Source organism: Takifugu rubripes, chromosome 2 (assembly GCF_901000725.2).
Source record: "Takifugu rubripes chromosome 2, fTakRub1.2, whole genome shotgun sequence".
Lineage (NCBI taxonomy): Eukaryota > Metazoa > Chordata > Actinopteri > Tetraodontiformes > Tetraodontidae > Takifugu > Takifugu rubripes.
This window is the reverse complement of record NC_042286.1, coordinates 12544602-12688780: the sequence shown is the minus strand read 5'-3', so window position 1 is coordinate 12688780 and position 144179 is coordinate 12544602. Positions and strand designations below refer to the sequence as shown.

The 144179-nt window shown below is 47.2% G+C and overlaps 1 protein-coding gene, 2 long non-coding RNA genes and 2 other non-coding genes across 6 annotated transcripts; 3 read left to right on the top strand and 2 right to left on the bottom strand.

The window, feature by feature from the left end:
- Positions 1-26502: 26502 nt before the first annotated feature.
- Positions 26503-79431, bottom strand: lrfn5a (leucine rich repeat and fibronectin type III domain containing 5a). Of its 2 annotated transcripts, XM_029832918.1 has the most exons (10): positions 78479-79430; positions 56349-56449; positions 42353-42576; positions 40602-40730; positions 40327-40507; positions 39891-40046; positions 39552-39811; positions 36914-37381; positions 28439-28712; positions 26503-28353 (listed from the first exon to the last, which is right to left on the bottom strand). In XM_029832918.1, the coding sequence occupies exons 3-10, from the start codon at positions 42547-42549 to the stop codon at positions 27439-27441; spliced, it is 2580 nt and encodes an 859-aa protein (XP_029688778.1). In that variant the 5' UTR covers positions 42550-42576; positions 56349-56449; positions 78479-79430; the 3' UTR covers positions 26503-27438. The 2 variants fall into 2 exon arrangements, with proteins under 2 accessions (XP_029688778.1, XP_029688779.1); XM_029832919.1 differs by lacking the exon at positions 56349-56449 and having other exon boundaries at positions 78479-79431.
- LOC105418835 (uncharacterized) lies at positions 44866-45493 on the top strand. The gene is made up of 3 exons (XR_003887617.1): positions 44866-44954; positions 45054-45160; positions 45288-45493. It is a non-coding gene; the product is annotated as an uncharacterized lncRNA (long non-coding RNA).
- A 5259-nt stretch (positions 79432-84690) lies between the features above and the next one.
- On the bottom strand, positions 84691-84772 carry trnal-aag (transfer RNA leucine (anticodon AAG)). Its single transcript has one exon. It is a non-coding gene; the product is annotated as a tRNA-Leu (tRNA).
- A 27366-nt stretch (positions 84773-112138) lies between these two features.
- Positions 112139-112211, top strand: trnaf-gaa (transfer RNA phenylalanine (anticodon GAA)). Its single transcript has one exon. It is a non-coding gene; the product is annotated as a tRNA-Phe (tRNA).
- Positions 112212-119650: 7439 nt separating this feature from the next.
- Positions 119651-131715, top strand: LOC115248823 (uncharacterized). Its single transcript, XR_003887575.1, has 3 exons — positions 119651-119778; positions 120003-120138; positions 131002-131715. It is a non-coding gene; the product is annotated as an uncharacterized lncRNA (long non-coding RNA).
- The last annotated feature ends 12464 nt before the right edge of the window (positions 131716-144179 follow it).

The window sequence follows — 144179 nt, the reverse complement described above, 5'->3', positions numbered from 1 at the left end:
ATGGATGGATGGATGGATGGGGGGATGGGGGGATGGGGGGGTCGCTGTGATGAACCTGGCTGAAGGCTGCTGATTCTGGGGGAGGCTCAGGTCAGGCTTGTTTACCTGTTTACTGGTCACAAACACACATGAACGCTGTTCTTCATATAATCTGCTGCTGAGCCTCAATGTCACAACTTCCTCCTTCTGCTACTCATCCTCCTCCCTCCCTCCTCCTCTTCCTCCTTCTGCTACTCATCCTCCTCCCTCCCTCCTCCTCTTCCTCCTTCTGCTACTCATCCTCCTCCCTCCCTCCTCCTCTTCCTCTTCCTCCTGCTACTCATCCTCCTCCCTCCCTCCTCCTCTTCCTCTTCCTCCTGCTACTCATCCTCCTCCCTCCCTCCTCCTCTTCCTCCTTCTCCTGCTACTCATCCTCCTCCCTCCCTCCTCCTCTTCCTCCTTCTCCTGCTACTCATCCTCCTCCCTCCCTGCTCCTCTTCCTCCTTCTCCTGCTACTCATCCTCCTCCCTCCCTCCTCCTCTTCCTCCTTCTGCTACTCATCCTCCTCCCTCCTCCTCTTCCTCTTTCTCCTGCTGCTCATCCTCCCCTCCCTCCTCCTCTTCTCCTCTCTGCTACTCATCCTCCTCCCTCCTCCTCCCTCCTCTCTCCTGCTGCTCATCCTCCTCCCTCCTCCTCCTCTTCCTCCTCTCCTGCTACTCATCCTCCTCCCTCCTCCTCCTCTTCTCCTTCTCCTGCTACTCATCCTCCTCCCTCCTCTCCTCTCTTCTCCTGCTACTCATCCTCCTCTCCCTCCTCCTCTTCCTCCTTCTCCTGCTACTCATCCTCCTCCCTCCCTCCTCCACCCTCCCTTCTCCTGCTACTCATCCCCTACCTCCCTCCCTCCTCCTCTTCCCTCCTTCTCCTGCTACTCCTCCCCCTCCCTCCCTCCCCCCCTCTTCCTCTTTCTCCTGCTACTCATCCTCCTCCCTCCCTCCTCCTCTTCCTCTTCCTCCTGCTACTCATCCTCCTCCCTCCCTGCTCCTCTTCCTCCCCTCTCCTGCTACTCATCCTCCTCCCTCCCTCCTCCTCTTCCTCCTTCTCCTGCTACTCATCCTCCTCCCTCCCTCCTCCTCTTCCTCCTTCTCCTGCTACTCATCCTCCTCCCTCCCTTCTCCCTCCCTCTGTCTCTCTGCATTGCAGTATCTGTGTCCACTATCATCAGAACTCTCTCTCTCCTCTGTGTGTGTGTGTGTGTGTGTGTGTGTATGTGTGTGTGTGTGTGCATGTGTGTGTGGCCACGTGCGCTTGCAGCCCCTCCCCAGCAGCTGGACAGGAACTGAGATGGATGGCGTTTGTTCACCTCGCACTTCTTGTCTCTTTTCGCCCTCTGTTTCATCCGTCCTCCCTTCTCATTTTTCTCCCCGTTTATTTCAGGCCATATTTCACTTCCTCTTCCTGTGTTTTTCATTTCTATATATCCTGTCCCCCCCCCCCCGCTCTGTTTTCTTTGTCTCTTGTTTTCTTTTTTATTTCCTTCCCGATCCATTTCCCCTGCTCGTCTTCGCCCTCGCAGCTTTTATTTGCTCGACCTTTCAGCCGGTTTTGTTGCGTCAGTATCATCAGAAAAGTTTGTTAAAGTGCCTGACAGCTCTTTATCTCCAGAACTAGCCGGCGTGGACGGAAGCCCGGCAGCATTCTAATGCTGACTTAGCCGGAAAATGAAGTCCTCTTGTTAGCGGAGTGTGCGGCTGCCTCGGGAGTGGACCTGAGGACGGACGCATCGTTGCTGTCGCTCACTGACAGAACCTGACAAACACCTCCATCATTGCGCCCGCCTGAGGCAAGAAAGGCTAAGCTGTGAGGTGCTAGCATGGATGCATGCTAACACCAGCTCTGATTGGCAGAGATTAATGAAACGAGCCTCAAAGGTGTAAAATCCTGCAGAACCTGGGATCTAGGACCGGGTGACTCTCTCTCGGCTTTGGAGACGAGATGGACAAAGATCAGGACAGAAGTTGAGCTTTTTAATCTCAGAAAGTAAAGTGAAAGTAGGCAAGAGGGACATTTTCTTTGTTCTTCTAAGGAATCCTTGCTTGGATGAGACAATTCTTCAACCTGACATGGAGCCACGTGGTTCAGAACAGACCAGAGATGGGGGGGGGTGTCTCTGTAAAAAGGTCCCCATGTGTGAGCGGAATGCAGAATCCATCCGGCTGGATGAAGAAGTCACCAGTTAGCAGTGGTTTAGTGGATGTAACCTGTGAAAAACATGTCATTTGTTGATGGTTTGAATGGGTCCCCTCATGCTTCATTAGCATCTGATCAATGTGTTCAATCAAACAGTCGGTCTGTGAAGCCCAGGGAACGAAAATGTTAATATACATTTCAAAAGTGTGTCTATTTTTAATTAAAAATCCTGTTTCTGCACTCATTGGACAGTTCTGGACGGCTCTGCAGGACGCAGCTTGTCATCCCGCTCTCCTCTCCAGCAACGACACCAACTTTACATCATCTTCTCGGCTCATTATTTTTGAATCCTGCTGTTTGTCTTTTGACTCCGGGCAACAGCTGCACAGCAGCGTTATCACAAACCGAGCTTGACGAGTGAAGGACCGCGTCTCCCTCCTGTCTCATCACCCCCCCGCAAACACACTCTGCTCTCCTCGAATGGCCGACCCAACACGCTATAGGTGAGTTGGACCCTCTGCAGAACCCAGGAAATAAATAAGTTAATTATGAGACCTGCAAAAGTGTGGAGGTCAGGTAGAGGACGCGGCGCTGAAACGGGCTTTAAGAGGAGAAAATGCTCTTCCTCTAATTCCGTGACATGGTGAAATGTTCTATTACCATAAAATGGAGCGACCTCCCACCTGCTCACATTTAGGTAATGACAGGGAGGTTATGAGCTCGGCCCGGCCGGAGCCCACGCTCGGGCCCGGTAAATTGGGTGGGTATTAAAGTGCAGCGGCATGTAATGACTTGATGTCCAAAGTTAAAGATGTGCCCTTAAGCTCAGAGTTCAGCTGCCTCCTCCTCCTCCCCTCAGCCTGGACGACGGCCGCCTGAGTCGGGGCCTTTCCCACAAAACCAAGCTCTTCTTTCAATAATTAAGTTGTCAAACAGCAAATGGGAACCTCCCCCAAAAGAGAAAATATCGTCTTTTGTTTATTTATCGGACACCCGAATGCTACGTTGCTGTGTTACAGGTGATTATTCGTCACTTGACAACATATTATAAGTGGCTTATTTCATTTTATTTGATTTGTAAGCTTTGAGTAAATATTTTCGTTTCACACATGAATCCAAATAATTGATCTTCATCAGTCTAACGTAATTAGCTCCGTGAAGCACAGATGACAAGATTACCGATAACCTATTTTACGACGCTTATCAAAACTGCCAGTTTTATTAGCTGCTCATTTTTCCAATCTTATTTATTCTTTATTGGATCGACTGTGGCTAAAGTGTTACTTACATGAACGTTCATCAGCAGGCCTCAAATGAGTTGGCTAATATGAAGTGTATTGAGTCAAAGGGTTCAATTATCATCCACATGAGAGACTTATTTAATTAAATTTGCCAATGACGCAATAGCTTTAGCCATTATTGTCCAGTACCGAGGCTTTTATATGAGAGAGGGAGAGAGAGAGAGGGGGAGAGAGGGAGAGATGCTAAATGGATTTCTCAAAAAAGCTTCCAGCAAAAATAGGTGTTACACAGTTGTTGCTCATGCAGGAGAACAATGGCCCCGTAGTTGAGCACAAGGTCGGATCCTCCAGACATCTTTCTCTGGAGATCATCACCGGAATTTTTCTTCTTTACTTGAAATAGTAACACACACACACACACACACACACACACACACACACACACACACACACACACACACATATTCTCACATTCCTGTCTTTATGGGGACATAGATGTCACGCAATACGCAGCTCCTAACCCTAACCCTAACCATCCCAACTAATCCCCAACCTAAACCCCAATCTTAACCTAAACCCAATTCTAACTTCAAAACCATGTCTTCATCCTCAAAATTATGGAGCCCGACATCACAAACAGGCCCCACATGGTGAACCAGGATTCTGGTACTCGATTTGTAACAAATGTGAGGACACACACACACACACACGCACAGAGTGCAGGGTAGACAGCAGTTTATGACAGCGATGGTGATATGCTAAGCACACATGACCAGCTTGCCACCTGTCAAAGTTCAAAGCCCTTCATCACCTCTCTCTTCTCTTCCATTTCTTCTTCTTCTTCTTCTTCTACTTCTGTTTCTTCTTCTCCTCTTTATCTTTCTGATGGGTGTTTGGAGGAGACAACAAAGAGACACGCTCTGGGGCTCCGCTTCTTTAAAGTGATTAAAGCATCGAAGATGGTTTTTGATGACATCATTTCAAACCTGTTTGTTCTGATGATAACTTAAAACTGAAATGCACACACACACACCCACACACACACACACACACAGGAGTACCAGAACACTCTCACAACAGCCAATTCCAACTATCAGAGGTGATGCAGGATAAACAGCTTCCGGCAAATCGAAAATACGATTGATGTAGGACACGTCCCGTGAAAAAGTGTTAATATTTATCACCGCGGTAACCAAGCTTAACAGGAAACAGAGATGAACCAGGAAGAAAAGGCAGCCTTTACAATTCAGCCGTCATTTCTCATAACGGCACAAGTCCGTTGTTTCAACGTTAATGGGAGAGAATGAAAACCTGAGGTAGGAATTTCCGTGAATATGAGTCTGGTTTAGCGAAACGTGAAACTAAAACCTGGAGAGACGATACAAGCCAATATTTTTTCATTAAAAAGTGCTCTGTGTTGCGTAACTGCAAGCCTCCCCAGAGACGACGTTAGAGACGAGAATTCGGTCTGAAAACCTTTTAGTGGAGCACGAAACGATGGAAGAATTCGTGATTACTGAGATGAACCAAAACTGCGATTGTCTCAGACTAAAGGATGATAAATGTTAAACTCACTGTACATTCAAAGGTCTCCAAAGCATTTCTTAATATAAGAAACTTTACATAAATGATGGATTTTTTTCGTGGCTTCTCAGGAGACTTTTCTACTGCTCCAAACACCTGACTGTGATGGACTCATGTGTCCCAATATCTGCTAATTAGCCTGGAATTTGTGGACTCTAACGGCTTTTGGGGAATTCCTGATGGAAACGATCTTTTGACAATCTTTCCAGACAGTAAGTTTTGTCATCTGTTCATCGGTGGAACTGAATCCCTCCAAAGATTGAGATTATTGCGCTTCATGAGGAGGCTCAAGGACCCATCGGGATTCAAACCTTCCCTTTTTCATCTAAGAACCTTGTTTTGTCAGTTTTGACACGGATCCATTTTTTTTGGATGCAGCTTCATTTCGGGCGGATCCCACTGGTGTTCCGTATCGTCTCCTGCGCCTGTTTACAGCTAATTCACAAACATCCCACATCAGCCTGGAAGGGGGAGGTGCCAACATTGCTGCTCAGAGTTGAGCTACTTGGTTTTTATGTAGCTTTTCTAGACTTTTACACCCAGGGTATCGTTGAGTGTCGCCATGTTTTGGTGTCGACTCAGGTAACCTGTCCTTCATAGGACATATCGGACCGTGGGTCCGTGTCGGCGCCCGGCGGCAGAGCCCCTGGCCTCTGCGTGGACATACCGGCAGGACGGGTGTAAAAATAGCTGCGATGTTGATGGACGGCGGGTCGGGGTGAAGCCAGGTAGCTTCTGTGGTGTCGCTGGCAGCAGAAGTATGACGCTGACCCAGGAAACCCACCTCTGGACACACCGACACGTGAAATACATCAGCTCTGCCACACAAAAAAAACCCCGAATAATGCATGACTTCGCCGAGCAAACCCCCCCGAGCATGACTCGGCACGGCTCTCACCTTCTCTCTCTCTGGCTGATGTTTATTTAAAGGCGGTTCTGGGGCATGTGGAGCTATACGGCACCGGACTCGGTCACTACCCCTCCACCTCACTTAGTCTCTCTCTGTCTCCACCATCTGCATAATTCAGGGCACTTCGGCAGTTGAGGAGGAAATAGTGCGTGATTGAAAGTGTCACCTGCTCCCTGCTGCAGCCTCAGAAATGGAACCTCGGCTTCCCCCTCTGATAGGCGCCAAAGGTTAACGGCGGCTGCTCCCCAGCCGGGCGATATCGGGCCAGAGCGATGAGGCGGGGACGCGGGGACTTTAGATCAGAAATGAGGCTCCTATTTGGGCTTTTGGGGTCGATCGTGACTTTACTCGAAAGCCTTCCTGCGTTTGACCACGATGTGTGTGTGTGTGTGTGTGTGTGTGTGTGTGTGCGTGTGTGCGTGTGTGTGTGTGTGTGTTTTTAAAAGGCGTGCAATGCATGGAAAAAAATGGAAATTTATTTATTTATTCATTTATTTTCACAAAATTTACCTCACCCCCCCTCTCAAAAAAGAGGGTATCTGTCGGCAGTGCTGACAGGATCCTGCTCAGAAAATTACAGAACTATGTTTAGACCTGTCACGTCCGCTGTCCCGAGCTGGACACACAAACACCAGTGGAAACGCAAAATCCCTGGGAAAATAGTCCCTCCTGGTAGGAATTTGTTTTCGCCGATAATGGCCGACTCTTCCTGCACCTCTCTTCCTCTCTCTGGTCATGTCGTTTCTGTTGTAATCATCACCAACACATCTGCATCGTGTCCAGCCTGGGGGTCCAGTTCAGCTCACAGTGAGACCGGCCCTGATCCAGGAAGGGGTTTACCCTTCATCTGACCTAATGACACTGTGACCCAACAACTGCAGACAGGTGGAACAGCTAGCCTGACAGCTTAGTTAGAGGCTGTTTTGCTAAATACGCCGACGCTAAAACTGTGTTGAACCACATGTTGCGTCCCTTTTTTGTCACCCGGGACATTCATATTCAGGAGGGGCAGACATTTCCCGACATTTGGCCTCTTGTCAAACTTCCAGCCGGCGGTTCATTGATGCCTGTAGAATCTTGAGTGTTACTCAGGAATCAATGCGATCCAACGCATCTAATCACAGTCACATCGACAGTCGGCAGCTTGACAGATGAGGACAGGCGATACCCGACAGACAAGGCGGAGAGCTCGCGGCTTCAGGCCAGCAAACACTTGACAGACACGACCGCCGCCTGTCAGGCAGTAACAACTGGCAACCTAGTGCGAATAGAAATGTTTTTTTTTGAGAAAGATGTTCTGCTCAGGACTATTTGTCGTTAAAATGCGCCTTTAATGGTGACAAAATGGTAAGCTAGCAGCAGTAGAAAGTGGGCGTTAGCGGAGCGAACCACAGCAGAGCTGCGATGACGTTTTTCCCGCCAATCTTATGCGCAGCTTTGTGGTTTCATTTCATTTACCGAAAAGAAACCTGTGCAAAAGCGACGAGTCGAGCAGAAATTGACAGAAGTTTTAAGATGTTTGAGCGACCATGGATGTCACAGACCAGAGGAGTGAGTAGAAATAGGTAGATCTTTCTAAACGTGGTGAAAGTTGCTGCACTACACTCTGTTATAGCACATCTCTGCTATGGTTGCACATCCTGTCAGACTCTGGAACAAGATGGAGAGGAGCATTTGTGAGGAGGTGACCCTTCAGCTTTCAGACATAAACCCTCTTCATTTGCCGGCTGGTAGCCAGATATTGTGAGCATTCACACAGGTCGTTGGGCTCACGTTAAACAGGGAAGCACAGACACTCCTCAAATCAACAACTTCCACCTGCTCCTCCGGGGGAATCCCAAGGTGTTCTCAGGCCAGCTGAAAGAGGTGCTCTCTCCAGTGTGTCTACGAGACACCTGAACGGCCTCAAGTAGAGTAATTTGCTCCAGGTAGGGTCTGCTGAGGCAAACTGGTTCTGGGTGAAGGGTCAGACAAAGTGGTCCACAGAGATAATAATGAGCAAACATGGAAGCAAGGATCTGCACACTTTGCCCAGGGGTTATCAGGGCCCCACCCGGGAGCCAGGACTGGGTTTGTTTGTCCTGTGGCCCCATCGCCTGCAGGAGGAATCATTGTGGTCCACTGAAATGTGGGCTGGATTGCAGACCGAGGCCGCCTTGGCTGACGTAACTGACCAGGCAGGCGCATCGGTGCCAACCTCCAGAGAGCTCCAACCAAAGTGAGACGGATAAAATGTGAATAATGTGAGAACACAGAGAGAAAGGGCCAGCACTCAGGACCATCTGCGTTCTCTCAGCGGTGGCATTTGTAAATATTACCAGACATCCTAATAAATTGACTCCTGGGTCGTGAGCTGAGCCAACCGCACTACTTTCAGTGCATTTGAACCAAATTAGCATTAAATTAGCAGCTTCTGTCATCTGCCGGAAATGGTCACTATCAGCAGACACGACCGGCTAGCCAGCAGTTTGCTAGCTTAACCGCAGCTAATCATCTCCACATCATCTGCATTTGGTTTGGTGATATTTTAAAATAGAAGCTGATAAAGTTCCAGACTCTCTCGAGGTATTTTTTGTTTGACTTCCAAGAGAAAATGTAATATGTAACATATGAAAGTTTAAATCCTACTTGAGCACATAACTGGGACGTTTCTGAACTGTCACTGCGAAGCTTCAGGGAAATAAAAACAAAGCAAAAAAATAAATAAAAAAGTCTTGATGTAGTTTATGTGTTTGAATGGTCCTGTGTGAAATCGTAGATGAATAAAACGGATTTTAAACTGTCGCTGCCTCCCAGCCTGTTTCCTTGAGCTGCAGTGACGCTTTTGCCTAAAAGACTCCATAATGCAGCAACGCATTTTTAAATCAAGCACTTCAGGACAGACTGAGAGATTTTACAGTTGAAAAGAACTCGGCAGATTCTGAAGTTCCGTCTATCGCTGCAGAAGAGGAACCTCTGAGCAAAGAGACGAGCAATGAACGAATCAGAAATGTAAAAGAATGATAAAGAAAAAGTTTTTTCTCCTGAAAACCTCGCGAGGATTTGCCAGTGTTGGTTTGTTTAGCTGACTGCGTTTAAGGAAACAAACTATTCCTGGAATAACTTCGAGCTGAACCTGGTCCCATTCCTTTGGGAAATATTCCGGGGCAGATCAGCAGGACGCCGTTCTGCGGTCCTGTTTTTTTTGATAGATAAACTTAAATAAGGCAGAATATGAGCAGCTGAAGGGCAGGAAGGGCAGGAAGGGCTGCCCAGGAAGGGCAGGAAGGGCAGGGAGGGCAGGAAGGGCTGCCCAGGAAGGGCAGGAAGGGCTGCCCAGGAAGGGCAGGAAGGGCAGGGAGGGCAGGAAGGGCTGCCCAGGAAGGGCAGGAAGGGCAGGGAGGGCAGGAAGGGCTGCCCAGGAAGGGCAGGAAGGGCAGGAAGGGCAGGAAGGGCTGCCCAGGAAGGGCAGGAAGGGCAGGGAGGGCTGCCCAGGAAGGGCAGGAAGGGCTGCCCAGGAAGGGCAGGAAGGGCAGGAAGGACAGCCCAGGAAGGGCTGCCCAGGAAGGGCTGCCCAGGAAGGGCAGGAAGGGCAGGAAGGACAGCCCAGGAAGGGCTGCCCAGGAAGGGCAGGAAGGGCAGGAAGGGCAGGAAGGACAGCCCAGGAAGGGCTGCCCAGGAAGGGCTGCCCAGGAAGGGCAGGAAGGGCTGCCCAGGAAGGGCTGCCCAGGAAGGGCTGCCCAGGAAGGGCAGGAAGGGCTGCCCAGGAAGGGCTGCCCAGGAAGGGCAGGAAGGGCAGGAAGGGCTGCCCAGCACGGAGCTGCTTCAGGAATATCGATTTCATTAGGAGTAAATGATGTCTCTTCCTCCCGCCGACGCCGCCTCCATCCACTGATGATCCCCCCTCAGGTATAAATATTTCAGCGCCGTCTTGTTTTTGGGACGGTGGTTATTTCGTTCGGAGGAGACATTACAGCGGATTTCCAAATCCATTTTCCCCGATCAATTATTCAGATGTGACAGAGCTTCATTATGCATGAAAATGTTCTCAGCCCTCCATATCAGGCGGAAGCTGTTGTGTAAGACCGCGCACGTGTGTGTGTGTGTGATAACACCCCTGTGCACAGTTTAAGTGTTTGAAACCAAACGTGTGTGTGTGTGTGTGTGTGTGTGTGTGTGTGTGTGTGTGTGAACTGAGGCACTGAGGAACCTGGGATCAGCAACATGGGCTCTGAATGCTGACTCATGATCCTCTTCTATGTGACATGGGGGAGGGGGGGGGGGGCACTTCCTGTCCCCAAACAAGCTTCATCATGATACACAGGTGCTTTGGTTGTTGGTCTGTTGCTTATTGTCGTACACAGATTGAGTGACGGGATCTCAGAGTAATGCTGATCACCAGATTAGGAATCCGCTGGAATAATCTGACCTGAGAACAGCAGCTACTGCGTAGATCAGGGGTGGGCAAATCCAGTCCTGAGGGCCGTATCCAAGCCAGACTTCCTGTCCTACAGGTAAACACTTTCACCTGGGTTTCCATTTGCCTGGCTGAAAGCGGTTTCTCCCTGGTAGGATGCAAAACCTGGCTGGATTCCAGCCTTCAGGGATTGGATTTGCCCATCAGAGGAGGTCAAATCCATTCCTCAAGGGTTGAATTCAAGCTGGGATTTGCATCGTACCAGGCAGGAAATGCTTTCACCAAGGTAAATAGAACCCCAGGTGAAAGTGTTTACCTGTAGGACAGGAAGTCTGGCTTGGATACGGCCCTTGATGCCCACCCCTGGCGTAGATGATATGAAATACCGCCTCGGATGTTTTCCTCTAGTGTCGCTACATTAAATCCTGGTCCTAATTGGGTCAGGGTGAGGGCTTCAGGCTCTGGTTTCTCTGTTTTGACTAGAGGAGCTGATAAGGACTAAGACTGTGATTACAGATGTGCATATTTTACCATCCAAAGTGTTTGCGATGAATTTCCGATGAATCCTGGTGAACTCGGAAACGCTATTTGTGCTTATTTTATCACTTGTGAGAACTATTGACTGGTGAGGCTGTGACAGCCTGAATTCATTATTAATTTCTTTTTTCCCGTCCTTCAGAAATTGCTCGTCTCCCACTGAACTGAAAGACCTCGAACACTTTTATTCAAGACATTAAGGCGACACAAACCATCGTTCGCCTGACACTTACGAACGTTTTCACATCTACTCTGAGCTGGAATTTCTGTGGAATGACAATACGCCTGATGGCGGCGGGGCGGCGTCTGTCTGCCCGCCTAATGGCCCTGCAGAGGTCTCGCCAGCATGATGGTCGTTTGCTGCGTTGCTGGATACGTTGGAGTTTTTGGGACCCTGAGAATCACCTGTCAGCAGCAAACAGAGTCTCCTTTGTTTAACCAGCCTAAGGAGAACTTGCTAATACTAATGCTAATATGGAACATGAGCAGGTAAACGTGTCACGGTTTTGCTTTTTTAATAAATAATAATGGACACAGCATCATGTGCTGTCAGCCATAACTTCTAGGTTTCAAAAAACACTTCTGTCTGATGCTGTATGACACATTTATTCACCATTGAAACTTTTATTCAGACCCCTTTTTGTTTGTCCAACCGTTATTTAGCGTTTAGGTTTTGTCTCAGGCCACGTTTCAGTGATTTACAGCCTATAATTTAGAACCAATCCACCTGAATGTTATAACAGCAGGGCTCTGGCATCTGTCTATTCCAGCTTGGCAGTAATCGGACCCATTAAAACAATAAATGTATCTGAAGCCGTCTAAAAACCCAGTCCCATTGAGGTCAAGCTAAAATGCTAACTGGTGTGAGTAAATGCTCCAGTTGCTAGCTGCTGTTGGTAACTGCCGGCACGTTTGGAGGCCTTTAACCCCGAGGACCCGAGGGCGTCACAAATGCTCTGGAAATGTGACCTCGTCCAGCTTTACACCGTGGCGTGGTAATCAGGTGACTGGAGAGAAGTAAGTGGAATGTAAATCAGGGAATCACCTGTATACAAACGTGAGGGGAGGAGCTTGTTTTGAAACATTGTTTTTTGACACCAGATATCCCTTAGACCATATTTAGAGATTCAATTATGATCGAACAATAACATAAATGGCACCTTTCTGTAGTAAAAACTCTTAATTGCTTATATTCAAATCTGTGTCTCGGAGTGAGAGGATGACTGCGAACTCTACGGAGCCTGATCAGTGCCCTCTTTAGGACAGAACCCTGGGACCTCCTGCTTAGCTTTGTCCCTCCCCTTCAGTCTGTCCTCCCCCGGAGGCATCAGGAAACACAGACCATAAACAAACAGGCTGCTCATGGCGTCCCGCCTGGACTCGCACCACCTGCGGCTGGACTCCAAACATGTTCGGAAGCAGAGCTGTCGCTCCACAGGCCTGTTGGCTTGTGTCAATCTATTCCAGAAGGGAAGTCTCCCGCTTTTACAAATTTTCCATCAGCGCCGTCCTCGCTGCTCCTCTCTCTCGCAAAATCTGCTCAAAATAAGTGAGACGCATTTCAGATGAATAATAGATGCAGCATGAATGTGGAGGAAGCTGCTGATCAGCGACTGACGTTAGTGAGAACTAAACCTGATGGTTGTGCTGATGTCCAACACGCAGTGATCAGATAAAAGCTCCCAATAACCCGTTTCTCCTCAGCTGAATGAGAATTCTGCAATGAAGGTGTGAATGACAGAGACAGCTTCAGATGTTGAAGCTGTAGAGCACCTGCTCGGGACTCAACTGGTGAAGGACGAGTTACAGCAGCGGAATAATCACCATCGCTGTGGTGAAGGTGAGCCAGTCAGACAGAGGTGGGGCTGCTCAACAAGGCGCCGCCAACCAAAACAGGAACAGGGAAATCCTTCAAAAACCAAGCGTGGCAGCCTCACCCATAACTGCACAAAGTGCTCGGCGGCGACGGGGAGAGCGCAGCTCCAACAGTGACTCGGCCGTCTGGTCATCCAGGCTCAGCCTCCTCAGCTGCTCCCCATGACTCGGCATTTTACCCTCAAACAAGACGAGACGGCAGATTAAACTGCTTCCAAACCAGATGGAGCTAGAAAAAAACAGCAACGTCCTAACTGGGATCTGCATCACCATGTGTTGGAGATCATGAGGGCAGCACCCCCCCCCCCCATCCCCCCATCCCTCCTATGGCCCCCCCAACAGGTCTCCTGCAGGACTTGGTCCTTCTCCTGGAGCATTGGGGACACGTCTACTATCCCCGACGTGCCGGACGTTGAGTTTGCAGCAGCGTGGTCGCTGTGGGTCAGCTGCCCACAAGGTGTCATGCAACACCAGCCCACCTGCCCACACCCACACACGCACGTACACATGCAGGTACACACAACCACAAGAAATGTGCAAGACGTAACGCGCTGCGCGTCATTACTGCCTCTGCCCTCCGTGCACAGACCATATGCGATGTAGATGTCACAGGTGGTGCATATATCCACTGCAGAGCTTAACACGCTCATTTGTTGCCATGACAACCCCTCCCTCCCCAGCCCCTCCACCCACCTTAAGTCGACAAGCTCAAGCTTTTGGTCCGATAGGCCAATTATTGAGTGTTAAGACCGGGATTGTCGACCCCCCCAGTGGGATTAGGCTGGCTGTCAATCACGTTTGGCACTAATCCAGATAGAGGTCACACGGGACAGTGAGGGGGCACTGTGATCTCCAGGCACACCTTGATCCCACATCTTCTACTCCCACGTTCTGGTGTGGGTGAGCAGACCTCCACCTCTACTGCTCTTGTAGCTGGCGCTTGTTCTGCAGCTACGTTTGATGCCTCGGCTGGGTTGCCTTCCCATCTCTGCTTTAGGGGCTTGTCTTTTCCTTCATTCGTCCTCATCATGTGGAGTTTTTTCTTTCTGCTTGAGCGTTTCATTTAGCAGGTTATGACCCGAGGCTCTCGTCCAAATGTCTCCTTGGATCTTGCTTGTTTAACCCTGGATGTGGGCTCGTCTACTAATCTTCTCCTTCTTTTGGCTTTTCCCTCCAATCAGCCGTCTCCATCTCCCACTATCCTCTACATCCTCATCCAACTCAACATCTATAAATCTCCTCTTTGGTCTTCCTCGAGGCCTCCTGACTGGCAGCTGCAACCTCAGCCACCGTCTATTTTGCTCACTGTCCAAACCATGTCCATCTGCCCTCGCTGGCTTTGTGGGTGGAACACTGAGGACATGTGGTCCCTCTGATGTGAATGTTCCTGATCTTATCCATCTGCATCATAAACTTCAATATCTTCATCTCTGCCTCCTGTTAGCTCACGTATATAGTGAGCGCATTTACAAATTAGAATATAAGGAAATCCAACTTGATCGGTGAGACTTTTAATCATGTCCAACTATGGCCTTTGGGTGGGTGGGTGCCTATTGTACCTGGACATCTTCCACCTGCTGATCCTGGTCACCTAGGCTCTAGAATAAAGATGTTCTGGCTCATTTTTAAGGGTTGAGGCTGAACCGATTCAAATGTCTACAGAAAGAGCTCTGGTGCCCCCACGGTGTGCATAGGGATTGCCCTCATTCGTTGCTGTAGATATTTAATATATAAATATATAATTAAATGCTTTGATATTTGCCGCTCGAGATGAGCGCCCACTTTATTTGCACGTGGGTGAAAATCCTCAGGGATGGAAGGAGACTCCCGGCCTCCTCATCTGCTCATCCCATCAACTTCTCAGTGTTTGATTTATCTCACCGCCTTTCTTCTCTTGTCTTCTCCCATCAACCTTAAATAATTCAAAAACTTATTATCCCCTGGTTGACTGGAAATGCCACAGCTACTTCAGAGGGAGCGATCAGGATGAGGAGTCCACTTCAGGACCGAGCCATTCACTGGGGAGACACGATGAAAGAACGCGAGGTGCAGGGTGGGAACGTACACAGCAACGTATAGAAACGTTCTCTGAATAATGAGCTGCTCTCATTTACGGGGGATGGTGGGAGGTGTTTCTTCTCTATGGTTATTTAAGTTCCACCGATAAACAAAATATGACGTTCATGCATTCACAAGGATGTATCGTGGGAATAACGGTAGAGACGGTTCTTTCTATTTTTAATCACATTTTTTCCCCGATAACAGACAGCCAGCGTCCGACCCCCAATCAAAAAAGAAATGTGTGTGTTTAAGACCTGGTTCTGGTACTACTGGCTGTAGCAGACACAGAGAAACACAGAGGAAATCCAGCAAGATGGAAACCAAAAGAGGCTCTGTTCAACAGGAAAGCTCAGCTCAGATCAAAGCTCAGCTCAGATAAAAGAAACACGGCAGGAAGTCCTCCCAACAACCACAGTAAGAGGTTAACTGAGACCAGGAGGACAGAACAGCTCCTGGTCAGGGACAGAAGGCTGAGGAAACCATCAGGATTCAGGCAGCAGTCTGGCAGAAACTGCTGCCCAAGAGGCTCCAGGGAGCTGGAGACTTTATACTGAAGCTCTGATTGAGAACAGGTGAGTGGAGGTGCCTTGATGAGAGGGTGTGGCCAATCAGAGTGGAGCATGTGCGTGTGTGTGTGTGTGTGTGTGTGTGTGTGTGCAGGGGGAGCTGATATCCCACCACCAAAACTAAGATATTTATAGGATGTTAAGAAGATCCAAACTGGGGATTTTCACTAAGAACTTTAAAACTCACCAGCATTTGATTTTTCTGCTTAGATCAGTATTTTTTTTATTTTATTTTTTTTTACACATAAACGTGAATAAACGTTGTTATGTTCAGATCCCACCAGTGAGAGTCAGCAAAATAAATTCATAAATAAAACAGAAGAGCCGATGAGGAAGCGTTTCAGAGGTTAGAACATGATGTACATGTGACTACAGTAGCGTTAATCCTCTAGCTTTAGACTCCATGTCGGGTTTTCTCGTTTCTAATAACGTTAAATGGAAATCCATCAGTTTAATGGATAAGCTCAACCTTTCAGTCTTTTGTCCAAACTGACAATACATTATTCAGAATATTTATTTATTCATACAATTGAGACACTCTAATGTGACGGGGCCTTTTTTTCTGGTTGGTAATTCAAAACCTACAGAAGAAGAACGCTGCTGATGTAACTCCCGTCCCGTCCTGTCATCCTGCCCCCGTGATGGCTGAGGTTCAGGGTCTAACATGACGACCCCGGCAGGGTGAAATACGATGACCTGTTAACAAAGACAACTTCCTCCCTGGTGACATCGTTTCTGCATGGCGACACTGCCGTCGTCCTCGACGCCCGAGCTGCTCAGGTTGCCATGGCAGCATCGGACTCAGCTACTGCGTATAGAGATGAAGCGGAAATAACGTTATAATACAGTTAGCGTGGAAGCAGTTAGAGGACGGTCGGGGGCTGATGTGGCTGCCATTAAATTAGAAAAAGGGATCTTTCTCTCGTCTCAGTCCAAACGGACTCTCCTGTAATTTCAGTTGTTTATTCTCTTCTTAACTCCCCTTAAGATTGAAAACCATTTCGGTGGGATGGGGGGTGGGGGAGGAGATGGACCAGCACTCTTCCGCTGTGTTTACAGACTGGGTTTCTTTTTTATTTCCTCATTCTTTTGCACCCTATTTCATGTCTCCATTAGTTGATAATAACGGAGCTTCTCATTGGAATTCAACACATTTTTGCTTTCTTATTTATTTCTTCCTATTCTTAATGAACCTCACTAAGTGACCCCCCCCCCCCCAGGATCCAGTTTACTATTAAAGGAAATGCAACAGTAGGTCGTATTCCTCCCTCTCTTTTGTCCACCCTTATTTGTCTATATATTTATATCTTGTTTCCTTTGGTCTCGCTGATTCCAGATTTGGTTCATCAGGCTCTGAGAGCTCCATGTTAGGACATCTGAGGATACATCCAGGACCACAGACTTCTTTTCCATCACCAGCCAAACCTCCTTTCATGGACTAAACACCTGTGAACTCATGTCTTCCATTTCAACATACATGCAATGGGCTCTCTTCTGTGGTCCTTCCCAGGCAGAAGAACCCTCCTCTGTGGCTCCTCAGGGGTCTTCTTTTTACCAGAAAGATGTTTTTCCTGACGCGGCTCAACAACAAGGCAAAACTCGCCATGAATGAAGAGCTGGCGTAACACCAAGATTCCCGCAGAACAAAAACTGGAACTGAGAGAGATTTAGAGGCCGAGTCTCCCCCCCTCTAGAATGAGGCACAGGAGAATGACAGAATCCATCCGATCCAGCAGGAGATCTGAGCTTTAGCCGAGAAGGGAGGACCCTCAGCTCATACGTTTGTCTAGAAAGACGGTTCCGATTCTAACATGTAGCTCTCAGGGCCTTTATTTCAAGAGAAAAAGGAAATATCTGGGAGCAAGAAGCTGCACATGGATGAAGTGGTCCAGCTGCAGGTGAGCTGCCAGTCTTTCCTCTACCTGCTTCTGTCTTCATGATGGTCCAGCAGCAGAAACCTCCTTTGGTCCAAAGCATGGCTCTGTGGATCCTCAGCCAGGGTTTGGGACATTGCACTGAAGATGACGCTATGGAGGCCGGAGGACTGAACCAATGACCTTCAGATCATAACAGTGGTCAGTGAATAATGGTAGAAGTTCATCCCCTTGAGGAGAACCTTCTGCCACGAAGCCTTGTGCTAGCAAAACCCATCCAATGTGAGCTAGCGCTCTACCTTCGATGCTCAGGCTCTCGCTGCTGTGATACCAGAGGAGAACCCAAGAGCGACACCAGAGTTCGGTTGAACACAGTTTTATTTACAGGAACAGAAGGCAGACAGAATTTACCAGGGAGCAGGCTGGGTCGAATCGTTGGGGACAGGAAAACGCTGGAGAATCATGAGAATCACAGAGGACAATCTGGCAGGGAGGCAGCGGAACTCCGGGAACTAAGAATGGGGCTCGTTACGGGGCTGATTCGCCACAGGTGCGCGGGGCAAACTAGGACTCGGGCGGGGTTGTTGGTCCGTTCCTGGCCCGCACAAGTCGAGGGTTCCTTGAGCGAGACGCCGAAACACAAGAGTCCCCGAAGCTGCGTCTTTGGTTCATGATGGTTGTTGCTGGTTAATCCGGCCTCAGTGTGAATGTCACTATGAACGGGTGAAGAAGACTGAATATACTCTTCACTCTTTTTTCCTTATTACAAATAAATACAGGTAACCTCCCCACACACACACACACACACACACACACACACACACACACTTAATCCACATAATAATCAGCATTACTGCAGCTCCTCATATTTAATCCTTTAATCCCTGACACTGCTCTCTCGGCCATGCTTCCGAAGCGGCCTGTGAAACGCCAGCAGGCGCCCGAGGACTCGAGCGCCCAAACAAATAAGCAGGAGGGACATTTTATTTGCACCGCTCTAAACAAACAGAGTCAAATACCAAGATAATGAGAAAAGGTCACGCACACACAACCGCACTTACACGTTCAGGCAACCCTGAACACACTCATCTGTGTGATTCAGGCGCCCAAGTGTGTTTCATGTGGGCGTTTTACCCCGTCTCCAGCGAAGAAGCGGGGCAGATCATCACACGGCGTGCTCTCTCAGCACGGCTCCTCCGGCAGTAGGTGCAGCTGAGGAAGCATGCAGCTCTCCTGCCAGTGCAGAGGCCACAGAGAGCCGACTCTGACTGGATGAAGTGTGACAGGAATCCCAAAGCACCACCAAAGGGCAACCGGGCCGTCGCGAAACCACAGCAGCGCTTTGCTGGATGATGGTTCAACATCCAGAAACTATTTTAGCTTCGCTTTCGCATCAGCAAATTTGTTGGAACCCAATTTTTCTGAAGCAATGATTCCTGTGTGAGGCAGCCAGACAACAAACACTTATTTACAGAGGTGATTTAAGAGCTCTAAATAAAGCCGGGGGAGTGCAAAGACGGCACACAAAGAAGTGATTTCTCTCAGACTGTGAGTCATATTCAAACTTTGTGATGGTTTTCCTGTGTAAAATTATCTCACATAGCTGCATAACTCAGGGAAGGAAAAGTGCTATTTGGCTCCGTTAGCATCTGAGAATGAAGAGACTTCAGCACCCAACCCGCATATTTAAACAGCAGAGATGGAAGGCAAGCAGATGGAAATGGCAGGCAAGTATTACACACATTGTTGGATCTGATGAACAACTGTGAGCTTTTTCCTGGGATGTCTCCCCGATGGTGGGGAGCTTGTGCCCAAGAACCAGGTTGGTCTGAACTCTACAGCCTGCTTCTACAGAGATTTGCAAAGAACCCCGTTGCACGCGTTTTTAATTGTGTATTATCAACTTTGAGACGAAGCTGAACATCAAAGCTAAGACAGAGCCTCCTTGCTGTAACACTGTAAGACTGTAATATCGCTGTCCCCTTTAAAAGATCACGCTGTCACACGTGGGATCTGAAACAGCACATCCAGGGGACACGGCAGCCGACTGAAGGTGTGATACAAGAGCAAGTCTCTTTGTTTCAATTCACCACGTAAAGACACAGAAAAGTAGGAGGCTTTCTATTTGCCTGCCTAAAACTTCATCAGTGGTGAAGACCCGCAGCGTGGTGGGGTCGTTGGGTTAGTGGGAGTGTTACCTCGTTTCTGGCCAAGAGTGTGTTGAACTTTGCCGGTCTTTCTCCTCCTTTGAGTTCGTGTGAGTGTGTGTGCGAGTGTGTGTGTGTGTCTGTTTGAAAGTGTGTGTCTCCGTCTCCGTTCCTTCGCCAACAGCAATAATTACTTCAGAACACTCTTGCCGACCCAATCAGACACAAACGAGCAGACAGCTACGAGAGCGATGACCTTGTTTAAAGCGCGGCGCTGGAACACCCATCTGATTCGTCTTATACCAGGACTTTACCCCCCCCCGGGCCCCTGCTGTCTGCGGCTGCCAGATTAGCACACCTCAGAGGAGACCCAGGCTCCTGTTCTCTTCTAAAAGTCCTTAAAATAGCTCAGACGTGCGGCTGAATTATCCTAATCAAGCTGAACAGCGTGCGTAGTGCAGCGTTCTTTTGGGGGATTGAGAGTGTTTTTTATCTGTTATTTCACATTAAGGTCTAAGGAACATGAGCAGGAACTGAGGAGGGGGAGAAGAACGCTGGAACCGGAGTCGGAACGCTGCAGCTGGGATGTTTCAAGTCACTTTGAAAAGCTTTTCTCTTTTATTTAGCTGCATATTAACCCCCCTTGTTTCCTCTTTGACGAGAAAAAAACTCTGTCACAGATGATTTTACTGTCCAACTCTGATGTCTGCCGCCATGCTGCGTCCTGGTGGGGACAGCGTCCCCCAGCAGGGTCCACGCAGGTGTCTCACAGGAATGTGCCCAGAAACATCTGACCCCCGCCTCGGTACCACAGGAAGAACCTGCCTCCCAGAACCTGCCTCCCAGGTCCAGCCCCTCGTTCCGCGACATCTCCACGTGTCCTCCGTTCATGTCCTCACGTGTCCGCGCTGCTTCTGTTCCTGCTTCAGCGGCGTGCATCACCTGATGTGCTTGTCGTTTATGTACCGAAGGAACTCGCCGCTCTCTTCCTCCTCCTCTCCTCAACCCCGTGTAGGAAATGTTGCTTGATGAGATGAAGAAGCTGAGTCGCCGAGGCTTTGATCAGCAGCTCCGGCTCCGCTCTCATCCCGTTTCATCTCTTCCTCCCAGCATCTTTACTGCTGCCGCCATTCCATCAACAAACAGGGTTATTTTCTTATTTTGACCTGAAGTTTGGCCCATCTTCCATGTTGGCTGCTGAACGAATCCATCGGTGGGGCGGGGGTGGGGGGGGTTTGGGTGGGTAGGAAGAAAGGTTCTAAAAATCTCTAAAAATCTCAAAAATGATCAGTTCTCAACATCGCCAATGTCAGACTCATCCTGCTGAATCCTGTCCTCTTCCCATCCACCACTCATCCCCATTAAAAGACAATGTTGTGCACCATTCACCCCCCCCCCCCCAGCATGCCCCCTCCTGGTCAAACATGCCTCCATTTCCACAGGCCACAGCTCTCATGAGGGTCAGTTGGGATGGAGAGAAGAGGAGGAGGGAACTCCACAGGAGAACCAAGACCATGTTCACTGCTCAGCATTTCTTTAGTCCATTTTCCCACCCGGTTGTCAAGTTCCCCCCTTTAGTGAGGGGCAGATTCCTCTCACGCTTCCGTGTGCCCTCCCCTGTTGACCACGTTCCCTCCCTCTTCCCCATTCAGTGAAACCGGTTCCAGAACATCCGACTAAGACTTATAGTTGACGCTGTTGAACCTTGTGCCTGTGTGAACGAGGCCCCGTTTGCTGCCCTCCTGGAGGGTTTATTAGGGAACAATCCTCCGCTCCTGTTGCCCCCACTGACATCTGGCAGTGGGCAGCAGTGTCGTGTTGGAGTCCTCAACAGAGCAAAGTTCCTGATGGGTTTTCAGGTTTATCACATCTACCTGAGAACCGGACCCCACAGAGATGGAACATCCCAACAAGGCAGCCTTCCTGGAGATGGCAGAAAATACGCTGAAATAGGACAACATCCCAGAGGAGACGTCTGAGCTGAAGAACTTCAGCCCCCCTCTGACGTGCACGCACCCGTGATGCTGACTGTTCAACGCCCTACCAGGAATATGCTGACTCCACATGTGCTAGAGATGCCACCTCATCTGTTAATATCCCTCTCTTGCCCCCCATCCCTCTCCTTCCTCCATCTCCGGTCCAATTCCCTCTCTAAAAAGAAGACACGAAACGTCTCCCTGACTCACGGCTCTTAGCTCTAGTAGGGTGGGGGTGGGAACTAAGCAGCCCCCCACCCCCCACCCCCCCCAACAATGGTGTGGATTTCAATAGCCCCAGGGTGCATCTGGCTCTGGGCTGCGCAGCAAATTTTGACACGTTCTCGACAGACGGCCCCCACCCAGCAGGGGGCCGAAGGCTGAGGCTTTTTTTGCCCACTTAGACCTCAGTTAAAGCTAAATGCGTGTGAATAATTGGTTGGCAGGACAACAATCCCGAGGATGGCAACGCTGGGCGATAGTGTGTGTTTCCTGTACGGATGAAGGCTGCCGGAGGAGAGTCTGGGATTCTGCTGCAGCTTCAGTGTGTCAGCACACTCACGACTGGTCGGAATGAGACGTCCGGTCTGCATGAGGCCTCCGGACCTCCGAGGATCCGAGTCCATCGTCACAAACACGATGAGTCACACTAACGAGATGAAGCAGCCGATGGTGGACTTCAGGAGGAGAAGCACGACTTCAGTCACATCAACGGGACGTCTGTCCAGCACGTCTCCAGCTTCAGGCTCCTGAGGCCCCACCTCTCCTGGAGTGACACCTCCAGCTGGCTCCCCAGGACACTGAGGAGACACCACCCGTCTAGGAGGTCTAGGAGGTCTAGGAGGTCTGAGGTCAGCACTGGCAGGAATGGTGCAACACCGGCGGTAAACAGCCTCGTCTCATCTTCAGAACCGTTATATCCCTTTTGGGGTCACATTGAAGGGGCGCACATGTGCACAGGCAGGGTCCACCCCTGGCTCAGTTCATCGCAGGGCACTATGTCATCATTTGTGGGTTCGGGACCTTGTTCAAGGGTACCAGAACACCTTCAGAGCACTGCCGTGGTACCCTTCCATGCCTTTTCTGCACTGGGGCTCGAACCAAGAACCCTCCACTTCAGCCCAGACCCCAACAGACTGAGCTACCGCCGCCCGACTGCAGTAAAACTGAAGATGAACGAGGGCCAATGTTTGCTTACAAGAAAACCAAAGCTGCGGCCTCAAAAACACCCTCGAGGTGTCGTCCCCCCCCCCGTTCTCATCACGCCTCTTCAGTTCACACCCACAGGTGAGAGTCTCCTGCGGATCACTCCACAAAACTCCAGAACTAATTTCTTCCCTTCGTCTCATGAGCAAAGTTTGTCTGTGAGGTGTTGATTAAAGATGGTGTGGAGAGCTCAACGCCAGGTGAGGTTGCAGGGGTGAAGGTGTGTGTGTGTGTGTGTGTGTGGGGGGGGGGGTTGAGAGTCATCATTAAAAAAGTCGTTTTGCTGGATTTGTCATATTTCCTCTGTGAAACTGCTCGTTATGTTGCCTGACACAAAGCCAGGGATGGGAAATCTGTCTCAGTACCACGGTGAAGCTGGTTTTCTCCCAGTTCTGCGCTCTTCCAGCAGGCAGCAGCTGAAACGGAACGTGATGAATTGGCTTGTCGTGTCCGGTTTGTCTCCGCCTGTCAGAGTCCTGTCAGCGGGACTCGCCGCTGCCCCGAGACCACAGGAGGAAAATCAACAAAAAGACTGAAAAGACTCAAAGGGACTTGTTGTCCTGAAGCCTTCGTAAAGGAAAACCAAAGCTGGAAAAAAAATCAGTTTTATGCTAATTTTGAGGAAGACGACACTGAGGCCGTCTTAGTGCCCCCGGTGGCGAGAATAAGGAATTTCATGTAAGTGATCCACAGATAGATTAACCAGCATCTCCCCTGTGGTCCAATGTCTCCAGGACAGCTTCAGTATACAAGGACTGTAGATGGAAGTGTCCCCCTTAATGTGGTGATCCAGGCGGGCAACAAACCAAATATCGGATTCTTTAACTTTTGTAGCCGCATCAACTTTGACGATAAAACGTCCTGAATGTTGCCAAAATGTCATCGCAACCTTGAAACCACATCTGAACCCTCAAATAGTCGTTTACAGCCAAACATGTCCTCACCTTGCTGGTAAAACACATAGTTTGGTACTTGACACACACACACACACACACACACACACACACACACACACACACACACACACACACACACACACACACGCATTTTGACGAACCACTCATGAAAGCTCCCTCAGCTCAAGGACACTTTATTTATTCCGAGGATGATTTACTGCCTGTTTTCCCCTCTCCTCTCTGTTTGAGAAGGCAAAGCTGCTTAACTAAACGTGTGCAGACAATGTTGTTTAATGATGTTTCAACAAACACGGAAATGGCTTAATGAACGCTCGTGCACACCTGCTCAGGGGAAACACAACGCAACACAACGCCGCCGCTAACCGGACGTTCTGTCGGCTCTAACTGGACACTGAGAGGAAGCTAATTACATTTCCTGAGGTGACGTCTGCTGGCTGCTGAGTACACACACACACACACACACGCACACACACACGCACACACACACACACACACACACACACACACACACACACACACAGATAAGATTTAACCTCATTTTAGAAAGGTCTGACCTGAATGCATGAATATTTTTTGATGTGGGAAAACAGGATTGTGATTCTGTGTGTGTGTCATTTGGAGCGCCCCCTTGTGGACATCCCCATTAACATTTTCACCTAAAGGCTTGTGCGTTGAAGGAGCGTGAAGATATGTGCAAATTCTGACTGTCAGCTAAAGCTAAACTTAACATCCTGAAACCTCCTTTAACGATAAGCTGCATTTAGACTCATTAGTGCATCAGTGATTTGGAGCCAAGAGGGGTGCGGGGGCACCGCCACGGGGGCCGTGGTCCCACCTCCATCGCTGAGTTTGGGTTTAATATCTTCTCCATGTCTCAGCAGAAGCTAGCCTCCGTGGTCTGGATCAGGAATGATGTTGCCAGAAAAGATGGTGGAAGCTTTAGTCCGACATCAATAGTAAAACCTGGGTCGGGATTTTTCTGGCCCCCGTTCAGAGGCTTCTCCCGGGTTTCGCCGCTCCGGTTTGAGCTCTGCGGCAGAGGTCAAACCGAAATCTTTCCGAATTTGTTTGATCGGCTGAGCTGCCAGCTCCTCCTCTTCGATCTGCCGGCTCTCTGAAGACTCTGCAGAAATCAAACGCAGGAGCTGACAGCGATGAAAAGAGGCAGAAGAGGAAGAAAAGGGAGGTGGGAGGACTCGTCTTCCCTAAAAGCTTCTTAACATTAAGCATGTACAGCTTAAGGGAGCCACTTAAAGGTCAGTGAAGGTAGCATGAACCAGGATGTCAGCAGCACCGGTTTAAGGCGAAAAGGACTGTGTACAGCAGGGGACAGCTGGACAGCACAGACATGGACACTGTAGCAAATGAAAGCAAGTGACCCCCCCAGACCTTTTCGTATGGCTCCAGGGTGACTCAGGTTTCTGTTTAAACATTCACCTGATGTCTCCTCAGAGTCATCGGTTACTGAAATTTAAAGCGGTACAGAGAGGAGGGGCGGGGCTTTGTGTGTGTGTGTGTGTGTGTGTGTGTGTGAGGTGGGGGTAAATGAAGCCTTAATCCTACAGGGGTTTGAATGTTTTATTCCTCTATTTAATTAACCAACTTCGGAGATTTGCTGAGCTCCTATTTGTCGTGATTTAGCACGAACGAGGGCAACGGAAAAGAGAAAACACTCACACAAACGTTAGCGGCGCTACGTGTCGGCAAAGGTCAGCCGCCACTCATCGTCCCTTCAGTCAACCCAATTTGCATCATTTAACCCAAACTGTTGGATAGCTGGAGTTTGAGCGGCCGTATGCGTTTGCCTGTCAAAACAGCTCCGCGTCAAACAATCTCCTGTAATTTCCTTCCGAGTCGGCTCAGTTTCCCGCGTTGACGCGGACCAACTGTGACACTGCCGACAACGGCCGCCGCCCCGAGGTCACCGCAGAGGTGGCCACCTTCACCCTCCTGGAGGGAGCGAATGTGATGGAGACGATGGGTGAAAGAAGAAGATGAGCTAAATGACGCTAACTGGACTTGCTATCAAGCTAAAACCTGTCTAGTGCTATTTCAAATAAACCAGTAAAGTAATTCTCATCTGGTTTGAGAGGAGGGCGGAGGACAAAACGGGCCGACAGGCCCGGCCAAACCAGAAGTCATCTCGAATCAGGGGGTCGCCTTCTTCTACAGCTGTTTGGCAAACTTGAGCGAGGCGGATGACATGAAGGGCTCCGACCGCGCTGTCGCTTTACTCCGACTTAACTTGCGGCTCTCCATCTCCGTCCTGGTCAACGAGACTTGACGTGACCGAGTGCATAAGTGATTTAGGAGCATGAGAGACGGCTGTTTCTGCCCCTCCGGGGATCTGATCTGATAGTCCTTTAGGAGCGTCCAGCCACAGAGCTGTTTCTGCTTTGGCATATTAGCATAGCACGCTAGGTTCAGTAAAACACAGCAAAACAAGCAAGTTTAGGATTAATTGGGCATTTGTGAGAAATCTCTGTCATGGAAGGTCACAGTGGATGACATCACAGTAAAGGTGGAAGGGAAGGATCCCCTCTGGCTGGGACTGACCTTGACTCCAAAGCTCATGGGGATTTGGTGCCAGCCAGTAGCTGTGCGGATGCTAACACTGACGAAATGGCGTAAAAAGATGCTAATCGTGTCCCGACCGTTCCCGTTTACATCCTTTTCTGGTTTGGAAACAGAACCGTTTCCTCCCTGGATCTGCTGGAACGTGAGTCCCCCTGACAGTAACGTACACTTGCTCGCCTCCCACCAGCACGGCGCCTCCTCGCCGCTCCGTCAGTTTAGACGTGGCGGGGGAAAACGCACCAGCAGCCGCGCGGCGGCGTCGGCGACGAGGACCAATTTTGGCCCTGTTCCACGTGAAGGAGATGACATTCACATATTCGCTGTAACGAGCGGCGCGGAACAGCTCTGCTTTTAAGGTGGCATATGAATTTGGTCAGGCGTTCGGAGCCCCCCACCCGGGGTGGGTGGAAGTGTGATGTACCGAATCACAGACGTTTGTACGCACAAAGACTCCCGCTCGTGTCGTTTTATCCTCTTTTTTTATTTTATTTTACACAACATAACAACACAGTACATGTTGTCTTTTTCTCTGTACAGACGCCCTCTGGGGGCTTTTCTGTGCCCGGACCTGCGTCAGGTGGGGGGAAAAAAAACTTCGATGGTGTTCGTTTCTTTTTCCTGCTTTTTTTTTTTTTTTTTTTTTTAAATATCGTTCCCTTTAAAAAATATCAATTTGAGAAGAGGTACGTTAAAAGTCTGGGTCCGTCTGCTGCTCGGTGTCTGTGTCTGTGGGCTTCAGCTCGGTCCTCCTCAGCAGGTAACAAAGGCTATGTGTGAAATCTCTTTGTCCGCTCTAATCCCGCGTTTGTCAGGCCTGGAGTTCCAGAATCAGAAGGTCCGTTAGTGCAAAGGAAGGCACCGACTGTTCTCCGGCCACCGACGCCCCCGTCCTGAGTGGAGCGGGGGCGTGCTGTCCAGGTTCTAAAACAGGTTTCTCTCTTTTTTTCTGCCATTCTTCCCTTTTTTGTGGTATTTTCACATAAGGTGAGCGTGACTTGACATGACGTCGTCTTGTTGTTCTTTTCTTTTTGTGCTATAATAACGTGGAACCAACAGGACAACTTAAGGACATTACGAGACAGTGCAAGTCCTCCACTCGCTGACTGGCTGCAAAAAAAAAAAAAGGGAAACAAAGAGGTTGGAAGAGTCAAATAAAAAAAGCCCAACCTGCTAACTCAATATAAAGTTCTGTGGAGGAGAAAAAGGAAAGTAATAAAACCATTAAAAAAAAGTTGTGAAAAAAAAGACGCGATGAACAGCTCAACCCACTAAAAACATTAACGCACGCACAAAAATAACACTCAGTCCTCTCAAACACACACACGTCTAAACACACACACACACACACACACACACGAACAATAATGAGCAATCAAAGTTTGTCCTGTGTCACCGTCGGTCCGGTTCAAACTGTGCTTTCTAAGATCCAGTCCGAGTCGCACCTCGCTTTGTCCGAGTCCGCGTCCCCGTCTTTGGGGAGGAGCATCCCGCTCATGGATTGGCTCCGTTTGCTCCTCATTATGCGTCCTATTTTGGGTGCGGTTCCCGCTCGTCCCCCCTGAAGGGCCGGGGGAGTCTTTGAGCCCCCCCCCTCGCTGAGCGAGTACCTCCGCCTCGCCTTGCTCTGCCCCTCCTCCTCCACGGGGAGAGTCTGGTACTTGGTGGAGGGGCGGGGGGCCCGGCGCAGGACGGGCGTCTCTCTGAAGCGTGTAGAGGGGACGGGACTCGGGGTGGCGTGAGGACTGGAGAACGGGGACGGGGTGAGCGGGGGAGGGGTCTGGTTGAGAGACGTGGAGTTGTTGCGGTTGGTGTTGTGGTTCTCCAGAGGCGTGGCCGAGGGGAGGAGCATGGAGGACGCGGCGGTGGAGGAGGTGGAGGAGGAGGGCGGACGGTGCGAGGAAGAGGGGGGGTTTTCCACAGCGGCCGGGGGGGCGGAGCAAGCCGAGCCCGGCTTGCTCGGAGCGGGCTTCCTCTTTGGCTTGTTCAGCGAAGCGGCGCCGGGCGAGGCGCCGCCGGGTTGACCTCGGTCTTCTCTGTCCTCTGCGGTCAGACTTCTGGCCGCCCAACTTTGACTCAGCACCGACGTGGCGGCGGCGCAGTCGCGCAGGGACGAGTCGGACGACTGCGCGTCTTTGCCCCCCCCGCCCGCCGCTCCGCCCCGTTTCTTGGAGCTCCCCGACAGCTCGTCCGAGCCGATGGCGCCGTGCTTGGAAGCGCTGGGGGTGACGGTGCAGGTCTGCGACTGCTGCCCGTTGGTCTGAGAGTGGACGGTGGTCATGGACATTGAAACGCCTTTCCCCCCCTCCCCGGGGTTACAGACCTGCGGAAACACCCCCGTTAATCTCTGGCTGTAATCAAGGAATAATTAAGGAACATTCTTTGGTGTTAGCTTGAGTGTTTTTTACCTTGTATCTTATCATCAGGATGATGATGAAGATGAGCACAGAGGCCACGATTATCCCTCCGATGATGATGATCATCGTCCCGCCGAGGACCTGCGACTGCATGAAGTGGCACCTCATGTACTCCGACTCGGTGGTGAACTGCACGCAGCCGACCACGCGCGTGGCTGTCAGCGACGTGATGACATCATCATAGATGGCCAGCACGCACAGGTCGTACTGCGTCCCTGCCGCCAGGTTGTTGACCAGGAAGTTCTTGCTGGATGGGGGGATCATCCTGAGGAGACAAACGGTCCAATGAGGCAAAGCAGAGAAAGATTCTGGATCTAAAAGGTTCTAAAAGGGCTCAGATGGAGAATAAACCCGTCGAGCGCCGTTTAGACAAACATTTCCAGCCTTCACGAGCGATGAGAGGAATGTGTGAGGCGCTGAACTGAGCAAACAAGCTCGGAAAAGAGACTCCAAATGATCAAAAATTGATGCCCTCCGCTCCGCTGGGCAGAGTTCGGTGCTGAATCCTCAAAACGCTCAGAATTGGGACAGAAGCCCGATGACATGATTTATTGTTGCCTGGTTGTTGGGGCACCAGGACCCTGGTTGTTGGGGCACCAGGCCCCTGGTTGTTGGGGCACCAGGACCCTGGTTGTTGGGGCACCAGGCCCCTGGTTGTTGGTGCACCAGGATCCTGGTTGTTGGGGCACCAGGCCCCTGGTTGTTGGGGCACCAGGCCCCTGGTTGTTGGGGCACCAGGACCCTGGTTGTTGGGGCACCAGGACCCTGGTTGTTGGGGCACCAGGATCCTGGTTGTTGGGGCACCAGCCCCCTGGTTGTTGGGGCAACAGGCCCCTGGTTGTTGGGGCAACAGGCCCCTGGTTGTTGGGGCACCAGCCCCCTGGTTGTTGGGGCACCAGCTCCCTGGTTGTTGGGGCACCAGGACCAGGCCAACACTGAATCTGCCTCCTAGACACTCCAGCTCGGATCTGGATCTTCGTGATCTAAGTTTTGTCGCATTTTCTCATTTTCTCTCTTTTTTTTTTAGCCCCCTCAGAAAGTGCTTGTCGGCATTCCTGGCGTTCCTCATCAACATGCAAATGGGATCCCTCATTAAAACTAAAGAGGGCAGCTAGTTCAAAGCAAAGGTCCGCCTTTAACAGAGCAGGAGCTGCAGTCAGGACGTGTGTTCAGCCTTAATGCACAGAACCGGGAGCGGGCCATTAATGTGGAATATCAGGGCAGGCTTCAGGTGTGTGTGGGAGTGTGTGTGTGGGAGTGTGTGTGGGGAAAAGAGGGCAGAGATATGACCCCATGAATACTAACACACTGGCTGACTCGTGTGCTCTCCCTCCTCTTCTTCTTGCTGGTTCTCCAGCGTCACTCCCGACTGTGGATGCGTTTTCTCTGAGGCGAATAAATGTGTGTGTATGCACCCACGTGCACGTCGGCCCAGCAGAGCAGTTTGGATCCCTTCTGTAGGTGTTCTGGGCTGAACGGTGAAGACCGATGAACCTGGACCGTGTTTCCGAACAGTGGGCCAGATTCACGAAACGTTCTTACGAACAAATTTGTTCTTAAGTCCCACTTACGAACATTTTACGAAGATTGTGGCATTCACCAATTTCTTCTTATCCTGGATTTATGCGTAGGTAAGAACAAATCCTACGAACACTTAGGAGTACTCTTACGCACATTTCAGTGCCGACATGTTGGCATGGTTGTGTTTTCTTCTCTTGTGGAAATCAATAAAATTCAATATTACAATGATAATTATGTCATATTTATTTATTTCCTATTTTTGGTGATTTACGGAGAATTTTAAAATTACGTAAATGTGCCAATGACTTAACATTAATCAACCAAATTGGAAACCATGCCAAAACTCTCTTTTTATTTGATTTTATCTTGATTTATTTTATTAGGGGATCGAGGATATGCCCTAGTTGTTGACACCACTGACCAACCCTCAGACTCCACAGGAAATTGTATTCAATCAGATGCATGCGCGCAGTCGCTCCACCATTGAACGCACCATCGGCATGTTAAAGGGGCGCTGGATGTGTTTGGACACAGAGCCACAACCCCGTGAGGATGTGCGTCCTGACGCAATGATGGGGCCAGACTGCAGGCACGCGGTTCACGTTCGAGCGCGATTAATTGCCCGTTTGTGAATAAAATGCATTATTGTCACAATCCGAGCACAGCTTTTACACGTTTATTTTTTTTACATTCTTATTTTTTTTACATTCTCGTTGATTTCTTTAAGCGTGTTGGCTATAGTCATCAGGGTTGAGGCAATTTTATCAAGCGTGTTAGCCATCCTTTCTTGATTGTTCAACACGGCGTCAGAAATCAGGCGTGGAGAGGCAAGCTTTGGGCATTTCGCTTTGGGCATTTGGCTGCTTTTGGCTCTGTCTACAGGGTCCTGCTGCAGTTCCTTTTTATGGGCATTAGTGAGCGGTGACTTATGCTAATCGTATGTTAATTAGACTCACCTGGCACGCGCTTTCAACTTACGAACAGATGGCATTCATCAATCTAAGAACACAGCTGCGAACAATTCTGGGGCTTACGAACGCGTTGATGAATCCGACGTAGGGTTTTCTTAAGGAACTTCTTAAGAACAACTTAAGAAAGAATCTAAGAAGATTCTTAAGAACATATTGGTGAATCTGGCCCAGTGTTACGGGCATCAAGGGCCGTACCCAAGCCCGACTTCCTGTCAACACTTTCACCTGGGGTTCCATTTACCTTGGTGAAAGCATTCCTGCCTGGTAGGATGTAAATCCCGGCTTGAATTCAACCCTCATGGAATGGATTTGACCTCCTCTGATGGGCAAGTCCAATCCATGAAGGCTGGAATCCAGCCAGGTTTTGCATCCTACCAGGGAGAAACCGCTGTCAGCCAGGTAAATGGAAACCCAGGTGAAAGTGTTTACCTGTAGGACAGGAAGTCTGGCTTGGATACGGCCCTCAGGACTGGATTTACCCACCCCTGTTTTTGCTGATGCAAATATTTGGCAGAAATGTGAAACTTTTTTAGTGAAATAATCTGAGGTTTGGACCCCCCAAAAACCAACTTGGAATTGTCAACCTTGAGGAACACCCCCCGTCTGAAGCTGTCCGGCCTCGTCGGCGTGGGAGCGGCCCAACGCTGCGACATTGTTCCAGATGATGTTTTCATGCACATGGCTCCTCGTCCCTGGTGAGCGGTGGTTTCTTGACTGCGCGAGCCGTTAGCATTGTGCGAGCCGTTAGCGTTGTGACCTCATCCAAACTGACTCATGCATTGTTGTTCCTTTCTTTGTGTCTGAGCTGGATATTGCTGCCAGTGTTTGAAGCCCGACAGTGGGCAGATGATTGCCTTGGCCCAGACTATTACACTAATCTATCTGCTCTTTCTGCCAAGCCCTTGGCGCGGGGCGCGCGCGTGCACGTGTGTGTGCGCGCGTGTGCATGTGTGTTCCAAACTTCATTACACATTACAGAGGAAGTTACGATGCGCGTGGTCGTCCATGAGTAGACATTTTACTGTTGTGGTGTTTAGAGAACATGCACGTGTGTTATCTTCTGTCATGGCCACCTCCCCAAACTGCCCCCCCCCCCCCACACACACACACACGCAGACAACAGCATGTCTTCATGCGTGACAAAAGCCCGAAACAAAGCCAGGAGGAGGACGTGATCTCCGTTCGCTCTTCTCATCTTTCCCGCTCCAGACAAACGCCCCCCACCCCCCGAACAAAACAGCATCTGTATCATATCTGATTCTATTTTAAGCTCTTTCCACTTGACTGACTGTTGGGCGACGCCTGCAGGTTGCAAACCTGCGTTGTTGACAGCAATGAATGGACACGAGAGCGGAGCTTCCAGGTCAGGCTGGAGCTGTGCGATAACGACGCGCTCTGGATAATGACGCGCTCCGGATAACTCCACCGGTCTGGCCAATTAGGCCCCCCCACCCGTCTCTGTGCTGGCTTATTAGCGGCTCCATGCTGCTGCGGGGGAACAGTTGTTGCATCTCATAACTCGCAACATCCAAGAGCAGATGCTCTCCGTGGGAATTGTTTTCATGTGGGAATATTTCTATTCCTACCTGAGGACAGCCGATCTGCTGCCGTGTCATAATCCTGTTCCATAACTTATTTGCCTCAGATAAAGAGCATCTGTGACTGCCCGTGAGGCCTGGACAATAATTAAAGCCTGCTTTTAAGAGGCTGCCAGTAACCTTTGACCTTTAATTGGCTCTAGCATCCAGTCCCGATAGAAAACAGAACAGTCGACAGCTTCTTTTGCCCAGGAAGTTGCCCAGGTGGTGCCAACATACTGAGACTCAGGCCATTTCAACCCCCCCGCCGCCACCACCCGACCGCGTTAGCTTAGCGGAAGCGCTGCCTGAACCGTCGCTCAATAGGAGGCGTCGTCTTTCCCGCCCACAAGCGATTCACACACTCATTTAGGTACACTTACAAATTCAGCCGTAACAGGATCAATAGGATTTGAAGCAGATTTGTAGTTTACACAAATGATGTTTCCTTGGTATGAAAAAGAAGCAGCAGAAGGACAGGAGGAAGTGGTAACTGAAACAGTTTCATAAAACAAACTAATTACCTCAGAGATTAATTTGACTGGAATGAGGAGCCTTGGTAACAAAGCTGTTTCAGCGCTTAAACGGTCTGACTGGATAAACAGCAGTCACACACGTGCAAATATCAGTTTCCTGCAGGCTGCAGAAGCAGCAGAGCTTGTGTAAATTCTTCTGAAAACAGATCAAATCAGCACTCGCGGCTGAAGCCTCCCATGTTACCACGCTGGGAAAATGGTTCCATATATTTATGTAACACGCAGAACGCTGGCGCGGTGGAGACGGACCGGTGTTCAAACAGGAACAGAAGAGGATTAATGGCAGTTCGACCTGTGCACCATTACTGTTGACCCCAACGCTAATGTGGCTTACACAGCAGATGGCACAGTGCCATGCTAATAGGCCCCAGTCTCTCCGGCAGACAGCAAACATTGCAGAAGTTAGCTTCTTATCTCTGTTTCCCCATGCATCGTGCCCCCCCCCGATGCTACAGCTAATGGTTAACAAGTGCCCTCGTGGCGTGTAGTCAGGGACGGAACAGGATATTTGAACCGGGGCATAGCGGGCTCGGCTAACACCTCCCAGGCTATTTTTATTCATTAGAACCGGTCCAACGTCCCTGTAAGGGTATTTATTACCAACTAAACTAGAGGTTTGGCAATGAGTCTACCATACTAGCAGCATTTAATATTTTAATAAAGGTGAATGGCAACACTAGAATTCCCAGAACATAAACACATCTCATTTAATGACCATGGAGCCTTCGAAACACTCTTGGTAATAACTGTAACCTTGTTATTCCCCCTGTCTTTAGCACATGGAAAATCAAACATCGGGCTTGTTTGTCTCCCTGATCAGTTCAGATTATAGGATGTAGCCCCCCCATTAAAGAGTTCTGGTTTCATGAATGTTACAGAGTAAAAATAGAAAATTGTTCTGGTGAAATGAATTAGAATAGTAAAATGAATTTAATGGTTTTTAAATTCCTTTTGCTGGTGGAATGTAGAATGTCCTCTTCATCAGCATTCTTCTCTTGCTTTCAAAAACTCCTGTTTTCAATCAGTTTATTTAGCTTTTGCCATTTTTCTGCCTACAAACCGTTAATGTTCCAGGTCCTTTTCATCATTGGTGCCGTTTGATGCACCACCTGTTTATTTAGCTCTGCTACAGGCTACAGGATGAACTCCTAAACTTCCTGTTACTACGAGTTACTACGAGTCTAAGAGTGTGGGGGAGGTGGAGAACACGGCTTTGTTAAAGGCTGCTTCCCCTCCGTGTTGTGCGTTTGCTTGCCACACAATTTGCTTGACGTGTAGTTGCTTTTTTTGGTAAATGGCAACCGGCCCCTGCAGCTGGATGGATCCACTCAAGTGGAAAACAACAGCTGAAAGAAGAGCGGAGTGAGGACGGGAGGAGCGGGATGAAAGGATAAAGGTGTGTGCGCTCCTTCACAACATTCTGAAGCTTTTGCCCCAAAAACACGCCTGGAAACACCCAACCTCAAGGATTCTAAATCCTTTCTTGCTTACACGTTTACATACGTGACAATAGTAAGAATGTCTGGACGTTCACCTGCTGCCTGGTGAGAGTCGAGTGGAGCTTCTGTTTGGAACCACAATTGGAACCACTGGAGATTCACAGCAAAGTCTGTAACATCGTCATGGTTTGAGTGCCACCACTGTTTCATCCCTACGTCCAGAGAACGATGTGTTGGGTTCATCAACCCCCGGTAAAGAGCCTTGATTGGGCCCATGTCTGAAGAGGAGCAGCGTCTACCTTGGGGCTGGTTTATGGCCAGTTTTACGGCCCGCGTTGCCACGGCTGCGGGTTGGTCAATAAAACCATTGAGGTGTAAAAGCCAAAGACTGCATGTGCTCTGACAGGCCAGGTGGAAAAAGGTCACCAGCATCATTCTTCCTTTGACCCGACCCTGTCCAGGAGCTATAGGCGGCGCCAGTGGCTCAATTTCCTTCTGAGCTGTAGCTGGAAACACGACGTGAACACACAGGACACCGAGTTCCCGTCAGCTCCAGGAGACGAGCTCGGCAGCCGACCCTGACCTCCGTGTGGCGGGAGAGGAAGGCGGGGCTTTCCATGCAGGGATCCATACCGGATCGATCAGTACAACCATTACCTGACGCGCTGCAGACCCAGAAGGTTAACATGGCGGGGTGGATGTACCAGTAAAAGCTCTGAATTCACAGTCTGCATGCGGCTTCGTGCACCCGGGAGCTTTATGGGGAGGAAAGAGCTGAAATGTCAATGAGCGGCCGATCAATAAGCCCTCATTGAGGCAGGAAAAGTCAGCGCCCTGCTTGTGACCACAGCACCAGGCTGCCCCCGTCTGTCACTCGCCTCCTCTCCTACTCACTCCCTCACGCCTCGCACTCATCCTGTCACTCCGGCCGTCTTTTGTCCACTCTCCCGCTCTCCTCCCTCCTCTGTGTTCGGCTGATGAAAAAAGAAAAGCAGAATCGATGGCGTTTCTTCTTTATGCCGGCAGAAGTGCGGAATGGGAATCAATCCGCTGGCCAAAGACGAAATAACAGCATCACAGGTTCGCGTTGGGGGCGAGAGGACAGAAGAGGAGCCAGAGAGGGAGGATGAAGGAGGGAGCGGCGCCGCTAGCGTCCGTCCGATCACTCCTTCTCCTCCGCGGGACGCCGCTTGGTTGGCGGCGCCGTCGCGCCGGCCAACTTAACGGGTTTAAGAGAGGGGGGCAGACAAAGAGCGAGGTCAAGAGGAAGAGCTGCAGCGCTTAGGAGACAGGCGGCTTCAAATCCTGCAGGCCTCATCTAGGGATGATGCCTTCTCCGAATGGGGTTAGGCATGGGAATTATATGCAGATTAGGATTAATATGCAAGAAAGATCAGCGCAGCTTTTCCACCCCGAGTGACCGTTGTTTATCTAACGTCGCAGCAGAATCAGGCTCAAGGTTCATGAGTTCTGAGCCGATAGTAGAATGAAATTAGGCTTCAGAGACATATGTAATACCCCCCGACGCTGCGCGCGCCACAGATCAGACGGCCAGTCTGAACTGCTCATGATGATTTGTACCGATAAAGCAAGCGCGGGGATTAGCGGTGATACGGGAGGCAGATGATACCTTCAGAATTCCCATCAAAAGCGCCACATGTTTAATTCCTCCACTCTTCATTTCACTGGGGGAAATATTTAGCTCAAATAACAATCGTTCCCTGCGAGTTGGATTTAATCTTTGTAATCCGGCACCAACGGAGAACGTCAAGGAGGGCTGGACCGATGTTTCCCTGTCAAGGCCACCCTGGAGAGTCAACGGTACCGGCCGGCTTATTGATTTGCTGGGTATAAGCGTAGATCAGGATGCATCTCCTATCACCGTTTAAGGTCTCCACCGGCCAGCGGCTCATTACAGGAATCATACATATTTCAGTTGGTCCTCACGTAATGCTACATTCAGGCCTTCCGGGGTGCACGAGAGCTCCAGAGCGGAGCCAACACGGGAGTTGGGCTCTACACATTCACTAGGACGGCGTGAAGACCTCAAAGGAGCAGGGAAGACACCAAAATAAGACACCTAAACAGTCCGGCGCTGGCAGGCAGGCGCTCCGCCCTGAAATGGGTGTCCTGATGGAGATCGCCGACTCCTCCACGCAGGAAACACCAAACCCAACCCAGAACCCTGGAGCCCAACAATGACCTTTGGATGACAGAACTCACCACTCTCCACTGGACCTCCATGTGCTCCCAGTACTCCCTGTCACAGGGAGGGTACACCCCTACACGGGTCACCAGTTCATCACCCTTTCATTCTCCCAGGTTTGAGTCTGGCTTTGGCAACGTGTGCGTAATGTTTCCTGATTATCTTTATCCAATCAAAGCAAAAGGAGAAAAGATTCCAACGGGGGCAAAGTCCTACCTGTAGACCAGAGAGTCGTCCTGGCTCCCATTGTATTGAATCTGGAACATCCTGATGCCGGGAATATTCCTCTGAAAGTTGAACTTGATGAGTGCTGTGGATGAGGTGGCCTCGGCCGTCACCACCCTCTTATCCCCTCCGCCCTTCACGTCAGCCGTCACGTTGCTCCCGTTGGCTCCGCCCCGGGTTGACGTGGAAATGTCAGACGAACCCGGGTCGGGTTCCTGGATGTTGTTGGTGTTGTTTGAGATGTGGGGGAGTTTGATTATCACCAGATCTACAGTCTGGTGGGCTTCACCGGCAGGGTTGGAGGAGATGCAGGTGAAGGAGCCCGTGTCTTTCACAGTACTGATGAGGATGTCCAGAGTTCCGTTAGTGTACACCAAAGTTCTGGATGAGTTCGATACCAGTTTGCCCTCAGGGGAGATCCAGTGGATGACCGGTTCTGGGTCACCTCTGGCCTTACACCTGGAGCGGGACGGAGGAAAAACAGTCATGGGAGTATTACAGAAGAAAATCTAAAGCAGTCCGTTTAAATAGACAAGGGAACGATTCCGACTGTAACGTCCGTGTTTTGCTGATCGATGTTGGGCTTCAGTCATTAAACTTTTTCTGAGGGCTCTGAACACGACGCAGCGGGCCCAACCCAACCATTCTAAACGACACCAGCTGAACATAAATGCAAATGAAACGAGGCACAATCAGGCAGCCGAGCAGCCCGCGTGGGTTTTATTTGGGCCCGTTAATCGTTCCTGAACGTGCTTTCGCTGGGCGCGTCCTACTGTAACAAAGATAAAACCCATAAAAGTGCGAGCAAACATGGCCGAGAGCATTTCCTGAGCACCGTTAGTCCCTATAAAGGACAGCGACGTGGTCTCTGACGGGGCTAGGATGAATAACTGGATCCAGATGTGATGCAAATGTGGACAATTATCGATACACCGTCAGAAACTTTTCTGACTGAGAGTCTTGGGAATGCGGGCGAAGGCAGGCTCAGAATGGGAGGAGCCTGCGTTAATTCGCCGCTACAGGCGACAATTGTTGTTCCTGCTGGGAAATAAGGGGACAAATGTAACCTTACAGCCGACGCTTGACCCCTGTCTTTTATTAGTTGGCTGATAAAACCTAATGGATGTGATCTGCTTAGTCTTATTTTAATTGACTGGATTATTTCGCTCGTGGGGAAGAAAAAACTTTGACCAAAACAATCTCTGCAGAAATGAAAAGATTATGGAGCAGACGGGAGGCAGCTGGATGAGGTGATGCATCATTAATGAGGGAAATATTAATGGCAGACATGATAGAGGACTCAACGAAGATCAGGAGTTTATGTTAATTAAGCAATAACAGGAGGTTGTGTGTAGGGTCGCGTGTGTCACTGGTGGGACCTTTATCAGAGGGTGGAGAAGAGATAAGAAACAGGTCAGTAATGTAAGTGATTTAAACCCAATAATGGCGGAGGGATTGATGGCAACATGACGAGGGCGCCCGGCGACAGGCGCCGCCACACAGACCGAGTGAATCCCACTCTGCCTGGAGAAGATCGGCATTGAGGCGCTTTGCTGCTCTGCATCCGCCCCTTTAGCTGTGTGTGGTGACGCGAGCTGCTGCGTGCATTCATGTCGCTGCAGCTTACACGGAACTGTATTCACACGTAAATACGGCCTTTCTAAGCACCACCTGTGTCACAGCCATTAGACTTACACGGCCTTTAAAGGCTGCAAGAGAAGGCTCGATGTATATAAGCGTGAGCTCTTGTCCTCCATGTCGCCTGGTTCCTTCATTCTAGCCAGGAACTAACGGCCATGTTGGAGCATGTGTGTGTGTGTGTGTGTGTGTGTCAGGGCCAGAGAATAGTGGAGCTATTTACCAGTCTGATAGCTGTTGGATAACTGGGTTATTTAGCTGGAGATCATCTTCTGTCATATCAATAAAGTTGAAGAATTGGTGTTTTTTTAATCACTTAAAACATAATGGAGGAGTTGTCACACAGTCACTGTGCAGCCCTTCGTTCTCTGTAACGATGCCGCAGCAACATGAGCAGTAATTTTAAATGGATTGAACAGTTTTCCCAAACACACTCATGTAAAATGGGCTCCAAATCATGAACTTTACTGCAGGTGCAAAGGGCCCAATGCAAACAACACAATGCAATTTTACACCTGCAAATAGAAACGCTGTCATAACGATGTCGTAACTAACGCAACACTAACAATGGAACAAGGATTTGTAGGATTTCTTTCAGTCTAATTTATTAAAATGAATTCTGCAAAAATGAGAAATTCTCCGTGTGATGACCTTCTGATAAACCGCCAGCGTTACCTCCTGTACGGAGCTGAGGTCGAGACTCAACCAAGGGACGGCGTCTCGTTGCTTCGCTTGCCCGCCTGTGTCCAAATTTCGCCATAATTCCATATTTGACAACATAACATCTCTCATGATTGGGAGCGTGCGACCAATATAAATGCAAATGAAGCAATCATCAGCTCTGTTGTTGTCTCGATTTACTTTTGTCCTCCTCAAAAATCTACTCTGATGTCCCTGTTTTGTCTTTCAAAGAGCAGGGGGACAATGGACGTGGTCTATTTTAAAAATGGCCTGATTGAATAATTAATTCCACCTACATCATAGCACATACCTGAGTGTGACCCTCTGTCCTTCTAGCACCCTCATCTCATGGGAGAACCTGGTGATCAGCGGAGGCTCGCAGAGAAACTCCTCCTCGGGGATGGACCAGAAGTACCGTCCTGAGAGGTGTTGGGGCGAGGCGCAGGTCTCCAGGTCGTCGTCCCTGTTCAGCCGCCGCAGCCACAACAGCTCACAGTTACAGTGGAGCGGGTTCCCCCCGAAGGACAACGCAAAGGTGAAGGGCGTGAGGACACCCGATGTGGCCAAGACCTGGCGGTGCAAAGGGAAGGTTGGGTGAAGTTCGGCTGGATTTGGTGTGTGTGTCGGGCTTCTTGTGGTCTCCTGATACCTGGGCTCGCTGGAAAAGTGGGTCCGGCGGCAGCTTTTGGAGTTTATTAGATGTGACGTCGAGGCGGTTAAGCTTCTGCAGCAGGGAGAAGGTCCCCTCTGGGATGAAGTCCAGCATGTTGTGGTCTAAGCTGAGCGTATGGAGGCTGGTCATTTTCTGCAGGAAAGACCGGCAAACGGAAAAGTGCAGGATAAATCATTTAATGCAGCCTCTCCGAGCAGCGTCGTGCTGTCGTACGTCTGCTCCCACTGTGTTTTACCAACATTTCTGAGCTCTACCCTGCTGTGGTTAAATGAAAATGCCTGGAATTGAAATTCCCCTCAGCTTAAAGCTGTGTGTGGTTAATGAACGGTAAAAAGAAGTGAGTTGTTCTCAAGAGCTGTTTAATCAAATGCTCCCAGATAAAAGACTCAGAAAGAGGTGAATGCGTTCTGACCTGGATGGCCTCCCATGGAATGGAGTCCAGGTTGTTGTAGCTGAGGTCCAGCTCCTCCAGCGCCAGCAGGTCGTTGAAGGCTCCCTGGTGGATCATCATCAGCTGGTTGTTGTTCAGAATGAGGTGGTGGAGCTTCGACATGCCGATGAAGGTGTCGTTGCCTATCCTCGTCAGGCGATTGCTGCAGACCAGTCAGAGGCAGAGAGAAGAGTGATCGAGCTGCCCTCTGGTAATAAACCCGGCGTGCAGCGGGTCCGGGGGGTATGAGGTGGTACCTGTTGAGGTGCAGAGCTCTGAGGTTTTCCAGATCGGTGAAGGCGTACGGGGTGATGAAAGAGATGGTGTTTCGGGATAACGTCAGGTCCACCAGCCGAGTCATGTTTGCAAAGTCTTTCCTCTTCACACTGAGGAGAGTGTTTACAAAAGAGATGGACACTCGATCACCCGTGACAGTAGCGGCCCCTAAACAGCAGCAGCCTCGGCGCCCGGCGTATTCATGTCAGCAAACGGGCCTTTTTGATGGATGTTGAACAGAAATGAATTCACACATCGCACTCTGCTTTGTTGGGAGAACAAACAAGTCTTTCCAGCAGCGCCGTCAGCAGAGCCTTGAGCTGCTTCGGCGACTCCGAGTGGGCCTTGAGCAAGGCATCATCTGTGACATCATAATGTTTAGTGGTGGTTACTCAACACGATGGCTCTGGAACAGACTGGGGGATATTTCACAGCCATCTTTGTTTCTCTTTGCTTCACCTTAAGGATGTATTGATTACAGATCTCCAAGCATCCAGGTGAATCAGATGGATCTTGTTGAAGCGTCTGTGTGTATAAGTGCACGAGAGGCCCGTACTAACGAGAGTTTGGTTAGATATTAATGAAAATTCTGACACGTTCCGTTTGAAGAGACTTTTTAACACATGCGCTGTAATAACAGTGCATGTCATCAGCTGTGTGTGAACGAAATGTGCATTTTTTGCTTCAGGCTGATATCCTGTCAGCTCCTCAGTCCTAACTCAACGCCCCCAATGTGTGAATACAGCAGAGCATAAGAGGTATATAACACCAGACAGAGGGAATAAAAGTGCAAATTAGGGCATTATCCTTATTGATTCTTTCCTATTAACATCATATTATCCTGCGCCTGCAGCCTTAATAGATGTAGAAGCAATAAAGCTGAATAAGAGACATGACAAAAGAGCAAGTGGAAACAAACGACTCGTCTCTTCTCCGAGGAAGCTTGATGGTCCCTACAAGTTGTTAAATATTAAGTTTTAATAGCGTCCTTAGTTACATATGAGGCCCAAGCAAGTGAAATTTCATTTTGTTCGCAACAATTCAGCGAGATTCACGCTGCCTCTGAAATCACCCTCATACCCTATAGTGGACCCCGTGTATCCCACAATGGCTGCTTCATTTTAATTAATAATTAAGTTAACATTACAGTGGTGTCAGCACATGGACAGAGGCCTTGTCTGAAACCACACACTCGTGTCCTATTCACTATTTAGGGGGCTCGATCACAAGAAACTCCACTTTCCCACGATTTAAACTGCGTCGGAGCGTTAATAATAAATACGGACCAGATGGACGTCAGCGTGGGCAAGTAAATTTTATTCATTTATTTATTTGATTAATTAAAAAACTCAGTGGTTGCTTCTTAATGCACTATTATCATTTCACTTAATTATTTTTTAATGATGAGCGCCACATTTAGCTTCTTGCCACCACAAAGGGTGGATGATGGGGTATAATGCTTGGTTAGAGAGCGTCGGTAACCCACTACTTTTCCCAGTGCATCATGGGATACATTGAGGCCACTATTCAGGGCAGGGGCGTCCACATCCAGTCCTGGAGGGCTGTAGCGGAGCCGGGTTTTCTGTCCTACCAGGAAAAACAGAAGCATTTTCTGTCCGGTAGGACAAAAAACCCGGCTTGTCTCCAGCCATCAGGGACTGGATGTGGACGCCCCTGCTGAAGGGTGTAGCGGGTGATTGTCCTGCAGCAGCAGCACGGGCGTGACGGTTACCTCGTGACAAAGTTGTCAGCCAGCCGTAGCTCCACTGTGTGCCTGTCAATGTTGGGCGGTACAAAAAGCAGACCCTTCTTGGCACAGAGGGTTGCCAGGTTGGGGGAAAGGATCTGGCACACGCAGCGCTTTGGGCAGATCTGTGCACGCACCGCCATGGCAACCGCCAGCATCACGCACAGCAACAGCCTCTCCATGGTTACCACCCAACCTGGACACAACACCTGTAAAATTGGACAGAGGAAGAAAGACAAAATTACAAGTGATTAAGTGATTAATCCAAAAAAAGGAAGGTTCTTCCAGGTAGCTCCAATCCTCAGCAGGCCTAGAAACCAAAGGCGATGAGCTCAATCACCAACTTTTAAACCGGAGAATTCTTCTAGGACAGCAGAGTTATGCTACGTGTGCATGTGATTAGGCAGGCGCGCACGCGCACGCGCACGTATCCAGCCATCATTAGTAAGCAGCAGTGCTTGTAGATAATTAGAGAAGGTTTAGAGAAAGAGGGTGAGCGGGCAGGGTGATGTGAGAAGAGAGAAACTGCTCATTAATTACAACCTTGATTGGGGTTTTGAAGGACATGGGAGAATCAGGATTAAAGGGATTAAAATGTAAACACATACTCTCTCTCACACACTCACACACACACACATTTATGAGCAGGCAGCACAGGCCGGCTGAGGGTGGCAGAACAGTTAAGGTTTTTTCAAAACTTTAGGAAATCAAAGGAGAAAAGTGTGGAAAAATACCGTCAAAGATACGGGATGAAAATGCGTCACGGGCCAGAAGATGCTGCGAGGATGAAAGTCCAAATGTCAGGTTGCTTCGGTCCACATGGAGCTGTGCAGTTAAATGACCTACGACTTGGGCCAGTGAAACCAGTGCTGTGGACTGGAACTATAGATCCCACCCATGGGGTGGGGGGGGGGGGGCACCAAACGACCCGTTTTTGGAAGCGAAGGCGTCTGTCGTCACCAGTTAAAACCAGAAAGAGACATGAAGGTGCCGCTGGACTGCTGGGCCCGTCACCATCTCATTTCATCACCACTTGAATCAGGTTTGGTGGGAGCCACGCCGCTGCAACCTTTCCCTCTCTGCCATGCTTTGGCCTACTTAAACAGGCTTATGCTAGGTGATTCCTCCCCCTGCCAGGCAGATTCTGCTCTAAAGCACGTCGTCACACTCCGTGATGGCATTTATGCAGCCGCCTGAATGTGATTGCACGGGTAAATTAAGTCTCAAAACCATAAATTAAAAAAAACCTTTTGCTGTGCAAATTAAAGATTTACGGCATCTATGGGGAATTTACCCAAAATAAACAGCACAGACACAATTTAGGCATGTGCACAATGGTCGGCTTTGTTCCTCTTGTTTATTATAATGTGACTTTTAAGTCTCGATGACCTTCAGATGACTCCTATGAAATGAAATGCGTGTGCATTTGCATATGTTTACATTAAGTCCTGCAAAAATCAAAGCCGTCTCTTTCTCTTCCTCTTTATCATCACAAAAGTCAACTCTGCTGCAGTGTCAGAGGCCACAGATTTGGGTCTTCGTGGCTCAACGCGGCGCCGGATGCGTCACTTACACCAGCACGGAGCTGAAGACAGAGAGGGAGAGAATCCTGGTGACCCTCCTGACATGAAAGCAGCCATCAGCTCATTAATTACAAGCAGACGTGACTATAATGAGCGAATGAGTGAGGGAGACAGAGGAAAACCAGGGAAAAACCATCCGAAAGGGAGAGGAAGAAAGAGAGATCAGAGAGCAGGCTAATTAAAATGACTGCTGAGCTGTGAGGGGGGGACAAATTTCATTTAGCAACAGGAGACAGATATTCATGACACGCTTGAACCCAGTATAAAAGGAGGGCCACGTGCGCTCTGACGTGCGCACATCGACGCGGTGAAAGCGCCGCTCTATAAACACAAGACGGTGACTTATGCCGCCAGCGGTGACGTGCCAGACCAGTGAGATCAAAGAGAATGGGGAATAAAGCAGTGGGATTATGAGCAGGACAGAGAAATTAAGATGTTTGGAGCCACGTAGAAAAGTATTTTTAGGTGTGCTTTTAAAAAGCCGATGCATGAACCTTCAGAAAGTCCGGGATGAAACCAGTTCCACGCGGGCTCAAAATGGTGATTAAGTGGATTTTTCAGGGGGGGGGTGGGGGGTCAACGACTTGGCAGATACTCCTGAACCAACCAGGACGCTTGTACATAGCTCTCAGGTCTAACCAGTCTTCTTGTTTACTGCACCAGTGATTAGAGACTTGACTTCCTGTTTACTCTGCCCTAATGTCAGATGTTTAGAGCTTCAACACGTGGCTCCAGTAATGTTCAGGGTGCATCTGACCGATGTCTAATATCAGATTATTCTCACATATTCTACTTAAGCCGTTTAAAGATCAAATCGTTGTATTCTCATGCTATGGCTGGCCTAACTTGTCATAACTGTCTGTAACTGTATGAAAGGCTCTGACGTCCATCCTGCATCTCTTGGTTTGCAGGTGGAATTCAGATGGTTCCAGTTGTGTTCAACGCTGCTGGATAATAAGCAGCGATGCAGCATCAAAGCCACGTGTTGTTCCCTGCCCACTGGAGTATCCTTTATGTTTAAGCTAATGGCTTTAAACACAACACGGGTCAGCGGCTGCCTAAATACATCCCAATTATTGTTTATTCAATTAGTGCACTTACAGTCTGCTGTAGTGAGCCGGGCCAAAAACAGTCGCACACCATGTGATGAAAGAGCCTCCACGCGCTGATGATCACGACGTGGCGATCAACGTCGGCGGCAGGCGCATCGGTGAGCGAACGCCTGATATTAGGAAGCAGATTGCCTCATAACTGGGGTTTCAGGAACTCATCTACTCCAAACTGCTGACATCCCAGCTTCAGCTTGGTTGTTTCTTATATTATTGCAAACTCAACAGGTTCAAACAATGACTCACAGAAATGTAGGCGTGAAGCCCAGAGTTCTGAAAGCCCTTGGAACGTGGCGCCGACCCGGAGGAAGGGGCCGAAAACCTGCTGTCTTTCACGCTTTCACTGTTCTGTCGGATTCACGTCATCATTCGAGCCAGCGAACCAGTACAAATGGTTTCTGTGGTTTAATTGCAATGAATCCCTTATAAACATCGGTGGTTTTCAATCCATACTAATCTCGTCTCATTTCACATGAGCAAACAAACCCGAGGAAGATCTCGAGCTTCCTGTCGGGACCGGATCCACTGCCTGTTGCTTGACGGGAACTCTACTTGGAGTTTGGGAAATTCCTAATCGGATTAATGGTGATGATGGATTAATCAGCATAAACGCGTTATATTTTAACAGCCCTAGTTCAGAGGAGTCGTGATGAGCCCGACTGTGGCCAGATATTGATCAGTCAGGGGGTCGGGAAGGGGGGGGGCAGTGTGTTGTGGCTGCCATGAATCCTGACAGCTGTTTGTGAGGCTCTTTTCTCTCCCCCCGACAAAATCCATCGTCCTTTAAACGACTTGTGAATAAGAGTTGCAGCGATCTGGCAGGATCTGGCTCCAAAGATAACGGAACAACACCTCAGATACTGGCACCGGGAGGGCGTCCTGTTGAGACGTTGGCAGAGGCTCGTCCATATGCTAACAGCTCACTTAACCTGCCTGTTGTGCCCTTCGTGTTTTTAATTTGGGAAAAAATCAATAAAAACCAGCACTTTAAAACCCAAACCCCCCTGCGCCCCCTTCAGCGGATCGCCCGACCTCTACACACCTCGCCAGACGCTCAGCTCTATTCACAGTTTGCTGTTCAGGAGGTGTTTAGCGAACATTCAATTCCGATCCATCCACTTTGCTCATATTGACTCGCGAGTCATTTTCCACACGCGTGTCTTCATTGAAGGCTGAGACGTTCTCCCGTAACCCCCACCCCCCTAAACGCTACCGCTGCTTCCCCTTCATGGCTAAATTGGACTTAATGGATGAAATCAGAGCAATGAAAGGCAGATACAGGCAGCTGAATGACGTACAGGAGCGTAGGAGCTGCCAGCTATATGAGACGGTCAGTGCCAAGGTCAGTCTAATGGCTGTGGAATGGGAGAACCCACACACTCACACACACGCACACACATACATGCACGCCCACGCATGCAGCGACCTAAACACAAGCCCAAATGCATGTTTAATGCACACACAACTGCTCACTAGATGCATATCTCGACATGCCTCGTGTTCCTATTGATTTAGCCTGCGGACTAAAACACACAACTAGCATGAGTGTGTCTGGAAGAAGAGTATCAGTGGAAAGGTGAGACAGGAAGAAGGGAGGAGTGAAATAAGACACCCCGGCGCCGTGTCCATGCTGCTGCTGTGTAATATGTGGTGGGCGCCGCAGTCGGAAACATATGGGGCGAATGCTGGGGGAGCGTTCATCGCAGACGTGCTGCTCACACAACAATCTCTCGGCCACGATGCTGCCTTCACTTACCCCCCGAACATACTCGTTAATGATGCTGCGATAGAGGACGGAGCCTGAATCAGCATCTTCACTCTGAGCTGCTGAGCATCGCTGTGCTGAAAGTCCATATATAACAGCCTATACATCATAAAATATGCAAGCTGTGTCCTATCGATTGATTTGAGCCAAAGGAACGTGTGTATTCCCGGTCAGTTGGCAGGAAGGCTGCGATTCTTGCTAAACACAGCTCCAGGTAGGGAGGAGCCGGGCCTCCGAAGGCCACAAAGGTCCCGAAACACAGATCAGTTGGCCGAATAGATGAAAAGGGGACGTAAAAGCAGCTGTAAATGATCTGTTAATGATGCAGATGTGATTTACACCTGGTCCTTGGCCAGAGATCCGCCTCCTTTGCTTCATCTCAGCACCTTTTCCAAAGTCAACTGCTCTGAGGGGCATTTGATCACATTCCACAACACATACAAAGGTCCTGAACCGTGTATTATACCGTATAAATAGGCCCCCTGCTGCGCGTGAGCTGAATCCCTACGCTGTGACCGATTTCACCGCAGGAACCTGCAGCCCCCAAATGTGAGCTGTCGTTCCAAATCAACTACCCACCAGTGAAGGCGGAGGTAGAAAACAGGAAATTTCAGTGGCAGGAACTCCGATCTGGGATATGTGACCTAAGTCGTGATCCCGCCCTGAAAGAACCGACAGATTCCCACCACTGATGTTGTGTTACTGAACTCTGACTCCTGATAAAGTTGGTGACGGGTCCGAGGGCTACAGACATGAGACAATATACACAGTCTATAGGCACCGTGTCCAAAGTGAAATATGGGGAAGGACGATCACGGGAATGACTTGGAGGACTAACAGAAGTGATCTGAAGAGATTTATGCTCATAATGGGATCTCTGGGGCGAAAAACCTATTAATCATAAATTGGGAGGGGATGAATATTTTATTTAAACAGTCTAAATTGGGTCAGGCCATTTTCTACCAGAGTGAGAGGAGAGTCGTGCTCCACAACGGAGAAGCAGAGAGACTGAAAGAAGGAATCTACCCAGTTTGTTCCCTGACGGTGCGTTTATGTGTCGCTGGAAACATCTGCGCCATTAGCAAAACCTCTACGTATTCAGGCCGGAGGAACCCTACAAGAGCCCGGGACACATCCTGACATGTTGGTGATCACGTAAAAGTTCAAAGCTCAAACAGAATCACCACCATCCAGATGCCAAATCCCCTTCGTTCTTTAGTCTGCTACATCCTCGGGGTCCTAACCCTAACCCCTGACCCCTAACCCTAACCCACGTTTGGTTTTAGCTGTGAGCTCCAGGGTCCTGCAGAGCTCTGAACATGCTGAGGATCATCTGCAGGGTATCAGGAGCGAGGAGGGAAGAGGACCAGCCGTTAATATTCCCATTGAAGAAAAGTACATCCAGCTTATCTGGGAATACAGTAATAAGACAAGGCAGCACAAAGCGTCTTTGTTTGCAGTTTTCATCTTTTTCTGTGTCTGGTGGCGCCGTGTTGAGACTGGAGGACCATTCACGCGCCTCCACCCCACACTGCTGCAGATCAGCGCGAGAAGCTGAGCATCTGACTCCCTTTGACTAAACAACGCTCCAGCCGCGTCGGCGCCTTTGAAATCCTTAATTAATTAGCGATCCGGGTGTGTCGGCGCGCGTTCGTCTTCGTTACGCCGATGGAGCACATTTGACTTGAATGGATGGAAGAAAAGAAGGACGGCAGAGAGGTGGGAGGATGACAGAACAGGCTCCATCATCCTGCTGGAGGCAAGAGGAGGCTTCACGCTTACATAAGAGCGCGCACGCACACACACACACACGCACACACGCACACACACACACACACACGCGCGCACACACACACAGGCCCAGACCTTGTTTTCGTTAATGTGTCGATCTATAAAGGGGATAAACAACGGAGCGCGCTAGCTCGCGCTGGTCCTGCTGGTTTCTGCGTGTGTGGGAACGGGAATCTCAGATGTATCCATATTAACCAAATCCATCTCGCTTCATCTGCTGAAGGATTAAAGATGAGTCTCGCCCGCACCGTCGGAGCGAGCTTTCTCATCGTGGGCTCGTCCCACTGCCCACCTTTCACATGTCAACTATTGATTCGCTTCCAAGCTGCGGCGGAATCAAACATCCGTCTTCCTGGCTGCTTCCTCCGGCTGAACCACCTATTTTGGGCTCGCCGGGGTTCTGCTGGAGCGGAGACGCAGGGCTGGAGGAGTCCCTAAAGATCCCAGGAGCAAGGCTCCAGATGTGGTCCTAAAGTTAGCAGCAGCAGTGCCACCTGACGGCTGTTGTGATCTTCAGACAGGAGGTTTGTAAAGGTTGCTCAAATTTATTTTATTCCTATTTCTGGTTTTCATCCTTCCAGGCGAATCCGGCTTTTGCTCCATTTATATTCGAGCCCCTTGGATTTCTATTGGAATTAGCAGTTTCTGCTGATCCGAGACCTTCCTGGACTCTGAGGCCAGACGATGGACACAAAGCTGTGCAGCACCTCTCTGAGGACAACGTATATGTGAGTGTGTGGGCTCGGCTGAATAATTCACAACGGTCCAAACAGAAGCACATGCACAGATTCTGAAGAGGAGACAAAGTGCACAGCAACAGAACGAGGACGTGGAAAAACGGGACACTTTAGTCATACATGAAAACCTCTGTAGTAAAAATATTACGTCCTCTCCTTTTTTCCTCCGTAGTGACACATCCTTCAAATCAATAATGCACCTTTGCTCAGGTGAGCGGCCGTTTCCAGGATTCTCTCTCCACCACAACACCTAATGGGCGAGCCTAGCACTTTCAACATTCGAATTCAATATTTGATACTTCTTTTTCCGTCACATGTAGCGCCAAGGTGCCCTTGAGCACGCACACATCTACCTGCCCCACTGAAGCAGCCAAAACCCACCGAAGCTGGTTGGACAGTCGGAGGGGGCGTCATCGCCAGCTGAATTACATGAATACTAATGAAAAGCTGCCTGAAAAGAACATGAATTTATGTATAGAACTGTAATGAACGTGTTCAACGCTGTGGAGGGTTGTCTTGCCATTGCCCCGCTGAAACGTGACAGAACTGGTATGAAAACGTCAGATCTGATCTTTAGGAACTGGGAAACAGTTCTTAATGAACTGCGGCGCTGCCATGAGCGTCGCTTCATAACCACGAGCAAAGAGAGCCCAGACTCAGAGACTGGTTGGTAATGATGGACCTTACAGGGCCACGTGGTCCGTTCACAACGTATCTAGGGAAGAGATGCGTGTGAGCATAGATCCAGGCTGCTGTGTTTCACCGCTCTTCATGTTCCCCATGACAGAATCCAGTATGCGTGTGTGTGTTTGACGGTGTTAGCATGTGCCATGCTACAGGTGCCAGAGACTTATCAATAGGCACTGGCTAATCCCCAGAGTATCTAGGCTAAACACAGCTCACCGCTGCATGTGTGTCGTCTTGTTTACTCGTGTGTAGATGTGCACACCAGTTCACCAACACAACCAGGTTAAATACAGCTTGTGCCTTCACGCGAGTGTGAGAACACTCGTGAAAAACGGTAATTACCATTTAATTACCATTTAATACCTGGAGAGCGACGGTACTAAATGTATCTGTCAGAAGTCAGTCACGCTGGTGAAAAGGTGCCGCGCAGGTGATTAACGCCTAATAAATGCTCCTGTTGGAAGGTGTCAAAGATCCTGTGGTGAGTGTGGAGCCAGGTGTGACACAGAGAGGAGACAGAGGTGCACACACACACGGGGGAGTGTGTGTTTCCAGGGCTCAGGTTAGGGAGCAGTTCACCGGGTCAACAGCCTCGGTCAAAAACCCATTTGCTTTACTAACAGTGAGCGTCTGGAGCGACCCGCTGCACCAGCACCAGCACCAGCACCAGCACCAGCACCAGCACCAGCACCAGCACCAGCGTCCTGGTCCCCCCCCCCCCGCCTCAGACCGAGTTACGCTGGGTTTGGACAACTTGCAAAAGCAGCAATTCCTCACTCAGCCGCCTGCAGAAGAACTAGTTTTGCACCCACTTTTAATGCAAAAACATGCAGCATAACATTTCCTTTCCGACCTCGTGCATGGCGGATAACAGTATCGGAAGGGAGATAGTGTCCGGGTTCTCATCAGTCTATCTGGAGCAGCTTGAAGATAACCTGAGTGTGTTTCTGTGCTCCTCTGCACGCGGCTGCAGCTCTGAACGTGCGTTCTGGCTGCAGCACTCAGCATTTCCATTTTGCTCTATAAATCCACGCCACAGGGGAGCGACACCTCCTTCGTCAGCTGCGAGGGTCTCTCCTCATTTTTGCTCCAGCTACATCCAGGAGGCAACATTCCGACCGTTTCTATCCGTCTCTTTCCTCTCTGTGTCTCTCTGAATGAACGCATCCATTCAGGAAGCGCTGCCACACCTCACATGTCACATGTTAATTTTATTTACATTCGATTAAGAGATGAAAACCAAGGGAAGAGATCCCCCCACCCCGAGCTCACACACAACACTTTTTTGCCGCTCTACTCCCATTTTCATTCATATCTCTGACCGCCTGATGGTTTCAGGAACAACAAAGTGAAATATTGACTCGAATTAAGAAAGAAAACTGGACATAAAGCTCTCACCACCCACCGCTCTGCTGCAAACAGACTGTGGGAAAATATTGAATGAATGGGTGGGTCGGCAGATATGCGGCAAACGGGGCGCAGCGCTGAATGCAGGAGACGCTGAAGGAGGCAAGCGCGGTCATGGAAGACATGCTTTGGCACTGCAGAGCGCGACATTGTCATTCAGCAGCCGGCGACAGACTTGGCTTTCACACAGAACACATATTTGAGCCGTTAGCATTAATAAGACGACGCAGGCAGCAATTTTCCAGTTGATGGCCCCAGCTGATCATTTCCATACCTGGGCAGCCACAGCGCACTTCCTGTTTAGATATTCCAAACAGCCCCCAGCACTGACGTCATGGGACAGATGGACGCTGAGTTTAGGGGAGAGGGCAAATCAGCCACGCAGACCAACGCTTCTTCTTCCCAGGCCTCTGTTCCCCCAAGGTTCAACTAAAACGCTCTTTTGTAACGTCAGATAGACTCTAAGAACCCGAAATGTGTCACATTTTCATGGCGACATGAATGATAATTTGGTTGTACACAGCAGAGGTCCAGGCTATGAGGAAGTAGCGTGCATATTAGCGGGGACGTCTTTGGCTGCAGGGGAGGTGAACGCAGTGGTTTTACAGGTCCGCACACCAAAACAGCTTCATTAGAACGCACAGCAGGAGCCGGGACAACACAACACATCATAAATGAAGCTCGGCGGGGCGTCGGTGCTCCGGAACGTTAGCGAATACACCAAGTGTAGCGACATTACACAAGGTTATTAATTAGAGAACGACAGAAAAACCAATATGGGCATTTTCGTCACGAATGTCCTTGTAAGATAATAAAACTGGAGTGAAGGAGCAGTGAAGGAGCTGCAAATCCCAAAAGTACAGTAAAGGAGCGCAGGTCTGCTCGGCGTGTTGAGATGAAACGAGGAACGTGCGCCTGGAAGGAGCAGAGGGACGTACAGACGGAAATAGAAAGAGGCAGAGCGACGGAGGAGATCCAGAGGTGACTGGGGAGGGGAGACAGACTCGCACGCGTTTGCTTGTTTGATACTACAGTGGCAGAGCTCGACGTGGAGCCCTCGCTCCCTGTGGGAAACGTGGATTCTAAATATTGTGCATGAGAGAAATCAGATCCTCTTGAAAACTCCTCCCCTTTTTAGCATCAAAATCACCTTTTTGGATGTTGTGCGATTTGAAATGTCCCAAAACAGCCTTGGCTTCGGCTACCCTCACTTCCTGTTTCGAACACTCCACTTCCTGCCAGCGCCTGCGGCGAAAGGAACAACCCATAATGAGGCCGGTTCGGGTATTCTGCGAGGCGGTGAGGGATAATACCGCTGGGATGAAGGAGTGATGGAGACAGAATCTCTCTTCCTGTCCTTAAACCAAATAAATGAGTTAAAAAAAAATTAAAATGCACTCCTGTAGAAGGAAGCAAGATAAAGAAAAAGCCGGGAGAAGAGGTAAACGCACGCCGTTGTTAGGGGGGAAAAGGGGCTTTACCGTTTTCTTTTAGTTTTAATCCACATTTTATTATCTTTTTACGCGGGCGCGGGCCAAATGACAAGTGCTGACTGATCCATTTTCATCTCTGTTGACATGTTGACATAGATGGAGCCCTGGATTCATGGGCCGTGCGTTCGCACCATCTGGCAGATCAAATGAAAGCGGGGAAACCTGTCAGCTCCCATCAAATCACCAAACAGGTTGCACAAGAGACATTTTGACCTGTCACAACAGGACGTGCACAGCGGGATTCAGCAGCAGCGGCAGCGGCACCGAAGCAGAGCGGGCGGCGTCGGCAGGCCCGCGAGCTGTCACCTGAGTCGTCAGGTAACTGCATCTGGAAGAGGGATGGAACAGTCTCCCGTATCCCAGTTTGGATCAGGGATTGATCAGGAATCTTGTGTTGGGTCAAATGTAGCTCAATGAGGGGGCGGGAAGATGCAGCTCAGGGCTCAGGGTGATGCTGGTTTATGATTGGTTGATGCAGGATGATCCAAGAACAAGAATTTAACTGCTGACCCGCTCCAAACATTCCTTGAATGCATCTGCAGATCCTGGGCCAGTTGTTCTGTGCTGCTCCGCTCCACGATAGCTGTCCCGATGCCTCGGGGTTCGTGTCCTTGGCAGTTCCTCTCATGCGGGACTCTTTGCTTTCTATGCTTTTATCCACCTTCTGCTACCTTCCTGCTCCTCCCTGTTCCCACCAAGTATCGGAGGTGAAACAGGGGGAAAAGGTGGGCCAGGTGACCCAGACCTGACTGGCCCTCAATGGGTCACTGCCGGAAAAATCTCCTTGGGGATTATGGCAATTTTAGAGAGAGACAGAGAGAGAGAGAGAGAGAGAGAAAGAGAGAGAGAGGGGAGAGAGAGGGCGAGAGAGGGCGAGTAAAAAGCCTTTTACGATTATCACACACACTAGCAAGCTACCAGAGGAGCTAATGAGCAGGTTAAGGGCGGGGGGGGGGGGGGGGGGTGTAGATGAAAGAGGAATATGAAGTGATAATAAAATGGAATGTGGGATAAACCAGGGAAAGAATCATTCAGAGAGGTGATGAAGGACGATGACAGGAAGATTAGGACACAAAGGAGAAAATGGTAAAGGGAAAGATGAGAAAACAGAGGTCAAAGGCTGTTGGTGGCGAAGGCTGGGTGAGCGGCGACGCTTGAGAGGAGAGAGAGGCGAGGTGGGTGACCTTCCGGTGCTGAGCAGGGTGACGGAAAGGTCACAACTATCCGTCCATTCTTCTGTCACTCTGCTTCCACCTCACGTCCTCGCTCCAGCCCCCACATCCGTCAAGCCAGGCCCGCGTCAGCGTACTTGAAGTCAGTCATTCATCCCCCTCTGCATGTCCCCTTCCTTTCTGCCTCCCTTCCCTCCATCCATCCATCCCTCCATCCATCCATCCATCCCTCCCTCCTTCCCTCCATCCCTCCCTCCTTCCCTCCCTCCATCCCTCCCTCCTTCCCTCCATCCATCCTCCTTTTCATCAAAGGAAGTGAGGGACAGGGGAAGATGAGTCTTTGATGTGATTTACCCAACAGATGAGGATTGCCCCCTCTCTCTTTTTCTCTCTCTCTCTCTCTCTCACACACACACACACACACACACACACACACACACACACACACACACACACACACACACACACACACACACAGTCATACTGGATAAAGAGCTTGAGTTCATGTGGCTCAGAGAAGCCGGAGAGTTGCAGGTTAAATTCCCCCCGTCGGTGCTCAGAGGGAACTCGGCAGCAGTGAAATGTGACACGTCGTTCATTAAAGGAGATAAAAGAAACTGCTGCCATTTGATCTGCGTCCCCGCATCACTCGTCTCCCCCTGAAGCAGCAGCGAGGAGGGTGGGGGGGAGTCTCTGGGTCGCTCGTCTTCATCACCAGCTCAACAGATGCTACGACCTCTGACCTCAGTTTCTGTCCTTCACTGTTTCACCATGAAAAACAAGTTGACTGAACGAGTAATTGGCTCACGGGGGCTCAGCAGGAACACGATTGGCTGAGCAGCACCTTCTTCAAATGGAACGTTTCAGACTTTATAGAGACAAAATCAGAAGAAAATCCAAGATGGCTGCCTGTGCATCGTCCACTGTCTCTGCCACCTTTGTACCTGAACTACTCACACACGGTGCTTTGGATCTAAAATAAAGATATGAAAACAATTTATCTGAAAAAAGGTTTTTAAGACATTAACAGCTGCGTTGTAAACGTCAGAGGTGAGCACATAGCATGGCAGGATGCTATCTTAAGGTATATTAGGGCTTGACTTTGATATATTATTTTAGAGTGGCAGTCAACTGCTCCCCAATCGCCATGTTAAAAGGTTCCTCTACATTGTGCTGATTCCTGTTTCTTCACTTTGCTTCAGAGTCAACATGGCCACCGGTGCAACCTGCAAAAATGGCCATAATTACAGGGCGATAAGAGGTTGGTGTGAAAGGCCTGGCAAACACTAATGCATGGGTCAGCACACTTGCATCTGTCCAGGCTGTGAGCACAGAATAATGTGCTCTCAGAGTCCACCACCTCCAGCTATGATTATATCCCAGCAAGTACACCCATAATATCCGTGTGTGTGAGAGTTGTTAGGGTCAGAGCCCATTTAACATTAGCCTGGGGGATAGAAATGTATAGTTCATGCACGTTTACACACACACACAACCTTACAGGTTGTCCTGCAGTTAAATTTCAACCCATCTTGCTATTTCGGGGCACAGCGTCAAGGGTAAAAGGTGCCAAGTTTGCAAGTTTTGCCATAATTAAGTTAAAGCTCGGCCGGATCTCTCGCCGCTCTCTTCCTCTGTCCATCCCTGCTGCCTTTTTCAAGCCAAGTTCAACAGTCAGTGACATCCCGGAGGGACATGTTGAGGTTAGCCGCGGAACGTAACGGCTGTAGAGGACAACAAAACAACGACAAAAAAGATTTCATGCTAGGTAAGACAGCGAGGGCGCAGGGGAGAGGGTATCAGCAGCCCCGTCTGTGAGGGAGGAAGTGTGTGCAAAGATGTGTCACATCCACGGTTCTGCTGGAACACGTTAGGAGGAGCGTTATGAGTGAAAGAAAATCATGATTTATTAACAGAATGGGAGATAAATCCACCACTGGCTACACCGCAAGCCTCGCTGAGTCATGTAAAAACAGTCAAAGTGGGTCAGCCTGGGGAACACACACATTAAAGTGATCGCAGGACAAAACAAGCTCCAAGCACTCAAAATCACTTCTAATTCCAAATGAATCTTCTCCTGGGTAGCTAATCTTTTTAACGATATATCAAAAGGTAGTGGAACAGGAGCTAAGACAGGATGCTAGTTGCTTACGTAGCGTTAGCCTGACAAAGCTGTGTCAGATATTTATGGGAAGGAAAAGCACGTTAATATATAATCCCAAAAAAAAGTCTTCTACCTTTAGAGATGTAAAAGTTGTAAGGTTCAGCTGCAGGATTCACATGTTACCACAGCTAGAACCTCATGGAAGAGGATGCTCCAAAATCTTTGGCTTCCACTCTGCAGGATAAAAAGAGAGAGAAAATAAAGTTGTTGGACTCAAACAGCAGATTTCACACACTCGCTCTCGCGGCTGGCGACGACTTGGTTGATGGTGCAGCAAATGTGCATCGACTGTGTCTAAAATTAGCAGGATCATCGATGAGCTGCTTGGCTGGCCATTAGCAACAGCGTACCGCTGAGCCAAAATGAGGCGTGCTCGTTTGTGAGTACGTGTCCCATCGACAGAACCGACCCACACACGGGAAATTGGACTTCTTACGCTGCTGGTGCTGGATAATGATTGGAACATCCTTGGCAATTGATCCCGTGGCTCCCCGTTAGCCTTACTCATCCTTTTTCTCTTCATCTACCCACCATTCCCATGGTTTTACTCAATTCTCCCATTTGGTTTTCCCCCCCTGGCCATGCTTTATTTCCCTAACACCCCCCCCCACCCATGCTTCTTGCTTTTCAGCTTCCCTCCTTCAAAGGTTGGAGGACGCAGCAGAAACAAAGGCGGCTTCTGTACCAGCTGAGCCAGCAGGGCGAGAGAGGGATAGAGGAGGAATCAAAACGAGGCAAGGAGGAGAGCAGGGGGGTGGGGGTGGGTGGGGGTGGGGGGGCAGGAGAGGGTGAGCAGGAAATGAAGAGGGTGCAAGGGGACACGAAGGACTGGAGAACTGGGAGGTGGAGGACACAGGAAAGGGTACAAGGTATCAAGATACCAAGGGGAGGAGTTAACAATATCTCATATCAATAGCGCGTGTGTGTAGTGTCTGTTATAGGCAGAATCACACACACACACACACACACACACACACACACAGTCGGTCAATAATAAAATCTGCCGACAACAGCACAAATCTCTCCACCATCCAACACTGCTCGCCATCGTTCAGAAACGCTTCCATCTTTGATTCTGATTATTTCACACTAAAACCAAGAAGAAGAAAAAAAAACAACCCTAAAACCTCCAACAAAAAGTCGACTCTGCCTATCAAAGAAACATTTCCAGCAAGTGGCTCGATGGGTTTTGAACCTATGAATCCGGCTGAATGATGGATCGCAGATGTGAATTATTAATCCCCATCTTTGGATCCGACCTTGAGCGGTAAAACTGGGCCTCTGTCAGCAAATGTGGCCGCAGCAGCGACTTCCTGTCGAAAAAAGACGCCAATAAATGAAGGATTGATTCGGGAATTCTACATTAGCTGTCCTCTTGTCCAAATACTTGTTTATTGATGAACTCCTTTGAATGCCGACGCACCCTGAACACGACCCCAAATAAACCAACTTTGGAGAGTTCTGCTAATTTGCCAGCACAGCAGAAACAGCTTCCAGGGTGTTGCGTAACTTGGCCGTGGCAGATGTTGCTCTCGCCACATGTTCTGGGATTTCCACCTTCCCGAAGCTGTTAATTACACCCCGGAAAGTCACGGGGGTCCAGTCTGACCCAGTCAATATAGCCGACCTTGCTAAATGGTGCCAGAGCCACATCGGTAGGGCCAAGGTGATTCCCGTGTAAGCGTTTATTCATGATATCTCCTCTTTATGCTGGAGGCCAGGTCATCCTACACCTCCGGTTTTCAGCGTTTCCTTCCCAGACGTGATTATAGCTGCAGCCAACAGCATCGGACACCCCCAGATCTCCGCGTACAACGCCACCGTCATGGAAACGTACAGCTGGAGTGCTACTCTCCTCACGTTCAGCGTCAGCGAGTAGGCAGGAGGCAACAGGGGTAGGAACGTGGGAATGGGAACCTGTTATTCCTGGAACCGATCCCGGTAGTTTCACCGGTTCTGACCAACGTGCAAGGTTTTCTTTTACATGCTTGCTAGTACCTCAAAGAAGCTCACTTCCTGTTAGCTGTATTGGGACTCGGTGCAGGCGGATAGTCTCAAATGACCCGGGGTGGAGGGGACATATGGTGAGGACGTCCCTAACTAGCAGGACACACGACTGCTGCTACAGGCTAATGGATCACACCCTCGGGGTGATGCTACATTATGGTCTGGACGATAACCCAGGCACGTGTACTCTCATGAGGTCGGACCCCCCAGGGCAGCTTCCAGTGCTGCTGCAACACGTGGTCTTTCCATTATTCCATTAGATTTCACAACAGACCTGTTGTGGTTAAGCTTAATCTGCTTCTCGTCAATGCCGCGGCTGCAGGTTGGAGGATTCTACATCTGGAGCAGCAACGACTGGAGAGTTTAGAACAACAGGCGGCAACCACCATCCCCCCCCCCCCCCCCCCCCTGAGGTGTTCACACGTTGCCTCGACTCCTGCGTGTCGTTTTTCCACAGGTAATTCGTCTTCTTCCGTTAAAATCTGCTTTCCTGCCCGTTATTGTTACTCATTTGTTGCGTCTCCCATCGTGTTTAATTCACATTTTATCTAATCGGCGCTTCCGTCTTTGATGCTGCAGAGAAAATAAGCAGCGACCGTGGAGACGAGTGAGTGTAATTAGTGCAGCAGGATGCTGGAGTCAAAGCCACTCAGCAGTAGCACCACAACAGGAGCTGCTCCCACACGGCGGCTCGGCCAGGCAGCGAGGCGAGCGAGGCGTGGCCGACGGCTCACGCGAGGCGTGGGACAGCAGCAGAGGGCGTGGCCTACTGCTGAGCCTTTCAACACACCTGGCAAACGTGTTCTGCCCACATGTGCTTTGATCTGCTGCGTGAAACAAGTGTCCAGCAGCCGCCTTTGATTTTAACGGCACCCTTTTGGCTTCTATACGTCAAAAGTTAGCAGCGGCTCGATAGTTCCCGGCTCTCTCCGAGCTCGTTAGCTTATCGCTACTCTCTACGGGCCCCGCGGCGTCGTCGGCTCCAAGCAAACAGCGCAGTTGCGTCACCAGTTGGTGTATCGACGGGGTCCGAAAATGTCTGCCAGAGTGGGATGGGGGGGGGTCCTTCCAGCTGCGCCATCCTTCATCCCTGCATCTGTCATTCTCCTCCAGCCACAGCGGATCCCCCCCCCCCCCCCCGTCTCTATCAATCTCTGCCCACCCTTCCCCACCAGCACCACTCTCGCCGCGTCTGGCTGCAGAACCTCGGCCGAGATCAAACCATCTTTGTATTGTTAGCATCCAAATTTGAGACCAATGTTTTATTAATTCACTAATGTGGATGTGGCTGCATTTTAAAACAGGCCCTTTCCAAGGGAAGGTCACCAAGGGCATTCTGGCAGAATAATACATATTTTACTGGGGGAAAAAAACAGCATTTTAAAAGAGTTTCTTTCTACTCGCTGATTATTCAGATGCCTGTCATGTCACCCCATTAAATAAAGATTTTCACCTCACTACAGACACATTTCTACCCCTGGTATTGAAACGGGTTTTACTGATTATATTAATTTAATCAGAACGGAAGTTGAAATCAAAACAGTCTAGGCCTCAGACCGAAAGAAAAGGGAACCATCCCTCTTTTTGTAGGAATCATTTTATCATTTAATTGCAGAATAACACGGAGGCAGAAGTTAGCTGGAGCTAATGTGCAGCCTGTGTGGAAGTTGGCTCCAGTGAGAGCGGAAATGCAAAGGAATAACTGAGTTAGGGCGCAGCGTAAGTGCATTTAGGTTGCTCTGCTTTGTTTAATGCGGTTACAGGATCCACGGCTTTTTCACCGAAATCCGACATTTATATTGAAACAATAACGCCACGCGCTTAAGCTAATTCTGACCAAAGGTTATGGATAGAATTCGTCTTTATATTCTCAAACCTCCCAGAGTAAAGTCGTGTTCTTAAAACCTCGTCCTCCTCTAACTGGTCCCACTCGTTCCATACATCCGTCCCCTTTAAGTCACGAACCTCGCTGGGTTTTTACAGTCACGCTAATCTTTACAGGAAATGGTGTTGGTATGTTAAGCACTGATGAACGACAGAGGCACATTACATTTACAATGGCCACATTCGTCTGGGGGAGAGCGTCAGGTTGCCGATCAATACCGCCGACTCAGCAAGTTCTCATCCCGAGAGTGCTGAGGTGTCTGGATTGGGCACCGCGTGGTTTCGGAGGACCTCAGCGCTCTAAAAACGCACTAGCCTCCGCATTAGTTGTTTACAAGCGAGGCGAATGCGGGATTTCGTGCATTTGGTGAGCTTTGAAATCACACTTAACGGAATGTTTCCGTTCAGTTTGAGGTATTTTACCACCAGAATTTGCCCCCACCTTAAACCCTGAAGCGGTCCCCCAGAGGCCGGCGGCTGTTTAGCACCTTCAGCCTATCGCTGGCGTCCGTCGAAGCGGTGAAATCGAGTTTCATTTATTTGAACAAGTGTATTTCGCTGGGGAACTACACAGTTTGGGTACCAGGAAACAGGTGGCCCAGGCATGAGTCTGTCTAATCCACTCAGAATAAGGCTATTATTCGTTCCAGACCGTTAAATTTATTTTAGGGACGCGTCACCAGTCAGCCAGACAGATGGTTTTGGAGTAAATTAGGAAATGCCAAATAAAGAAATGGCTGGTGTGGAGCACAAATCTTCACTGTCTCCGACAGGTAGATGTAGGGTCAACGGAGCCAGCGATATCTGTTTGACAAGACGGGGGAGCATCATCGGGGTTTAGATGTGTTCTTTGACTGCCTGGGTTTTGAAAAGTTTCCTGTTCCTGTGCTTTTTTTCATCCCCTCCTCCAGTTAATGAGGCGCACGTTACCTAATGCACCTTTAATCAGTTCAGAATTACCGATTTTAGGCGCAATTGAACACTGTTGGCACCATAATAAAAGGGAACATATGATCTGATTGGATGCAAGGGTGAACGGTTCTATGAACGAGTCGATTTCTCACTCTTTAATGTTCCCCAGATTTGCTTAAAGGCACCAAGTGCAAATGGAGTGAGATATCTGAAATTGAGAGCAGAGCGTGTGAATTAATTAATCCTCGGAGAGACAAAAAGGAAATATATTAATCACCGAGGCAGAGGTGTCAGAGTGAGAGCGCTGCTCTGTCTCCATGGTCTTCAAATGGGACCTCGGCTGTCCAGGGAAACATTATACTTACACAATAGACAGATGGACGGACGGATAGACGGACAGTTTCTGTGCATTTCACGTGTGGGGAGGTGAGAAAAGCCTCAACATGCTGCTGATAGCACGTAGCTCTATTTTCAGCCTTCTGCAGCTTCTTCGCCACGTCTTGACTCCCAGCAGGCTCGAGCTCTGGGGACCGTCTACCTACTGCCGAGCCCCTGAACAGAATAGATAATACGCCGCCGCTAAGCTGCTTAAATGCTGATTGTGTGCATAAACAACGCTTGATAGCGATCCTCCGATGTTTGTTCGTCTTTTGTGTCACTAACCTGAACACATCATCCTGCTGTGCATCAAACCCATTCATCTCTTGGAAATTAATCTTTAATCCACACGGCGATGCATAATAGCTATACCACCCATGTGGGTATTACATCAGCGCACGGCAGAGGCCTCGCCATCTGGTAACCGTGACATTAGCGACCGTCTCTTTGAATAATAGCCAACATTCTGACGTGCAACACGGCAACGTCCGTCCCTGTTATTCATTCTCTGTGTGCCATCGAGGATCTCACAGTGTGCGTCAATGATCTGAGAGTGAGGAGCATCTGGCAGCATATGTAAGCGATACAGAGAATCGATGTTAGCTTAGCGGTTAAAACGTTAGCCAAATGTGGTGAAAAGGCATTTTCAGGTGTTCCTGGTTTGAGTCCCCTTTGGGCCAGAGGCCTTTCTCCATGTGTTCTTTCCCTTCAGTAGTCCAAAAACCTGAATTTGGTGGACATGCCAATGAGCCAAATAAGTCAAAAATATATATGATTTAAAATAAACCACCTTAAAAAAGGTCCAGTGAACCAACACTTGTGGGGCCTCTTCAATTTTGAGAGACGACCATAAACAGCGCAAATCGCGTCACTTTAGAGTCTTACCAGTCTTTAGACTCTAAAGTGACGCGACTCACGATAGAAAAAGTCATGAAGGGACGAGGGCTGAGCCCTGGGGTGTCCCTCGGTGTACGACATGTTCATACTTTCCCCTCAGGTGATTAACACTGAGTGTGGCTGACAGGAAGTGGACGAACGTGTCAAAGACACGCATTAACATGTTGCCCATTAGCAACTTTATGCTAATGAGCTTGTTGCTGTTGGACACTCTCCAGTCTGAGGCACCTGGGAAAACACGTCAGGGACCAAAACGTGACCCAAGTCGGTCCTGATGAATAGTTAAACACAATAATTAAATAAAAACGCAAAGAACAAACTGGGGACTGTGATTTACAGCCCCGCTTCATTAATTACTTTAATCAATAATGAGTAAGATGTCGGGAAGGGAGACTTTTTTTTGGGGCTATTTGTTAGTAGTCAACTTCTCCCAAAGTTGTGTTTGTGTTTGTGAAGCCGGTGGGGGGAGGATCTCACATTTTGGGAGTCTGTTTGTTTGCCACATCAAACCTTTCAAATGTTGAGAAATCAGAGGAGAAATTTCCCTGCAGTGATCAACAGGGAACGTCGGCTTTGATGTCGGCGGGTCGCTAATCAGGAAACGCGTCCAAGCAAAGGGAAGCCGAGCGGAGGAGCAACGTGCACATTTCAGACCTGGTCCGCACGAAAGACGGGCTGGTTTTAAAACCCGAGAGGGGCTTTTTAGACGTATGAATGAAGTAACCTTTACGACTGTACTACTTTACTACTTCATACCGATGTGATGACATCAGCCATCGCAGGGTTGATGGATGTGGACGGGCAGAACTCTGGGCTCGGGTCTGAAGCACGTTAGAGAGCATGTAAAGCAAATAAAAAACACATTAAAGCTTCTGCTAGATCATTTGTTATTAAGGATGATCATTTATTAATGCTCTGTATCACATCTGGCTCTCATCTGCTGCTAATCAGAGAAATGAATCTTATTATGTTTCAAATTATCGTTATCACACCCAAAAGGAGGGAACCTTCTCACCTCAACACTGTTGCATACGTGCAATAATCTAATTTATGAAAAGACGACCAACGCCCAGTGTCTTAGCAGATACTCTCAGAAGAGTATCCCATAATCTTTTCTTTGATGCCCTCTTGTTTTCCCGTTGGTGCTGTGTTTCCTCCTTTTCATTGCCGTTAGATCACGCGTGATCACGCCAGATTTCTGGCTCGGCGGGCGAGATTCTAAATCGGTGGTAGCAGAGCTGCTCTGCTGTTTCATCTTCCTGTCTGGGCTCTAACAGGTGAAACCTCTGACGATTCAGATAAGGTGGTATTATTATCGCTTCAGGCAGGGCTGTAGGGATGTAATGCCGTTAGCAGTGATCCCAGAATGCCCAAAATAAGCTCCGACCCAAACTCTGAACACTGGAGGAAGAAGAGATCATCTGGGATGACAGCGGCAGAGATGATCCATCTCCAGTCGGTGTTTCCTGGAGTCAAGAGCTCGGACGGGCTGCCCAGGTCCAGCTCCGTGTGGAGTCCACGTTCTGGACCGCCCAAACCACCGCCTGACAGGGCTGCGTCGCCTAACCAAGCTCCAGCAGCCACTCTGAAGTCCTGTCACTGTCAGCACTGGTCAGCAGCCTCCCCACAGCCTACTGGCTCAGCTGGAATGGGAAGCTAACGAGAAGCTAACTGCTGAGGTGGGATCTGACCTCAGCAGGGAGACGGTTTGTGCGCTGAGACGCGGATGAGTTCCCGCTTCTTCCTTCTGGGTAATGGGACGTCTGCCACAACGAGGTCGCCCTCAGGTGAAGCCAAGTGCGCCGTAACCCTGATTTACACCCGGGGTGTCGGTGATTTGTCAGAGCCGAATCTTTGGTGGCGTCAGCATGCGTGTGATATATGAGGCCAATAAGCAAGAAACAAACAACATGCACCCCCATCAACCGTGCACGTACCTGCACGATGCTTTATGGTGCTCAGAATCCAGACCACTGGGCTGGAAACAGCAGAACCAGTAGAACCTTATTGAACCGTCACAATAGCTTCAATATGAAGAGACAGAAGCAATAAACAACAACAAAGGCTCATTATTGCCCCCCCGCCCCGCCTTCCGCTGAGAAACATTAATGTGAACGCCCACGCACATCCTGACTTCCTTCATTCTGACGTGCGCTCACATGCACGCGTGCAGAGCGGCTCGTGACTCTGGCCTGTCCCGCTCCAGGCGGTCTTTCATGACTCCAGCACCCTTTTTTTCTCCTCCCGGTCTGGTCCGGTCCGGTCCTCGCCCGGGTCACGTGCACTCGCCAGTGCCAGCCCGTTCGTAGCACCGCTGCATTTTCACCAAGTCTTTAAAACCACCTTCTTTAAAGCTCCAGAAAGATCCGCCCACCTTCACCCGGGCTACTCAGTCATTGCTCACTCTGAGCAGGCTGATGAGGAAGCTGCTAGTCCTCCAGCGCTCGTCCTCCGCTTCGCCGGCTATATAATCCCTTTTTACTCTGAAAAGAAATCGGTTATTTGTCTTTGCAGTCTGACTCCTTCAACCGGAAACCGGTTTGATCTAATCATAAACTTGTTTTCCAGCTGCAAACCCAGCGCGATTCCCCCGAGTGTCTCTGCGTGTCGACGTCTCTCTCTCTCTCTACGTGCGATGTGTCTTTCCAGTCTAAAGGAGGGCTGCTTTGCTAAGGAGTGCTAAAAGCTCCTACTGCGATGGTGACAGGTTGCTCAGCGCTCTCCTGCGTGTTGCGCCTTCCTGTGACATCCTGTCACGCCGCTGCCCACCGAGCACGCCCGATGTCACAACCGCTCTGCTCAATACCTGTCACGCACCCACTTCCACCCACCCTTCAGGACCGGCTCTCTCGCGGGGCTCCCGACTGCCGCTGCCCGGTCCGTGACCTCTGCCCTCACCGTGCGGCGAGGGCAGAGGTCACGGACCTGCCGTGTGTTCCAGTGACTGAGGGTCAAGCAGAGAGGCGAGGAGACGGCCGCCCGAAGGGTAGAAGCGTTCTGTCTCTTCCAGGGCCTCGTTACGAGGTGATTAGAGTGGTAACGACCCTTTAACTCCAGCAGCTGTCAACTATAGCTGCACACACACACACACACCCACACACACGCACACACACACGCACACACACACACACACACACACACACACAAGCACGTGCCACTGCAGTTGAAAAATACACCACAGAGGTTTTAAATGTCATCCATAAACCATTTTCAGGAATAAAAAAGCTCATATATTTAAATAGATTTTTAATGTCAATTATTAATATCAATCCCCGCAGCAGCTTTCTTGCTCCTTAATGTGGGTCCGGGAGTTTAAAAGTACTCCGTCTGCAGGTTATATAGGGAGTATCTGATAGCCATAGTTTATTAAAAAGACCCAGAGCAATATATTTCCATAAAGTGCAGCGGCGCCGCTCTCATACTGGTCAGGATGAGGAAATGTGGAAATGCTTTTTTTTTGGGGGGACAAAAATAACTTTACAATGGATGAAAACTGATGTGACGGCTGCTGTTCTACCCACGTGCAGTTTGGAGAAATCCTGCACATGCAGACATTAACAGAACAGCTTCTTTTCTTTAATCTTACACAAAATAATTGCTATTTCTGTAAGGACATCAAAAGCCTCTTGATGCTTTGATTGCCGGCCAGTCTCGGCTCCAAGTGGCAAATGCAAGCGTCATTTCAGAAGCATAATTTCAGCTGTCGGGATGGAAAGTGAAAATTAATAAGAGAAAATAAACCCCCTTCCTCGTCAGCTGTTATGAAAAAGTTAAGTTATAGAAAGTCTTGAATAATACAGACAGGAATCCTAATGTATCACTTTCCATTCCAAATGATTAATTCCTGTGTGTCTCACCATTTTGTTGCTCACGCATCATATAACCAGCAATATTCATCGCGCTCATTTGGAGGCCCGTTTTAGGCTCGCCTCATAATTGCTGGTTTCTGTGAACATTGTTCCGAGGCGTATAAGCCACCGCGATTCCCTCTTTCATGTTGACACATCTCCATTATGCCTTCTCCCCCGTGTTTATCCCTCTATGTGTCTGGGATGATGATCGGCGCCTCCATTATGATCCCGGTTTGTTGGGAAGCACAAAGGCAGGGCTCACTGCCAACACTGGTGGTGTGTGTGTGCGTGCGTGCGTGTGTGTGTACGCAAATCTGATCAGGGGAATTGTGGGGAGGCAATTTGCTAATGTCAGTCAAAATCTCAACCAAATGCTAACGAACGCCGCTAGTGCGTGCGGCACGTTCGCCCAGTCCCACCTCCTGCGGATTCCTATCCCGCCCACTGAACGCGCGTTTTAAACAGCATCACACACACCAAAGAAAACGTACGTATGATGACAGCAGCAGGGTTCCACCTTCCCTTTATCGGCCCTTCATCCCGCCCGTCTTATCCTGTTTGCCTCTCCGCCGGTATCGTTAGAATCTAAATGAATCTAAACCTTAGCCCGCTGCCACAGGCCCATTAGCAAACACACACAAAAACACGCAGTGGGGGTGTTGGGAAACGTGCCTGTGAGGCTGCTCCCAGCGTGCCCACAGCTAACCGAATTGAGCCGTACAAACAGTGCTTAAATGGTCAGGCCGATGTGTGTGTGTGTGTGTGTGTGTGTGTGTGTGTGAGGGCTTAATATCTTTAGAACTTCCTTGAACGCTGCAGCACAAGCATGACTCAGCAGTGACCAGGACGGGAACAGAAGGAGATGGGAAAGAAAGCGAAGAGGGGATTATCGCATCTCAACCTGCGCTGCGTGTGTTTAACACCTGTCAACACGTACAGCGGCAGCTTCCAGTTGTGAGGCTCCGGTCAGATGATTGTGTGTTTTTGGACCGTGGGAGGATGCGAGCGCCCTGCAGGAAGGCCAGAACCTCGCAGCTCTGCTAACCGCGGCCCTTCCGTGTAAACAGAGCGTTGGATCGATCCGATGAATAAAACATTAAAGGAAATTCGAGATGATGGGCAGCAGGAGTCAGAGATTTGTGAGTAACTTTTTTTATAATTGTTGTTTTTTTTAGCCGTATTCGCAGTGTTGAGAATCCACCGCTGGACGTCGCGCCCCTTTATTGCTAAGTCCGTTTGTGTCTCCTGAGGCAAATCTCACTTTGGCCACAGTGAATTTGACTCCTCCGCTCCTCCTCTGTCCTTTATCTCTCCACCCTCGCAGCGCTCCGCTACCTCTTCTGCCACTTCTCTCATCCTTTTATCCCGTCACACTTTGCCAGACTTGACTTTTATCCAGTTCGCGTCCCCTTCAAACTCGCACCGCCCTCTCAATCCTGTCCGAACTTTAGAAACTATTTGTCCACTTCCCTCATCCTTCTTTTCCCCAACCATTCTTCCTCCCAATTACCTCGTCTAGGCAGCATCTGGTAGCCTCGCTGTGTGTGTTTGTGTGTAGTGCTGGCTTCTTGTCATTCTGGGAGGAACAGCTGCTAGCCGGTATTAAGCAGCTAGCTCCCCTGCAGCTTTGGAGACAGATTAAAAATGCAGTCACATTCTGCCGTTAGGACCTTTCCTATATCACCCCGAGCATCAGCTGAGACAAATGGCCACATGTTGAGTTGAATAATGGTCTCATCCAATCAACGACTTGAGAGGGAAAGGACCTTCAAATGTAACAGCGACAGGCAGCGTAGCGTTCCCTGAATGCAGATGTGTGAAAGCAGGCTGCAGGCTGCCGTTGGCGACGCGATGATGTCTCAGAGGATTCGAATTACCTCCGGAACAAAAGTGCGTTTAATTACTTTGACCTCCGCGGGACGCCATCATGCCGGGCCCAAAGATCAGACCTGGGATGAGGTGTGCAGTGGGTGGTGATGCATCGTAGCACACACCTTTTCCCAGGTGTCCTGAGTAACTCTGCATAGCATCTTCACTGGACCCCCCACACACACAGACACACACATAAATCGTTACATAAAACTCCTCCCAGAGTCATTTCAGCCGCCCCCCCCCCCCCCCCCCCACCTTTCTCCTCCACTCCCCATGAATAAATGATGATATTCAATCTGGTTCTTCCATAAATCCAGTGTTTGGCTTCCCTTCCTTTTTCACTCTGTTATCGCCTCATTCTTATCTCTGCCACACTATGAAAGATGCGACTGCACATATCTTCTTTTTGGTTCCATTTTCTGTAGCGACTGTTTGTCCATCTCTTTTATCTTCTTTATTTTACTCCGTCTTCTCCTGAGTTGGTCCAAAAGGGTTCGCCTGTCATCGCAGGTAAAACACATTTCTCGTGTATTATAGAGGAAGAGTTCATGACTCAAAGGCATTTTTGTTTCAAACCGATTCATTAATCACTTTCTAAAGTCCCATGTTCCCTCCTGTCGCTGGATGTGCTCCAAAGCCAAACTAATCCCGCTGCAGCACGACAGGGCCGATCGCCACAGCTGTTTGTGGTTGATAGAGGAACTTATTTTAAGTTCCTCAAACTGGATAATGCATCTGGATGGTCTCCTGTCCTTTGCTGCCTCACTGCATTTCTAAAAGAAGAGGGGAGAGGAGAGGGGCCACCATCGGCTCTGATAAAGCACATCTGCAGCTCAGCCCAAGCGCTGCCGGCTCTGGATTCCACAGGACAAACTGCCTCCAAGTCAGCGTGACTTCCAAAAGCGTCTCTTTTATTCTTACGCTCACATTTTGACAGAAAGTGAGTCGTTGATTTGTTTAAAGATTTCCACCCTGCAGATGTGTTGATATGCTGAGCTTCAGGGAGCATCGTGATGTCTATCATCATCGTCATGGCTCTTTGGTTTCCCTCTGTCCGTCCGTCCTTTTGTTTCAGTCAGGCAAAGTCTCCATCACTCCTATTCCCTCTCTTATCTGACCGGGTGAATAATTCATGCGTATCCTTCAAGGAAGCTCTTTGTTCTCCCCTTGGTGTTTGTCTTTAAAACCACTTGGACGTGCACACATACACGTGTAGAGACGCCAGGCAGCAGTCACGCCATGGTTCCTAAAAAAACCCACCCAAAAAAGCAACTCTGCTCCTCCAACAATGGTTTTGGTTCGTCTGTGTAGGAAGAGAAACCGTCCCTTCTGAGTAGGAGCATGTGGGTCAAAGTTGTGCACGTTGACGCCACCATAAAGTGCCTGGTTAGCCTCTTTCGGCTCCACCTAGAACACTCTATCTGTGGGGATGCGTGCACGTGAGGGTGCATGTGTAATTCACTCCACTGTTAGAGATATGCTCCAATGATCGCCGGGCAGGCCTCTTGGGGAACGCTCAAAAGCCTCCAACCGAAGACTTTTTGTTGGTTAATGATGTGTGATGTGTCCCACTGCTCACTGCCATCATTACACACTCTTTTAATCATATTTTCATTTTCAATTCATTCCACTCCAACAGAACTTTACATCAAAGGCTGACTCAGGGCCAAACGTCCAATGAAAGTCCAACTTTGATACAGTTGTATCCAGATCTCGGGTCACATGACGTGCGCGTCCATCCACAGGTGACTGACAGGTAACAACTCTTATCAAGGGGCACCATACTTGGAAAACTATAATGCTCAGGTCACATGCGTGACTAAAGCACATCTAATGACATCAAGGAAGCACGCTAAGGGGCTCCTGGTCATCAAGTGTCCTGACCCAAAAACGTGATTTCTGATTGGAATCTCAGTCACTCCACCTGTCTACGACCTAAAGGCAAAATGAATATTCATACCAGTTTAGACCCCAGTCATAAATATTAATAGAGGTTAACACCAGACATACTAATGAGGTACAAACCCAGATGGCTTCAGCTCACGGCGAACCACACCCGACATTCTCCATAAGAATCAAGCATCGGACACGCGCTGATGTCTGTCTTTCAAGTCAAAAAGACGGCGTGAAGCCGGGAGACTGTTTGAAACATGCTTGTAGACCCTCGTGGCGATAACGCTTGCCAGGAAAGGAGATGAGGGTAAATAAACGGTCGTGAACGTAATCCGTGTCAGCGCGAGATGGTGGCTTAATGACAGATTAAAGATGTGCCTTCGAGGGTTCCTGGCGACTGCCAGAGATTTCCGCAGGCCCTGGAAGAGCCAGGTAGGCTGGTAAATCGTGGAAGACTAGTTGCTCCTCACGCCAACAGAAACACGTACCTACATATCAGCTTTTTCTTGGCTGGAATTGTCCATAAGCAAAAGTATCTTGTAACAAGATATCCGGATACTGAGCACAAAGATGTAGCATCTGGCAAAGAAGTTAAGGAAAAAAACATAGAATAAATAATAAAGGAATCAAAACAGCCCTCTGGTTTGTGTATTTGATGGTGCACATCATAGATCGGAGACAATCAGACATGGCGACGGTTGAGGTTTGTTTTACTGCTCATCCGGCTTCCAAACCACATAATACAGTTCAACAACATCTTAAAGACACAGACGCACTACACAAAGTGACCACGCTAACCGACTGTTGATGTGCATTTCAACAACGAGATAATTATCTTTTCACAGCCCTTGCTAAAACTACCCCCCGCCCCTCCCGCCAGACACCCATCCAGTATCATACTGGAACCAAGTGCTGGTATGTGTAGACCTGAGAAGCTCATCAGAGTTCCATTTATAGCACTGTTACTGTAATCCCCCCACACAAGTGACCCAGCTGAACCGAGACTGCAGACTTCAGATGTAGCTCTGACATTGTGCTAGGCTTATCTGTCAGTATCAAAAGATATATAGATACATAATTAAGCTACACCCAGACAAGCTCACACAATACCGGGACAATAAAAGCACAATTAAAGCCTTTCAACGGAGCTACTATGACCTTATTGCTAAGCGGTATCTCTGTAATGGCTTAACAGCCTAAAAAAGGAGTGAAACTGCTTTTACAGCAGAGTGAAATCTAGCAGAATCTCCTTTAACTCAAGCAGAAATGACCTGAAAGGCTCAGGTGAGTTGTGTGCTTGGCCATGCTGAGCCTGTCAAAGCTGCAGATATGTTTGGCTCTGCAGTCACAATGAGGTCACGCCGCGTGTCAAAACTCAACTGGGTCGCAGGCTGTGAATCACGTTACAGTACAGCTGGACACAGACCCACACCTGGTGGAAACAGGGAACCTTCTCCACAGCTTTTACCTCGGAGGAATTCCCTCCACACTCACGGGTATGTTGGCGAAACATGGGGGAAACCGATTCCTTTCTTGTTAAGGTTAGGGTTTAGAGTTCGTGTTGAGGGTTAGGGTTAAGGGTTGTGGGTTAGGGTTTAGGGTTGTGGGTTAGGGTTTAGGGTTGTGGGTTAGGGTTGTGGGTTAGGGTTTAGGGTTGTGGGTTAGGGTTTAGGGTTGGGGGTTAGGGTTTAGGGTTGTGGGTTAGGGTTTAGGGTTGTGGGTTAGGGTTTAGGGTTGGGGGTTAGGTTTTAGGGTTGTGGGTTAGGGTTTAGGGTTGTGGGTTAGGGTTTAGGGTTGGGGGTTAGGGTTTAGGGTTGTGGGTTAGGGTTTAGGGTTGGGGGTTAAGGTTTAGGGTTGTGGGCTAGAGTTTGGGCTTGGGGGTTAGGGTTTAGGGTCGTGGGTTAGGGTTTAGGGTTGGGGGTTAAAATACCACAAAATTCTCATCACTCGTAGGGTTTAATGCAAGGTGCCCCAATTGATCAGCTCCAGATGTCAGTTATAAGTTGTATAGTTTACTGGTTAATTTCTTCCTAATGTGTTGACTCATTGTTTGGTATTGTTAAATGGCTGAGTCATGTTTTCCGGGACAGAGAGCACCTGGTAGTGCTGTCCAACCTTTTAGGGGCCTACTCATGCCTGTGCATGCCTGTATAAGCAGATATTTTGTGTTTACCTTCTTCTCGGTGTCGACATTCTGTGAGAGCTCATGGGGGCTCTCTCCACGAGTTTGAGAGTGTTTGTTTCACACTCTGCATCTCATCCAGTAATCACCTGTCTACGCCGAAATGTAAAAAATGCTGCGACTGTGGAGAGCATCAGATAAGGAGAGTTTACACTCATCCAGTTGTTTGCAGAGACACGCGCAGACACATGCACACGGACTGGCTTATTCTAATCAAAGTCCTTTTCAAAAACATCGGCTTGCAAGATAGCATTTTCTTTTCTGTGGTTGTGTTACGGGAAACCAGGGACCATTGGGGCTATGGGACTCCTTTAAGTAAGACCAGAACATCAAAAAAGTAAAACTTGCCAGGAATCTACTGGCACCAGGATCAGTCCTGTCAAGTTGAATGCGATGCTGTTTGAGACTCGATGCCTGGCCCCAAAAACATCTGCTTACTTTGATATTGTGTTCTGTAATCTGGTATGTTACAAATTTCGGTGCTGCTCTGCTTCATCTGCGGACCAGAAAAAAAGAGACTACTTTTGGATATCCTACAGAGAATGCACTCATGTGTCACTATTCTGTCCCCCAGCTCTGGATTGTTTTATTATTGGAAAACTAAAAGAAGTGGGATGTTCAGTATCCCGTCAGTAGTCTGTAAATATAATGAAATTCTCTGCCAAATACAAAAGCAAATACCCTTTAGTTGAATAAATGGAGCCCTCGAAATTTTGAAGTGTTTGTTTGCGAGTATCAGCTTGCTGAGTTAAGGTTAGAGCCAAGCGCAGAGACTTTTCAAAACCTATGCCAACAGCAAGGATTAGCTGGCTTCTTTTTATAGAATTTAGGGTAAATGCTAGCTAAGTGGGATGCGGTGATTTAAAAGTCGACCCGGCTTTGTAAAGCAGATGGCAGAAACTTAACTAGCCTGAGCCAGCGTTCTCTTGCAGATATGATGTCAAAGCAAAGACAACATACTGACTGGGCTTGTATCAAACTTGTATCCACAAAAACAGACAAAGCTTATAAAATATGTTTTTACTTTTAGAGAAACAATTAAAAGCCTACAGTATGGATGGTAAAGGTAGAGGCTTCCAGAAGATGCCGGTGATATAATTGACTAACCCAACTCATTCCAGGTCCATGTGCAAAAACAGTTGTATGAACCGGTTCTATTGACAGGAAGCAAAGCTAAACCAGTTTGTATCCTGCACCTTCTACTGGATGTAGCTCTATTTTGAGAGTGAACAGATGGCCCGCACATTTAGACCAGGCAAAATGTAGCTACTGCTGGTAAGGGCTAAGACTGATCTCTGACTTCCTGATCCCAAGCCTCTTAATTAAATGCACCATTTAATCTACTCAGTGTTCAGTCCGTCTGTTGCTCCAAAAAACAACACCGTTTATCACTGATGACCTCATTGCCGTGATTAAAATACACTCCATAAAAATGCCTTTCCCTGTGGTTGGGCTACAAAATACGCGACTGGGAAAGTGAAGCGCTAGATAAATATTTTTGCCGACAAATGCCTAAAATTTTTTGTTTTGTTGAGATTATGGACATTTCGCAATGATAAGTGCAGTTGGTTTTGTAGGATAAAACGCCAACAGATACGGGGTTGCGTGTTAGCGCTAGAGTCTGAACGCAGCCTTACATCAAACAGCTGGAGCTTGATGACGGTGAGTAGGACGTCAGAAAATACTGACAGTTTGACAAGGACGTTAAATAAACAAGATGGAAAAGAAGACAGTGGAGGGTGGAAAAGACAGCGCTAATATAGTCAGGAAACAGCGTGTTTCTCCCGTTGGATAAATGCTGCAACCAGAAGAAATTGTAATGCTAGCCAGGAATCATCAAATGTTTTGTTGTTCTTATGTGGGTTTATAATGGCTCCTTTCATCACAGGGGTTTAAGCCATTGAAGTTTATACTTTGACATTTCCATTGCTATAAGGAAGCTGACTTTATAAATGACTGGTGCACATTATGAATTGAATATTATAACAAGAAAAAGGTCCAAAAGAGTCTTTGTGAAGGAGTGTTCGCCTTCCGTCATCCAGCGCTCTGTCCGTTTCCGTGGCAGCCGAGAACCACGGTGAACGACAACTTCTCGTGCCCCGGTGTGCGTATCGCCACCATGCTGGTCCCTTTTTCTCCACTTTGTGGATCAAAGGGATGTTAAAAGTCAGAGGGATCTCATCCATGTTGGTGATGTGGCTGGGCGCGGTTATCTTACCGCGGCAGTAGGTGCGGAAGATGGCCGCCCTTTCCTGGTTAGGGAAGATGGCCACCCTCTCCTGGTTAGGGAAGATGGCCACCCTCTCCTGGTTAGGGAAGATGGCCACCCTCTCCTGGTTAGGGAAGATGGCCACCCTCTCCTGGTTAGGGAAGATGGCCACCCTCTCCTGGTAGTCCGCGGGCAGCCTTGCGCGTATGGAGAGATGCCACCTCCTCCTAAAGCGAAAACATACGCGCCTCGCTTGACCGGCGCCATTTTAGGAGATCCTTATGCGTAGGTGTGCCACTAATCGTTTGGCGGAGCGTTTACCGTAGTGCACCCACCAAAGGCGCACAGCAGATTTTGGAACTCAGTCCACACACAAGGCGCCCCATGTTATAAGGTGCACATCTCAGTGTTTTAGGTGCCCCTTATAGTCATGAAAATACGGCCCATGTTATAAAGAAAGAGGTTTTCATGCCGTAGCTCTCCATGGTGCTGAATCCCTCACCGCTCCAATACATCCTGAAGATCCTGTAGATGTTTGTGGTCCTGGAATATGCGTTATGAGTTGTAGGAGATGATATTGACTGCCAATAGCAGAGCAGCATAACAGCTAATATCTAAATAAAATAATAGGCCTTGGAGTTTCTCGCCATCACAGCCTTATTTAAGAGATATTTCTTTTGTCCTTGATAAATGTGATGAGCACTGGCTGCGCACAGGTTAACCGACACTTAGCTGTAGCCTCTGAAAGGACAATTGAACAGCATTTTATACGGGGATGCTTTGGAAGTACTCAGAGGCATTGAGGCGGAAAGAAATCCAGGCTGTTCTGAGGAGTGTTTCACGATTTAAAACAATTCTATTCTATTTCCTGACTGTCTAACACAGCTGCACAACATTATCTCTGGCAGGTACCGAGCTGTTTCGGCGCTGCTACGTAAAAGATGTTCACTGCAACAAGGTGTCCTAAAAAATAAATAAAGCTGAACCTGATCGAACTCCCGGGCTTCCTGCACACACACGTGGGAGCTTCCATGATAAGCAGGTTAAAACGTAAAAATGTTGGGAAGGACTGACATGTGCCATCGTGAGGTCCCCGCTGCGCGTTTTATTTAAGATCATGTGTCGTTTTTAACATGTGAATATGATCCATTCAGGATTTCTGCTTACTACAAAGACAGCTGGATAAAAGCTGTGGAACTGGGGGCTCTGTGTTCCCTGACGTTCATCCAAAGTTATGTGTTTGAACACAGCTCATTAACACTCACATCTGTCATGTCATCCCCCCCCACACACACACAGACACACAGACACACACACACACACACACACCAAGATGTGCTGTCGTGTCAGACGTCATGTGTGATTCTGAGGCAGGAGGGGTGTCGAACATCTGTCGGGGCTGATTGTTTGGGTGACAAAGGTGTTTCACTTGTACGAGAGCAAGAAATAGAACCAAACTGCTGCTCTTGTTGCCCAATTTCTAAAGATCCTGAGTAAAAGAACAACATGTAAACAAGCTCTGGTGTAATTAAGGGCTTTGTAATGGGTTTAAAGCAGGAACTTAACTAGAGCCGGCATCTTGTCCAAGACTAATACTGCCTTGGCAACAAGTTCATGTTAATCCCATAATATATCTGTGATTCACCAACAACTAATAGTATTTTTGGGAATTGAAAAATAGTTCCAAGATGGTAAAATTTCACTGACTTCCAACACGTGAGCTAAAGTAGTACTGCAAAGTGGAAATGTGCCTGTGGTTGGTTGGGTCTCAGACTGTTTGAGCGATCGCCTCTCTGATGCCATGGTAACGAGACACAATTAATGTTGCCATGGTAACCAGACACAACTAATGTCGCCAGAAGAAACCCGTTGGTCTCGTCGGCTAAAGACACAACAGAGATGGAGCAGATCGTGATCCTGCGGTAGTCGGGTGCCCAAGTTCTGAAATCTGTTTATTCTTCCCATGAGGCGCGGCTAGCGCTAGCTCACCTGTCCACAGATTAGCAGGTGGATGTTTCTTTTTCCAATTGGTTCAATTTATCAGTTGTAACGAGGCGACGTCTGCCTGCTGATCATCACGCCACGAGACTTTGGTGAGGTAAATATTGCTCCTGACAGCAACGTGCACCGTCACCAGTGCCAGCGGCCACACGCTCCGTCTCAGCGTTCGTCCTCCGTTGCACCATTTCGCTGTAAAATCTGGACGATGGCTGGAATACATGGCTGCCTCCATCTGAGTTGCCGGTCATTTTTTGGTTCCAGCAAACGCTGGAGGACAGGTGGCGGTTTGTCTTCTGGTTCTCCTGACAAAAATCCTCCTTTTTCAGACACCGTGGAGACTGATAATGACCACGCCTGCACGCTGACAGACACGTGCGCTGTCAACGGCAGAATCAATCCACAGGCCACAGCGTCAGGCCGGCTTCCTATCAGGCCTGCCTCGCCTCTCTGCTGCTAATAGGAAACGTTCCCTAACATCTGTGGTCTCCATCCCGCTTCCTATCGCTCTGGCTCTCGCCGCCTGTCTCTGAGCAGCAGAATAAATTGAATTAGAGCTCCACCACCCACTCTGCAGGATCCTGCAGCCCTCTGTCAGGTAGCTAAACAGAAGGGAAAGCGAGCAGGTGAGAGCCGCAGAGAGATAAACACGGCGTAAGAGCAAAGATGGGTATTAAAGAAACACATGAAGAAGACCAAGAGGAGGGGCTGCCTCTTTTCTCTGCAGCGCCTCTCCTCTGACCATCGCTGGGGTAAAAAATGGAGAAAATGCTGACAACCAAGATCTTGTAAACGTGATGATGCTTTTTTATTTGGTTTCATTCATTACTCACATACAGACTGACACCAGTGTTGTTTCCCTTGACGCTTCATGAATGTGTAAAGTTTAGTAAAGTCGACCCATTGCCTCAAAAGTCACTCACTTGAAGGACCGAGATGGAATTCTAAAGCAAAGATTATAAAGGACGTAATAAAATCGATCTGTGACACCTAAAGGCAGCTTTCGTACTGCGGCTTCATTCAGAGTGTGTGAGGTAGCCTCCAGCCTTTAACGTATTGACTGCAAGCAAGAGCCCTTTTGAGATATCTTACAGCCAAAGACACAAATAAGAAAGAATTTTACAGCAACTGTGGAACTGGCCATGCAGTTCTGTAGCTTAGACGTCTGTGATTGGCTTTACGTTTTCTTTGGGTGAGGGTTAAATCGATTATAACCTTGAGCTCCATCGAGCAGTTCTGAGATCTAGAGTAATCAAGGTCTGTGTGGAGGAGAGGAGAACTTCTAACTGATGCAGAGAGAACAGAACCAAGAGGAAATCCTGCTCAGCCGCTCTTAAAACTGACACAATCTGGGTGTTACACAACGTTCGTACACATCTTTATTTCAAGCTGCATCCTGAAACACCTAAAGACACATGACATGTGCACACGCGTACATGCACGCACGCATCCGCACACCACATACAGAAACGCGCGCGGCGGTAAAGGGGAGAGCTTCATCTGCCTCGGCGTGCCACAGACACAGAGGCGAAGATGTCGATGCGCACGCGTAATTGCGCGCAGCGCGCCATCGCATGCGTCTTATTTGCATTGCAAGGATCTCTCGAGGTACAGGTGTGCCTGAGCGTGTGCGTCCCTGCGCGCGTGCGTCGCACAGCGGCGCAGTGTTTGCTGTGTGTGTGTGCGCGCGCGCGCGCCTTAATAACCTGCTTTAAGACGGCTAAAATTATCCCGTAGCCTATATACATGTACGTTTAAGTGGGTTTGCGGCTGCTCCGCGTGCGCAATGGGCGAGAGAGGCAGATTCTCCAACTTAAACCTGGATCAATTTTGACCTTGCAGTGTTCTCGGAGCTTTTCCTACGACAGCGCCCACCTCTCCATCCATCCATCATCCATCCATCCGTGCGTCCGTCCGTCCGTCCATCCATCCATCCCTACCCCGTTCCACCCTACCTGCCGCCCCACGCCTCAGTTCAGCACCCAGAATAAATGCCTCCACATCCCACTGCCCCTCACTTACCTCCCAGTAACCACCACTTCTCTTCCCTCAGCTGTGTCAAAAACTGAGACGCCCCCCCAAAAAAAATAGAGAAAGGAGAGCAGTTGGAACTTTCTTACCTCTTTCCGGACGCAATAATTCCTTCTTTCGCCGAACGTCAAGGCGCAATTGTCTCCGCAAACGCCATTATCAAACTGACAGTGAGAATTGTAGGTATAACTCCACGCAGATAGGTTCCAGGTGCAGAAACGTGCCCCATATATGTAAGTAGCGTGGCAATTCTATGTATTATCCCCGTGGGTGGCTTTTATAGATTCCGTATGGGATATGGAGTTGGCTGCTGTCTTCCAGAGGGGTGCGTCCGTTTTACATTCTCCCAGCTCCCGATGACTACATCCTCTCTCTTCCTCCCTGCCCGTGTTTCTCTCCGGGTTTCAGCCCTACATCCGCGGCGAGACAGCCGAATCCCATCCGAGGGGGGCCGGAATGACACCCCGCTGCTCCCCTCCTCCCCTTTTTATTTCCTCGGGTCTTTCGCTTGTCCTCGCCGGCGGTCCTTCCGCCTCCTTTCCCGCCGGTCGCTGTCCTCGTGCAGGTGAGACAGGAAGAACTCCACGGGGCTAACGGAGGATAATATCCCAGGCAAAAGGGCGGAAGGGGTAATTATTCCAACTAAACACCCCCCGCGGCTCGCACAGAGTTTGTCGGGCGTTGGGCGCTCTTGAAATCCCACAGCAGTACTTTCCCCGGTTTGTTGGAGGCGATTTGAATTTGCAGAATTTCTTGGATTCCGACTTCACCACCGCGAGCTTGTTGTATGTGTGTGTGCGCGCGCGTGTTTGCGTCCCTCGCGCTCCGTTAACTCCAGTCTGAGCGCCTCCTCTGCGGTACAGACCCGTCTCGGACAGGATTTATAAAAGGAAACACTTAAAAAAGAACATTAAATGAAAACGAAATAACGTCCGAGCAAAGCGTTTCCCTCACCTACATGAGAACGGCGCAGTCCCGCCCCGGCTCGCGCATCTTTACCGGTCGCCTCTCCCGTACAGTTAATCCATATAGCGCAGCAGGATGGCCCACTGTCGAGCTGACCACATGAAGAAGAACCACTTCCTGTTGCTGGTTTCAAAATAAACCTCTACAATTTGGCACCGTGCTGAAATCTATAATCCTATTGAGATATTTTGATATAATTTCCGCTGTGCGCTTGAAGGTATTTGTGCAACTGTTAATATGAGAGTATATCAAGTGTGAATACAAAGGGTTTTTTTCTGTTTGAATATTTAATAGTAATGCATTTTAATAATGATTAACACTCATTTTAATCTCATTATCTATCTCAGTCCCAGATGACCAATGATTATTTTCAAAAAAGGAAGAAATCATCTGCTTGTTCAAATGTAATGGCCCAAGATCAGAAACAGTCCTGAAACTGCAGATTGATAGGATGGGTAGATAATCTCTGTTGAAACGTAAAATATAGGGGCCGTTTAGGTATGCGGTAGCATTATTGGTTCTGAAAAGAGGCTTTAGGCTTGATCCAGTTTGCACAAAATGATGATTTTGGTGAGTTTTTTTTCTTTCAAAAGTGGCACTCACCTCAATTTGGCTCCAATGACACTAAAGTAGGTGAGCTTGTAGTCACCTTCAGCAAAATACATGGAACAGAATAAATAGTTAACTGAGTCTTTGAAATGAGTCTACACACTGGAGGATTAATATTGGTTAGAAAATGGCTAAAGATGCTTCAGGAGTTTAATATCATGAATAAACTCGAGTTCCATTTCAAAACCAAGGTAAAGGAAGCAAAAATATTCACGTATCAAAGCTATAGCTTCATTCACTTGTCATCCGTTTCACCGAGGCTTTTATTTTGAAGTAAAAAAACACGACCTCCGTCAAGCATCTTAATTAAGCTTTCTGTCTTGACACGGTCCAAAAGCTCCAGCACGAAGTTGTTCGTCTCCTGACGTTCTACTTTTGCAGGGTTTAGGTTGAAGAAATGATTTCTTTGGTTAAAGTGCGGTACTAATATGTGTTAGAACTAAAACCTCATGATTACGTCATATTCAAGATCTGATCTTGTCTGATCTGTTAAAGCTGGACATCGAGCCTCTCCCTCTCTTCCCTGCAAACGTTTTCCAGATCACCGCGGCATTCAGTTCATTTACAAGTTATTACAAAAATTACAAACGTTGCTGCGATTTCACGGTGACGTGCCGCTCTCCACTATTCATCTCCCTTTCAATTGTTCTTCGTCTTTGGCTTCTCTGTCTTCTTCGTCAGCAGGTTTTTTTTACCAGGTGAACTTTTTCCTGATTCTGCTGTGCATCCGATACCAGAGGCCGGCAGCCGGGGAGGATGTGGGGGGGATGCTGGTTCCTGCTTTAATGCTGCACCGGCTGATAACTTCTGCACCATAAATCAAACCTTTGGCTTTTTCCAAATCCATTCAGGTGGGGCGGTGATTAGAATAGCAAACGAGGCTTTGCAGGGTTTGTGATCAAAGGAAAAAAAACAACCACTGATTACGAGGCCACACTTTCAAATGTCGACCCCCAAATTCATTATGGGCAACAACAGCGACTCAGAAAACAGCACCTGCAACAGGAAACTACGTGAATAAAGCTGTATTTGTCTGGTTTTGGTTACACAACCCTAAACTGTGTAGCTGCATTATTGACAGCGTTTTTATGTCCATACGTTCACGTTGCCGCTCAACAAGAACGCGAACGCATTAAGTCATGAATCGTTTCTACAAACACTGACAAATACGGTGCTGTAAGTACACAGATTAACACACAAATGAAGGCTCATTTTATGTATCTTCAATATATAATCCGGATTTTTTCATAGTGAAAAACTGATGCTAGTTAGTGCAGTTTACAAAATCGGTTAAATTTCACTGAATTGTGGGCGGCATTCTGCTAGAAATATGAAAACTCTCCCTTCACATTAAAGGTCAAAGGAGCCCACAATAACACTCCTGTCATGCGTATTATGAGTTAAAAAAATGTAAAATCAAGTTCCTGCTAATGAGATCACATGAAGTCTGATATAATCGTGATTTCCAAAGGTAGTGCAGCGACATGTGTGCCACAGAGCGATTGTTCCTGACAACAAAGCGGTGTAATACGACCTTCGGGCTACCGCTCACGCCAATCAGTTTATTGATTAGCTCTTAACTGCTGTTAAAGAGACGTTAGCAGGTGGCTGCCAAGATCGCTCCCTCCTGAAATCAACCTTCATTTGTTAACCGCTTAAAGCCTAATCCCCCCCCGCCACAAACCCCACTGCCTAAATTGTGCCTCAATGATATAATCAATCCTGAAATGAAACATTTTATTGTTAAAAGTGACCCGGGAGCAATAAAGGCGCAGGTTTTATTGTTTTAGAGTCCCTGACAGAGCGACCACAGCGGACCATCTGCGAGGGCTTGATAGCGCCGGCATTCTTCCTCCGGTGTTGCTGAAATTAATTGATTTGCCCAAAGTGTTTGTTTTGATGGACATAACTCGACACGCTGAGCCACATTCAGCCATTGTTCCTGTTTGACAATACCAGCAAAGGAAAATGTCTTATTAATGCAGAATGACAGAGTTTGAGGACACGTCTCTCCTGAATCGCAAAAACAAGTCGTAAACAAAGCTTTATTGTGCCACGTATGTCCTCCATGGTTGCCGTTGAGGTAAACATTTTATTAAAGACATTTGTGGTCCTCAGATGACCAGAATTGAATGGGAGTTTGGATAGCCACAACACTACCACCGGGACCAGTCACGAGTTTAGGGGGCCGAGAATTTTAATAACACACGAACAAGATGTGCGAGGTTATCTGGGAGATGACTCAGGTGAACACTCTGACTGTAACCTGTTATCAAGCATGAATGGACGTTCCTAAGCGTGCCCCTGGGTGTTGGGTGTATACGTTTTCATTCTGAGCTCGTTTATCCCTGTGTTCATGAAAGCAAAGACTCTACGTGCTGCAGAGACAGCCTGCGATTACTGTCGGAGCCGTGCGAGTGAGAGCCATTGGGTGGTGGCCGAGCCACAGCTTTTAAGGCTCAGAAGGTGCCACGTAAATACAGACCACCTCTCAACAAACCGATGCCCTTTGTGCCCTGAGTCATTAAAACCTCACGTTTCTGGTGCTGATCACTGTCTGTCTCTAGAACAGGTTGTAAAAGGGCGGCAAGACTGAAATATTTAGAGAGCTGAGATCAACTGGCTCAGAGAGAGAGTATCCGAAAGCTTTTGGCTGTAGCTACCCCCCCCCCCCCCGGTTGCGAACCACGTTATATTTCCGTCTCTTCACAGACCGAAGAGTGGAAACACAAAACGGGCCACCCTTAACAATAGAAAATCCCTAAACTTGGCGGTGCTCATGTCATAACTGTACCCACTGAGGCAGAGCTGCAGATAAGAGCACAAAGGCTCTACCGGTATCAGCATTAAGCTGCCAGGGCTTTGACCCTCTGTCACTGTGGATCAAAGTATTGATTAGCTGTTACAGCTGATGCAGATGGCAGCGGGTCATGTTGGCTCAAATGCGTCCACACAGATAAGTTGCCTTGGAAACACCCACTCAGCAATAAGTTAAGCCCAGACTCTCTTTCTTTTGCATCTACTACCAATTGATTCCTTGGAAATCATGTTACATATGTTGCTAAACATTAGCAGCAGCTATAATGTCCGTACCAGGTGTCCACGCTGAACGGTACTTACCCCTGAAGGTAGAGCACCAAGCTGTTGTCTTATTTCTTATGTGATGTGGGTTTGAGTTTCTTACTTTCTTAACCTGCACTTTTACTTTTATCTCAGTTAAAACCCAGATGTCATGAGATCTAGAAGTTGTAAAGTCCAAAAAAACAGCCAGTAAAACTGCTTGACGCTACTTTGACTGACTTATTTCAACTCTATACACGTGATAAACCTAAATTATTTATGCTGCTAACACAAGGGAGCAGCTTTTTCTCCTGTTTCTTAAAGGCAATTAACAGAAACCCAGAAAGACAAACCAAAGTGAACCTGGATTCGTTGAAGCGTCGCTACAACTCCAACCAGATGTGATGGACTGGTTGTTATAACAGAACGGGTTTCTGTCTGCAGGACATTGATTTTTTTCTGCCTGTCAGAAAAAACCTCTAAAATCGATGCTGAAGTTGAGCGACGAACCAATCAGCAAATTGTTCTTTTTAGGTGCGTCATTTGTGGTATCCAATGTCTAGAAGTGGGCGTTTTTTATCGTCTTAACACAGAGACGCTCTTAAATGTTGTCCCTCTCCGATCTGCCTCACGTGTCCCCCCGGTACGCCTGACCAAATCTTAATTCGAGGGTCACTTCTAACTCAGTTTGTTTGGACACCCAGAAGAAATTACTGTGTTGTTACAGACAAGATAGAGGATCTGCTCCCGTGCTCGAGGGTTCCTCAGCGGGGGTGTCAGTCCTTCCTCGACTGGGGCTTGAAACAGCAACCTCTGACTCCCAGTCCAGTCCCCTAAGGACTGAGCCCGGACTAATGTTCTCCTTCTGCCTGTGGGGGTTTCTCCAGGTGCTCTGGTTCCTCCCACAGTCCGAAACATGGACTTTAAGTTAAATTGGAGCTCTAAATTGCCACCATGTGGGAGTGAGCAGTGTTTGTGTGTCCTATGACGGACTGCTAACCTGCCCAGGGTGTATTTCTGCCTTTCACCCAGTGACAGCTGGGACAGGTACAAACACCCCCGCGACCCTCATTAAGAGGAAGTGGCAGCAAACAGAAGATAGATGGTTGGGTAACCTGCTGGGGAAAAGTAGCAACAGATAAAAGAAAATGAAGGGGCATTTACAAGAAGACTTGCTCCATTTCTGAGGCATTTTACCAGTAAAAGTGGCTCCTTATGAAGCCGAGGCAGCCAGGAATCATACAGATACAGTATGAACTTCATTAGCAGCCCTAGTTTTGACAGCTCTAACACACTTGGCCTGCACTAGAATAATAAGTCAGGGAAAACTTTCTGCTCACACTAAAGAAGTACGTCTCTCTCTTTCTTAAACACACACACACACACACACACACACACACACACACACACACACACACACACACACACACACACACACACACACACACACACACACAGAGCTGCAGCTACAGTTTATTGAGGAAGCCATCAGTCTGACTGCTCTATAATGTCTGTTCTTCTAGTTTGGACTCCAAGAGGAATAAATGTATGCAAATGCTCCTGTAAACTCTAGGAATATGTTGATTAACCTCAATTTTGTTTCAACAGTACTATAATAATAATTTTGTCCACTGAGCGACTTCAAAAGAGACCTAGACCTTGCTGATGGCAGTGGTGGGATTTGAACCCACGCCTCCAACGAGACTGGAGCCTTAATCCAGCGCCTTAGACCCCTCGGCCACACTACCTCCAGAGTGCTCCCTGTTTAATGGATGAGGTGTGAAATTGTTGACAAAGATGGGCTGCAAATATGTAATGAGGGTTTTGATGCCACATATTGCAGTTTTGACCATGTTTTCACACGGAGCCTTGCTGTTAACGGTTGGCCCGGTGCCTCTGCAATCTGCTGATGGGATCACATGACCAGCATCAGTTTAATTTGATGGGAGGGAAACTGGAAGGCAGAGGTACAAATATCTGTTAGCGCAGGCGGGATTCTCACCTTCTGCTACAGCAGTAGGTATCGGACCAGCAGTAGGTATCAGTACAGCAGTAGGTATCGGACCAGCAGTAGGTATCGGTACAGCAGTAGGTATCGGACCAACAGTAGGTATCGGACCAGCAGTAGGTATCGGTACAGCAGTAGGTATCGGTACAGCAGTAGGTAACGGTACAGCAGTAGGTCTCGGAACAGCAGTAGGTATCGGTACAGCGGTAGGTATCGGAACAGCGGTAGGTATCGGTACAGTAGTAGGTATCGGAACAGCAGTAGGTATCAGACCAGCAGTAGGTATCGGAACAGCGGTAGGTATCGGAACAGCAGTAGGTATCGGACCAGCAGTAGGTATTGCTGCTGGGACAGTCTCTGGCAAACCAGACCTCAACATTTAACAGGAAGTGGATTAATGGATAAAGGCTAGGCTAATGTATGCTACACTATCAATGTGTCGGCAACAGCGCTTTTTATTGAGCCTCTCCTTTGTTGAAAAGGGACACAGGACGGGTCTTCATTACATCACTGTGTACAGCCTTACGCAGCATCTGACCATATTTAAATATTTAACAAACTGGCAGTAAGAATTAGTTTAAAAATGAATGTCAAGGTGTTGTGTATCCTCTTTTGTTGAGGTTATAAAAGAGGGTAAACTAGCTGTCCTGTGAAGATACACTCATATAGGTATAATTATATGATGGATTTAGTGTTTTATGTATGTGCCAGCATGTGATTTCTTAGTTCGGGGCCACCATTAGTAAGCTGAAAGAAGGTGTTTTACTAAACTTTGAAAAAATAAGGAAATAATAACTCATCCTCGAATATTTACCCATCTTCAAAACTTGTTTAAAATGATGGTTGAACACTCTAAATTCAGATAGATGTGTGATGAATACCGGCAAACAGCCCATTTGTGCCGAAGCCACCTTGTCAACAACAAGATTGTTGTCATGCGAACGTGCCACGTTTTTGTGTTGGTCGCGTTTTTATCGGCCGGTTATCAGGCAGCTCTGCCGCATGTCTCCCTCCATTAATGCACCGCTCTGGGCAAAACACTGTTGTTAGGCATGTTCACCTTGTCCGGCAACTGTTCCTCAAGTCACAACATCTGTTCGGTAATGCCTGTATGTGTGTGTGTGTGTGTGTGTGTGTGTGTGTGTGTGTGTGTGTGTGTGAGAGACTCGTTGAGTCGTCTCCCCCGGCCCAGCCAGGTGCATTCGTGGTAGGATCTGCTTTGCTCTCTGCCTTACAATGTTATCTGGCCTAGATAAGGATACGAAAAAGTGTGCAGCTGTGTATCAGAGTGTGTGTTTATGTGAATGTGTGTGTGCGTGAACGACAGGGGAAAAGAGAGAGAGAGAGAGAGCGAGCACTGCCAAACTGATAAGCCTTCCTTGCAAGCCTCTTATTCATGATTCATGCGCCCCTAACAAGACGTGGGCCACAAACACTCTGAAAACTGTCTCTTACGTGTTTACACTTTGGCACGACTGAGGATCTATTTTGCGTGATTATATTTACGAGTGTGCCTTTGTTCATTTGCACTGGCGGCGTTATTATCTACGCTCACACGCATGCTCGCGTGGGCTTTGGGCGCATGCCGACATATTTGTCTTTCTGAATGAGCGACGCGGCTCTCTCAGGTGTGTGTGTGAGTGTGTCGCCTGACAGATAAGCCTCTTATTCGTTCGGCACCGAACACCAACAAGGCTGGCATTACTAATAAACTCAGCTCCCGCACGCCGATATGAGCGGCGAATTTCCCAAAGAGGCCGCCGTGGGCCAGGGCGACGCCGCGTAAGCCCCCAAAACATACATGCAAGAGCGAAAACGTGACGGGGGGGGCAGAGGTAAAGAACCGTTTGTGGGAGCAACCGTGCAATAAAATGTACGTATGGATGATGAATGCTGATGTTCAGTGAGGAAAAGGGGTGTTGTATCATCGCGCCATCGGGAATTTAGCGCAACAGCCTCCTTCTTGTGCCTTTCCTGACCACTTTCTTTGTTAAAGGAAAGCAGCAGAGAGCTGCCAAATCCTGATTTATTTGCCAGAACAGGGCTTGTATGTCCGATTTGGAGGCTCACTCAAGGCGGAACAGCCAGTATCTGTGGCCTCCGTGAGTCTAAGCAACTACAGAAAAGACTAGCTGGGAATGTCCAAATGTCTTTTCCTTGGTGAGTTCAGATGGACTGACATCCAAGATCTCCAGAGAGGAGGCGATAAACAGCAACACTTTTGTACCAACCACAGCATGGATTTATCTTGAGTCTGTCTTATCAAGCTACCTTTATGTCACATTTCACCGTATAGTAGAAACAGATGCACAGTCCGTGCTGAGCATGGCTTTACGGTGAAGGGGGGTGTTTGTTCATGTCCCCCCGTCGCTCATTTGGGTTAGCATCACATTTATGCTGCATAATATAATCTATTCAGCATTTGGGACTTGCATGTTCTCCTTATGTCTCTCTGGGCTTCTCCAGCTACCCCAGTTACCTCCCACGGTCCATTACCATGCTCACTGGGCTGATGGGAGAACCTAATTTGTCCCCCAGATGAGCGCGTGAGTGAGCTGGTGGTGTGTTCCTGCCTCCCCTCAGATGACCACCAGCACAGAACCTGCTGGGAAGCTAATTAGTGCAAAGCAGCTATTACAAAGATGGATGAACGTGCTGCCGATATCGAGAGCTGAGAGTAACCCCCCCCCCCCCCCCCTACACATACACACACACAAACACAAACACACGCACCCTCACACACCCTCACACACCCTTTGTCTTTAAGCCCAGTGAGTGAGTAACTTGTTATTGGAAAAAAACAAAACAAAACTGCATCTTAACATCATTACCAGGGTAATCCTAATAAATGCAAGTAAAGTAGATGGTTTGTATGTTAACGCAGCACCGATGCGTCTGTAGGGCCCAGATGTGGAACATGTTCACCGCTGCACCCCCCCAGCCCTCCACCCACAGCACATCCCCAGGACTCCCAGCGGTATCGGGTACGGATGCAGCAGGAATTAATGGAAAGAATGACGTCAAGCTGTCGGACACACTGAGCAGATGAGATCGATCCCGAAGACGGCCGGGAGCAGTCTCCAACGTCAATGCAGCAAGGCTGCATATCCTCACCGCCCGGGCAGCGGCAGAAAATATCAACCTTAATGCACTTTTCTTTGGCGTGATTTCGCTTTAAGGGCTCAAACCTACAAAAGCACAACGGCAGTCTGGAACTCACATAAGCTAACCGAGCCTCTTGTTTGAAGGAACCAGCTGCTTTTAGGAACAAAAGACATTTACATCAAAGGCTAAACTGCCGACAACCTCGGAATCACTGACCAGACGAGATATAATCTGTATAAACAAGTGCTAACAAGACAGGTGAGAATTATCGGAATTATTCTCAGTCCTCTTTGTCACCGCGGGAATTAAAAATCAGGTTTGGAATGTTGCTGCTTTCGTGTGTCGAGCTCATACACAAACCGCTGATGGCGCCCGTGGAGCCATGGCAACAAAAACACACGCAGCGTTTCACCTCGGTGGGGTGCGGTCCACATCGTGGCCCAAACTAAAAGGTAAACTACAACACAGCATGAAGCTCAGGTTTGATTGAAATGAAAGGAAAGTACTCCAAACCTGGACAGGCATGAATTATGTTCTGTAGCCATGTTTTCTTTTAACTTCTCTGCTCCCACGGCTGTTGTGTAAGCTATTGGCTGTGGCTTTCCTTAAAATGGCCTGGGGGGGGGGGCATTTTGACATTTGGGGCTATACACCATTTATCTTCAACACCTTGCCAGAGTGGCAGCTGTGATTCCGCTGTGCGCTCCTCGCTCTGAAGGATAAATGCGTTTGCAGTTCCTGATAAGCGCCGGGACGCTGCGCTGCCCTGCAATAAAAATGAAAGGGCAGGAGGGCGTCGCTGGGCCCCGCACCGAATGCACCGCCAGATCTCCACGGCTAAAGGCCACCTATTCTGGAACCGACTTTCACCTTTTATTTGGGCCGCGAAGGCCGTGTCCAGGAAACAAACAAACCGCAACCATTCAGCGGTTCAGCGGCGAAAAGCTAACCGACGTCGCATAATTGAAACGGCTCTGAAACAAACAGCGTTGGATTGTTGACTTAACTAAAACTTTTGCTCTCCCGAGTTTTTGCTCTGCGGCTGTTATCACCACGGTGGATGAGCATAATCTGCCTAATGCATAAAGCAGCGATAAAAGGCCCGTCGACATTCACAAGTGAACGGAGGGAGAGTCATAACAGGAGAAGAGAGATAGCACAAAGTCCCTCCGAATGTCTTTACTCCACTTATGTTCCATTTTCTGCCCAAAGATTTGGACTCCGGGCTGTTTGAGAGGAGGCTTTCCAGGACGTGTTATTTCAATTTGGCCGAGTCAACATGTTGATTCGGACGCGTTGACAGCAACCCGAAATGATGCCCACGCAGGAAACCACTGCGTTCTCTGCTCGGAACCGTTAAAATCCACGATGTAATCCACAAATCTTCAAGGGAACGACAACTGATGCTTCTGTCTTTGTGGGTTTCAACTTTGAAACCGTAGCTGAGTTTCTACAGGGTCCACCAGCTCTTATGTGGTGTTTGAGATGAAACGTTTGTTTGCTTTATTGTTTCATGGCAGATAACATCTACAAAACATGCCAAAGCTGCTCAGAAGAGAGGAGACTCCATCTATTTATGATATATCCGGTTTATAAGAACTGGGCTCGGCAAATTTTTATCAGGCATGAACTGGATTATAAAAATCCCCTAGGGTGCCTGTTCATTTAGAAAGACTTTCCTAAGAAGATTACAGTTTGTGCCGCTTCCCCACAGCACTGCCGGATCCATTCCCGTTTTATCATCTGCCTGGATCTTCAAGGTGAATTCCCCGGCTCGGCGAACATCCGCCGTCGGCCAGAAAACAGGACTCCTCGCGGGCGGCCGCAATCGGCCAGAGCACACCGAGGCCCGAGAGAGTTAATGGCGCGAAAGCAAGTTTGATTGATAGAGTGGCGATACACAGCACACGGGCACGTCAAAGAGCAGGGCCAGTGTCCGAAGGACATCGCGTCTCCCAAACAGTAGAACTGTCCAACCACCATCTGCTTCATGAGTCAGTAATGTTCTGTTGTGCTGTTCTGAAATGTCAAACATTAGATGTCCTGACAGGAACAACATGACTCAGAGTGGCACAATGAAACCTGGCGACCTAAAGATCTTTATTACTTTAAACAAAGTGGACCTTTACAGTGGGAACCATTCTGCGGCATGAGGAACGCACAGTCTGAGGAGTTGAGGCAGCATCACTGAAGGTTGTTGCTGCACAATCATATCTTTATTTTCCTTCTGCACCCATGCTGGGCCTCATCACACCTTCTCCAACGTATCCACTGAGGCTCATGGATCGTCTGAAGGCAGGAGCAGGGTTGAAGAGCAGTAGAAACTGGTGGGATTCTATATCAGGTTTAACGGTTTGGAAAGAAAGGTGACCTCACGTGTGCTGTCTAATTCTCACATACAGATGGGATTTTGTGAGCGTATGATGGAACGTTTCTATTTTTGATTCAAGGTTTGTCCCATCTTTGCTGTCCTCTGCCAGGGGTAGCGTTCTCTGTCCCAACCCATCTGCCCCTGGCAGGAAACCACCGGCCCACGAGTCCTTTCATTCATTAACTGGCAGGTTTCTGTCCAAATTTTCAACAATCAAGCGTAAAACGTGAAGAGTCCAGGTCGCCTGAAATGTCAGCACACTGACAGGCTGAAGGATCCTTGAGTCCTTAGCGGTTGCCCCTGGCAACGCTTTTGCTGTATTTTGCTTCCACGCTAATATTTGCATACGGCACCACCGTCTGCTCTTGACTTTAGACTTCTATCTATAGGAGCGAATGCCTATTAATTCATTATTATTATTAATTTAATCAGTTTTCATTTTCCTACTAATTTAGTTTTCCTGCATGATAATATCACAGCTTTGGCTCCTGCCCGTCTTCCATGTATGCAAATGTGCCACGAAAGGTTAATTTCACCCTCCAGATGGCAGCTGTGGCAGAAACGGGGACCTGGATGATGAGTCATTCAAGGCAGGAAGTGTTAAATTTGTCCATTTACCATAAATTAGTCGTGCAGAGTGCTGAGTAGTGCGAATGTGACCCCCCTGACCCACCTTACTGACTTCAGGCAGGAGACGTGATGGTACCTGTCCCCATTGTATCTGACTATATATATATATATATATGACAAATATATGACTACTATAAAGAGTCAGGCTGCATCATGACTTCAGCTCATGAGATTAACTGCAGCAGCCTCATCATGAGGACTAAGGAAGGATCCGCTTCTGCAGTAATGCAAATCATTTCATTCTTATTTCTACAGGGACCTCGGGGGCGAGACAATTCCAAAAAGCCGGAGGGATGCGCTGCTAATGCGATGTCAGATTAGCGGTCATCGATTATGGCCTCCTTCCCAGGAAGGAGATCCAGCTCAGCGCTCCCTGATCTCACACTCGGCCCAGTGTGGAGCAATTTCTTGAAGAGATTCTTGTTTTTCAAACCCTTTTTAGGTGTTGCAGAAAGCAAATTAATCTTCCGCTGCTACACACACCCGTACTCAGTTTCAACACAGCGATTTGAGTTGGAAAACTCTTTGAACCCTCTGGTCTGTAATTTCACACGATAGTAATTAGCATTCCAACCAAAGGAAAGGATCCGGCAACACCCGTGACTCCGCTGTGTCATTTTCACTCAGGAGAAAATGACTCAGCGTCTCTGCCAGAGAAATTAGACGCATGCTGACGAGCTGCACCCACGTTGCTGCGTTGTGATGAAGCTGAGTCGTCCCTCTTGGGTCTCTTTCTTCAGAAGATGAGACAGCAAATTTGACACATCCTGCTGCACCTGTGGCTCTCGCGAGTCTCTGAACTGGTCGTCTTCCGGCCCATTTATTCACAGCTGCGCTGCCCTTGAGGAAAAGTGCTGTTGTTGACCTTTAGGTGCCAATTGAAGTGGTTTTCTCTGTAGGAGTTTCGGTTTGATAAACTTCTTTAACTGGATTCTGTCAGTCTGCCTTTGGACCCTAAATTCCAGAGAGTTTATGACCTTTTCTGTTGAGATTCGATACCAGAACCACGGCGCTCATCCCGATAAGGTCAGAATCAGTGAGTGATAACAGCCACGGTGATAACGCTGCTGTTTATTTTGGATTTTGGGTCCGGTACATCACAAAATCTTGGGTCCAAAGCCCTTCTCTTGTTACAGTTCCTGATCAACTCTCATTTCTTTATTCCTTTTAGGGAGCCTGCAGATGTTCACCTGCTGCTGTGGAGCCTCTTCCGAGTCGGCCATGACGACGGGAAGAACAGGGGAACTTCACGCTGTAGTTTACATGTAGTTTCTTCTCATCAGTTTGGATGTTTAAAACATTCCAGACATTCGTTGCAGCACGTGCTCGTCTGAGGGAACCCTCTGATGGAATTGATCAACATTTGCCCTGACCAGAATGAAGCGGTGGATAAAGAACCTCTACGTGGGCCCTCGCTTTTTTTGAAGATTTGAAATGGTTCCAAATGCTTTTAGGCGTGACGAACAAGCTCAGGATCAGCGCTGCTGCCTCCCGACTGATGAGCGCTTATGTAATAGCTTTTACAGACCGGCAGAGTACAAAAGTAAAAATGTCTCGCTGGAGCAGAAATACATCCCTGTGACCTTTTTGTATCCTAGAATCACAATTGGATTCCAAAATCATATTTGGGATGAGGAAGTGTGACATGAACAGGAGAAACAGGGCTGGATTCTGGACCAAGTTAGTCGGATGTGAGCACAGCAGGAGGTTTAGTGCAGCAGTTTCCAAACTGGGGGGCGCACGCCCTAGGAGGGGCCGGGTGTTATGACGTTACCGGTCTGTTAGCAAAGGGAGCTGATTTCACAACAGTTTTGCAAAAACAATCATGTTGTAGTAGTTTACTCATGTTTTCAGCGAGTTATTCCGGCAGTATTTCAAATATCGGGAACCTTTGCGACGACAACATTAATGATGTGAAGAACCGCCAGCTTGAATCCTGACTATTAATGGCAGCATAGGTGTTACCTGACCTCATGAACTATACATGCAGCCTCGTCCATTCGTCAGACTCCAAAATCTCTATTTCAGTCAAATGAGTCAGGATGGAGGTCAAATGGTGCTGACGCTGCACAAACATGCAGAAACCTTCAATTCAACAATCAGGAGTCAGCAATTAGTTCTCGCCAGCATTGCTGTGGAGGTGTAACACAAATACTGATGAAGCGAGTACAAGTGCCAGCAGCTTCTTTCAGGAGGAGTTATTTACACTGTGCAACAGGAAGTGAAATATGTGCTCAATTTGCTGCATAAATGCCCTTAAAGAGAAGAAGAAAGCTTGGAACCTTCACTAGCGAGGGGTTGAGATTTAATAGTTGCAGAATGAGAAAGTGTCCTTAAGAACAGAGTTTTCTTTGTCCCTCTACCGATGATCTGTGGTCGTTATTTTAAGATGTGAGAAGGGTTGTCAATCACAGCAGAAGCCCCCCAAATAATTTTTAATGTCACCCCTTAAATGTCATCTTATTTATTCTTCATCTGCTCCTCCGGGTTGCTGCTTTTAAGACAGGAATTCTGCTCCCTGGTGGTTTAGAACTTCCTCTAATTGGAGGATGGACCCTTGTCTTGGTTTTTGGTTTTCAGTGGAATCTGACCTGGGTTGGTCCGTCACTGAGGACAAATGGTCCTGGAACTCCCAACAGGGCCCCAGGGTTGTTGAAGATGGTCTCCCACCTTCCATCCAATGAACATCTACAAACATCTGGAACCAGGGAGTGAATCAACAAAGAACGGGATGCTTTTATGGAAGCCTTGGTGAATATTTTCAGCTGTGGTGTATGATTGTGAAACACGGAGAGCTGGAAACTTTGTCTCCTAGACAAAATGCTGAGGGGGCGTCAACTTGAGTTTATTCACCTGAGTACCAGGCGGGTGGTCGGAGAGGCAGCTGCTCTTCTGCAGTGACTGGATCAGCTGCTTTATACGGAGTTTGAGCCTTTCTCTTCAGGCGAAGGGTGGAAAGTGCCTGTGGTGAGGACAGAAGGCAGCATTCCTGCCGCCGTTTCCTGGTCAGTAGCACCTCATTTGCATCGCCTGTACTTTTACGGATCTTTTTGCTGGACCTCTGTGCGTCACTTTGTTCGCAGTAGTGACATTTCCGTTTATAGCGCATTTATATTATTGGCTGTGACGCTGTTCCCTGTGGAGTCATCGTATAATCTCCATGTTCTGATTAATTATTTCCCCTGTAAACCTTTTGGGATTAGATTCCAATTAACAAAACACATTGTAAAGACACAAGGTCCTACAGTTATTTTGTGTATTTTTATTACTTAAAATGTATTTTCCTGTCATACTGTCCTGTGTGTCTGTGTTTTCTGATGTTTAAATGTAGCATAGCATGACATCGCCTGGCATCTATTTTCAGCACTACATTCATAAATGTCACCTGGTCCGACTTCTTACCGAATATTGGGAATCCAATCCACCAAAATGCTCCAGAGCTGCCGAACCCCGGGATCAAACCAGGGACCTTTAGATCTTCAGTCTAACGCTCTCCCATCTGAGGTATTTGGGCACATGTGACCTCCTCCATCGTGACTTTAAAGCCCTGCTCTAGTCTGTAGATTGATTTTCTCACGTTCACCACGCAGAAGTGGAGAAATCAGTTTGGTCTAATTCAGCACGTGATGAGATACGATTTGATGAGGCAAAACAGCAGTAGAAATACGCGCCAGCTAAAAGTGAATTAATTCTGCTCTGCAATTAGCATCGGCGTGCCAAGCTCAAGTTAATGAGTTATAATGGACTCCAGTATGTGGAGAGGGCCAGGAAAGAGGCTGAGCCAGATTTACTCTTTATCTCAGTCTTCCTCTCTGTGCCTTTCTCTCCATCTCTGCTTATCACCTTCCCAAGTGTCCTACCTTAAACCTTTCTCCTTTCGCTCCTAAGCTTCCTATCTGTCTTCCTCTTTGTCTCGCTTCAGCAAGGGACCAATTGTCTGCTTCATGAGGGGGTCTATCTAAAAGCCAAGCTCCTATAATTGTATTTATCACAGTTCCACTGACTCTGGATGCTTGTTTTAACTCCGGGGGCAGTTGGGTGCAAATGTTTGAATGTTCGGGAATTTCTGTGCAGATGTTTCAGACATGTGCCCACAGAAGAAGACATTACAGCAGATTATTCATGTCTGCTCCCTGTTGCTGGCGTTCGAAAAAACTGCATCTGATGAAAAACCAGACTAATGAAGAAAAATGAACATTAAACATTAAAGTGCCTTCTTGTTTCCTCCAATAGTCCAAAAACGTGTACGTTAGGCTAACTGGCTTCTTCTTGCATGTATAATTTAGATGAATACTAAAGCTCCTCTTCAGTTTCACACAAAACCGGCAGTAACGACCCGTTAATATGGAACATGGCTCTACAGGTATGAACTTTTGCTACAAGAAGGTGTGTCTTTGGATAAAAAAGGAGTGCCCTGGAACAAGATTCAATAATCCATAACTACTTGTTCGAGGAGGAAAGGTCAAAGAACTAAATTCGAAAAAAAAACAACCTTTGGGAATGTTATCGACATAGCAATGACAGAATAAGCACAGGCATAAGTATTGGCAGCATGGTTCGGCTTGTGGGAGCTAATTTCTGCTGCTGTGGGGTTTAAGGCTCCCAGTGGATAACAGGTAACGAGCTGATGGTGAAGCACCTCGAGTGCATGCGGAATATTCTCACTTTGTTTTCAACAGAGCCCCTCCCTTGAGCTGGTTTTGCCTCCAGGTTATGATAAGATGTTTACACCATACTCAGAAATGAATGTCTGTATCTTAACATTTCAGCCGCTGCTAAGTGGTGTACAAATGAGTGTCTGGGGAGAGAAATATCTGCTTTTACTGATCCAAATCTACAGATATGTGCCTAACCACCGCACAGAGATTCCAATATTTTTAACGGTCTGTTTTATTATTTTGAGCACATGAAAAATTGTGCGTGCTGCACTGTCTGACTTTAAATGACTCCCCCAAGGCCCTTGAGTCAAATTAAAGCTTGTCTACCACATTTGTATGTAGAGCACCGAGGGGTGTGCGTCCACACACGAGAGTACTTTAGAGTGGAGCAACAGTCCTCCAACTGTAATCAAAATCATGCCGAGTAGACACAGAATGGAATGTGTCTAACAACCAAAAGCAGTCGGGCTGATGTTTGGGGGGGGGGGGGGGGGGGGGGGGGGGTTGGCAGCCTAGCTCAGTACAACGGCCTATAGAGAGGGAATGACCTTTGGATTATGTACTTGCTGATTTCTGTGTGTTTTACAAATGATTCCATTTTTTTTACTACATCTCTACAGTTAGTACAGAGCTGTGACCTTTGGTTTAAGTGGAAGCATTAGCATATATATAAATGCACACAAAAATGAATTGCTCTGTCTTTTATTTTGAAAATTGTTTTACTGTGAAAATTGCCTGGAGTCCTTAGTGTTTTCTTTGCTTGACTTCCTACAGCGCGAATCAGTAGAGGACAATAAAGAAGTGTGTCCCCACTTTGGAATAAAGCAACAATAAAGTGTGGTTGAAGGATTTCTTTATAAAAATAGGACCTTCGGATGCCAATCACACACTGCCAAAACCCAGGATTGAACCAGGGATCTTTAGATCTTCTGTCTAACGCTCTCCCAACTGCGATTTCAGCCGGCAGAGCAGCTGACCTCTCTCAGAAGTTCACATCCACTGTGACAGGCATAGCAGGGTGACAGGGGCGCCATGGTGAGCACACTGTGTTCCGGCTCCTTCTCTCAGTCCATGAGTGTGCATTTAAGAGACAGGTGAATTGGAAGCTATGCCTTCTGAGATCTCTCCTCCTGTGACCCTCTGCGGGTTATGGCTAGCAGACTTTGGTTAAAGGTCATCTAAGTGAGTGTAAAGTAAATGGAAGTAAAAGTAAAGGCTTGAAAGAAGACGGTGTCATTGTGTGGGGGGTTACATAAAGCTCATCCCAAGAGCTCCAGCACAACAAGTCAATTAGCTTCCGTTCCGCTTCGCTTGACGCAACAGTTGAGTGGCACAAGGAGAAAACAACAGTTCTGGTCAAGCGAGGTAAAACATCCAGTAACCTTGTGAAAGTATGTGAGGAAACTTGATAGTTTGTTTTGGAAAAAAAAAAATTGAAAGTTAAATCAAATTTGACTTCTTGAGTCTGCTTGTCTGCCTTAAACCGCCCTGATTGCATCACTCTAGCGTAGTATTTACCCACGACAAGTTTACAAATACTTAAAGTCTGTCTGTTAGCATCTTCTGTTTAGGATTGTTAATGAATGCTGGCAACTTGGTAATATTTGTCCACATTCTCGCTCTGCTACTTTGCTCAATATGCCCCAGAACTCTTAGTTCTGTTGTCAGCTCGTATAACTGTTTTTGTTGCAGATAAGACAGAAGATGAACTAAATACAGATAAAAAGGAACAAAGTGGGAAAATTACAACCATTAAAGCATCAAGTAAAAAATCCCCATCTGATCAAAAGAACTCTGGTGTCAAACTCCACCTCCTGGACCTCTGCAAGTGTAAGAAAATGAAGATTCTTCGTACAACACAGGTCATAAAACCACCTGCCAGCTTATCAAACTGACTGAGTTGTTTGTGCACAGGATGATAAAAGTAACCTGCTGCATCAATATTGACACCACTGAAAATGAGAGGCGGAGGGAACCTTAGCTTTCCAACTCAATCTGGATTCAAACTGAATGTCAGGAGACCACGACTGTCTTCCAAACTCCCACCCGTTAACAGAGCTTTGACATTTGTTGTGCATATGTTCGTCTCCCAGCCAGCAGGTAAACACTGAAGCATTCAGTGCGCAAATAAAGGAAAATTGAAAAAAAAAAGCCCATTCTTTTTTATTGTTATGTAGCCATAAAGAGCTTGAGAGAACCTTAAATGGCCTTAATGGAATGTTGAGTCATTTCTGCTCTGAGCTGCTTCAGAAAATCAAATGAAGCTTGGATGCCACATGCGAGGGACATGGGCCCCTTGGGTGTCTTGAAAATGTAATACATAAGTCTCTCCCCCAGAGGAGAGGACGTGAGGTCTTTGTCTTTCATGTCAGGCTGTGATGCAGCAGAAGAGGAGCGTTAGCCTTGCAGACACCGCTTCTCCTCTCGTCCACCATCGTTTGCACAAATGCGGCAGCTGCCTGTCGTGTTTATATTAATAGTATAGTAATATTTACCTGGAACTCCCGCAGTGGAAAAGCGCCTATGGTTTCCATAGATTGTTTCCATGGACCCCTTGAGCAATTAGCTAGCAGAGGTCAAAAGCTGATGTAACTTCTGCGGCATCTAGGCGGGGCTTTGTTTGGAAACTCAACCGTCTCATTAACCGCTTATTTGTTTAAGCGCATTTGTGTGCGATTGTGTTTGCTTCATTATAATTATTTGCATTGCAAATTTGTGCAACAAAACACAGCGTTTGAGTCTTCATGCAACAAAACAACATTCCCTTGAATCGGGTCAATTTTCTTCACTTGGGAATCTGAGCCCCCTTTAGATTCGGCGTGTCCCCATTAGTGGACACCGTCCAGCCTTTGGCGGCCGTCTTTGTGTAATAATTCAGAACATGATTATTGCAACTCGACCTTGCATCCATTTACATTTCTTCTTCGCAGCATCACGTGATTGTAGCTCAGCTGCTTCCTGCCTGACTAAGAATAGCGACCGGCATCCCACAGAGAACCAGTGGGCTGTCGGGCTCCAGAAACGCAGGATCAGTCTCTCAGATCTGCTCATATGTGACGCACAGGTGGATATTTCCTTCTCCCACACCTGTTCCCACGATAACTGCTGCACAGTCCTACTTTTATCCCTTTAAATAGTGCTCATTCACCTTTCTCTCACCTCCCTCTCTCACTGATTCTCTTTGTTGTCTGTCTTGTTTTTCTTGGCTGTTGCCACCAATCCCTAAATCCTCCTGTTCTATGCCCGCTAGGGCGAAATTGCGCACCATAAAAGTGAGTGTTAGAGGAGTAGAAGAGGTGTCCTTTGTTGTTTTCTTCCATGTCCACTTCAGTGCCGTCGTCAGTAAACTATTTAGTGAATGACTGCTGAGAGAGCGCTGCTTGATTTCAGTGTCTCCGCTTTGGCTTCAATCAAACAAGCACATTTTATTCATCCATCTGCTGGAGAAAACCTGCTGATAACATACAGCAAAGGCTGGACATTCAGGCGAAAAAACGCATCTCCCCTCGGTTCTTGGTGAAGCCCATTTTATAGATGATGTGTGCATTTTGAATGAGTCCAAAAGCGAAACAACCTGTGCTTCCTTAATGCCTGGTGTACTGGGGGAAAGTGTCCAGATTACAATGGTTTAACTGCTAATGAGCTTATTGTGTTTTACAGGAGCCTTCATGAGATTGACCAGTACGTGACCAGTAAGCATTAGAGCAAGAGGTTTAACCGGCCTGCATCTGCTCTTATGATCCATAATTCTGCCCTGACGGTGTTGAGTGTTAGGCGCTGGAGTTTATCCAAAACCATCTTGTGGGTTACCCGGAGCTGGTCACCAGTCCATCACAGGACACACACACGTGTTTGGGCCTCTGAGCATCATGTATTTCTCTGCGCTCAGGCGTTGTTTCACCTCTGCCGGCTGATTATGTAGACGCTCTCTGTGTGCTTTCATGAGTGTTTCAGAGCCTCTTTACACAAAAACATTGTCAGGTGAAAATGATAAACTTCTGTCGTGTTTCGGCTGACTCCTAGTTCTAAACCAGGATCCAACCGGGGACCTTTAGACCTCCAGTCTTGTGTACAAATGCTTTGCCACCCGGTGGCCTGGCATGGAAACCACACCGTTTTTTTTACTCATTGTTAAGTAAACCCGAGAAGGTGAAGGAAACATTTTACGTGTTCTGGTAAAATGCCATGAAAACAGGGGCTCAGGTGAGTGTGCAGACCTCATTACATCTCAGCCAGGTTGCGTTATGGGCCTAAACTTTTGGCCCTTCCTGTCTATTCAGTGATAACGATACGTCTGATTCTGAGTCTTTACAGCACTTTACAGAAAAGTTTACAGCACCGGACAAGATTAGATATTCCTTCTGCTGCTGTCAGAGCCAGAGAAATAAAGTTGATTTACTCCGTTGGACAGTCAAGTACTTCTCAGCAATGGTTTACTGGTGGAGGAATTCAGGTGTCAGCTGAGATGTATTGAAAGTCTGGGTTGACAGTCATCCGGTAGATAATCAGCCTGAATGAAAAGGCTCTCCAGGAGAGTAGGAGAGTGTACAGTTTCCAGATGAGACCCAAATATCCAGGGGCAATGGTCTGTGGTATGGCGACCCACAAATGTTTTTACACTCTTGTCAATGAAGGTTAAAGTGATGCCTTCGAGTCCTTCAAGCATGGTGGGAAAGTTCCTGAAAAGGCTTTGACAGGCGGCAATTGTTTTCTCCGTTTCCCCTAAAGGCTCCCTCAGGTGCAAAAACAGCAGTTTGGTGTTTCCATTTTCTACCTGTTGTGGAACAAAATGAACTGAAGGCGTCGTTAAATGTTTTTAAATGTATATGAACTCCTCAGCATAGGATAACATCACCTCACTGTTTTGTGGAAGATTTTGCCTAAAAAGCACTCTGGATACGTTTTGAAATGAAATGCCAGACTCCCAGCTCCTGCTGACCATTGCATGTTACCCAGTAACTGAGCCTTTTGACATCAACAATCCTTTTAAATAGCCAGGCTCTTGTTGTCTATAGGATAAACCCAACATGGTACTGAAAGTTGGAGAATTTCCTTGTTAACGGTCCAAAAGAATGAAAATAAAGAAAAGACAGAAGAGACGGAACCCACTCGATCTCATGGTATATATTAGCCTGGAATAATGACTCATATTCATCGGTGAGTCATCGCAACATCAACATCGGTGTCATCAAGGTTCATCAAGCACCAAAAGAGGCCGAAACAGCTTTGAATTATCCTCCAGATTCGATCAATAAGGCACTATTAGAAGTTTGGCTACCGAAGTGAGATGGATAGACGCCAGGCTGGAGCCGCCAGTGCTGCTTCCTGACAGAAGAAGGCTTCAGAGCAAGGTGAGACCCAAAAGAGAAGGGAGGGGGAGAAAGGTGATGACTTGGGAAGTGCAGCTCTGACAAGGCAATTAAACGCACCCCGGGCTTGATGGATTTCTAATTGGTGGCTGATCACATTGGAGGTGTGCTGGATTAGAGCACTGGTAATGAATGAGGGATGCGGAGCGTGACAGATTAGTGTTGTTACGCCTCTCTGTGAACTGTGAGTGGAGGGGAGACAGATGTGCGCATGTTAAATCCAGCACACAACCCCGGCCTCTTACATGCGTGCGTTGGTGCTTCGCCGGTAGCTGATCAACATGCGTGGATGACACTGTTAGGATGGAGCTCTGACACGTGAAGAATAACAGGGAGGGAAAGGGAGCCGACTGGGGAAGAAACACGAGGTAGCAAAGCAGAGAAAAGGAAGGGGAGAAACCACGACAACAGTGGAGTTGGTTAGGACTAAATGTCGGGGATGGGGGGGTTCTAGCCAATCCAGAGGTACCCCAGAGGTAATTGTGATGAATGCTTGCATCCTTTGATGCTACATACAAGCTCATTTCTGTTAGCCTCCATCCTCAGTTTATTTCATCTGTTGTAGCTCTGTCAGTGGCCTGTACAGACCTGTAACCTGAAGGTTCTTGGTTTGATTCCACTTCAGGTCTTTCTGTGTGGAGCTTCCATGTTTACCCCAACTTCCTCTGCCGGTTTTTCTCCAGGTAGTTTTAGTCCCTCACACAGTCCAGCAACGTAGACTTTGAGTGGAGACTCTAAGCGCGAGTGACCTTGGGAATGCGAACCATTAGAAATGTAATTTGCAACGGGTTTGCCTGGTGTTGGTTTGAATACCAGCTTCTAGGACAGACATGAAACATGCTGCACCTCCGCTGGCGGATACACAGCCATTAGGCAACATTCCTCTATAACGTCTTTATTAACGACTTGTTTTTATCCCTTCAGTAAATGGTTCAGGTTGTGACTTTTTGACCCATATAAGAATATTTCTGGAGTTGAAGTTCTTGTTTCTAAATCTACTTTTGGCCGTAGGGTAACTACAGGGCAAAAAGCTCTTCTGGCTGTGAGAGGTGGCAGGAAGCAGATGTGAGCAACAAATCTCAACACTCTAAATTTTTGGAAAAGTTTAGAAAAAATGTCATTTCCTCTTAAAACAGTAGGTTTGACAGAGTTGAAGTGGTCTGTGATGGAAGCTGTGGATACAGTATAATGAAGTGAGCCAGCTCAGCAGTCTGTCCCCTCACATTTTAGCATGTTCAGGAAATTAGCTTAATTGAAGTGACTGGTTGCACTTGTACAGAGCTCTACTGCACTTTGACAAATACCCAGAAATACTTTAGAAGCTTATTTTCTGCTTTGTAAGATTGTGAAAATAACAATAGTTCGGGTACAGAAGAAAACAGAGGAAAGAGTTGCGCGGCTCTAGGCTGCGCGTCTGACAGAGCCGTTTCCCATTTAACAAGCTCTGGAGGAGTCCATGTGTCACACACACACACACACACACACACACACACACACACACACACACACAAAGGAGGCTGAAACAATGAAGTGACACTCCTACACGCTCTGCAGGATGGAGCTGCTGGCTCAGCTACAGCGCTGTAACTGTCTCTGTCTCAGCGGAGGCTGCTAACGCTGACTCCCAGCTGAGTGTCTGTTAGCTCTCACTACCTGCATTCTGTGGACGCATCAGTGAGCACTGGTTAATCAGGCTCCAAATGTGACCCTTCCATCTATTTTCCAAAAAGCTAAAGGCCTCCCACAGTCACCCTTCTGATGTATTTTTATGCATATTTTATGTGTATCGTATTCATGTGAATACTTCTCATGCTAATAAAGAACCTCTTTATTTCTGATGCAGAAGGAGCTCATGGCTCTGCATCAGACAAGAGAGGGCTAATTGATGTAATTGTCTTAGAACCAAGATGCATATGAAAATTATCTAATTTGCCTTCGGCTGCAACACACAATGCACCCGACCCCCCTTGGCCCCTCCTGCAGGTGGTGAGCCCACAGGTCCCATGTTGCCTTTTCGGGCTGTGCCTGGCCGGACTCCATGGGCAGAGGTCCGGCCACCAGGCGCTCGCCAACGTGCCCCACCCCCAGGCCTGGCTCCAAAAGGGGGCCCCGGTGACCCGCATCCGGGCAAGGGAAATGTAGGACCAATGTTGTTTTCCATCATTAGGGGGTCTTGGGCTATGCTTTGTCTGATCCCTCACCTAGGACCTGTTTGCCATGGGTGGCCCTACCAGGGGCATAAAGCCCCAGACAACAGAGCTCCTAGGATCATTGGGACACGCAAACCCCTCCACCACGATAAGGTGGTAGGCCAGGAGGGGCGTCCAGAACGCACTCAAGCAAAGCTTCAATGCAGTCTGAAAATTTCATCCCAGAGTTGGATTCAAAAGGACCTGAGCTGTGTCTTCACGCGTTAGCTCTGGAGGGATGATGAGAAAATGATGTGAAACACAACCGTGGTGTGCTGCTGGATGCCAGAGAGGTGGAGGAGGCTTAAAATTCAAGAGAAAATACTCATGCAAGGCATCACTGGTGCTGGCAGGCAGAGAGACCGATGCAGCTCCAGTAAACCAAATTATAACAATGTGCATGTGCATGTCTGGAAATGTGATTTTGGCTAGAAAAATTGATGTCTGCCTGAATTCAGACCATGAGCTTCGCTTGCAGGGGGGATGAATTTAGCTTCCTTCATTTTCCAAGAATGGAACTCGAGTGAGTTGGCATGTGTTAAATTAGCGTTTGAACGGGGCAATGCAGCCTTTTTCACCTGAAGCATTCAAAATTCTAACCTTGCATAAAACATAGTGACTATTAGTTTTCAGAAACCCGGCTGGAATCGCATTTACATCAACATGGTCATCAATATGGTCACAGATGCTAATCTTACCTTTATAAATGACGCTAACCCAATCATTGGTTCATTCATCCACACCTGTAGTTGACCTTTGTGTATTTTCACTGATGGTGTCAGGTCTTGGTCTTTCTGTGGAGCTTATCTCCTTGTGCGAAGTGTCAGATAAAATTTAAGGATTCAGGGCAACAAAGGAAGCGACAGTAATACGGCGGCCCTGTGAAGGACAGATAAAAGGGGCAAATACGAAAGAAGAAAGAGAGTTTGCTTTGCCTGAACAGAAGGATAGGCGGCTCAGAGGTGGAGCAATGGGGGCGTGCACGCTTTATAAAGTGAAGGGGGGAGATAAAAAAAACAGGAAGAAAGAACAGGCGAGGAACTTTTAATGGCCCTGCTGTTGTCTTTGTCAGCAGACTGTGACAGCCAGAATCAATTATTAAGCACGACCACAAGCCCTCGGAAAAGAAGAAAGTGCAGTCAGGAGGTGACGGGAGCGAGAGAGAGAGATCAGGGCCGAGTTATGTAGAAAACAATGGATCAGAGAGGAAGGAGAGGAAAATGAATGGAGGGAGATGGATGGATTAGGATGCGGGTAGAGCAAGAGGAGAAGATGGAGGGAGGGAGGAAAAACAAAGCCTAGAGCAGGAAAACGCAACATTTTCAGCAGCGTGTTGCAGGAAAGCAGCGACTGACTAATGACACATGATGCCATATGCTGTGTCTTCATTCCGTTTCAGTCGCAGAGATGCGATGTCTCGGCACAGGACGTCCCTCGTGGCTGGAGCCTCGTGTTATCCAGAAAGTAGTTCCATTAATGCAGACAAGCACTGGCCTCTTTAATTCTACCAGGAGCTTGTGTGAACTCACACTAACATCTGTTAATGCTAATGTTTACTGCTCAATGGATTGGTGAAAACTTTAACCTTAACGAAACCTTAATGAAAAACAAAAATCTGATTATGTTTCTGCTCAAATGAGGAAAAGGATCCTCTATCTTTTTCAACTCTACCATCTTGTTGGGAAGTACGTCTAAGTATTAAACTGACATTTGGTTGTCATGTCAAGCTCACAGGTTGACTGAGACTCCCGGCTAATGTGCTTGTTTCAGGCCTAAACGTCACTGCCTACTCAAAAACTCCTGAGCACTGCCTTGTTTCACGATATGGCACAGTGAGGGAAAACAAAAAGATAATAAAAACGTAATTAAACACAGAGGTCGGCCGAGAACACATGGGAAAACAGAGCAAAGGACAGTCTTGTTGTGAAAGAATTTAAAGAGCAACAGTGGAGGACGTCAGACGTATGTAACCTTTGGAACACGTAAAGGAACGGTGAAGGCTGGCCTGTGAGAGGCTGCCGACTGTAGCTGACTCAACTGAAAGAAGTGCAGGAAAGTAGAAGAAGTGCCCTTGAGAGGAGAAATGTTGTCTCAATGTTGAAGTCGACGTGCAGGCCCGTCAATGTGCAGCGTTTCTACACACATACACAGATCCTTTTAAATGTATCTTGTGAGGTTAAATTACCCTAATGATCACAACTAAGCACTGAACCCAAAATCTAAACCCCACCCTAACCCTAACCCCAACTCTGACCCTAACCCCCAACCAGAAACTCATCCCTAACACCAACCCTAACTCTGACCCTAACCCCAAACCCCTCACCCTAACACCAACCCTAACTCTGACCCTAACCCCAAACCCCTCACCCTAACCCTAACACCAACCCTAACGCTGACCCTAACCCCAAACCCCTCACCCTAACCCTAACACCAACCCTAACTCTGACCCTAACCCTCTACCCCAAACTCATCCCTAACCCCAACCCTAACTCTAAACCTCACCCTAACCCTAACACCAACCCTAACTCTGACCCTAACCCCAACCTATTCTAACCTCTACCCTAAAACCAAGTCATAACTCTCTGAATATCCTTCCAAGATATGAGGGTCAAGACCTGACATGACAAGACCTCATAAATTTTAAGAGGTCCCTTTGCTTATCGACCACCACAGGCCAAAACCCGTCACCTTTAGGGGAGACTTCCCATCACCTTTAAATCAAAACACAGAACACCAGTTGCTACAACCAGCTTTCTTACAGTGGTCGATTATATTTGACGAATTAATATAACGTAATTCATTTTATTGTCAAGACACTCACAGATCCATTGTAGATCAGTCTTTGTAGCATCAATTGTTTTTATTTTTTAATTTGCTTTATGTCTAAACATCTGACTAAAGTGCTGTTTGTTTACACTCTGTGACTATTTGAAAGACTTGAATAGCAGGTTTTATGAAATCAGCTATTTGAAAGTTCTTGGGTTTATGATACCATTATACTGTAAATACCTACTGCTTCTCAGTGTCCCAGTGGTTTTGTCTCTCCTCGTGGTTTTGCCAGTCACCCTTTGGAGACCAGATCCACCCCGCGACCCACAGCCCTTCCCCCCCTTTGGTGCCATCTCTGTCACCTTTATTCACTCCAGACTCTTTGCAGCACATTTACCAGCCTGTTTATCTGAAATTTCTCATGAACTTCTCATCGCTTCTGCCCGACTTGGCAGCTGATCTGGTTTCACGCTACGTGAAACACACGTGACAGGAATCCGTCAGTCGTCCGCGGTCATACAGAGTTGTTTATTCTGACCGCTCATTAGTTATTCATGAGGCAAAAATTACCACCAAGCGCCTGAGTGCCGGCCTGGCTGATGCAGCCAGTCACCGGTGACTCCTTCTGGGATGGAAAACACAGTAAAACAAGCCGGTTGCTGTTTTCTTAGTAGAATCAAACTCATTATTCTGTATGCGGTGGATCGATATGAGTGGGCAACGGAGCAAAATGAAAGCCAATGATCAGAGTGGAACATGTTATTTTACAACTGCTGCACAAAACAGAGTCTTGTTTCAGATGAGCCTAATTGAACCACAGGAGACCTTCTCCAAACGATGGTGAATTTACTGGAGCTGGAGATTATGCGGTGACACTGGAGTCAGAATCACAACCACACGTCAGGGGACACGTCATTGGTTCCATCTGGCAGAGATTTGAACACCAAAGCACCAAACCACAGGTTTTCCTCTGTGAAGGGAGGACAACTTAATAACCTTCACATCAATAAGGAAACCACTAAGCCATTGTCTTCTTTATAGGCACGTGGTTGGTCGGGTAAAGACCGGCCACCTTGGCACCTAGGAATTAGTCCGGAATGCAACCGGTCTGGCAGCTTTGGTCAAACTTGTAATTACTTTCAAACAAATGGTTGGTGAATGATGAATTTAGCTATCTTCAATCCTCACAAGGTAGGGATCCACAGCAATGGACATCGGTTTACAACCCAAACTCCTGAATAAAATGTGGTTGTTGTGCTCAATATTTCAGTAAGACATTAAATTACCATTAAGATGAATGATGTATGGAGTTTTTAAAATGACCCCCTCCTGCCCTTTAATCCGGGATTTTAAAAAACAAAACAAAAACAGAATCAACCTAGAGCTTGAAAACACACACGCGGTTAGCAATAATGCTCCTGGATTACATGCATTTTATTGAATTAGAGGATTGTCTGTCTGGCTTCAGTGTGACTGTGGCTGCCGGCCTAAACCAGAGCCACCATGTCCTGGTTGGTGCTGGAGCCAGAACCAACCTGAGCCTTTTAAAGACGTTTGGGGGGACAGACAGCATGAATAACATGTTTGGTGAAAAAAAGGCTTCACTCCTCAGGCCTCGGCGAGCTTAAATGATAACGTCCTGCTGCAAACATTCCTTTTAAAATCTCCAGTTTCAATCACTCTTTTAAAAATCTGGGATTAAAGGTCAGAGCGAGGTTAATTCCTAAAATCAATCTCTGCCGTTATATTAACCTTGATCTTTCTCATCATCTCATTATTCCTCTTTGTTTGGACTACTTCACTCTCTACATTTCCCTGCTGTTCAGCCAGTTCTATTTCACAAGCCAGCTTTTCCTGTGGTGTGTAGCTTTCTTCCTGCCTATTGTAACATTTTAGTTAGTTCTGACAATCATCCATGGCCTATAAGTGGAATATTTGGAAAGCAAGTTTTAAAAAGCGATGAAGGAGCCTGCAGGTAGCAGCTATTATATGAGAGTCGTAAAAAAAATATTGACACAGTGCTATCACAGTTAGCTATGTTTCCAGCAATATCCTAACACTGGTCCGTATTTGTGCCTGTGTTAGCCAGCTACACGAGTACTTTCATTACTGGAGCCGTACGTTTCATCGCGTGGCCACTGCAGACATGGCCATTGTTCGACTCGCTCTTCTTGATTCATGTCTGCTGCCAGTTTTCAGTGACTTTCCTTAAATGTTTCCCATTTCAGAATCACCAGTAGTTGTTTTTTTTTTTTTTTGATTGGTCGGTATAGCCATAGACAACACAACACAAAAAAAAATCTGTATTTCATGGGGGCAAATCCACCCCCACCCCCCCATATCGGCAGTTATGACGTCATCTGTAAATTACCCATTTAGGATTTGAGTTGTTTGGAGACACGACCACCATTTTTGTCACGTAGCTCCGACACTTTTACATTTTAAGTCCTGATGCTTATTTAAACCCTCCTTTTTAAATCTTGACTTGATCTTCTTCAGAAATGGTCTCCTGAAGTGTTTTCTGCTGCTCCTTTCACTTTCATGTCTGGTTAATGTTTTCTAAATGCAGTCCTCTGTCTGACTCACACAGATTTAACTCAGCAGATAAAACAAAGCTGAGACCAAAATTGACAGCCAAATTGTTGAGGAAGCGCCAATTCGAACCACCTGTAATTTCCGTATCTCAAACCAGCAGCAACAGCAGTTTGGAAGCGCCTGCCGGCGTGCGGGAAACATGTGTGTGTTTAATCCGCGCAGCAAAATCCTTCAAAACAATATTCAACATCAGTGCAAATTCACTGGTTTTGCCGTTGTTGGCCGGGTGCTGTGGAAGGAACTGAAGCATGCCGCAAACAGTGGCGAATAAAGAGGGTGTTTTAGGGACACGACCAGCAGAGAGAGTCTCTGTTTGAAGCTGGAGGCAAAGCCAAATGCCAAACTGCTGTGTCCCGCTACCAACAAGAACACAATACAACTCCTAAATGCTTGTTGACTCTTATATAAATACCCCACTTTCACTTTCATAAGGGTATTTGTTTCCATGAAAGTCTCTGAATTGAACATGAGGCATGGGAGCGGGGCTGGTTGCTCATCCTGGAGCTTCTGCATGCGGGTGAGTTTGGATACACAACAAAAAGGCCAGTTGCAACTGGGATGCCCATGAATGTTTCAAATCCAGATAGTTAATAGATGAAAGTGACACACATGGGCACAGGGCTGAAGACGGCTACAGGAGGAGCTCCAGACCTCAGTGGCCAGTCACTTGAAGTGATGCGGAAGGCAACAAGGAGAAGTTGTTCCTGATTAACCTCCTTGGCTCCTGTGAGGTTCATTGTTTGGTCACAAGCTGTTGAGCTCAGGAGGCTTCGGGGGTTCGTGCATTTGTGATGAAAGCCTTTCTTATTTATGACATCCTTGAGTCTGTCTCATGGCTACGGTAAAGACATCTGACAATAGCCAAATGATGAATTACATAGGTGCTTGTCGCTCTCTGTGAGTGTGAGACTTCCTGTATTTTCCCTTCATACTGTATCACAGGATTTCTTTAGGTTTGAGAAACAAAGCTAAAGCTTCTGTGTCCTTTTCTTAACTCTTCTGCATCCAGGCCCAAACAGAGTAGCTTTCACGAAGAGACAGGAGGGTCTGAGGGACACCACTTAAACTGGCCAAACTGGGTGCTTGTCCGGGATCACAAACCTGAAATCCATGCAAGTGACACAATGTTAAAATCAAACCTCATATGGTCAGAAATCCTGCCCCTGTTGGCAGCTGAGCCATCTGGGTTCACCACTAACTCTGGTGCTAGCTAAGAAATCACAGGTCTCTCAAAATCTGTCACAAACATGAACTCCGACTTATGCAAAGTGAAGATTCCAAAGGGAAACTTTTACTTGTATCAATGCAGCATTATTCTAAATGAGTGTTATTTTTCTGAACACTGCAATGTGATATTTATGGATTATCTGCTGTAATAAAACTGTTCACATCTCTGATCAAACCTTTTCGGACCCAGGCCGTAGCACAAATACGCTTATAAACCCAGTACCAATGCTATAGAACCAAGAGACAGATGCTTCACAAAAGGATCGCAAGGGAATGGAGACGTAAACTCCACCATCTGGGCCAGTCAGTCGTGAGATAAGTCTTGAGTCTCATTATCAAGGGAAGCTTATGGACCAGCCTCGACGAGATCTCATCAGAAAAACTGATAAGAAATTGTTACGTGACATAGACAAGTAACATAAAAACATCCTGGTGGCAGAGACAAGGAAAAAAGGCACAGACACATGCTGGAGCCATCTTGTTGATTTTTCAGCCTCATTTTAACACCCATGTCTTTGAGCTTAGCGCAATAGATCTGTAGTCATTACGGATACAAATGTAGCATGGCCGTTTGTTTACAGGTGCTACGCTTTTATTGTGCTAATTTATAACTCTTCATCTGACATGGTAGAGGTGCTACTCTCCCACACTGTGCACGGCAGCAGTGGAGTGTCACAATAGCTTCTGGTGGTCCCGTAAGAGGCTGTTAGTGCTGATGCAGAGCTGTAGTTAATCAGCTGTGAATCGCCATAGAAACACAAAGCCAAAGGGTTGCTCATTGTCACACAGAGATGTCTGAGATAACGTTTAAATGGAAAAAATCCCATTGTAACTCTAATTTAAATCTTTTATTGTGTTCAGTAGATGAGGTGTGTATTTTCCATCAAAACTTTAGATCTGAAATTGGTTCATTTATTTTTTAGGATTTCTTTTTTTGCCATATCAAACGATCCAAAAGAATATGGCCTTAACCACAAGAGGCATAGAAAACTGGAAAAACATCCATCCATTCATTTATTTATTTCTCTTTTTTCCTGCTGAAGAGTTTGTAGAAAACTCGGCAGATAAAAAAAGTTTAAATACTAGAGTTGCGTTTTATATTTAACTGTGTGATGCAAACTTTGTCGTTTGTATCTCGTAACCATAAAGCTTGGGTGCATGCTAAGAGCTCTGGAAGGTAGATTTTTCATGCACAGCAGCTTTTTCTGCAGGCTGGTCTTAGGGGGCAGAGCTAAAGAGGAAGGAGGAAGTTTAGAAAACCACAGCTTTAAATACTTTTACAAATGTAAAAACTCAAAAGCAGCGAAATTAAGTCTTTTGAAAATAAACAAATGCTCAAATGTTGGCTTCATTTTGAATAATTATCTTTCCTTTGCGACATTTTCCTTTTCTTGTCCTGTAACACTGAGTTTGTTCCAAATGAATCCCAGATGAATGTTTTAAGAATCCAAGACTGTGAAACATGATACATAAACATTTACAAATGCATTTATTTATGCATGTATGCTGCCCTCCTTTCTCTTATGCCGAACATGTTACCCAGTCTTTGGAGAAAACACACATAGCTGCGCTCCGTTCATGCTAGACGATTCCAGGACTTCTGCATAAAGATGGAGCAACGCAGAGAGAAGCTTAGCATGGAAAGTAGGATGCGTAGATTAAAGGCTGAATCGCCGTACAAAGGAAGACAATGGGTGGATTAAAGCGCGTGTTGAGGATTCTGCCGACTGACACAACAGTTGAAATTAAATTAACAAAGAGAGGGAGAGATGCATGGATGTAAATGGAGATCAGCAGATGGTAGGTTAATCAGATTAGGGGATTACATGCCATCGTCACCATATTTACTGGAGCATTTTGAGTTATTAGTCAACACTGACAAATAAGTCCATAACCAAGGGAGTACTCCTTAGAAAACTTTGCTCAAGCTAGGAGAAAGCACAAACCAGAACCAGTCAATTATTAGAAATGTGCCCTCCATTAACTGGAATATTTTACCAAATTCTGAGAGAGAGAGTTTAATTATTTAGTTGTCTCATAACCAAAAAACTCAAATGTACTTTTTGATCAAAGGCAGTGAAAGCTCTTCTGTGAACTCCTTTCACTACATTTGCAATATTTATTTGTGCAAATAAAATAGACTGATGCCTACTAGAGCCGGGTTTTAAAGTAACAATGGCTGATGTCACATGTGCCGAAATAGCTCAGTTGGGAGAGCGTTAGACTGAAGATCTAAAGGTCCCTGGTTCAATCCCGGGTTTCGGCAGTACATGGTGGTCTTTTGTGCGTGCTAGGATAGCAATGAAATGCAGGGATTAGTTACTGAACACAGCTCTTTCAATCAAACCCAACGTATCAAACACTGCATCTGCATTCACAAACATCTGAGATCTTAAAGGGGGGGCCTAGAGCAAGCTACCAATTCCCAAAATGACCTTTTCATAACCCGTTTGCATCTGGAGTGCTGTCAAAGCACGTGGTTAATGGAGCCTTTTAAATGCTGCACTCGGTTGTTGACTTTATTTTTCAGCCCTGAAGTTACACCTTCTCACCTCAACTCATCGCTCACACGATGATTCCCCAAGTAACACAATGCCACCACCAAATTCCACAACCTTTCCCACTTCCGTGCCTTAGAGGGTGTGAGTTCCCGACAACAGGGATCCCTTTTAAAGTTATTAAGTGCTGAAATAGCTCAGCTGGCAGCTTGCCAGGGTGCCTCTGTCGTCCATCGATCTATTGTTGCGCAATATGAAAATAGCCCTTGTGCCTCAACGATTTGTGTTTCTGCCGAACCTCCTCAAAGAGTTTGGTTTGTGTGAGGCCAACCTCCACAAACACTTCACTTTTAATAATTTCTCCCTACATACATCTAATCGCTCCATCCATCATTCCAGGCTGCTACAAAGCTTATGTTATGTACAAGACTGCATATTAGCTGCACTGTAAATGGTAGCAGTCTTCACAAACCACATATTTTTCTACTATTTTCTCCTTTTGTTATCCTTCAAGAAAAAGGGGAAAAACATACTTTTAGCAAACATGAAGGAAAAGATCAGTGCCAAAATATGGCTGGATGAAAAAATAGATAAAAGGATTTCATTTTCTCTGCAAAAAGCCCCCCCCCAAAAAATGCAATTTACAGCTGCACCTCTAATATAAAAGTACTTTCACGGTAGAAGATTTGGATGAAGCAGCAATTCTCATCTGACACGTGTCTGATTTGGGGTTTTAATATTATAAGACTGCTGTTGTGTTTCCTCTTTTAAATTCTGTCTCTACCCTTTCAGTTTTTTTTTATTTTAGCAGAACTACAGAATAGCAGCAGGGATTTAAATATTTATTTATATTTTTGTTGCACATGAAGCACTCAATCCATTGACAAAACTAGTTTGGAGTTCAAACTACACGAAAATGACTAGACCTTTCCCACAGCACTGCCAAGGTGCCCCTGAGCAAGCTTCCAAACTCCAAACTAGAAACCCCGTTTATTTGGCCACACTTGCACAACAGAAACATGGCCAGAGATGTTTCAACAAAACCACACATTCTATGGTCACCAAAGCATTTGGCCACTCTTTTTAATTACCGAACTCGGGTTTTTCCATCAGCTCTTTTCCCACAAGTGTATAAGTATCAATAATGGCGTCTCCACTTGCTAATGTTTGAGATCTAAAATGGGCTGTTCTGAACAGTGGACAACTATAACACTTGATTTGATGTTGGTTCAATCGTCCCAATAGTTCTGTCCATAGGGTGTTAATGGTCATGATGGTTTAAATCGAATTTGCGTGTTTAGATTTAAAAGTGTTGAGCCAGACCAAACAAAGAGAGGGTGAACTCTCCATTTACTTGTGAGTTCACGTTCCAAGAGGCACCCAGCCTCCCAGATGTCTCCCTGGCCAGACTCTTAAGGTACATCCAGCTGGGATGAGACCCTCAGGCAGATGCAAGATGTTCTAAAGGGAGAGATGACATATCCCATTTAGCCCTGAAACACCTGGTCTGGGCTTCTGAACTGCAATTGCTGCAACCAGGACCTGGACAACAGATGTGCACCAGTTAGAAAATAGAAAAGGCCAAGTTGGCATATCCCTTATCAGACACTAAAAGACAAGTGAAGACATTTACATCTGAACTATTTTCAACTTTCAGATGAAAAATATCTGTTGCTGTGAGTGCAGCCCTGCTCGGAGCGAATCATGAACTCAAGGAAGAGGAATCACAGGAGGACCTTAGAAGAAGAAAATGGCAAAACAGATATTAGCAGGTGCTAAGGAGGCCAGAAAAAAGTTGCTTCACACAGCGAGAAGAGCACAGCTGGAGGGAAAGAGTGGGTAGCAAGTTGCCAGTAAATGTGGAGAGTCATTATTCGAGGGGAAACCTTCAGACTGTTGTTTCCCAGCTGCTAGAAACTGAGAGGGAGTTAGCTTAAAATAATTTTGAATACCAAGACTGCAGTGTGGCTGCAATGTGTGGGAGGGAAAATAATTAAAACATGATCAAAATACAGTTAAGCTACGCAAATGCGTGAAAGAACACATGGATTAAACTTTGTAAAGTTTAAATTGAGCAGGAAAAACTTGAGTGGACGATGCCACAAATGTTGCAGATGTCAGCTTTTTTTTTTTTTTTTAAATCCCAAATCTGGAGAGCAAAAAAGAGATTTATCGTTATTCAATCTGATAGAGCTCAGCAGCTAAACGTGCAGGCACGCTCTACTTCACTACTGAGCAGTGGTTTGAAAATTATTGAACTTCAAAAAATGCTGAGAATTGTCAGTTAATTAGCACTTACGCTACATTTACGGACCACTTCACAACTAACATGTGCAAACACACCCCTCGTTGCAGAAAAAGGCTCAACTTTTATTGGATTAAACACAACAGGGGAACTCAAACAGGAAGGAGGCACGTTGCATCTGTGATGAGTGGTAGTTCTCAGGCGAAGACAGAACACGCGAGTGAGCATGTTTGATATATTCAGTATGACTGAAAAGTGGCAGAAATGGGCTATAAGATAAGGGAAGAATGTGAGTAATTAGAATTTGAGGCTTTGCAGAAGAAGAAATGACAGCTGTCACAGCTCGAGCACAGACACCTTTCCACATCACATATTCAGAAAACAAATCCGTGTTTGCGGTTTATGGCATATTCCCTCCTGACTGACAGTATAGTAAAAATACACACTTTGTGGTACACAAGCGGGAACCCAGAGATCTTGATGTTGCTAACCTAGAGGAAGGGTGTGTGTGTGTGTGATGGCAGAGTAGGTGGAGGCGAGGAGACGCCAAGCGGATTTATGCAAATGTATGTCCCATTTTTGTCAGATGCGCGTTTCCGCATTGCAAATGCTTCTTTTTTAGAAGGACACGTGAAGTTAAAGCTGCAATCATCGTCAGGACACACTGCAACCAGGAGCCACTTAAAAGTAGCCGACGGCTGGTTAACGAAGCTGGTTGGGGGGGCGACAGCAGCGAGCTAAGAGTGGAGCAGACACAGCCATGTGCACTGTCTCATGTGAGTCAGAATTAAACAAATCCCTGTTTTGGCTTGAGCTTTGCTCATTAGTTAATGTGATTTTGACAACATAAAAGTCAGAAAAAGGTTTCTGTAAAGCCGCATTCCTACGTGTTCCCGTTCTTAAATAAAATCTAATGTTAAACTTCCATTTGTACACGTCCAGACATAAGCTACATCAGCAATGAATTAGAAATGCCAACAGATAATAAAAACGCGGCCTTCACACACAAAAAGCTGAGAGATTCAATAATTATAATTAATCTTGCTCGTTACAATAGTTCAGCAGATGGTTGGTGGGCCACGGTCAGGGTGTGGGAGTATAATCCACATCGTGTGTGTGTGTGTGTGAGTGTGTGTGTCGCATAGTCGATTGGTAGTGAGTATTTTGATTGGAGCTTTAATATACTATACAGGAAAAAAGTCCCATGTGACTATTGCTGGTCTCCAAACAGCAAAATGGACTTAATCAGCCTGTTGCGAATGTCTGGGCTACAGGAGGAAATAAGAGCACTTGCTAATCCAACACCGAAAGGAAATTTAAGGACTTTCCTGCTGCTCTGAGCAGGTGTCCTGCTGAATATGTTAAAACAGTTTAGAGGAAGCTGGTTCTAATAAACTTTGGGTCTATGAATTACCTGATCTGGCACGCTGTGGTAGCGTCTACGGTATCTTTGTGAGGACTTTCATAGACGTAATACATTCCCTAACCCTACCCTAAACCCAAATCTAACCCCAACCTTTCAAACCATGTTTTGATTTTCAAACACTTCTTTGAACTTGTGAGGACCAGCCAAAATGTCCTCACTTCCTCAACATGTCCTCATTAGTAGAAGTTTTATATTGGTGCACAGTATGTACCTATTACAACCACACACACACACACACACACACACACACACACTCATGCTTAGAAGAAATTTGGGATCATTAAAGCTATTGTTCATTTTTCTGGACTGTGGGAGGAAACTGATCAATTTGGAGCAAACCCACAGAGGTGCGGGGTGAACATCTAAACTCCACAGAGTCCATCCAGAACAGAATGGAGAACTCAGGGTTAAGCTAGTAATTATCTTCAACTGATCCCAGTCCTTCCAGTCAGTTATTCTTCTGTTTTCCACTTTGGGAATTTGAACTCTTCTTGTGACCTGTGTTATTTAAATCCCAGCTCCGCTCCACAAGCTTCTGTGATGTTCCTCGCGTCTCTCTGGGGAATACATTTAATATTATTAGAAATGAAAAAAAGGACTGTTCTCACACACCAGCACGTAAACTTGTGTCTTTGTCTTCTGCAGCATCTTGTCTTCAATCTGAAATCAATCTGAAGATTTAATCTAAGAAGAATATTTAGAATCCAATGACGCGGATGGAAAAGCTGGAAAACAGATTTGAATCAACACAGTCGGATTCAAATATGAACCAGAGTTACCTCTGTCAGCGCTCTACCTTTAAATTCAGCCCGACCGACAGATCGGGCCGGTCAGCATTTAAGTAATCTCTTAATCGATGCGTTTCTTCTTGTTTTACTGTTACCTTTTACTTGTGAAGGTGAGAGGAAATCCTTAATCTGAATATCTGCCTCTGCCTTTTTTAAGAAAAATCCACCAGAATAAGCATGTTCTGTTTACTCATCGCGGTTTTATGACACGCCACAGACGTTATTGTAGTTCACAATCGTCTTTATTTGCACAGTATTTGCTGCCTCCCTCCTCCGTCCGTGCGTCCGCTCTTCCTGCTGCAGCTGCCACTATTGATACACTGTCTGTTCCGGGGGAAGAGGGCCTCTACAGCCCAAACCTGACGAATAAAACGTTAAAAATAAAGAAAGGAAAAAAGTCATCATATCTTTCAGACAAGGGTAGATCCATTTACAATAAGTTGGTTGGTTTAGTTCCGTTCTTGTGTTTGCTGGGAGGGGTGACTGAGCACCAAGGAAGCAGGAAGGAATAAAAAAGGGAGAGCGAAAGCTGTTACCATAGCAACTGAACCGAGAGGAGGCTTGATAGACGGGGCACATGTATGAGCTCTGGGATGTTCAGAGCTCGAAAGGCTCAATAGAATATCGCCACAGCTGCCAGGCCCTTCATGTGTGCCTCAAGCCCTCCCCCTTTCCCCAATGATTGCAAATACCACGGTCACACGCCGCCATTACTTCCTGTATGACGCCCTCCCTGATTCCACGGAGCTCCTTGACCACGAGAGCCTTTCTTCACCGCTATCCAACCTAAAATTTGGACCATCACCCATTTAAACCATTAACACAAACTGGTATTTTCTGAGTTTTTTTTTTTGAGACTCACCAGTAAACACCAACGGTTTGACCCTTGACCTCCGAGGTGCGCGTGTGTCTGGCTGGTTACCTGCTGAAGCTGTACTTACCAGTTAGGACGTCAGATAGAAGGTCAATTCAAATGAAGCCCTGGTAGCTACCATTGTTTAGCTAAACGCTAAACAAGCAGCTTTGATTGACGCGTGTGCACGTGGAAACACTCTCAAGGTCGTGGACGTCAGACTGCAAGGTGCATCATAAATTCCCTGCAGTGAAGATACGGGCTCTAAATGTCTGTGTTCCATAACGCAGCGGTATAAACGCACACATGCAGCAGTCAGGACGACCTGGGCACCACCGCTGTTAATGCACCAATCCTCCTCTTGACCTTTGCCCCTTCGCTAAATGGCCTCACAAAGATATGTTTTCTCGTTTTTCCAAGCAGCACGGACCTCGTGTGGGCTGAGTGGGGTCCTTGTGGTTTTGAACGTGGGGTTGGTGTCACGCTTTTGATTTATGTGGAGGAACATCCACAAAGTCAGTAGCAATCATTGCATACGTTGAACACCAGGTCACGCGGCTTTCAGGCTTGGCCTTGAAGCTCACCCACGCACGCACGTGGAACACGCAGACCAGATTGAAGCGATGTACAGTGGAGAAAATACACAGAGGCAGCAGCTGGTGTGGGCTTGGTGGGAGCTGTGGGACTCCCCCCCCACCCCCTTCCCGCCTGTTTTCAGGCACCTGACAGTCACAAATGCTGAACGTGCAGAGAGCCTGATGCAGGTGCGCTCATGCAGACCCACATACAGATACGGCATAGCATCACGTAGCCGTCACGGAGAGCTTCTGTGTCTGTGGCAGCGTATCCCCCCCCCCCCCTTCCCGAGGGGGTCGAAAACCACTTTCTTTGTTGTCGGGTACATTTAGCGCAATTGCCGCTGATCCCGTTAGCCACCGGATTAGCGGCCGGCCATCGGCCAATAAAGTCAATGCGAGGCCAAAGGGCAATTGGTGTTTTCAATTGGAAGACAAAAGTGAAGTGAAGGATGGAGCCACACGGGGGGGGGGGGGGGGGGGTAACTGGGAAGAGAGTCAGTGAAGGAGGTCGCATGGTGAAGATACATTTGATGTTTTTAACATTTGACATAAGGGAAGAGCCAAATCGGAGCAGAGGGGATTGATTCCCGCACCCCACGCAAAAAAATAAAAAAAATAAATTAAAAATAAAGCAAAATAGGAAAAATGGCCGACATGAAGACATTTACAGACTAAGAACAGTGATTCCATCATTTCCAACTGGCATCAGTGCGATGCCAATATTCAGAGATTCAGATGTCGGCTTTGTGTGCGCCGCGTCTACCGCTGACAAACACACTTAGACAACTGCCAACACGACGTGCAGACTGATTATTGTTGTCAAGGAAACAGGCATTGCAACAATTATTTTCTTTCTGATATCCAGATACCATATCTGTTCTGTAGATTAAAGGAAAGGCGCCTTCTGTCATGGGTTTTTTGCCCCTAAGAAACTGCCCGTGAGGCATTGGATGATAACGTGATAATTATCGTTAACATCGTCGTGCAATAATCGTAATTAATCCTCAATCCTGGGATTAATCTGATTAGCGATCAGTCAGCAGTTATCTTATGATGTTACATCATGTTAAGTGGTGCTGTGTGTCTAATGCCGAGTATTTTTTTTGTCGCATTACTTTTAAATCTGTTTCTTTTTTTGTTGTTCTCAGCATCCTTGTAAAGCTTCCACTGTATGATGAAACCCGTTTTATCTGTTCACATGACGACTATATTATTACATTATGGGATTCCCTGTACAATAATTGAATGGATTCAGCCTCCTGACAGGATTAATGGACATTATTTATTCTGTGTTTTCGATTTGCCCGACTTCTTCAGGGATGATCAATAGTACCGGGGCGTTTGGAATTCCGCAGAGAGCCACAGAACAAGTTCGGTCCTGACTTTTCTGCTCATCAACCAAACAGAATTTACATTTATCGACTGCAAACTTTTAATAAATGAGGGTAAGTTATACTCTGTTTACTGTCCCCGGTTGTGTGACCTGTATTTTTCATACTAAGTCAACAGATTTTTCCCAAGGTTTTTTTTTTGTTTTGTTTTTTTCAATTTTATGACTGAACGTGAAACAAATCATCTGAATCATTCTTTGTAATGAAAGTAACACGACAGGTTAACATTTTGAACGAAAATCGAAACCTGAAATTACGGTTTTCAACCCCCAAAATAGGTTCAGCCTCACTTCTGCTAGAAGACCCAAAACTTCAAACAACTTTTTACCTCCATGACCTAAAGAAGGAGGACAGGCTGACGCGTCGGCTTCACAAACGCCCTGCTCAGAAGAAGAGTTTTGCCAGTTGGAGGTTGTGAGTTACTTCGAATCAAAGCCCTCTTTATTTACACCTCTCACTAACAGTAATAATCTTGGCGGCAGACAAATGCTTGAAATCTAAATGCGGCGACTTCATTAGCATGACCTGCCCTCTGGTCTTTTCCCGCCATAGAGATGAATGTTTTAATTATGTTGTCATGCGCGTGTGATGCATGTGGTATTTGCATGGGTGATTGGATGGATTTCTGTCTGAGGCGACGTGGTGCCGTCTGCACGTATCCAGCACCGACTGAGCTATCGCCACTCATTCGAGCATGGTGAAAGTAGAATAGACCATCCATCTTCCAAACGGCTTATCTGGGTCTGAGGGGGAGGCGAGAAGCCTCAACAGCGAGGCCCTGGTGCCTCGATCCACTGCTACCGCCAGCTCTTCTGGGAGAATCCCAAGGCTTCCCCAGGGCGACGTCTGGGGACATCCTTACCCAAACCTTAAGTAGCTCCTCTCCACGTTAAGAAGAGTAGCGTGTGTAGAGAAACTCTACATTGAGCTCCTTTCCTAGCTCTAAAGTTGAGCCCAGCCTGCAGAGGAAACTCGTTTTGGCCAGTTTAAGTGGCCACCATATTATAGGTGGCTGATTGCAGTAAAAGGCTTGACTCAAACTTAAAGTTCTATTCGTAGATCAGGATTTGAGTTGAGTGCGTTTCCTCAGAAGACTCACAGAATACACCACAACATCAGTTTAGTAGTGTGATGGATAAAACTCCACTTGATTCTGTAACTTGATAACTTGCTATGCTAACAACGACAGCATCATTTATATTGGGAGTGTAAAACGGAGAGCATAATTTGCTCTCTGTCTTGCGCCTTTTCTTGCATTTGCTAATACTCATTTTACTACCAAAGTGAGGACATTTTGGTTGAGAATTGGGTTTTAGGTTAGGGTTAGGAACTTAGTTGTGATGGTTAGGATTAGGCTATGGGGCTGAGCATTGCATTCTCTCTATGAAAGTCTTCACAAATGGAAGCACAAGGTTGGTTCTGGGCACATCTATGCATGTTAAGATGATCGCAGACACGAGGTGGGCGAGAAGTGTCATTAACTCGGGCCGCCTTATCGGCTGCCTTGGTCAAACAGGTCAAAGGTGACAGTCTACTACATATCACGGATGTTCACAAGTGAGTAAACTAGAGGCTTAAACAGCCTTCAGGGAGATCGTTTTGTCAAACAAGAAGCACAAATTTGCACATTTAAAAAAAAAATTTTTTCACCCAGTGGGAATTTTTCTATTTCTATTTCTATGTCTGAAAGTGAAAGGCATAAACAGAGGACTCCTCTGAACCCTGAAACAAAGCCTGACACTGACCCACAGCTTGAAACCACAGGAGAAAATGAGGAATGATAAATATTTTGCCATCTTTTGCTGAACAAATGCACCACAGTATCATTAGCAGCTCTTCTTTTTGGACCCAACCGCTAAAGAGGTAAACGTGGAATAAACTGTCTGGCAAAGATGCCCCGTACAGGTGGGGGCGTTGCCGCGGCACCCACGGGAACGTCTGTCCAAGGTCCTGGATTTAAACTTTGCTTTACACAAATCGGGATGCACGGGTGCAGGCGGTGTGTGGGTACTTCATAATGACTGCAAACGATATGCAAAACAATGCAAATAAATACGTCGGCGGTGCGTCGCAATCCGGTTCCTGCTGTACTGTTTGCTTGAACAGACAGACATCGGTGTTTCCGTCAGAACGTCCGCACGCTGGCTTACTTCGCCGAGCGTGTTGATTCAATGTTGACAAAATGCTGACAAACGCAGCCGATGTTTGCTCCCGGCGAGGTGGCGTTGAACAAACCTACTGGCCGGTCCGCTGATGCTTGGTGTCCTCCCGCTCCTCTTTAGGACTCTATAAGTCACCGTTGCCTAATGAAGAGCTAAATGTGCAACAAGTGTTGCAGGTTTGTCCCCAGGTTCTAATTAAGGGACTTTTTAATATTTTAAAGACCTGAATGTAGGAAATCAGTTTCAAGCTGTGCCCCATTTGCCCTCGCTGTGTCATCATTTATTAAATTAATATTATAATATAGATTTTTTTGTTCTACTTATACAGCATTTTAATGGGCTTATTCTTAAATCAAAGTGGATATTTGATTTGAAAAAATCTTTCCTTGGTTCACAGAGTTATCGCAACTGATGTGTGAGTTTTGAAAATGATGTCTAAAAGGAATACCAGAAGGCAACAAATGAACATTTTATACTCACATTTGATGTGTTGGATGCAAGTAAGCAAGGGAATTTGACAGCGTACCGACTGGGTCTACAACACTGAAGCTCTTGTGAAGTGTCAGTCCTACCAGGTCGAGGATTTTGGGTTGTAGTAGGACCCAACAACTTTCACCCTAGATCCAGGCAGTTGGCTACCTGGTGGGGTGGAAATTCTTGTTGGAGGCCTTTTTTGACACCCTAAAAATGATACCCCTGGTGGCTGCTGCCTCCTCCAGCAGGTTGAGGGAGTCCATGGCTCTATTGGTCAATGCTGTTTTGGCAGTAAAAGGGCAACCAACAACCACATTAGCAAAGATAACACAACAAAGGAGACATTTTTGTTGCATCCCTCTCTACAGGGTTACTCAAAGAGGCCAGCAGCCAGGCCAGGTTTTCTGTCCTACCAGGCTGAAAATGCATCCTTAAGGCGATGTCTACCTGGTAGGATCAAACACCTGGTCTGTCAGGGGCCTTCAAGGACAGGATTAGGGCACATCTGCTCTATAACGAGCGGCAAACATCTCGGATATGTGAGCTTAAAAAAAGTAGACATCTAATTTTGTCAAGTGAAGTCTGTTTTGCTTTGACAGAGAAAATCGCAGAACTTAAACACCCCGTCCTCTTCAGCGTGCACCGGTCAGCACACCGCCGAAGATGCAAATTTACTCGAAATTGAAATTTACCACATGTAAACACGGCGAGACTCTATTCAGCTGTTGATAATGGAACACTGTCCCTAAACCCCAATTATTACTTGTACAATATGTTCCCTCAAGACCATATAATGCTTATTTCTGTCTCTCTGCACACACACACACACACACACACACAGATAGATAGATGTGGTGGTGCCAAGTGTTTGTGTACGGTGTTGGTCATCAGTCTTCAAAAGGATTAAAGCTGCTGTCCCAGTTAGAAGTACTGCACATGCACGCACATGCACGCACATGCATGCGACCACAGCACACATGAGCACACAGCACAGAGCTGCCTTTAATCATTTACACGTGCAAACAATTTTTAAAATGGCCAACGTCAACACGGTCACAATACCGCTAACTTAACGATTCTGCCCCTGTTTGGCTGCAGCAGAGAGACGCATGCCTGCATGCACGAGCCAACACACAGACACACACACACACACACACACACACACACACACACACACAGCAGCAGCAGCAGTAACAACCTTGTGGACAGTATCGCTTTCCTAGCCTGAGGCTCTGTGAAATTATCCAAGCCTGACGTGTGTGTGTGTGTGTGTGTGTGTGTTGGCTGTTGGATGACACCCATAATGGTTGCAGGATTAATGATGTGGGTTCTAAGGCCACTATTGTTTTGTTCAGCCTGAGAGGCTCTGGTGCATTTCCATCGGTGCGACATACATGTAACGCACATCCACGTGCATGAATGCATGTTTTCAAGGACATTTTGGACAGGATCGTTTTCAGAGCGCAGGCTGCACATTTGAACATCCGGCATGAAAACAGCCGAGGACTCTAACGGGCTGTGTGAAGATCTCTGTATTATCTGGCACAGGAGAACACAGCAGAGGGCAAAGCTGCGGCGGCTTTCATGCCGATAGTTGGAAAAATCAAAACCAATCTCACATTAACTCCAACTATTGACATGATTGTAACATGTCACTACGATGAGGTTGAGCCGTAGAGGCGCCGGTGCTTTGATTCGCCTAATTTTCGATGGATCGCGTGTCGCTACCGAATGATAGCAGCGCAGTAACACAAGCTACAGTCTGCCCTTGCAGATCTTTTTTTTTTTAAACCTTATCTCCTCCTTTGGAGTGCATTAATATCTTCAGTAAAGCCTGCTGCAGGCTGTGCATCAGCTAATCCAGAGCATCTGTAATTCACAGCACCAACTCGCTTTTCTGGCAGGTGTTACGGCTCTTAGCAGAAAGAAAGTGAAGCTCGCTTTCAATAGTTTGATCCGAGCTTAAAAGCATAAATACACGCTGTAAAAGGAGGATCAGTCCCTAATATGTAGACAGAACGGGTGAGTCAAATCGACTGCTACGCATTCATTATCTGAGGTAACGCCGAGTCATTTCTATAAGAAAGGAGCAACTACAACAGTCTCTGTATGAAAGGAAGGAGACATCTGACGAAATAGGACAGCGTGTTCTGTTTCTCCAGAGTTCACAGATCTGTGCAAATGAATGATATGCAGCCGCGTCTTACTTTGGGTTTCAAATAAACCCGAACGGTTCTATGTATTTCACCCGTGCATGACGTCCTAATACCCATTCTGGATATGCAAATGTTGTGCTATTGAGGTAACAGAGGTAACAGAGCCTGCGTAGTGGAAACTGGACGACCGTGTCGCAGCTTCCATTTTCTCCCTCTACTTTCCTTGGAGCCCCTTGAAGATCCAGATCTGAGACAGGCAGTTAGATGAAAACGTGTCCGACGACGAGCGAGCGCATGCAAGAATGCGCCCAGTTAATGAAGACGTTTTGGCGATGTCATTTTGTGCCGCCTTTTGGTTCCTGTGATGTTTAACATCCCGGATATTGTGCGGCTGCGGAGCGTTGATGGAGGCGAAGAAATGAACTCACCAAGTTCAAACTGCTGTTCCGAAGAGTTTCAATTATTCAGCCCTTTGCAAAGAATCAGTCAAATAAAGGCAGTCACTGAAGGGCTTGATGTTTTAATCCTTGTTCTTGAACAACAGTCCTCCCATCCTTGGCTCTTTGTCTCTGCCCTGTGAGTGGACCACTAATTGCCCGTCTTGACGAGTGCTGCGTTCTCCCATGTCTCTGCGGTTAGAGGCGATGGGATGGTGTAGTTAAGACATCATGGAGTATCATCACCAGGCAACAGAAGCCAGAAATGTCCAACATTATTTTGACAAATGAGAAGGGCCCGATGAAAGAGACGGACCACTATGGGAAAATTACACTAAATAATGGCCTTCCTATGAGCGTGGGTTGCCGGGGAAAATCCTGACCAATGTGTCTTTATTAGAGAGCGACCATGTGGTTGTTTTGATGTCCGGACTTATTGCGCACTTGTCAAAACAGCTCGAGAAACGACGATATCCCAGGCTTTGAACATCAACAAAAGCAGCGGATAATTGCTGGATCACCCAGTATTTGTCGAATCCTGAGCCCTGGGTTTTTCACCTTTCCTGTGACACCGGAGAAACAAATTAACAGAGAGGATTAAGGATTACGGCTCATAATTGCTGTCATGATGCTCGTTTATCTCTCCTAATTGAAATATCTTGCTAGCAGAGGGTGAGGGGCTGCATGTTGTGTGACGCAGGTGAATAAAACTTCATTGTTTCTTCACATTCCTAAGAAAGTCGACACTGGCTGTGCTGCTGCTGATGTCAGCTTATGGCAGAAACATGCACCTTAATTAGTCCTACTTTAGTTGCCTTAAATTTGAGTCCTGCCTTTGTACAGCTTGTTTCCTTGGTAGAAGCATCCAGGCCTCCTAATCTATAAAACCTTAATGGCTTCTCCTGCAAGTGTGAGATTACTGGATGTATTCTCTTTCAGCCATGAGATGCTCAGCAGGTGGCCTCTTTTCCACAGCTGAGTCAGGACAAAGGTAGAGCAGGACCAACCTCCCTTGGGAGACCTCAACATATCATCAAGGGTTGCTCGTATGCTTGAACCACATCTCTATCAAGGCCAGTGGCTCGTGGAGGGTCGATAGTGCTCTCAGCTAATTTACAGCTAAACTGTGTCGCTTCTTTGATTACAATTCCAGTTTGTGTGATTTACCTAGTGAGCAGAATAAACATCGCGCCATTTAAATACCCGCTTTTTAGGAGTTTCGCAGCATATTCTCCAGGCGTGTTTCCAGTCCAGAAGGCTGCTGTTGTCGCAGAGATTTGGAATTTGAAATGTCCCGATGCTGCAAAAGTGACCAATTTAAGCTGTGTTTGCCAAATGTAGTCAAATCTACTGATCATTTAGAACCACTGTAGCACTCACAAAGGAGGACCTGCATCAGCATTTAGGAAAATGTGTTATTCCTAAGTCAACCACAACAAAATGATTAGCATGCTACAGCCATTGTGCTTAAAAAAAAAAAGCATGTTCTGTTTGTGGACATTTAACAAGCTGGCAACTCTCCCTTTAATGCCTCAAATTTGTTTCTCTCCTGCAAATAATTAGAGTCGAAAAGGAGCTTTTTGCATCTAAATGTGCCCCTCCCACACCGTTTGTTAGACACAGGAGCTTTAAATGTAGGACGGGCCCAGAATATCAATTGTTGTGCTTTTAAACAAGGAAACTGGCTCCATGAGATGTCCATGCTAATGTCAAAGTGCCACATTAATGTGCAGTTTCAGGTCACATTGTCTCTTTAAGGCCATTTTGCTCGAGTATACTGTTAAATATTGTTCATCTGTTTGAGAAGAGCTTTCAGCCACTCACGACTTTCTCTGCACACGCATGAGCCGCGGCACATGCATAATTCAGCACGCGTGCCAATGTTTATACATACGCACACACGCTGAATTATACAGCAGAGAAAGCACTGAACAGTCTCTGGACATGCACCATAAGTGAATCTGCTATTAAATGTGTGTGTGTGTGTGTGTGTGTGTGTGTGCAAGTCAGACCTAATATCAGTCATGTAGTCAGCATCGTCTTTCTATTATAATCATATTTCCGTCCTCCTGCTTTCGTGTCCACTGTCATCGTGCCATTGCAAAGAAAATGGGGGGAAAAGAGAGAAGGAGCTTGACTAAAACAAAAGGAGAGCAGATACACGACTGTGCCATTTTGTTTCTTCCCTTTTTCCAAAACTATTTCATGAAAGTTGCTAGGGGGGCGGTCAAAAGCACCGGCAGCTCGGCGTGAGAGCGCTAATTAATGAATGGCATTCTCCAGCAGGGCTGTTGATAATGGCGGCGCCATTGTTTCGCTCCCTCCCGCCGCCCAGCACGTTCCCTCCTCCATTGTTCGCTTCCTCTTGACAGATTAGAATGAAAAGTGTGCTGGGCGCCATCGTTCTTATGTTGAGCGGACCATTGTTGTAGTTTTAAAAGTTGGGCTCGGCTCCGCACGACGCTGAACTGGCGACGAGCTTTGAAAAAAACACAATCTGATGGCGGCGGCTAAAGCAACCGGCGAAGGGCGATCCAGCGGTGAAAGAGGGATCAGACTGTCAGACATGAAAACACAGTTTTTACAATGGTTGTATCAAAGTTCCTAATCAACCTACATTTGTTTACGTATGTATTTAACGTACGTCTGAGGCCCGTGAACGGCCCCTGGGGAGTGCGTCCAGATTCTGCCCCACTGGCCGGAGACTAGACAAGAAGACATTTATTTTTGATAGAAGACAAAAGCCGCACAGACAGAACATGGATGCTAACATTGTTTCTGGGGTGCTTGGACACACCTAAAGGGGCCCAATTCAATTGAGTTACAGTTGAGGCTTCATGTCATCTTTATTTATAAAGCAACTCTTAACAACCAAAACTTTGTAGAAACCCAGAGCCAGACCCCCAACCAGCAACAGCGGTGAGGAAACACTCACTTTTAACTGGAAGAAACCTAAACAGAACCACGCCTTGTAATGATAATGGGTCCCATTCGTGTATGTTTAATGTCAGGGTTAGCATAGTAACCCTCCCGATTCCAAATAACATCAAAAAGGGGATTAAATGGGCGCTTTCAAGTCTTTATCTGACGCTTGAAAAGCATCTGACCAGCATGAATTATTGGACTGCTTGAGGGGCGAATGGGTTCTGCGTTTCAGCAGATTTGAAAATCTACCTTTTGGCTCAGAAACTCATTCCAACGAGCCATTATACCGCCCATTTCATTTTTTTTTGTGTGTGCAATTTGCACATCTAACACAGTTGTTGCTGAAGCTGCTTTATCGTGAGTGAAGGGCTACAACTCCACCGCCGGCCCAAATCCCCCGGGCACCATGAAATCTCCACAGTCGCTCCATCCACCCGGAAACAAACATGAAACCCCACATTTACCACAGTTTGGGAGGAGGCTGGGAAGCTGTAAAAGAGAGTTTGAAATCTTGCATGGAAAATACCAGAAGTTGAGATCAAAGGCTATTTCCGATTCGTTTCGAGGGACTCAAATCTCAATAAAAGTTTTAAGGAAATGCTCGAAAGAGGAGGGAAGAGCGATAGTTGACAATGTCGAGGACAGAACAGGAAACTGAGACGAGGGAGCTAAAACCTGCCCAAATTCATCGGACAAACGAAGACCAATCACAAATTCCCAAAGGGTCATCTTAACGTTACCTTCGGCACATTTGGACTATTCACAAAGCTTGTTTTTTGTTTTTCATAGGAAATACATCGCAGTGTTTCTTAGGTTGCTCTGGCCTTGATCAGGCGGAACGCTCAGAGGTGTTAGCGTTAGCATCAAGATAATGTTCCTGGCTCCATTTGACCTTGACAGTATCGTTTGATTCCGAGCATAGTTTTCACATTAATGTGTCTCACAGATCAGTCGGCTGATTTTTCCATTTCCTTTCAACACAAATGCGTGTTTTCATGCCCGGTTGATGGCTGCCACAGCTTAAACCCCCTCACGTATTCTCTGCAGATATTTGCCGCCATGCATACATTTTTCTATAGGCGGCGAGTCTATTATGGGATGAGCCTGGTGACTTTCAGAGTGAGACGGAATGAAATGAAGTGGAAATATCATGGAGCTCCCAAAGGAGTCTTCTGTCCCCCAAAAGGCTGAATATAGATGGAATCTAGAGTCAAAGCGAGACACGCAGGAAACATCTTCTACAGTCTGGTCTATAAGTAAGGGATGGAGGGAGGGAATGACGCAGAGGGAGTCGGGCCTGTTTGGAAGGCGTTGTAGAGCAACGAGGACCAAAATACTGCCGAAGCTCTTTGGTTGAGGCTTCTGGAGCTCAGTGAGTTTCTGCCACAAACCTCCAGCCGTGCGGAGATAAATGATTCAGGTTTACTGGGATGGCGGGAGGGAAAAGAGATGAGAGCGGCGGCGTGTTTACAGAGAGCGTCGACACACTGTTGCCCGTAAAGGAGGACTATTTGGTTTTCCTCTTTTTATTCCTTTTCTACAGGCTTCTGATCAAAATAATGACTTTGTTACTGGCATTTAAAAAAGAGGGCAGCATTGGTTATTAATGGTTGGCCACACCAGGGCCAAAGCACGGAAGGTGTTCTGGAAGTAAGGCAAGGTGTTAGAACTGTCCAGGTACCTTTGAGCAAGGTACCGAACCCACAAATGTTCAGAATGGGCCGTGCAAACAACTGGCGACCTATCCAGAGGTGGACCTGCCTCATATGCAACTCTTGACTAGCTTGCGCTCACTTAGTAAACAGAAAACTTTCCTGTGTTCTTTGCAGTTCACCATGCGCTCATTAATGTTCCCTCACCCATCAAAAGCTCCTGTTGGTGATTTTTCCATATCACTCGCCGAGGCTTTCGCCTGCTCCCATGGTGAGAAATGCTACAATGTTAGCGTGACGGGTTGCACAACACACATTTAGAAAAACCCAAAGCGGTCTTATTCTTCACACTTTCCAGAACGTGCACAGCTTTGGCAGGGAACAAATCTTATTTCAGGTGTGTTCCACACAGATTTTGGAGCCCAATCATCTGAACCCCCGCTGACGTCAGAACCCCTAAAGCGCTAATAAGCATCTTTGTCAAGCAAATTCGAACAGGCAGCAAGATGCCAGCTATGTGAGCCCTGCTGACGTCTTAATCTGTGTGTTTAACAGCTAGCTGTGCTGTTGAGGCGACTGACAAGGTTGGAGGAGGACAAAGAAATCAGAAGGCCAGAAGGCTTGGGACAAAGTCAACGCAGATCAGAGTCAGAGCTCCACATCATTTGTGAATGCCGCTCAGAAACTTGCTTCAACATATCCGGTCCACCAACCAAATGCTACTTTCAGTTCAATAGTTTTTTTCCTATTAATGTAAATGATGTATATATATATATATATATATAGATATATAGATATACACACACACAAATGTGCTGGGTTGAATACAGAATCAAGTCTAAACTAGAGGAAGGTCGAAAAAGCACAAGATAGAAAAGAAAAACCAGCGACAGGCTCATCAGAGAGAATAAATGTGAGACAAAACCTGTTGTGCTCCATCTAAATTTGAACTCATATGTGAGTTTGGCGTTTAAATCCACTCAGGGACTTAATTGTCCTCAGCCCAGCACAAATCGACACACGTTTGACCGGAAGTAATGTAAAAATGTAGGAAAAGGAATTTCCTTCTGTGTCGCTAAGAGTTTTGTGGGAACGCCCACTGTAATCCCCTAAAGTCACACGGCTTGAATGTGGACTAAAACACCTCTGAATGTCTGAGCCACAATGTGGTCAGATCCAATTCTCTCTATCTTAGTCTTGGTGGGATGAGCCAGAATCCAATTGACATGGGTTTTATTAGGAAGGTGATATCATGGAGGAGCTGCAGGAGCCTGATTACCACGGTCAGGATCATGTCCAGGTTCCATCCTGTCCAGTTCCTTTTCATCGCGGGACAATATGCTAGAACATGGACTGATCTAATGCTAATGCTCATGCTAGCCATGCCTTGTATGGATAGGTCTTCAAAGTTTGTAAAGTTGAAGATACAACATGTTAAAAATAATCACATTGTGTGTTTCTAATTTGTCAGGTTGGATCTGCAGGAGCTTCGGACTGAAGGAAAGCTGCAAGAGCCGAGGAGAGAATGACGAAGCGTCCCACTGAGGGAGGACGGCGGCCGCCAATTTGTGTGTATGGACAAACGCAACTTCGATGGAAGAAACCATTCTTCAGACAACACGAAGATTAGATGTTTTCAAAAGATTAGATTGTGTCCAACCACACATCCCACACCTGCGTACCCAGCATGCCACCTTCACTCTTTTTATTCTGCTTTGTAACCACGGCAACGGGAGCTACCTGATGCATCAAAACAAAACTAATCAACATCTCATCGCAACTTCCCCACATGCCTCCTTTTTTTAAATTTAGGAGGAAAATTCTGGGATAACACGAAGGGTGATTTAAAAAGAAAAGGCAAATTCAAGTTTGGCCTCAACATCATATCCTTTCTATTGTTAAAAAAGCAATAAATCATAGCAGATTCAACATTTCATCTAATTCCCATTTGTACTCGGCATAAACACACACGTGTGAATAAATATGGGAATTTCTTTGGCTATGCTGGATTAGCTTGAAGCAGCTGTACTATACTTCACCCAACCTTCGAAGCCCAGCCACTTAAAGGGAACTTTGACAGTTTGACCAGCAGAGGTCTTAACTTTGCCGATCCCAAACGTCCAGCCGAAACTCGCCATGTGTGCTCGGGAAAGCATAACAAAGAAAATGAGCTTGAATCAGTCATCGGGGGCTTAATCTAAAATCTCATCTGAGCTGTACTGCGGCCTAATCAGATTTGCTATCCGTAGCCGCGGCGGCTCTTGCAGCCAATTCTTTGGAACTGTGTCACACTGTAAATTGAGTGTCACACTGCACATTGTCTCCAAGGACAGACACCAAGGCGAATGCACACGCGCATTAGAGAGGGCGCGATGATAAAGCCGCTACGCAGAGAGCTGCAGCCCGCCAGACGACACCATCGGGCCCTTTTTATAACCTTCTTCAGAAGGTTTAAATATGAAAATACAGGAACGCTTCATTTGGGGCCAAACTAAACTCAGCTTGAGATTGAGGAACCAGCATGTACAGAGTAAATTCATTTAAATGGACCACTGAGCTGGAGGGCTGTGATGGAGAAAGGCTCCTCACAGCCTCTGCTAACTCCTCAGTAAATCCAGGTTCTTGGGCAGAAAACCCTTTTTTCCGCTTCTACACCGGTCGATCGGCACCTCAATGCTGCGCCGGCGTCATCGTGAAACTCCGGACCACTAAAGCTGAGAAACCTGACGTGGCCGAATGATGATTGATACTGAAACGTGTTCTGAGTGAAGAAGAAAACAGCCGTTTGTGATTAACGCCGTCACCCAACCGCTGCCCGGCGCTCCATTTGCGCACCGACTTGCAAATAAATTTTTCGAGCTGCATCATCAAACAGCTGATAAGAGTGTCAGGATCAATTCAATTACAGCAACGCTGATTTTGTAAAGGTCGTCCTGATGTTGAGGTCGATAGGAAATGTTGGAAACACGCCTGTCTTTTTAGAAATGGTTTAAAAATCCAGCGCGACGCGTTCGGTACCCGGAGCAGCTTTTAATGCGTCCTGTCAGTTTTCACGGTAGACGAGCGCATTCCTGTAAAAGACCTGAATAGAGAAGGTGGTTATTGTGATGGAAACATCTCTAGCTCTGAACATGAGCGATGAGAACTGGGGGGGAACAAACAGCCATGAGACAGATGGGAAGAAGAAGATGCGTATTTGATTTAATGTTCTCATCTTATATCACCCATATGTCGGCGTCATACTGGCGTCATTGTTGGAGCGCATGACAGTCGGACTGTGCAAAAATCACATTTTCGTTTTAATGATTTGTATTGAAATATTATTGTGGTGGGGGGGTGGGGCATATATCTGAAGGAGATGTTTCTGCCCCAGAAAGAATCCCCCTACCCTCCCAACGGGGGTATTTGCAGGGCAAAATCTTTAATTGCCTCCACCTCATTGTTCATTTATTTCATTAAGGAAAACAAACAAACAAACAAGCAAACAAACAAACAAGCAAACAAACAAACCCTGCCTGACATAAATACTACAATAGATTAATGTCGATGGAATTCTCTCGGACTGCTGATGTTTCCTCTAAAATCTTTTAAAATATGACTCAACCTGAAAGTAACTGACTTCTTTTTTTACCCCCCCCCCCCCTCCCGGCTCCAATGGGGGGGGGGGGGGGGGGGGGGGCGATGAGAAGGGAACAGAACCGTCAGATTTTAGAAGAGCGAAGCTTTTGCGTGAATCAGACAGAGCTCGACCCTCCTCGGTCTGAGTGTGTCCTAGAGACGGCCTTGAAAACTCGGCAACGTCAGCCTTGTTAAAACCTGCTGCTTTATTTTGTTAAACACACACGCAGGCCTCTGTGGTCCTGCCTCTTAACGCCTGGGGTGTCGCCTGCCAGCTGAGTTTTGTGGAGCGGAACAGTCGTCTTCGCCTCTCGTCCTGAGGAGTTCTAGGTACTCGAGGACAAGCGCAGGTGGCTCCTGATGCAGCTACATGATAGGAGGTGATGCATATTCAAGCCGTCCTCTGTGTCCTCTCTCTTGTTTGTGGTCCCCAGTGTTTCAGTGTTGTAGGAGACTTGCTGGGAACCATCTCCAATCCTGCGTGGAGCCAACATCAGAGACACAATCCTGGAGGGACTCGACCCTGCAGCATGATGAGCTGTCCCAAAGATGAGAGCACGGTTGTCAGGACTTTTTAATACTACGGATGTCCCAGTCCCACTACCCAGTCCTGATCCGATACTTGGGTGTGTTCTTTTAAGGGTTCTTTTCTTTCGTAATTATTATTGTTATTGAAACAATGAAAGGATCTATGTGACATTATTGGGTCATACCTATTTCATCACATACTGGGAACAGGAAGTTACCTCCTTTGAGTATCCAAGGTAGTTTTCTTTGTCAACTGGACTGTTTTTCTTCTCTTTTGACAACGTTTCGCCTTCCATCCAGAAGGGTTCTTCAGTTCTGGACTTGCTGGGGACAAAGCTTGAAATATAGCCCTTGTGGACCATTAGCATGCTAATGATCTGGGTGGTCACCTGAGAGTTGTTGGTTCACCTAGGGTCTCCCCTTTGTCTGCTAGCTCACATGGTGGTGAGTCTCCAGGTCTCCTGAAATGGTGTGAACGTGGCACCACACCATGACTGTTCATCAAGCTAAGCTGTACCACGTTGAAATCTGGAAGCTGGATGACAGCATCAGCTTCACAAAGGTGGAGCCATAAAAATACGCCCCGGCGCGGCTGAGTCGGGCATCCCTGAAGTAGACAAAAGGAGTGATGCCATCCGAATATGGATCTTGTTTTATCCATCCTGGCTTTATTAAGCTTCTTTACTAATCGGCTCTCCCAATTGTTGTGGAAGACTAACCAAACCACTATCACCCTATGAACTAATATTTCCTCCACATGTGATCACTGATTAAATCATGAACCAGGTAATTCCCTCTTCATCTTCGATCAGTCAACGTGTTGATACCCCACCTTCAGCCCACTGAGGGAGTGTAAAGTATCTGTTTTCTGTATTTCTGCTTTATTCTACCTTCAAATGTGCGAAATATCAACGTCAATAAATGTCCAGATTCTAAACTCTAGCACACGGCGTCTTTTTATAAGTTTTAATCCATGGATGAAAAATCACCATGTTGGCCAAAAATCAATTTCAGCTCCTGTTGAAGTGGACCACAAACACTGCCGGAGCACAAAAGTTCAGGGGCTGGAGATGATTTAAAAAGAAGAGCTGGGAGCAGACCTCAGTGCTTCCCCCCGACTGTCTCTTCCTAAGCAGCTGGGGGTAAAGCTGGGTTTGAGACCGAGAGACTCAGATAGCTAAGTGAGGATAATAATGTCATTAAAAAGAGGAATCGGCAAGAGATGTGGACAGAAGTGGGATGGGAGAGCGGGTGGGATAAAGCATGGAGAGGATTGTAGAATCAAAAGAAGGCATTGGTGTGCCTTAGAGAGGAGGGAGCAGAAAACCATTTATTGTTGGGGCTCCGGCATAAATCACTGATGTATGTGGTGCATGGAAGAGCTTTTTGTTGCTGCAGGGACATTTTGGCTCTTATCTGCAGGCACCATTGTGCCTCATAGAAGCAAAAAAGAGGCATAGAAGGAATGAAGGAATGCAGGGGGGATTCTGGAAGAAGACAGGATGTTTAAAAACAAGTCAGAGAGCGAGAAAAGGAATTCTCTGCAATGGTGAACGGAGGTCGATGTGAGGCTGTTCTGCAAATGAAGAATGCAGGTGAATGTCTGGAACTGACCCGCAGCTTTCTCACAAATCGGTCGTCTATTTAATCGTAAATTCTCAAAACACGTTTTATTTTTTTGTTTCTCTCCCAACCACCACATCTTAAAAGTGATCTCGACACAGCTTAAAATTTCCCATTATTGGGACCAGTATCAACACTGTAACTGGCACGAAAACAGCAGGTTCTGGCTCCTCTTGCACAGTGTTCTTCTGACGGAGCCTGCAGAGGGATCCATTAGCAGTCTTGTTGTGTGTTCTCAGTGTGCGTGTTTGCGTTCCTGAGAGTTGAAGGTCGGGGACAGGAGAGACGGGCGTGTCAATCACCACGCTAGCGAGGAGAAGCCAGGAACGCAGCTCCCTAAAACACAGGAGAGCGAGTGAATCGAGACAAATGGAGAGAAATCAGTGCAGGAGCTAATATTTGAATCAGCCCTGAACTGACAACGCTGTCAGGAAGAAGCACTTTAAAAGGTGCGTCTCCCCCTGGATACACCCAAACAGCCTCCATAACCCAGATTCCTCCCACTGATCTGGCTGTTGGAGTGTGCGGAGTCTTGCTGGTCCTACAGCCTCCTGTGATGCCAGTTCATCCACAAAAGAAAGTCCTTAAAGATAACCAAGGAGCTTGTCGTTGCTAACAAACCCTCAGCGGGGGCTCAGAAAGCCTCGGTTGTTTTCATCTCCTGTGGTGCTTTTAAACTTCTAAATACAAGACACATTTGATGTTGATGTTAACAGAAACCCAGTTCAAATTAATACCCAGACTTTATCGCTTTGGGACAAAGTCGGGATTCTCACGGAGTCCCCAACGTTCAAGCGTGCGATATCACAAACCCTCACGTCTTTGTTGCGGCTTAATCCTCTGATATTTTTGGAAATGTGAATCCCAGGGGGAGAAAATTGTATGGAGAGAAATAAACTTTTTTTTTTTTAAACATCAGCAATCTCACAACGCAGATCTAGCTCCTCTGTCTGCCCACAGATACAGGAACATGAAGATGAAGGCATAGAATAATCTCCCAGTCTCTGAGGGGCCTCATAGCAGGAAGTTTGTGGGTTTGAATCCACCTCTGTGAGTCTTCTGCAGGTGCCCTGGTTTCCCCCTAGGGTCCAAACACATTAGGATGATTAAAGCGTCTAAATTTCCCCTCTGTGTGAGTGATGGTGTGTACCCCTTGACAGACTGGCGACCTGCCCGGTGTCTCCTGAGACAAGCAGAAAATGGATGGAGAAACTCAGAGGGAAACTCCCAGCACCTCCATGTAATGTGCTAAGCCCCTTTACTGTGAAGCTAGCACGTCCCAGGGTAGGTGTAGTGACCGTGAAATGCACTTCCACGACGCATCGAGACATCTTTGACTTTAAAACGTGGCCCTGCAGGGGTGCTCAATGCATCTCCGCATGGTTTTGATTTAATCACTGTTGAAAATTTAAAAAAAGAAGGATGAGAGCCACTGAAAAATGAAAACTCGCTGCGACCCTGGCACGGATATCCAGTGATTTTACATCCTTCCCTTTACACCACAGCAGTGCTGCAGTTAAAAGGTGTGACTGACCTGAGGGGCAGCGTCGCTGAGCATCCTGAGGCCTGAGTGACAGAGAGATGCTTGGAGAACTCACTCAGTGAGCCGAGGAAAAGGGGACTCAAAATTCAGGGCTTTGCTGCACGTCCTGAGAATGGTAGAATGCTGCACAGGCAGATGTGATGTGCAAACAAAGAGCAGCTTCAATGTAATACCAAAGAAAAGGTAAGAACCCAAAACTGCTTCAGCTCCTCTGCGCGTTAAAGTCTTGTTGGGTTGTAATCCCAGAATTCCCTTTCTCTGGTGTAGAGATACACTCTCGAACTCGCCTCCATACCTAAAGGGGGTCCTCATCTATTCCGGAGCTCCGTCCAGCCGGAGGATGTGTTGGGATGATGTGATTGGGCGCTGCTGGAGCTTTCTCTAGTGTGTCTTCAGGCAATCATTTTGTGGCAGAATTCAATATCCTGATGGTTCAGAGGTGGCAGGTTGCTGGCAGGCATGAAATCGGGATTTTCTGCTGAAGAAAAGGTTTGACTTCAAATGCATGTATGTGTATCTATACCAAAATCTATATATCCGGGTGCTACAATGCAACAAATGTCATTTGCGTACGTGGTGCCTCGAGATGCTGGTTCCCCAGCAGGTGTGCGGTCGTCATGAAGACAAACATCTGCTGCCAACACAGCGGTTTTCCCTCTTTGATCCACGAGTCCCTCTTTCATGCCGCATTTCTGAGTCGTAAACATGGGTTGTAGCAGCAGTAACGTCACGTGAGACGATTCTGGAGTTTCTACGGCATCTTTGATGTAAAAACATCGTAGTAAAAACATCAGTCTGCAAATGTCTTGTGCGTTTTGGGGACACCGTTGAAGATGGTGGTGCTACGGTAATGATACATGCTACTTTGTTCTACCATTGACCTTTGATGTGCACTACAAGTCATATGATGTGTAAAATATGTTTGATTTCTGCTCCTTAGTGCTGCCCATCGTGATGACGGTGGGGAAGAGAAGGTTATAAATGATGTCAGGCTATCACGAGAGAGAGGTTTTTGACCACATTTAAATTCAGTCCATATGACAGCCGCCAACCCCCCCAAGGCCACCCCAGCGGAGATTTGTACCCACGCATCTTCAGCCTGTGTCACACTGACGGGTTTGAATCAAACGCCTCGTGACTCCTGGGCTTTGTCGCCAACGTAGCCCACAAAGATGGTGTTTTAAATAAAGGAGGCTGCCAAGATGTACCTACGTCCCCGTCGAGATGTCACGCGGCTCCATGATTTTGTTCCGACAGCTGTCATGCGTAGCAATTAAAGCAACCCAGACGGTTATCAAAGAGACACATTAGAGCAGCCCATATTTGTCTTGTACATTTCCCTTTAATCCATGTGCGTTTGCTAGCATAAACACGCTGATGGTAGCAGAGCTAATATTTGACGCGGGACATTGACACATCCCGTTGGTGGTGATTGGTACAAATTCCTGTTATCATTTAAGCGGAAACCAAAAAAAAAGGAGCCCCCAAAACACTTTTTATTGACATTAAAGATAACCTTGTGGCTCATTTACATAGAAAATAAGGCATCATAAGCAGACTTTCTCTACTTTTACTTTGAGAGTTTAAAATAGGTTCCAACCAATCAATAATATGTGGATGGTCCTACAGCCCAACAGCAGCCAGCGGGATGTTCCTGTTCTCAGCTGCAGGTCTCCTGTGTGCCTCACTCCATGTGGGATTGCATGTCCCCCCCACCGGTGTGCACGCGTACTTTGCCAGAGGACAGAGTCCACGTGTGAGTACATGCGCCTTACTGTACGTGTGTGCTTCTCTCTGCGGCGTGTTGGCGGCGAGTGGTGTCGGCCGTGTGTGACAGGTGTCCCGGTGATGGATGGCCTCTTCCGCGCCGCTCCAGACGGGGTAAGAAGGAAAGCTGCGATCGGAAGAGAAGGTCAGGTTTCCACCAAAGATGCTAATTAAATGAGCTTTGAGGGAAGTCTGCGCTGTAAAGCGTGGATCTACTGGTTGACTAAGAGGATCTGGGCTGGTTTTTGGCACAAATAGGATTTTTTAGTTGTATTACTTAGCTTGGATCAAGCACACATATGATTTAATAAATAGAGTCGAGTTTATGCTAATATATTCATCCATCCGTCTGTTCATCATCTGTAAGCTGCGTTTTATTCATAATCAGCTGAGACGAGACTTGCTCGGCGAGAACGTCCAACTTACTGGGAGCCACCGCGTGACCTTTCACCCCTTATTCAAATATATTTAGAATGTGTTCTACCAAGACCAAATCGGTTAAGATCAAAATAGTTTCATATTGTTTTTATGTGCTTTCCTTCCCTTTGAGACCACATAGCAGTATGTTATAAATGATGATTTTTTTTATTCTCTTGTTTATACAAGAGAATAAAATGATAATGTATCAAGAAAAGAGAGTTATTTCATATAATTGGATCATCATTCAAGGGGGAAGAAATCCGTTTGTATGCAGATTTGTTCGGGTGTATATTGCATTTATATTACTGTCATTTCTGCTGTTGGATGGTGGAAGTATAAATGTAATTATGAATAAAGACTTTCATAATGTGGAGTTCTTTTCTTACAGCATGATAAATAACTGAACGCCTGTTTTATAACCTTTATTAAAGTAGCTACTTTCTTTAAAACCAGTCTATTGTGTAGATGTTCAGGACGGTTTAAGGTCAATTAGTCAAGGTCAGTGTCATTATTGTTTCCTTCTGTGTGCCTTAGATCCCTTTTCTGATTTTTCTTGGAGAACAAACCTAATGAAGTGAACCAGGGCTCAGGTTCATCATTGCCTCAGTTTCAGTATCATCATGTGGTCAAACATGTTTTCAGGGAATTTTCTGCAATCAGCAGAGACAAGAACTAAAGAGAGGAACAATTTACCATCACAGGCACTGAGTGATTACAGCCTGTGGTGCGTGTGTGTGTGTGTGTGTGTGTGTGTGTGTGTGTGTGTGTGTGTGTGTGTGTGTGTGTGTGTGCGTGTGTGTGTGTGTGTGTGTGGACATGCGGAAGAAGTCTTGAAGTCAGGTGATGATCTGAAATTGGGAAAGTTATGGATACCTCACAGTGGAGGTGGCAAAGTTTGAGGCTAATCAGCACACACACACACACACACACACACACACACACACACACACACACTGACAGACACAGAGAAAAAGAGGGAGGAGTTTGCATCAGTGCACCAAGTGAAGTGAAGACAATGAACTTGGACGCGTCAGTGAGGTTTATAACAACTGAAGTCAGAAAATGTCCTTGTAAGAATAAAATGAATGAGAAGAAATATGTGGACGTATTTATTATTTCCAGTTACGTGAAACGCTATTGAGGTATGGCGCACCACCCATCGCTGGTGACTGGTAACCTTGGTGACGCACGATCAGACTTTGTTGAAGTGATGACGCAATTTAGAAAACTGTCAGTATTTCCTTTACTTTTGACAAGAGACTCCGGCGCTTTGCTTGATTCGTCCTGCCTAAACTAGAGGTCCACTTTACTCCTAATCCAAAAAAATCTGCATCTTTGGGTAGATTTAGTCTCAATCAGCCTAAAATCCCCCGGATGATGCCTGGTCCTTGTCACTGAAGTGACGGGACATGTGGGCGGGCCCTGTCGCCATGGTGTCCGCCTACATGAGCTGTGCTTTACCGAGTGTTAAACTCAAAGGTATCTTTGACAGATCCGCTCCTCCTGGCGCCACACGCTGCTCACGTGGCTGCAGGATTGCGTTTGTTTTGCTGACATTCACCCATAGGAGCCAAAACCGCCGATTCGCCGCTCTCAACCCTCGCTGCTGAGGACCTGTCCCGCATGCGTAGAGTGGAGGCCGGCCCGTCTTCAGAGCGCTGGTAGTAGTCCGGGTCCATCATGTGTAGCAACCGCCTGCCGGGCTGAGGTCAATCTGGTCTGACACCGCGGAAATGAGGGAGCTGTTAGCCAGAGAGCTGCAGCATGCCAGCACCACCAGCTGCCTGGAGATGGATGTATTGCTGGGAGGGAGAGTTCCTGGAAGCAGCAGCCCTCTCTGTGCTCTATCACTGGGTTCCTCAGCTCTTTTATAACTACAGTTGGCGGTTTCCACTTAAACATTGGCCTGCATTTGTCACCAGCGTCATGTTTGGTTTTGGCATTTCGGACGGTTATTTTTCAGGATTCTTTAGCCATTTTAAGAAAGCAAATCTATATTAAAGTATCCTCATCACAAGGAATTGCTGCTTTATTTCAAAGCTTTCTAGAACGACTAAACTCGTGAGACTGAATTGGTGAAAGTTTAGGTCAATTATATCCACAAAGTGTGTGTTCAGTAACTTACACACAGGTTGCCTTGGCAATCGATATGTTGTTCTCTGCGTCTCCGTTGTCGGCGTCGATGATGAACACTTAGAGAGATCTCCCGATCCATTAATCAGCGTTGTATCGTTAACGTCTTGGTCAATAGAGAGAGACGCTCGTCTTCCCCGCTGCTCCTGTGATAAAACCCTTAACAAATATTCGCCCTCCTAATCCATCACAACCTGCCGGCGCATTATCGCCGCCCCGTTCTTGTGATGAGCCTAAAACACGGCCACAGGCTGTCTGTCGCTTTTATCAACCGTCTCCACCGATGTTGGAGCCTTTGGGGTTCTCAGGTTGACACGTGCGGCAGCTTTTCCTCTGAGGCGACACTTGCACTTCATTAATTCCACCAAAAATTGGTCAACCTGTACGCCGATACACTCAATAGTGTGTGTGTGTGTGTGTGTGTGTGTGTGTGTGTGTGTGTGTGTGTTTTCCCTATGTTCCAGTTTCTTACCGCAGGAATAAGCTTTAGCATTTTTCATGTAACAAAAAAAAAGACTTTTCTGAAGACTGCAGACCAGAACATGGAGGTGGGACGATGAGACGGTTGGACAAGTCAAAACTCTAGAAGGTCTTGAGTCCTGGCCTGATGGGGCTGACCCCCTCCAGCCTACTGCACTCTCAAATAGCTCAATAATTTACTGGACCAACTACCAGGATGTTCTATTTTAGTAGTTCTAGACTGTAACGCTTACATAATGGGACTACAACTATAGTCCTGACTATAGACCAGCAGAAAACTGAAGGCAGGTCAGGCTTCTCCATTTCTGCTCCTCCAGCTGTGGGCATGTGATGAGGATGTGCTTTAATCCAAAAAAGTGTCAATCATACAGATTTGGAATGAAACAATGTAACTTAGAAATGGAATCAATAAGCTGTGGTGCGCCATCCTCGGGGACTCGGGTTTTCAGCTCTTTGCTGTGTAATTTCCTCACTTCGACGTGCCGTCATCTTCAGGAGGAAACAAACGCCTTCTGGCCAAGACACTTCAGCGTAGCTTTGTTGAACTCGTAACTCCGTCAGGGGGTGATTACAGCTACCGGTGGCCAATAGCATTTCCCAGTGACGACTGATTAGCCAACGACTGCGATGATGTCAATTGGAGCATGTTGTGTCATTTAAAACTCAGCACATGAGCGACGCAGCAGTTGATTAAACACCTTCCACCCTCAGCCCAGCCCACGCTACGGTTTCCAACATCTGGCACCAGGGTCTACACGCCTTTGTGTTGCCTGTTTGTTGTCCATACTTCGGTCCTGTGTCACCACCCCGGGTGGTACGTATGCTCATTTGTATCCCACTGTAATTGTGTTTGCGTTAAGAATCAAGCATGCGAAGGCTCGGCCAATTTACGGTGCATTATGGAAATGGTTGAATGACTGATCGTATGAAGGCAAAATGATTGCACACAAACCATAATTACAGTACATCTGTCATCGCTGATGAGGCCTTCTCCATAATTATGTCATTACTGCAGCCTCACCAACTTTATATGTCCCTGTTATATTTGGGCCGGCTACGCTAACAGCAGGCAATGCTAGCATTGGCTGTGCAAGGACATATTTATCTCCAATCCTCCGGATGAAGTTTCCCAGTTTCCTCTTTGAAACGGTGAAAGACGACAGGCAAAGGCAGCTGCTCTCCCGCCTGTGCTCATTCATTCGGCTGCGATATGCTGCAGCAACGTGACACCGAATCTCATTTCCCACTCTCCGCTCTTTTCTTTAACAGGCTGTGGCCATGCGGCACTCTTTTCTTCCGCATACCTTTCTCCGGCTGGCCCGCTCTTTCACTGACTCCGCAACCGTCGCTTTTGATTTGCTTTCAAGGCTCCTCTTTTTTTCCCCATCTCAATCTCCTTCTCTCTCTTTAGTATAAGCTGTCACTCTCCTCGCTGCAATATTTTCTTTTCCCCGTCCGTCTCTCGCCTGCTTCCTGGTCTTGCTACACCTCATCCAGCCTTGCTCTCAGATACAGCCTTAGTCTCCAGCTAATCCTCTTCCTGCCTGTTAAGCCTTTATCCCCACTTTGCCCTGTGCCCTTTTTCTCTTCTTTCCTCCCCGACGTCCACAGCAGGGAAGCTAAATCTGAAAATGCTGTTTGCAGACGATATCCATAGTTGAATTCAATGTTACTTTACAAACGGTTGCAGAGTTTTATAAGAAATGGAGCTGTTGATTGGCAGGTTGGAGCTCCAGAGGAGGGTATCCTTCTTGCCTTCGGTAATATTGGAGGAGCCTTTCAACTCCCCCACTCTGTCCCAGTCCCAGTCGGTCCCTGTCAGACGTGTTCCAAGCAGATGTAGATTCCCCAAATTGACTAAAAAAGTTTGCCTGCTCTTCTTGCTTCAGTGATGCTAATCCAAAGAAGACCTGCTTGGCCGTGTTGGTGGCTGCTAACAAAATTTTTAAAAAAAATCACTTGACTCATGATAGCAAATGAGGATTTCAAAAGACTTTGGATTCTAAAGTGGAAAAATATGTAAAAGATGCTGTGAAAACACCTTAAAAACTGCACCTGCAGTGATTAACTTACCATTAGGAAATTACCAGGTAATATATCATCACTGGAGTGGGGTCATTTTCTCAGGAGCTCAGGTACAAGAGGATTTAATTTTGCACACTAATGTCTCCTAATTACAGATAACGCCACACTTATAGACTTTCATGTTAGTTTCTCACTTCAGAACTGGAGGATGTCCGGTCCTTTACAGAGTCAATTAGCCTCTTTTACTGTTTCAGGGATTTTTCATAATGAGGCAGAATGTTTCTGATTGCTACAGCGATCACCTTCAAAGGCTCCTTAAAATGTAAAACAAAGCATTAGAACAGTAACTGTATTAGAACATTAACCCCGAGTTAGAACAGTAACTCTGTGTTAGAACATTAACCCCGAGTTAGAACAGTAACTCTGTGTTAGAACATTAACCCCGAGTTAGAACAGTAACTCTGTGTTAGAACATTAACCCCGAGTTAGAACAGTAACTCTGTGTTAGAACA

Coding starts and splice junctions, on each gene's coding strand:
- lrfn5a (XM_029832919.1), bottom strand. CDS start 42,549: ATGGAGAGGCTGTTGCTGTGCGTGATGCTGGCGGTTGCCATGGCGGTG. Junction 40,047..40,326: donor TTCCATGGGAGGCCATCCAG/GTCAGAACGCAT, acceptor TCTTTCCTGCAG/AAAATGACCAGCCTCCATAC. Junction 28,713..36,913: donor GACGACTCTCTGGTCTACAG/GTAGGACTTTGC, acceptor TTGTCTCCTCAG/GATGATCCCCCCATCCAGCA.